General features: G+C 52.5%; 5 protein-coding genes, 2 pseudogenes and 3 gene segments (V, D, J or C); 5 read left to right on the top strand and 5 right to left on the bottom strand.

Moving 5' to 3' along the window:
* Positions 1 to 3,681: 3,681 nt before the first annotated feature.
* On the bottom strand, positions 3,682 to 4,723 carry LOC128919346 (olfactory receptor 6F1-like). Its single transcript, XM_054224625.1, is given in 2 exon segments — positions 3,682 to 4,011; positions 4,073 to 4,723. Coding segments are annotated over 2 exon segments (969 nt in total). The 5' UTR covers positions 4,712 to 4,723.
* A 15,037-nt stretch (positions 4,724 to 19,760) lies between these two features.
* On the bottom strand, positions 19,761 to 28,213 carry LOC128919482 (feather keratin Cos2-3-like). The gene is made up of 2 exons (XM_054224788.1): positions 28,145 to 28,213; positions 19,761 to 20,087 (listed from the first exon to the last, which is right to left on the bottom strand). The coding sequence occupies exons 1-2, from the start codon at positions 28,211 to 28,213 to the stop codon at positions 19,761 to 19,763; spliced, it is 396 nt and encodes a 131-aa protein (XP_054080763.1).
* A 13,690-nt stretch (positions 28,214 to 41,903) lies between these two features.
* Positions 41,904 to 52,258, top strand: LOC128919481 (T cell receptor alpha variable 12-3-like; annotated as a pseudogene).
* A 4,613-nt stretch (positions 52,259 to 56,871) lies between these two features.
* Positions 56,872 to 57,816, bottom strand: LOC128919349 (olfactory receptor 6F1-like). The gene is given in 1 exon segment (XM_054224628.1): positions 56,872 to 57,816. A coding segment is annotated over 1 exon segment (945 nt).
* A 5,655-nt stretch (positions 57,817 to 63,471) lies between these two features.
* LOC128919480 (T cell receptor alpha variable 26-2-like) lies at positions 63,472 to 71,239 on the top strand. The segment is given in 3 exon segments: positions 63,472 to 63,523; positions 63,973 to 64,256; positions 71,189 to 71,239. Coding segments are annotated over 3 exon segments (387 nt in total).
* Positions 71,240 to 80,114: 8,875 nt separating this feature from the next.
* LOC128919351 (feather keratin Cos1-1/Cos1-3/Cos2-1-like) lies at positions 80,115 to 80,896 on the bottom strand (annotated as a pseudogene).
* A 5,166-nt stretch (positions 80,897 to 86,062) lies between these two features.
* LOC128919350 (feather keratin Cos2-3-like) lies at positions 86,063 to 86,823 on the bottom strand. Its single transcript, XM_054224629.1, has 2 exons — positions 86,745 to 86,823; positions 86,063 to 86,370 (listed from the first exon to the last, which is right to left on the bottom strand). The coding sequence occupies exons 1-2, from the start codon at positions 86,821 to 86,823 to the stop codon at positions 86,063 to 86,065; spliced, it is 387 nt and encodes a 128-aa protein (XP_054080604.1).
* A 6,105-nt stretch (positions 86,824 to 92,928) lies between these two features.
* LOC128919479 (T cell receptor delta variable 1-like) lies at positions 92,929 to 93,770 on the top strand. The segment is given in 2 exon segments: positions 92,929 to 92,974; positions 93,382 to 93,770. Coding segments are annotated over 2 exon segments (435 nt in total).
* Positions 93,771 to 98,564: 4,794 nt separating this feature from the next.
* On the top strand, positions 98,565 to 103,731 carry LOC128919478 (uncharacterized). Its single transcript, XM_054224787.1, has 4 exons — positions 98,565 to 98,624; positions 99,501 to 99,796; positions 101,293 to 101,422; positions 103,601 to 103,731. The coding sequence occupies exons 1-4, from the start codon at positions 98,576 to 98,578 to the stop codon at positions 103,729 to 103,731; spliced, it is 606 nt and encodes a 201-aa protein (XP_054080762.1). The 5' UTR covers positions 98,565 to 98,575.
* Positions 103,732 to 105,640: 1,909 nt separating this feature from the next.
* On the top strand, positions 105,641 to 107,555 carry LOC128919477 (T cell receptor alpha variable 26-2-like). The segment is given in 3 exon segments: positions 105,641 to 105,692; positions 106,518 to 106,798; positions 107,430 to 107,555. Coding segments are annotated over 3 exon segments (459 nt in total).
* The last annotated feature ends 17,654 nt before the right edge of the window (positions 107,556 to 125,209 follow it).

The following is a 125,209-nucleotide window of genomic DNA, read 5'->3' as shown; positions in this document are numbered from 1 at the left end:
AGTTCTACTCCGGCACCAACTTGAGAAAGAGATACTCATTGTCACAGACACCTTCAAGTCTCTTCTGCAGTGCCTGGTGATCAGAACATAGAGCTTGTGGCACCAGATTCCCGTTAACCTCAGATTGAGAGCCTTTGGTGTTGAAGGGAAGTCCAGGAGAAAGGAGAGAAGCCAGAGCTGGGCACTAGCTGAAAGACACATCTGAGACTCAAGGTCAGACTCAGGAGGGAGCCCCAAAGAGATGTGCTAAGTTACCCCATGGGGCTGAAGGTCTGTGGGGAGAGCTGAAAAGGGGCTTCTGGGCATGGGGTCCTGGGCCCAGCCAGTCCCCAGTGAGGCCTGTGTGGCTGTAGGAGCTGAGAGAGCTGGGACAGTCCGTGTTCAGAGGCTTCAGGGGCAGAGAGGAAAGGCTCAGTCCTCTTCCCTGCCTCAGCTGGGGCCTGTAGTGGCAACCATAATTGTATTCCAAGGGAACTCCTGGCAGGTTTGCAGTCATTGGAGAGCAGATGGCAGCCCACTGTCCTTCTGAAATGGCCTTGACTGAACAACAGGACAGTAAAGGCCTTGTGGGAGCGTGGCTGTGAATGGGGGCTGTTGTGCCAATAACGTGCTTCCTGCAGTCCCTGCCAACTGTATGAGAAAGGCCCTGGGTGAGAAGAGGCGGAGGAGCCCTGCTCCAGGCAGCAGACACCAGAAGACATGAAAATCAAGTAGCTCTTTTGCTTGCCTGGGTATTGAGGTTCTGGGGCTCAGGGTGGGAGAAGCATGTGGAGGCTGTGTGTAATGTAGGTAAGTGAAGGGACACAGAAGGACTGCCTGCACAACAGAGAGCTGTGTTGCCATGCCAGAGTGAGGCAATGTGTCTGTCCCTGTGCAGCTGGTTTCTGGAGCAGATGCTCTTCACAGAGATGTTTCTCTTCAGGTTCCTCCTCTACGGCCAGAGGAGAAGGGAAAGAGTGTGTGACACCTGGGTCCAAGGCACTTCAGTGTGTGCCTGGTCCTCTCTCCATCCAGACAGTCCAGGGACAGGGTGGACATGGGTGGGTGCAGGGGTGCCTTCTCCCTCTCCTGCAGAGCTGGGTGCAGGCCTGTGCAGCTGGCTAGGTGGTGGGTATCAGGAGAAGTTCTCAAGGGATCTTTGTTCTTTAGATGGCCACTACTTAAACCATGATTCTTTTATGTCTCTAGAGGGCTGCCTTGTGGTAGAGGTCGGGGGAAAGGCCCAAAGAGGCCTGGCTGGAGCAGCAGGGAGAGAGTTTTGCTCCACCCTCTGGGCTGTGGTTTGGAGGCCCCTTTGATCGGACAGAGGGATAGAAGAGGTGAAGGTGCAAGCCTCAGGTCCCTCATGCTCGCAGGTCCCTGGGCACCCCCGTGAAGAGAGAGCGTGACATGGTCCTGATTTTCCTGTCAGCCCTGGTGGGACTGGCTGACTTTGGTGAGATGTGACTTTCAGGCTGGGGAGACTGAGGCAAGAGTTTGTGCATCTGGTGGTGGAAGGGAGGGGATGTGAGTGCTGACTGCCTAGGACACCCGGGAGTGTATCCGTAGGGAGATCAGGGGCTGCATATGGGTACAGCAAATAATCTGGGAGATGTCAGGAGTAATGGGCATCAAAGGAGGAATAAGACCTCACCTGAACTTTGCAGCTGCTCAGCATTCCTGAATGTGCTGCTAATACATATTAAGCCTGAAAAGAGGGAAAGGTGCTGGGGAATGGACCAACGTGGCATAGAGCAGCTTCTCTGCTGTTTGTATTGGATACAATGCTACCAATCTCTGTAGGGATGGTCATAAACAAGAAGCTGCAGAATAAACAAGGGCAAACAGCTAGTCATTTCTGAAGCTAGGAAAAGTGAGATGGACAGTGGGGACAGTGAGCAAACTGATGAAGTTGTAGATGGACAGGTCCATTGGCAAGCAAAGCTGGAAGCTCTTTCTGGCTTTACAGGTCATGCCCAAAAGGACTCTGTGCTCCAGTTCCCAGCAGAAATGACCATCCAGGTGGGACACAAGGCAACGCGGCATTGCAATTTCTCCACCAGCGATTCCAATCCCTACGCCTTCTGGTACCAGCAGAGCCAGACCCAGTCCCTTCAGATGCTGCTATGAGTAAGCAAGTACAGAGCTCGCAAGGCATCAGGGAGGTTCTCCTCCACACTGTCTGCAAAGGACTCCCAAGTGCTTCTGCATGTGCGAGACACCGAGCTCCAGGACAGCGCTGCCTATTTCTGTGCACTGAGCCCACACTGGTGCCCACAGCTGGCAGCAGTGCACAGAAACGTGGGGGTGCTCTGAGGAGCAGTTCCCTCCCTGCCACTGCTTGCATGGAGCTCTGAGCTCAGCCTGCCCAGCAGTGGCACCTGGGGCTGTGGTGAGGGTGGGCCTCTGCCTCCCCAGCCTGTGCTGCTGTGAAGCACATGCCAATGTGACTTTTACAGCTGTGTCTAGATCCAGGGTCTTTGTTGGTGAATAGAACCAAAGAAACCTGACTTGGGGCAGGCCCATTGGAGGCTAAACCATAAAGAAGCCAAACCAGGCTTGTAAATGCCCTCTGTTTAAAATAGCTGGTATACTGGAGTGAGTCCGCAGGGCAAGTAACCTAGATGTTCCGTATGGATTCAATCATCTCAATGGAGAGCTCTACACTCAGGTGAAATCCGTCCCACACTGATCTTAAAGGTGTGTCTGCCATCTTGATGCCTCCTCCTTCTGAAGTGGTCACATGGACGCCCTTCAGTGTCCATGTGCAGAAAGAAGAGCTTTGAGAACATGATGCCTCAAATGAAAATTGGAAGGGGGAAAAGCAAGTGCCCTTTGGAAGTGCTGACGTCCTCCCAATGAGTGTGAGGAGAGAGTTGCTGCCCAGCCAGGCTTCCACAGCTCTGCAGTTTGGGGACTTTGCCAATCTCATTGAAGTGTTTCCACAACAAAGCCCAAAATGGGTGGAATGATGGATTGTTAAAAACTGATGTGGGGTTTCAGATGTGGAAATGTCCTGACACATCTAGCATGAAGCATAGTGATTTGCATATTTTTAATTAGAAAGAACAAAGTACCTCCAGATACTGGATAGGGGGAAGGAAGAGGAGTGTAAATTTTGTTGACTGCCTTCTGTTAGAAGTAATGGCTTTTGAGATACCAGACATTGCCAAATTTTCTGTTGAACCAGAGCATGATTCTCTGAAACAGCCCCAAGAATGGGACATAAATCCTTCCAGAAAATGTCAAACTAAACAGAGAAATACATGCCCCTTTCCTAAGGCAGTGAGCCAGCTGCTAGGAATCATTTAGGGGGCACAGGTGAATCCCTGACAAAATGAAGCACTTGGCAACCTGGAATTCAAACCTGTGGGAGGACAACTCTTCCAGTGTTCTGTTGGAGAGCTGCTTCTGGATGGGGTTTGTGAGCCTTTCCAAGTGGTGGTCTTTAGAGCACTGGGAGGCATTCTGAGTTTACCCAGGAGGGAACAGAGGGAGGTGGGAGCATTAGAATTGAGGCTCAGCCCAGCCTAAGGTGGCTGTGAGGTGAATGAAATGGGCTCAGTGGGGAACTGGTGGCTTCTCACTACCTGTGATGCCCAGGTGCAGTTACACTTTGGTGAGGACCTTCTGCAGGGTGGAAACCATGGGAGGGAGGGGATGAACCTCTTTGATCCCACTGAGACCCTTTGAAAAGCCACTTCACTTGTTCTGGAAGGCCCACCACAGAGCTTGCTTCACATCTTTGTTCCTGAGTGTGTAAATGAAGGGGATCAACAGAGGAGTTACAGCTGTGTGAAAGGTGTTCATGAGTTTGTTCAGATCCAGTGAGTTCTGGGCCGATGGCTTGACGCACAGGAACATGGTGGAGCCATACCAGAATGTGATAACACTGAGGTGGGCGGAGGAAGTGGAAAATGCCTTTTTCTGACCATGAGCTGACATGATTCTGAGCATGGAAGAGGTGATGTACACGTAGGAGAGCTGGGTAACCACACAGGGCACCACGGAATCTTCAGAGTTGGAAGGGACCTCTAGAGATCATCTAGAGATCATCTCTAGAGATCATCTAGAACCAGAACAGTTAGACCACCAGAACAGTTTAGGAGGCAAGGAATGTCGCTAGCTCCATGGGCCACATGTCACTGCAGGAGAGGGCGAGGCAGGAATCTATATCACAGAGGAAATGATTGATGACATGTGGCCCACAGAACATCAGCCTGGATGTCAGAAAGGCCATCAGCGAGACGGACAGAAAGCCTCCCAGCCAGGAGCTGAGCACCAGCCGAGCAGAGAGGACACTGCTCATGAGGGAGCTGTATCTCAAGGGGTAGCGTATGGCTAAGTAGTGGTCATAGGCCATGACAGACAGGAGAAAACACTGAGTGGAGCCTAGGGAGAGAAGAAAGAACAACTGGAGGATGCAGACGTTGAAGGAGATGGTCTGGCTACTCCCCAGCATGACTCCTATGGCTTTGGGAACAACACGAGTAGTGTGCCAGATCTCCAGAAAGGGGAGATTACGGAGGAGAAAGTACATTGGGGTACAGATGTTGCTGTTCATCCACATGAGAGCCATGATGGATGCATTGCATGTTACTGTCAGGGAGCACGTCAGTGCAAATACCACCACAAGGGAGACCCAGAAATGCCACGTGCCTGGCAAGCCAAGAAAAATGAATTCTTCCACAGTTGTCCCATTTGCAGTGTGTTCCCGAGGATTGAGGTTCATTTGCAAAGACAGGAAAGTTTCTGTGAGCGTCTGCATGCCCGTGCTGGTCCTTCAGATGCCACTAGGAGTGAAACTAGAGCAAATGATGCCTCATCAGCCTCATTGCTTTCTATGTGGAGATGGGGGACACTGTGGGAAGGGGAGGGGTACTGCCTGGGGTGTACCTTGATTTCATCAAGACCTTTGACCTACCTTCATGGGTGCACACACGTGCACACCCATGCACACACAGAGGTATGCAGACTCACAGGCATGCACGTGCACAATTACGAATATACAGACCAGTCACACACATTTATGCCCTCCTCCATGTGTGTATGTGTATGGCGGTGTGCTCTCCCCCTTTCCCCACCTCGGCTGCTGCTCAAGCCATAACCATCAGTGGGAGTTGTGATGAGTTGCACCTGGACTTTGAGGGATGGCTGGCAACACAGTCAAAACACTGCCTGGAGTGGGGACCTAGCTATTTTGTTCCCATGCGAATATGACTATAGGACAACTCTCTTACTCTATAAATAGTGGACTGCGTGCCAGGGTCTCCCCTTGAGTGAGGAAACCCACTTAAGGTTCTTCTCCTCGAGGCTGAGAGGTTCCTTGCCGCAACAGATTCTTGGTAAGTGACTAATAGCATGCTAAACTTTGAAATCTTAGCTAAGTGATATAAAGGATTGATTGCGCATATATAATCCTTTAGACATAAACCGTTGAGCAAGTCTGGGACTAGGGCTGCATCCAGCCACGCCCAGACTCCTCTCTGAGAAGGAGTTTAGAAAGCAAGGGGGTCCTTACTGAACCGCGTGACTCAATGGGAGGGTTTCCCTGACAGCTTGTCTGACCCTGTCCTCTATGCAGTAAATAAACAAGTGTACCCTTCTACTGAAGCTCGTAAAACACTGTTGCATTCACTACTAACTTTCTTAAATTACTGTTTCATATAAATAAATATTTCACTACTTCTCTCTTATGAGTGAAGTTAATCACTCCCCCCATGACAGTCTGTGAAAACACATACACATGGATACAATTGCCAGAACACATACCCACAGAGAACATTGGTGCACGCTCACATTTTCATGTGTATTACCACAGGCACGCACATGTATGTGTGAATGTGTTGTCCCAAATCTGGGTTCTTTACCCGGTGTGCAAGCCAATAACACACATAGCAGAGATATTTCCAAGTTTATTCCATTACTGCGCAGAAATGGAGTGCTCGTTCCAAGGGAGCACACCTTAGTTTCAAAAATTTCCCTTTTCATACACTGATTATTACATATTCTAATAATTGATACATATTCATTGTTATTCTCTTTAATGATTGGTCAAGGTTTCTTTGCTTCCTTTATGTATTGGTATGCAGACTCTGTCCTCTTCGTCTGTGCTTCTCTTTTAAATAGGTGGTATCAATGGGTCGGTGGTCACGGTCTCCCCCTGCCAAAATTACCTTTTAACTACTTCTCCTCTAATCTTAGATTAATCATGTCTAGTTACTATTTCTCTGTAATTAATGAAACATGGTTGGCGCTGTATAGATGACTTCTAGCAGCAGCGGCAGGTTCCCTTGGTTGCTTCAGATACATGCTATATTTCACTTTTCAAGTTAATATCAATTTTACTACAAGTGCACACATGAGTACAGCGAGAGGAACGTGTACACAGCCACGATCATGCACACACACCACTGAGAACCAGGACTCCTGACACCAGCTCTCAGCCCCTCTAGAGGAATCTAGGCCAGTCCTTCAGACCCTACAGGTAAGGAAGGAATCAGCCCTGCATGCTCTGTATCAGAGCAATATGATCTCCCTCAGAAATATACCGTTTCACTGTCCCCGTTTCTGTGATGACTACCCTCAGCTCCCACAGGCTTAGCTCCAGTTTCCAGCCTCAATGCATTCGGCAACATGGATGACAATCCCCTGCTACTCCTCCCGATGCCTACTGGCCATGGCCCCTGGATTGGGCGATGGAGGGGAGAGGAATGTGGAGTGGCAGCTATGGGCCATCCCAAGGGCTGTTTCCTGCTTAACCACTCCTGCCATTCTGCAGAACAAATCATCTTCTGTAGCCCCACACTGACCCTCTGACAGCCCAGAGCAGCTCTGGCCATAGCAAGAGGAAGGCCCTTCCTCAAGAGCTCATGGGGCTGCTGACACCTCAGGGACTCCTGCCTTTCTGGACATTTGTGGGCAGAGATAACAGCAAGGCAAGGCCTGATGGTCACTGGCAGGAGAGCAGACCAGGATATCTTCCTCAGCTTCAAGGGTTGGTGCCCAAAACAGGAGCCACTACAGGCTGTCCCAACCTCCCACTCCTCTGAGAATGGAGACGTGTCTCCTTGTGCTCTAACCCCCTTCCACCCCAGAGCAACACCTTTCTCCTTTGGTAGCTTGGGGAGTGTCCACAGAGGGAAGGACCACATGGAGGCCAGGCTTGAATGCAGCAGAAGTTTAATGAGTCCAAAGAGGGAGACAAAGTCACTCCAGGTGGGGGCCGCCAGTTCATGGAGCCCCACGGGCAGCAGCAGAGGCTCTGTTGTCCTTGGCCGTGCAGAAGTTCTTGCATGCTGTCTGTCTGCCTGCCCCATAGAGGGAGAGGAGACAGCAGGTCCCTACCAGGCTGGCATTAGTAGCACCTTACTGCCAAGGGGAACTGAAGCAGTCAAAGAAAAGGGAGAGAAAAGCAAAGCTCTTCAGCTACACCGAAAACACATCCTAAATCTCGATCCCTTGCCCAGCATCATGTTCTGCATTGCTCGAGATGTCTCCCTGGGACTTTCCCAGCATCTTTATCAGAGGAGGGACCTTCTTCCATAGTAGCGGCTGGAAATGCCAGAGAGGTCACAGCACCCAGAGGTGATGGGCACTCCATCACAGCTGAGGATGCTGCCAACAGCAGCGGAGGTGGAGGATCCCACAACGGTGTTCTGTGGGAAGGAGCTGAGGATGGGGCCGGGCAGGGTCACCACCACAGGAGGAGGCTCAATGACGACACTGGAGTTCTGGCACTGCCTGATGCAGGGCTCATTGCAGCTGTTGGCCAGAGGTGTTGGGCCACAGGGCCGGCAGGGCAGGCACTGGTTGTAGCAGGACATGTCTGAAGGGCCTGGAGGTGCACCTGGGAGAGGATCAAGGAGGAAAGAGAGCACAAGGGTGGGTGAGGAGCAGCCTTGTTACCCCATCAGAAAGGAGCCGAGGCCACTACTGAGTGGGGAGCTGGAATCTTGGCCAGGAGACACACAGTCTTCATCACCCTACAAAGAGTAGCCTGGCCCATGGAAGGTGTCTCCTAGAGCATAAACCAAAAGCCCTGTCAGCCACCACTCAGCTTGTCTCTAAGCAGACCTTCTCCCTGCTTTCCACTAGCATGACAAGAAGACGCAAACCCAAGGACGGAGAGAGACAATATCAGCTGAGAGGTCCATCGAGGAGAGATCTCACTTTGGAAGAGGAGGAGAAGGAGCTTCAGACTCACCTGGTTCCCAAGGAGAAGGCGGCCAGAGAAGTGCAGGAGAGAGCAGGGACTTTTATACCTGCCCTTCATTGCCGCAGCACTAGAGGCATCCTTTGCAGAGGTAACAATTTTTGCACAAGCTCATCTTGAATTCAAACCATTGCAGCTAATGATATGGGCTGTGCTTTGGTCTCCTGCACTGCTGCCTTTTCATTTCCAGAGTTGTTCCATGCCCATTCCTCATTCCCCAGTGAAGGCTTCCTGTGATCAGTGGGATGAAAGGCCCCAGGATTTCCAGGGCAGGAATGCAGCAGTGTGGGCAGAAGACTCAGCTCAAGTGCTGGACAGGTTCAGAGCAGATGACAATAGCCTGGGTCACTCTGCTCATCTCGCCTCATCTCACCCCAATGGTCACTTACTGTTGCTTCCCCAGATGTATGTGTTGCACTGCCAGGTTTTCACCCTACCCTGCCTAATACTGCCCGGTTCCCAGGGGTCCTCAGAAGAATCCATGGTTCATGGTGTTCCTGTGTGTGTTCTTGTCTTTTGTGTACTTGTAAGCAGCCAGGTTTTTGTGAATGCACATGGGAACACAAATTTGTGCATGATTCCATGCCAGCGTGACTGAGCCTGTGTGTATGTGTCCTTGTGTGTCACTCATCAAGAGGGCATGTGCTGGTTATGGCAGGGATACTGTCCGCTGCTCTATCCATGAGCACCACAGAGCAGCATGTTCCCCGGGGCAGAAGGAGCCCGAGTGCAGCTGAGCGGTGATGGCACCAGCCTGCTGGAGGTGTATCCAGGGAAGAGGCACTGAAAGGTAGCCCCTGCCTCCTGACACCTCCTTCTCCTGCCCCTGCAGAGCTCACACTCTGCTGCTGCCCATTTCAGGCCACAACGAGGATGGTTTCACTCCATTTTGGATCCTTAGTTGAATTCAGTGTGACACTATTTAGAGTTCCTCAGCACGGCCTCTCCAGGCCAGGGCACAGCTGCTCTCCCCAATGCTAGAGAGTTCAAAGGATGCGGATTGCATTCTGGGCAAGGAGAAAGGCTGAGCAATCCTGCCCACCTTGTGCTGGCTGCCCCTGAGTGCACTTCTTTCCAATGCAGTGTCGGTGGTGTCTGGGGTGGGACATGACCCTCTCTCATGTCCATGTCAATGCCAAACGTACTTATGTAGCTTATCAGCCTGGTGCGGGGACAGGCAGGGGCTGAGACCTTGAATCAAACAGGTCCTGAATGAAAGGAACATGAAGCCTGACATTGCTGTGCTGTGAGTGGAACGAGAGATCCTGTGGCTTGCACAGGAAAGCCAAAGAACTAATGACCACTTTGGACTTCAGCCAATAAGGTCCGTCATGTCCCACATTGGAATCTCAGTCTGAGCCCAGCAGCTCTCCCTGGGAGGAAAGGGACGTTGGATTCAAGACCACATCCCCCAAAGCCAGCTACTGTCCCACAGGGCTGTCCAGTATAGACCGTCTTTCTGACAAGGGCTGTGCCCAGTGGGGAAATTTTCTAAGGCCATGTCCCCTCCTGAATATCGGTTGCCCTGAGCTCACATCAAGCTTGGAGACAGTACAGCCAAAGGCTTTCCCCCTTGCCTTTGAGAGACCTCAGTGAGATCAGAGCCAGGGAGCTCTGCTAGGAGAGCTCAGCCAGGGCAGGTTCCCCTCTCCGTGGAGCTGCTGTTTCTGATCTGAGGCTCTAGTGTAGCCACGATAGCTGACTGTTCCTTCTCTATTGTGAACTGAGAGCATCCAGCAGAACCCCGTGCCCTTCCCTTCCACATCTGGTTTTAAATGTCCAAGTTTTGTCCAAGAATGTCCGAGACATATTCGAGAAAATAAGAGTACTGTTAAAATAGCAAGCACTTGACCTCCAAACCTTCCTACGCTCCGCCCGCCGGGGCCCCTCCGGACAACCAGGAGGGGTTTCACAGCTCGTTCCCCTGTAAAAGCTCAGATATACAATGGAAAACTGAGTCCGCCAGCTACAGAATTTCAGACTCCTGCCCAAATGTTCCTGCTAGTGTTACAAAGTCATTGCATGGGGTCAGAAGTTGAAGCTCCCCAGCAGCAGGAGAATGGCATGTCGAGGTCAGAGGCACCTTCAAACGCTCCCCACAGGGGCTCAGTGGTGAGACCAGGAGCTTGTTTGACAGGATTCAGCACCTTGGCAGCTGGGGCCCAGGAGACAGGGTAAACCGCTTGGCCTGGACACACTGAGCGCAGCCTCAAGGCATGCCAGGTTTCTCCTTGAGGAGTGAGTCAGAAAGGGATTTGCTGAGTTTCTCTCAGGGGCTGGAGGTCTGAGGGGAGTGAGAGCTGGCAGGAGGCCTCTGGCAAGAGGCTGTGGGCTCCAGCCAGGCCCCGGGGAACTCTGTGTGACTCAAGCAGCTGACAGAGGTGGTCAAACCCATGGGCAGAGGCTTCCAAGGCACAGAGTGAAGGATCTGTCTTGCTCCCTGTCCCCGTCCCCTGCGCCATGGGGCTTCCCCCACCTGACTGGAACCAGCATCAGCACCAGCACTGGGCGTGGCATCAGCATCCACCATGGCCCCAGCACCGGCATCACCGGGTCCTCCTTGGAGTCAGTGCCTGGGCTCAGCCCCATTTCTCATCAATGGCTCCTGTGGATCTGTGCTCCTGAAGGCAGCGAACAGCCCCTTGGTCAGCAGACACATGGAGACTGAGATGCTCAGTGCAAGGCAGGGAGGGGAGTGTGGTGTTTCCTACAAGATCCTCTTGCTTCCCCATAAAGTGCTCCCAGTGTTCTGGGTAACGTGGCATTCTCTGGCCTGTCCGTAAAGACCTGACAGCTTTGTCTCAGAAATGCCTCACAGACGTAGAATAAGTTGCAATGGCAGTCATCCACTCCAGCGAACCATAAATGTTTGTAAGAGCTCCTTCAAGTTCTCTTTACTGTGGCCTACCACCTGCTCCTCAGCCCTGTCAGGGGCAGACCTTCACCTGGGCTGTAGTGGTTCCCTTGCTTTGCAGCAGTGCTTGATTTTATTCCTCTGACACCAATGGAGACAAAGAATTCACCCCAGAACACCTTTGGATCCTCCCTCTTGCCTAGGTAGCTGATTCCTTCTGGACATGACAAAGCTGTTTCAAACAGGGCAGTACTTTGCCCCAAAGGAAACACCAATATAGTCAAACAGGGGGACCTCCCCAGGGGGCACATGCTTCTGCTTGTCTTGTCTTCTCCGTGTATCTCCTAATCATAGTGGGAATAGCCTCATGGTTGTCACCGCAGGATCCTGAGGTAGCTCTTCCTTGGCTGGTTTTCCTTCTTGGAGATCTGCTGTGCCACCACCGTTGTCCCCAGATGCTGGAGGCATTCCATCATTTGTGTTTCCTGCTTTCCTTTTCCCACTTCTTCCTAGGTATGACTGAGTTCCTGATCCTCTCAGCCACGTCCTTTGATCATTCTGTCACCATATGCAAGCTGCTCGGTGAAAAATGCTGTCACGAGAAAGAAAGTCTGCTTCCTGCCAGCACTGGGAGCACGCACAGTGGGCTTTATGGTCATCTTTGCCCAGGTGGCTCTGCTGCTGCAGTGCCCTTTCTGCACCAAGAAGGTTGTTGACCAGTTCCACCGAGATGCTGGGCCAGCAGGATCATGGCCTGTTTGGGTTGGGTTGACCTTGTCTGGCTGCCAGGTGCCCACCAAGCTGCTCTGTCACCCCCACTCCTCAGGAGGACAGGGGGAGAAAAGAAGACGAAACAAGAGAAAACAAGCTCATGTGTTGAGAGAAGGACAAGGAGATCACTCAGCCATTACTGTCACAGGCAATACAGGCTTGACTTGGGGAAATCAATTTAATGTATTGACAATCAAATCCGAGTAGGATAACAGAAAATAACAAATCTAACAGCACCTTCCCCCCACCCCTCTCTTCTTCACAAGCTCAACTTCACTCCTCACTTCTCTGCTTCCTCCTCCCAAGCATCTCAGGGGGAAGGGGAACGGGGGGTGCAGTCCGTTCATAACGCTTCTTCTCTGCCGCTCCTTCCTTCTTGTGCTCTTCCTCTGCTCCAATGTGGAGTCCTTCCCATGGGAGACTTTGTGAACCGCTCCAACACAGGCCCTTCCCATGGATTGCAGTTCTTCATGAACTGCTCCAGCATGGGCCCTTTGCATGGTCTGCAGTCCTTCAGGCACAGATTGTTGCAGTGTGGGTCCCCCGCAGGGCCACAGGTTCCGCCAGAAAACCTGCTGCAGTGTGGGGTCCTCTCCATGGGGCCACAGGTCCTGCCAGCAGCCTGGTCCAGCATGGGGTCTCCATGGAGTCACAGCTTCCTTCAGGGCACATCTACCTGCTGTGGTGTGGGGTCCTCCATGGGCTGCAAGTGGATATCTGCTCCACCTCTAACCTCCATGGGCTGCAGGGGGACAGCCTGCATCCCCATGGTCTTCACCATGAACTACAGGGGAATCTCTGCTCTGCGCCTGGAGCACCTCTTCCCACTCCTTCTTCACTGACATTGGTTTCTGCAGGGCTGTTTCTCTCACCTATTCTCACTCCTCTCTTCCAGCTGCTCTTGCGCAACTGTTTTTTCCCTTCTTAAATATGTTAGCATAGAGGTCCTACCACTATCGCTGGATGGCTCCGATTTAGTCAGTGGCGGACCTGTCTTGGAGCCGGCTGGAGCTGGTTCTGTTCAACATGGGACACATGCAACTTCTGTCATCTTCTCACAGAAGCCACCCCTGCAGCCTCCCTGATACCAAACCCTTGTCCAATAAACCAGATACAGTCCACCCCTCGCCTCTGTGAATCGCATATTTGAGAATTGTCCTTAATAGATGCATTCATCACACAATCTACAATGTTCACAAACTTCTCTTACATCAACAAAAAAGAATTCCTCACACCAAAATCGAAATAACACCATCACAACACCCACTAAGGTGGGCAATTTACACACACTCCATGCCCCGTCCCTCCACAACAATGACATCAGCAGCAATTCCCCACAATTATTCCACTCTCTGGTCTCTAGCAATATTTAGTCCATGTTCCAGGGTTCCCCAGGGCTCAATTTCAGGGCCAGTCCTCTTTAATGAGGAGGTTTCATAAATGATCTGGAGGCAGGAATCAAATGTACCTTGAGTAAGTTTGCCAACGATACTAAACCAGGAGGAGCTGTGGACTCCCTTGAGGGTAGAGAGGCCTTGTAGAGAGATCCGGGTAAACCAGAGCGCTGGGCAATCACCAGCCATATGAAAAGCAACAAGATCAAGTGACAGATTCCTCGCCTGGGATGAGGTAATCCTGGTTACACATACAAACCGGGGGATGAGAGGCTGGAGAGCAGCCCCGTGGAAAGAGGTCAGAGGGTTTGGGTCGATGGCAAGTTGAATATGAGTCACCAGTGTGCCCTGGCAGCCAAAAGGGCCAACAGTGTGCTGGGGTGCATCAAGCCCAGCGTAGCTAGCTGGTTTTGGGAGATGATTGTCCCACTCTACACTGCACTAGTGTGGCCCCACCTCGAGTCCTGTGTGCGGTTATGGGCGCCTCAACTTAAGAAGGACAGCAAACTATTGGAGTGTGTCCAAGAGAACGGTGATCAAGATGGTGAAAGGTCTCGAGGGCAAGACTTAGGAGGAGTGGCTGAGGTCACTTGGTAGGTTCAGCTCGGAGAAGAGAAGGCTGAGGGGTGACCTCATTGCAGTCCACAATTTCCTCACGGAGGGGCAGTGGAAGGGCAGGTGCTGATCTCCTCTTTCTGGTGACCAGTGACAGGACACGTAGAAATGGTATGAAGCTGCATCAGAGAAGCTCAGATTGAACATTAGGAAAAGGTTCTTCACTGAAAGGGAGATCGGTCACTGGAACAAGCTCCCCAGGGAAGTAGTCACAGCACCAAGCCTGTCAGAGTTGAAGGAACGTATGGATGATGCTCTTAGTCATATGGTTTAGTTTTAGGTAGTCCTGCAAGCAGCAGGGAGTTGGACGCGATGATCCTTATGGGTCCCTTCCAACTCGGGATATTCTAAGATTCTATGACATGCCAGCACACGTAAAAATACATGTGCATATACATCCAGTTACACGGGAACCCCTGCGCAGGCACACACACACACACGTTCACCCCTGAGACTTGTCACCACATAAGTGTTCACATGTGCTTATACACACTTGCACCTATATATATATGCAAGCTCCTGTACAAACACAGATATGTGTTCGTCTGCTCACATGTATGCCCACAGACATACAAACGCACGCACACTGGCAACACACACACACTTACCTCCACACCTGCAAAAATGTGTGTGGACACAAACACATGCACAGACATAAACAGAAATGTCCTCATTCACACACACGCTGGCAGACACTCACTCTCACGTGTGCATTTGCAAATGCCCACACAAATGCAAACACAGAGGCACAAATATACCCCCAGGTGCAGACAGATGCGTATGCACATGAGGAACCCCAGCCTCTCCCCACACTCTGAGAAGCAGGACTCCACGGGCAGCTCTCGGCCCCTGTGCCCCTGAGGCAAGTCCTCGAAAGCCTACTGCTAAGAAGGCAAATGAGGCGCCAGCCACTGTTGGTGGATTTAGTGACAGCAGAGGGCTTTTGGGCTTTTGTGCATTGGCCAGAGGTAGTTCAACTGATTGTGTTCTCATTACAGGAAAGAGAGAAGGTGTATTGAGGTCCAAGCAGTGGGGTCTTTTTTTGAAATTTAACCATGTTCACATACCAATTCTGTCCATGAGAGACAAAGTCAAAGCTCAAGACCATCCCTATTGCTGCAGCTCCAGGCATTCTCCACTTTCCAAGTCAAAATGATCCCGACGTTTTGCAAGCTCCGGCCCATCCCTGGTAATTGCCGTAAGGCAGTTGTGGAGGTCTGGGACCAGTTCCAGCTTCAGCGCTGGGAGAGGTGCTGCCCTGACATGCTCACATGGCAGCAAATGTTGTGTGCGGGGGGTGAGCCCCATGGCCTACAGCTGCAAATGCTGGGGCTGGGACACCAGAGAGGAAGCTGGCCTGATGAAGTTGCCTTAAGATAAATACCATCTCTTCAAAAGACAAACTAATATTAATTAGCAGGTGGCATCAGGAGGAGATTTCAAGCTGTCTGAGCCAAGCCCTGACATCTGTCAGTTAACGTGGCTCATTCAAGCTCAGGGAGCTGCTCTGCTGAGGTGACCATCTCCTCATCTGCTTTTAGCACTGGAGCAGCCAGGAGAGCCAGAGGAGTGGTGGCAGAAGGCTGTGCCCAGCACTGCACTGGCACCAGGAGGACAAGCCTTGTGCCCGGAGAGCCTCCCAGAAAGGCTGGCATTTTCCAAGGGTCCTCACCTGGCCTGGAAGGCTCCCATTCAGGTCCCGCCAACTGGGACCTGCCTCCCATGGAAGGAGTCCCTCTCCCAGCTGTGGTCTGCAAGGGCAGCATCAGGAAGCAAGGTGCCAGCCAGACGGGTTTGTTAGAAATCTTCTCAGAAAGCGGCTGCCACATTGCTTAGGCTAAATCATCTGCTTCTGTCATTAGCCACAGGGCAGCCATAATAGATATGTACAATGTGTGTAAAAAGCACACCTATGTCAGGATTTTCCATTGTTGGATGTTGAGCGTGGCAGTGGCTGCAAGGTGCCAGACAAACGGTTTTTCCGGCTTTGACAAACATGCAGGTATGGCCTGATCTGAGCAAGCTCTTGAAATTGGTGACCTGCAGAGGTGCTGTCCAACCTAAATTATGCTATGGAAAGAGTAAAGACAGTTGGGTTAGTTGGTTTGTTAAATGCTAAAAGTAAGGAGAGGACAAATGGAGATCCTACCTGTGTTGAGGAAAGTGAGAATGGAAGGGCTATGGTCAAGTGGAAGGACCGTCTCTTTGGGTTTGAGTGTGTTTTTTTCCCCAATGAGCTTGAGATGGGAACGATTTATGAGATGGGATGGGAAGTGTGGCAGGAAACTTGATTTGTTGGTTCCTGAGACATCTTCTTTTGGACAGAGGAAGAAAGTGCCCAGTGCCTTGTTGGGCTGAGTAGGGCAGCTGGTGTCTGCAGGGTGTGGGGGTGTTGACCGTTGTGTTTCTGAGACCTGCGGGTTTGGGTATGCTGAAAGGAGCTTGGGACTAGACACCATGCAGGAGCCAGGAGAGGCCAACCCAGCCAAGGGCTTGAGGATGGAGAGAGAGAGGACACAGGCATCAGGGAAGGAGACACTCCCAACGCGTTGCAGAGGGGGATGTGTCAGAGAGGTGGGTCACCAGGTGCAGGCCTATCCCCCTTTAACCCCTCACCTTGCAAAGGCAGAAGCTGTTGACTGCAGGAGCAACATGTGCCAGTACTGGGGAAGAGAAAACCGCAGCACAGGCATTTGAGATGTGCTAAGAACAAGCATTTTCTCCTCCCCATTTCATTCTTTGTTCCCCTTGCAGAGCCATTTCCGGCAGCTCTGCTCTCTCGGGGCTTTTGGTGGGGACATGTGGGTTTTCTGAATCTCTCTCACACATGCAGGAGGATCGGTCTCAGCACACACATCAGGTATCTCGTCCTCTCTGCCTTCCTGAGGCAACCACTGGGTAAGGATTGTCTTTGACTGGAGGCATGATTCCTCTTCTTCCCAGGAGACCCACACCCCCTCAATAGGTCTCTGCGGGGAGCTGCTCTTGAATTATGGGCAAATGCACCTGCTTTCTCAAGATACTGCTACATAGAGAAAAGATGAGACCAAGAAGAAAGAGCTCCTCTCCTGACCATCATAGACCCCTTGCTTTCCTTTTCTCTTGCCATCCATCCACCTCTCTCTGCCTCTCTCTTCTGATCTCTCTGAGCCCAGTGTTTCACAGACATACCATTGCAGAAGCTCTTTTCTGTCTTGGTAGTACACCTTTCCTGACCTTGTACTTGTGTTTTGACACACAGGGTTTTTTGAAAGCTGATGCAGGGACATGAAAGCTCTCTCGTGCCACTCACGCTCTTAGGGTGTCCCAGTCTCTCTCCAGGCTGGTGCATGTCATGCAGCTTGCCCGGACTATGCATTCCTCCTGCAAGTCCTCAGTGCCTGGGCTTTCTTTTCCCTCCCTACCTTGACTTCGGAGCCTCCTGAGAGGACAGGGAATGGGGAGCAGCATGAAAGTGCTCACAGGTGTTCCCATGATCTCTCACCATGCTGGAGGTGACCTGGAGCCAGCACAGGAGGGCCAGGCACCACAGGCTCTTCCCTGGACTCTCCGGGCAGCAGGAGATTGGAAATCAAAAATGTGGGTGAAAGCACAGCTCTTCTCTGGGGGTATCCCTGTGGGAGGTAGTTGGTATTACTGTGTTGTGAGATCCACGCTGAGCTGAGGTGTGAGGCTGCCTGCTCAAAGATACCGCCTTGCTGTACCCATCCATGGGGCTAGTGCTGCAGAGAAAGGAAAAGGGAGCCCGCTCCTCTGACATTTTGCATCTCCTCTTGTTTTGCATTTCAGAGTCTTTCCCTCCACAGTCACTGACCCTCTTTTTCTTCCAGGCACCATGGGATAGACCACTGTCACCCAGCAAGAAGCACAAGTCACAGTGAAGCAGGGAGACACCTTTGAAACCACCTGCACCTACCAAACCTCCAGCTTTGATGCCTTGCTCTGGTACAAACAGAGAAAAGGACAAGCCCCACAGCATATCTCCTATCAGGCAGCAGCTGGCTACAAGCCCAGTGGCTGTCTCACCACCATGCTGAACACCACTGAGAAATACAGCCTCCTACAGCTGGAGAAAGTCGAGCTCTCTGACAGTGCCTTGTACCTCTGAGCTTTGCATGACACCCCGGTGCAGGGAGCTTCCTTGGCTGTGCAAGAGCCCAGGGGAGGGAGGGGATGGGTCTGAGCTTGGAGGAAGGGGCCCTCAGGTGTCCCTTGGCAGCGATGCTTCCCCTGTTCACCCAGGGATTTGCAAGACAAGACCCTCTTCCAGGATAGGACAGTGCCAGTGGCCTGAGAGGAAATCGAAGGGTGGTGAAAGACTCTCAGGTTCCCTTGTTTTCACCGGGGGTTATGTGGTTATTCTGCCCAATGGCTCTGGTGAGCTGGTGGGCAATGCAGGAGGTTGTGGGGGTTTGTGCAATAGTTCCCCGCTGCTGCTCTTTGCTTTCTGGATCTCCCTGCTGCACACTGCTTCCTCAGGGTTTCCTGTGGGCCTGTTTCTTTGAGCCTCTGCTCTGAGATGTGTCCCTTAGAGGCTGGAGTTCAAAGAAAGATGGAAAACCTGCCCTCTGGCAATGCTCCTTCCTGGAATTACGATTGCAATAATTTTCAAAAAAACTCAGAACCACCTTGTGGACCCTCCAGTTGCTGCATGGCCGTGTGCTGAGATCTGGAGGACCTCCTCCCCAGTGCACTCTGCCCATCCTTGGAGCCCTTCTCATGCAGTACCTCATAGGTTTCCTGCAGCCCTGCCCCATTTCTTCTGCAGTGTGACCAGGCTGTACAGCTCTATGCAAGATCTCGGTAGGGGAGTAGACCAGCAAGCAGAGGTGAGTAACAGGCTCTGTGAGGAGAAGAGCTGGCCTTAGGGAAAGCTATTTCATGATTCCAACATCAACCTGTGAGTCCCCTTAGCCTTGCACGTCTGTGTAACTGCTGGGCTGTGCAGGAAATTCTTTCGGGGTAGAGGGTGTATAGGTGGCCTGCCCTTACTACCCTTGGCCTTGCGTTCAGGCCGTGTGCCCTCATTCAGGGGACGAGTGTGAGGACAAGGATGAGAAGGCCGGATGTTGGCTTTTCCTCACACCATCTTTGCTCCTGTATCCTTGGGGGCCATCTTCTGACTGAGCTTCTTTTCCCACCACAGGGCTATCCAGAGCAGGAGGAATTCCCTTCTGCACAGGCTTGTGAGCTGCTGACCTCTCAGAGCCTCCAGCAGCACTGGGGAGCACTCTCTAAGGGAAAGCAATGGTCAGTCTCCTTGTTGCAGGAAGTGTTCTGATGCCAAGAGATTCCATGTGAGCAGAGATGCTGGAATACAGGGCCTGATACCCACTGGCTGTGGAGGAGATGAGTATATCTTCCTCAGCTCCAAGGGACAGTGATTGGAAGGGACCCATTACCCCATGTCCCACCCTCCCCTTCCTCTTCTGCTTGTGCCCGCACCTTGTCCCCCACCACCCAAGACAATGCCTTTCTTCCTTGGCATACAAGGCAATGTTGACCATGAAAAGGATTACATGAAAGCAGATGTAAGTATGAGAAAACTTTAATGACTCTGAGGTGGAAAGAAGTACACTTGTAGAGGAGGTGGCCAGAGCAGGGAGAGGACCAGCAGATGACAGAAGTCTGCTGCCATTGCCCACAGTTGAGACCCCACAGGCCTGTCCCACAGAGGGTGAGGGGCCAGCAGATGCCCCACGGCGGCTTTGCAGGTCTTATGGCCTAGAAGAACAAAAAATACCAGAAGAAATGGGAGAGAGAATAAGGCATGGAAGTTAGACTTTGGCCACATTTTCAGAGAAACCCATCAGCTCTCCTTTGGAAGGGCAGCAATGGCTGCTCAGCCTCCCTAAAATCAATGGCCAGGAGCTTTGTCTTCAATCCAGCATCAGGTTCCTAGGGGTCCTTGTCAGGGCTGTCACCAGCGCATTTAGCAGGGGGGGCACCTTCTGCCATAGTAGCGGCTGGAAATGCCAGAGAGGTCACAGCACCCAGAGTTGATGGGCACTCCATCACAGCTGAGGATGTTGCCAACAGCAGCGGAGGTGGAGGATCCCACAACGGTGTTCTGTGGGAAGGAGCTGAGGATGGGGCCAGGCAGGGTCACCACCACGGGGGAGGGCTGGATGACAACGCTGGAGTTCTGGCACTGCCTGACACAGGGCTCATTGCAGCTGTTGGCCAGTGGGGTGGGGCCACAGGGCCGGCAGGGCTGGCACCGGTCATAGCAGGACATGTCTCTGGGCTGCACGTGCAGCTGGGAGAGAGGGCAGAGAGGCAGTAGAGCACATACATATTTGAGGAACAGTCTGCCAGGAGTCTGTCACTCCACCACAAGCGTGTCAAAGGCACCTGCTGAGCCAGGAGCTAGAAACTGTGCAGTGAGGCAAAAGGGTTACCAGACACAGTACTGTGAGGATCACCCAGGCCCAACCAGGCTGCTGCCAATCTTTGCAGTGAAGGGCAACCTCAGCCAAGTGCCAAGTCCTCTTTCAAGATAATGCAAAGTGTCTCCAGGCCCAAGGAGGCTGCTGCCTATCTCTTAAGAGAACAGCTCCCTCAACCGAGTCCCAGACACTCTCTGACTCAGACCTTCACCCTTCTTCCCCTTCTGATGGAGAGCAGCACCACAGCCCCACTACAGGAGGGAGGAGTACACACCTGCATGAGCAGAAAACAATGCAGGGAAAGGGCTTCAGACTCACCTGGTTCCCAAGGAGAAGGAGGAGAGAGAAGTGGATGGGAGAGCGAGGAGTTGGGCTGGTTTTATGATGGCCCTGACCTGCCCTGGGCCCAGAGGTAGCTTCTACCGAAGTGGCATTGTCTAAGCTGCTCATGATGAACAGAAAACATCCCAGCTAATGACATGGGCTGGGTAGCTGTTTTCTCAATGCCGCCTTCTCATTTCCTGGCTTATGCTGTCCACCTTCCCTCATGGAGTCTTCTCCTGAGTGCTGGGATAGGAATGTGTCAGTGCCTGCTGCAGCCTCAGCTCAAGTGCCGAATGGGTGCAGTGCAGGCAAGTGATGTTGGCCTGGGGCGCACTGATGGGGTGGTCTGTGGCTGCATTGACAGGAATGAGCCAAACTACTCCCAACTCTGCAATCCTTGGTCGGTCTCCCAAGGACGTACCTTGTCTTTCCCTCTCATCTCACTCCAGTGGTCACCTGTAGGGTGCAGGTGGGCTGCACTGCTGGGTTTCATAGACTCTTCAAATCTTTTAAGCAGGAAACTAAGCAGCCCACCCCAAGCTATGGGTATTAAAGAGCTGTAAAATTATTTCCCCCATTATTTCAATGCTGATGAAAATCAAAGTTATGCGGGTCCTCTACCACCACCAGGATGTTATTCTGCCCTAGTGAGGCCACATCTGGAGGAGGAACTTCTTTACTTTGAGGGTGGCAGAGCACTGGAACAGGCTGCCCAGAGAGGTGGTGGAGTCTCCATCTCTGGAGACCTTCAAAACCCATCTGGATGCATTCCTGTGCAACCTGCTCTAGGTGAATCTGCTCTGATAGGGGGGTTGGACTAGATGATTTCCAGAGGTCCTTTCCAACCCTCATCATTCTGTGATTCTGTGATGACCTCCCTCGACCTGCTGACCACACCCTTCTTAATGTACCCAGGAGACCACTGGCCCTCTTGGCCACAAGGACACATTGCTGCCTCACAGTCAACTTACTGTCCACCAGGACTCCCAGGTCTCTCTCTACAGAACCACTTTCCAGCAGATCAGACCCTATCCTGTTATTCCTCCCTTGTTGTAGAACCCTACACTTGCCCTTGTTGAACTTTATTAGGTTCCTCTCCACCCAAGTCTCCAGCCGGTCTATGTCTTGCTGTATGGCACCACAGCCTTCTGCTGCAGAGCATCGGAGAAGGCCCACTCATTGAGCAGGGGGACTACAGTTCCTCTAGCCTTCCTTTTGTCACCTGTGTCCTTAGAGAAGGCCTTCTTGTTGCCTTTGACATCTGTTGCCAGAGTCAGTTCCACTCGGCCTTTGCCTTTCCTAACCTCATCCCTGCATGCTTGGACAGTGTCCCTGGAGTCCTCCCCAGTTTCCTCTGCTCACTTCCTTCTTGTGTTTTAGTTTGGCCAGGAGCTCCTTGTTCATCCATGCAGGCCTCCTGGCATGCTTTCCTGACTTTCTGCTCATTGGGATGGCCCGCTCTTGAGTTTGGAGGAAGTGGTCCAGATGTCTTAAGCCTCTGTTGCCTCCAGGGCTATACCCCACAGGAATTTTCCAAGCAGATCTTTAAAGGCACCAAAGCCTGCTGTCCTAAAGGCCCAGGTTATGAGCTTGCTATTTACCCCCTCAGTCCCCTTGGGATCATGAACTCCACCATTTCACGGTCACTGCAACCCAGGCTGCCTTTGATCTTCACATCCACAACAAGCTCTTCCTCCTTGATACCTATGAGGTCCAGCAGAACACCTGTCCTCGTGGGATCCTCTGTCACTTGGGGGATGAAGTTGTCATCCATGTACTTGAGGAAACGTGCTTATGTCCTGCTGTGCTGCTCCTCCAGCAGATATTGGGGTGGTTGAATTTTCCCATGAAGGCCAGTGAATATGAGACTGCTCCTGCCTGCCTGTAGAGGGTCTCCTCTGCTGGTTCTTTCTGATCAGGTGTCCTATAGGGGACACCCACTGCAGTATGTTCTTTATCTGTCTTCTCTTTAATGCTTACCCACAAGCTCTTGGTTGGCACATCACCCATCCTCAGGCAGGGCTCCACGCACTCCAGCTGCTCTCTCACAGAAAGAGAAAGTCCCCCTCCTCATCTTTTCAGTCTGTCTTCTGAAAGAGCCTGTATCCCTCCACTGAAACATGCCAGTCATGGGAGCCATCCCACCCTGTCTCCATGATCCCAACATGATCGTAGCCCTGCAACTGCTCACTGATCTCTAACTCCTCACATTTATTCTCTTTAAAGGCAATGAACTGTTTTGCAGTTGTAAACCCGTAGGTGGGGCAGAAGCCTTCCGCTTGGTGCCAGAAGTCACCAGCATCCATCCTCCAATTGTCCTCTGCAAATCTGCTTTTAAGAGTCTACAAGCAGTATTCAGTTTTTAAGAACCATCTTTTAAAAGCACAGGAACAGGCAATTCCATTGTGTTTCATGTCAAGCAAGCAGGGCAGAAGACCTCATGGAACTCAAGAGGAAAAAGAAATTGTAAAAACTCTGGAAGGAAGGTCAGACTTCGCAGGAAGGTTATAAAGCTGTGGTTCACATATGCAGGGAAAAGGCAGGAAAGGCCAAGGCTCAATGAGAGTTGAGAGTTGGCCCGTCTTGTGTCAGTCAACAAGAAAGGATTTTTAAGTACTTAGATAGCAAGAGGAGGTCTAAAGGAAACACTGAACAAATACCTGTTGAAGATGGTCACTTGACTGAAGTCCTGTTGAACTAATTAGATATCCTTCTATGATGAGGTCACCCACCTAGTGGATGAAGGGAAGGCGGTGGATGGAGTTTTTCTGAATTTTACTAAGGCTTTTAATAGTGTCCCTATCCTTCCGGAAAAGTTGGGAAGTCAAGTGAGAAGTTCTGGAGAGTCAGCTGTGGGATGAGCAGGAATATGGTGTGCTGGGTGAAAAACTGGCTGAAAGGCAGGGCTTGAAGGGTTGTAGTGAATGGGGCTACATCTGCCTGATGACCAGTCAGCACTGGTGCTCCTCAGGGCTCAATTCTGGGGATGGTTCTGTTCAATATTTTGATCAGTGATCTGGATGTAGGAGTTGAGTGTGCCATGAGCAATTTTGCTGATGATACCAAATTGGGAGGTGTTGACGCGTCTCTGGAGGGACAAAAGGCCTTGCAGAGGGATCTAGGTAAATCGGAGCATTGGGCAATCATTAATGGCATGAAATTTAACAAGTCCAAATGACAGATTCTGCATCTGGGATGGAGTAACACCAGACACAGGTATAAATTTGGAGAGGAGTGGCTGGAGCTGCCCTGCAGAAAGGGATCTGGGGGTGCTGGTTGTCAGCAGACTCAACAGGAGTCAGCAGTGTGCCCTGGCAGCCAGAGGGCAAACCACAGCCTGGGGTGCATTAACACAGTCCAACCAGCCGGTCAAGAGAGGGGATTATCCCACTGCATCAAGCACTGGGGCGGCCTCCCCTTGAGTACCGTGTGTAGTTCTGGGCCCCACAAGTTAAGAAGGAAGTGAAGGTGCTTGAATGCATCCAGAGGAGGACAACAAAGCCTGTGAAAAGGCTGGAAGGAATGTCCCATGAGAAGTGGCTAAGGACTTTGGTCTTGTCTAGTTTGGAGAAAAGGAGTCTGAGAGGTGACGTCATGGCTCTCTACAGCTTCCTTAGGAGGGGAAGTGGAGAGGGAAGTGCTGATGTCTTCTCCCTGGGATCCAGTGTCACGACACAGAGCAATGGTTCAAAGCTGCATCAGGAGAGGTTCAAAGTTGTCATTAAGAAACAGTTCTTCACCAAGAGAGTGGTCATACACGGGGACAGGCTTCCTAGAGAGGGGGTTGATGCCTGTCAGTAGTTAAGAGGCACTTTTGGACAATGCCCTTAATAACATGCTTTAACTTTTTTAACTTGCAACTGCTTGACGACTGACGAATGCCCACTGCTTGCTGTTTGTTATGCCTGAGAATATTCTGTGGTCTTACAGTTGCTGGCAACTGCTGCTTAAGGAAGTCCTCTGGAAAGATCCTTTTACCAAATTTGTGGAGGACATAAGGTTTGCTCTTCTGCTCATTTACAGAGCTTTAGGTAAAGCAGGGATGGACTATTTGGGGGAAAAAGAAGCACCTAGTCCATGCAAATTAGCACGAGCAACTATGGGGGCTGTAATGACCTGGGAAAGACATGAGGACTGAAACAGTCCTCTCTTTGGATGCTGAAATGAGGGACATTCTCCAGACACCAGCTTTGCTGGCCTATGAGAAAGCTTAGGTGTATACAAACGCTCTTCAAAAGTACTTCTCCCACAAGAAGGAGAGCAATCAGAAAAGGGGGACAATAACTCCTGCTTTTCCAGAGGAAAACCAGACAGAGGTGGATAAGCCCCTGGAGACTCCTGAGGACTCCAGCCCTGTTGTTCAGGAAGTGCCTGATAATATGCATCCACGGTATTGGAAGAATGCGCAAGTGCTCCTAGGTGAACTGGGGCAGCACAAGCCTGTTTCTTCTTGGGAAAACCAGGGAAGTGTTGTGTACAGAAGAGATGTCATTAAGGGGTCCCACCTGCATGATTTAGTCCAAGGTATCCTTCAGACTTGTGTCCCGTCTGAGAAGACCTGAAGACTAGGATGTGTTTAGGAAAGCCATGGCTGTGGTGAATGTCCCCTCTGGCATCATGGATCATACAACAACCGCGGTCTCTGGGAAAACTAAAAGTGACTGAAGATGGCCAAGAAGCGTCCCAGACATCTTGTAATATGAGGATGATACCTAAAACTCAGTGGCACATGCTCTAAAGTTTACTGTTGAAATAAAAATATTCATGACGCAGTGGTATCCGCAGGCCATGACGGGGAGATGCTGCAGTTGCTTCCTCTGGAAAGCACTTTCTGTAGCATTGTGATTTTCAAACGCCATGATGCTTTCAGGAAAGAGAGCACTCTTTGAGTGGGGGGTAACCACATGAGTCAAAAAACTCTGTGTGGTTCTGATGTGCCAAGAAAATTGCTAGCCAGTGCACTCCGGTCTGGTTATGAGGGTGTGTAGTCACCACCACGCTCACTGGTCCTGCGGGAACATGGGCCCTAGGGAGCCAGTTCCTCGGCTAAGCACCCAGAAATGTTTTCCTGTTGTAGGGCTCTGCTAAGAAAAAACAAGAGAGTTGCTCCATCTCAGACTGGGATCTCATCCCTGTGTTACCACTGGACTCAGCACTGACTCCTACAGAAGAGGGAGAGGTGGGGAGAGGTGTCCCCAGTCCTAACCCCGTGCAGGAATCACTCTGTCCTCTGCCCTGGTCCTGTGCTGCTGTCGGTGTGTGGCATTTGTATGAGGTCAAACTCCCACAGCACATGGGCACAGAGCCTGCAGTTGTGGGATGCCCTTGGCCTGTGTGTGGGGAGCAGCAGTGCTGCATGGAGCACAAGGTTCACTTCAGCCCCAGGGTTCTGGGAATGCTGAAGGAGGTTGGTGCCTGGGGAAAGGCACCCCAGCGTGTAGCCTGTGTTTGGGCTGGTGCGTGCCCTATGCCGTTCAGAGACAGCTCATGGATCCTGCTGAGGGTTGAATGAAATCCCACTGTCACTGCCATGTCTCCACGGAGCTGGAATATCTCCTCTCACACAGCACCTTTCTGGACTAGACTGGGGTTGTGGCACTTGTGGGGCTGCAGAGTTCCTGTGCCTCAGGAAAGCTCTGCTTGAGGAAGACAAGGCAGCACAGAGCAGTGCTGCATCTTTGGGCACCAGTCACTGTCCTAGGCCTGCCTTCAGCCAAGGGGTGCTGGGTTCACAGGGACAGGGGACTCCAGTGAGTGGCCTACTGTAGCTGATACAAATAGGAACTTGTGAACACCTCAGCCCTACATATCTGGGCAACAGATGGGCCATGCCAGATGCTGGAGAGTGATAGAATTGCATGGGGAATCTGTCCCTGCTGCTCGTGCATGGCATACTGACCATGTCCCCTAGATAAGGTGAAGGAGGGAAGAGGCAGGTGGAGTAGGCAATGTGGGCCATCCCCAAGGCTATTCACCCATTCCCAGTTCCTGCCATCCTTTGGGAACATGGTCTTCTGAGCCTCCTTGCCCAGCACAGCTCCACCCAAAGCAAGAGGAGCACTCTTCCCCAAGAGCTTGTGGGACTGCAGACTTCCCAGGCCTCCCACATGCCCACAGTTCCTCTCTGGAGGACAAGAGTTGTCATGATTCCCTTTCACACGACAGGGTCCATGGCCAAGGGGCTATTTCTGAGCAGAGCTGCAGCAAGGCAAGGACTGATGGCCGTTGGCTGTGGAGTAACCAGGAATGTCTTCTTCAGCTTCAAGAGGCAGTGCCTGAAAGAGGACTCGCTGCAGTGTGTCCCACCCTCCAATGCCTCTAGGAGTGATGAAAGGTTCCCCTGTGCCCCCACCTAATTCCTCCTGGAAAGCAATGGCTTTCTCCTTCCACAGTCAGTGTGCAGATAAAAAGACCATATAAAGGGCACAGGCAGGGTTGCAGCAGTTGTTTAATGAGTCTAAAGAATGCGAATGAGTCTAAAGAATGTGATCATTCCAAGTGGAGGCCCCCAGCGTGGGGAGCAGAAGGAGCAGACAAGAATGTGTTCCCTATTTCCTGTGGCAGAGTTCCCACAGGGCATCTGTTGACCTGCCCATCAAAGGGAGACAGGCTAGAAGGTTCCTCCAGGCTGGTTTCTGAGGTCTACACAACAAGGCTTTAAGGGAAGCACAAGACATCAAAGAAAAGATAGAAAAAGGGTGAGAGGAAGACTGGAAAGGTAAATATTGTCTGTGTTTTCAGAGACACCAGGTTGGCGTCTTCACATCTGTACTTGCAGGGAGAGTCAGAGATGGTCAGCTGCTCTTAAAAAAAATGGCATGAAGTCTGATCCTCTGTTCAGCACCATGTTCTGAGTTCCAAGGGGTCCTTACGGGGAGCCGTTGTCAGCATGTTTAGCAGGGGGGGCATCTGCTGCCACAGTAGCGGCTGGAAATGCAGGAAAGGTCACAGCAGCTAGAGTTGATGGGCACTCCATCACAGCTGAGGATGCTGCCAACAGCAGCAGAGGTGGAGGATCCCACAACGGTGTTCTGTGGGAAGGAGCTGAGGATGGGTCCAGGCAGGGTGACCACCACAGGGGAGGGCTGGATGACAACGGTGGAGTTCTGGCACTGCCTGACACAGGGCTCATTGCAGCTGTTGGCCAGTGGGGTGGGGCCACAGGGCCGGCAGGGTTGGCAGGGCTGGCACTGGTCGTAGCAGGACATGTCTTCGGTTCAGAGGTGCACCTGTGAGACAACCGAGTGAGGAAGCAAAACAACGGGATGCATGAGGAACAGCCTGTCACAGCACCATGAGAGAGAGAAAGAACATGCAGGGCTGGGAGACAGAGGCTGTGCCAAGAATGTGAGGACTTCTTGGCCTCGTTCTGACAGGGCCCAAAAAAAGCCACCAGCTCCTACACAGCTACTGCCTGGCCCCTGATTCCAGAAGGCACCTCAGCAGAATCCCAGCCTCCCTCCATGTCTAACCTCCCTGCTTCCCCCTCCCATGACAAGCAGCCCCATGAGCTGGCAGAGAACAAAGCTGGTATCAGCTGAGAGGTCAGCCGAAGTGAGACTCCCTTTTAGAGACAGTGGAAAAGAAAGTTCTTCAGACTCACCTGACTCCCAAGGAGAAGGAGGCAAGAGAAGTGGATGAGAGAGTGAGGCGCTGGGCTGGCTTTTATCATGCACCTTAACTGCCCCAGGCTGCCAGAGGCATCCCTTGCAGAGGTGATTCTTTGCTGACAAGCTCATCTTGAATGCAAAACATCCCGAGCAATGCTATGAGCTATGTTTTGGCTTCCTGGATTGCTGTCTTTCCATTTCCTGCTTTATGCCAGGCACATTCCCCAGTGGAGGCATCTTTTGCATGACAGGATGAGAGGCCCAAGCATTTCCGGTGCAATACACGTTGGCGTGGGCAGACGACTCATCTCACATTCTGGAAGAGTCCAGGAAGGGTCACTCAAGACACACTAAACAGATGCTTTGACAACACACACACACACACATACTCACACACTAATCTAGACCTCCAGGCATCTAGAGTGAAATGAGGAGACTCAAGACACCCAATGAAAGGCTGCCTACGCTGTCCAGGGCACAGGACATGGACCTGACAGAGTCATCTTCTGCAAATCCTGTTTGAAAGAGTTCATTGTAGCTGAGGGAAGACTGATGTGCACTCAGGGAGAGCCAGAGATGCAGCTGAGGAGAGTGACATACCCAGCTTGATTCCATTCACCCACACAAAAGCCCTTTCCCTGCTACCCATCTGCGCCTGAGTACCAGGGACATGGATATGGGGTTTAGCCATGGGATAGAGGTGTTTGTAGGCTCTGGTGGAAGATCCTGTGGGTTCACTTCTGACCGTATGATGAAGCAAGCCATGTGCAGGTGACCAGGTAGGCAGGCCCTGCTGTGAGCTTATGCTAGCTGAGGAGTTCAGAGGCCACCATTGGTCATTTTTAGGATCGGTGTCTCCAGAAACATGATTCATTCCATTTCCTGTGGACATCTGCTTAGGATGGGACAAGTCCCCTGTGTGAGCTGATGTCTCTCTACTGACTGTGGGAAGAGTCTGTTGGAGTGGGTCCAAAGAAAGGCTCCAAAATGATCCGAGGGTTGGAACACCTCTCCTGTGAAGAAAGGCTGAGAGAGGTGGGGTTGTTTAGCCTGGAGAGGAGGAGGCTCTGGGCAGACCTTCTTGTGGTTTTGCAATTTTTGAAGATGGCTTATAAGAAAGAAGGAGAAAGATGTTTTACCAGAGCCTGTAGTGAAAGGCCAAGGGTCAATAGCTTAAAACTGAAAGAGGGTAGATTTAGATTGGACATAAGGAAGAAATTATTCTATGATGAGGGTGGTGAGAAACTATAAAAGATTGACCGGAGACGTTATGAAAGCCCCATCATTGGAGGTGTTCAAGGTGAGGTTTGGTGAAGGCTCTGAGCAATGTGATCTAGTGAGAGATGCCACTGGCCATGACAAGGGATATTGAACTAGATGGTCTTTCAAGGTGCCTTCCCATGGGTGCAAATGCATACATGAGCAGAGCAAGAGGAACATGTACGTGAGCATGAACCTGCATACACACCGCTGAGAACTAGGGCACCCAATGCCAGCTCACAGCCTCTTGGGATGACTTTAGGCAAATCCTTCAGACCCCACAGTCAAGGCAATGAATCAGGCACCATCAGCTTTAGTGAGTTCAAGAGCTTGACGCTGGTTCAGTCAATTCTTTTCTCACTAGAAAAGAGAGAGAAAGCACAGTGGAGTCGAAGCTGCCATGACCTTTCCAGATATTGAGCTTCTCCATGTCCCAACTCTGTGCGTCAGGCATAACAAAAAATCTAGAGAACATCCATATTGCTGCAGCTACAAAGAATCTCCACATTACATTGGAAAAAAACTCCTCCAGCCTTAGATGATCCCGGGTGTCCTAAGTGATCTCTTTAAGGGCGATGTTGGGGTGTGGGACTTGCCCCAGCACTGTAAAGGGTACAGTGCCTCAGTGGTGAGCCTGGGACAAGCCCGACTCCCCACAGGCTGCAAAAACCGAGGCTGGAGCACCAGAAGTGACATGGACTGATCCCACTAATAAAGTCACTCAGCATCTTCAAAGCATTCCTTAAAATGCTATTTACTAGCGCTAAGACTAGAAAGAGAGGACCGTGTGGATAACCTTAAATCCCGCCAGAGACTGGGAACTCCAAGCTGGGAACTCCAACAACACTTGCTGTTCTGTCCAGTGACCATTTGGAGGTCACTTCCCATGATGGTGAAGACACACGGGCCCTAGCAACAGACCACAGCAGTGAAATGGGAAGCATAGGTTGAGGCAGCTCTGGGCCTGCCTTCTGCACAGCAGTCACAGGATGGTTCTCGCTCTGCACCTGTAGGAAGTGAGTATGAAGATGAAGCAGTGGAGGGTCTCATCACCAATACTGAAGGTAATCACGGCCATGTGATTAATCATGGCCAATCACGGCCAGCACAAGCCATGTCCAGGGCAGCTTGTGAATCAGCTAAGAAGTGGAGGATGTGCTTGGGCCTGCAGGAAGCCAAATGGGAGGTATTACATGCAGAGAAGGAGACAGGGAACTGGCCAGCCATGTGCCTGCCGCCAGCCAGATGCACACAGCCTTATGCACGATGGCCTCATAGAGCAGTGGGTTGCAGAGAGTCAAGCAGTGGCCGTAGGACATGAGATCGTAGAGGAAGCATTGAGCGCTTCTCAGGAGCCAGAAGTATAGCTGGGCCATGCAGCTGTGGAAGGAGATGTGTATGTCCCCTGGCCTGAGAAGTCATCCAGCACCTTTGGAAGGAAGGCACCAGAGAAGAGAGACTGCAACTTTTGGTCTTCAGTCATTCTGAGCTACACTTCATCCACCATAATTCCCTCTCAGTGGAGGACATGGGTGGGAGGATTACCATCCTTGCACTTGTACAGTTTTGCCAAGAAAACCTAGATTTTCATGGTGGGAAATAAGATATGAGACTGTAGTGGCGGCCAAGAGGTAGTTCCACGGATCATAAGGGATGAGACGTACAGGCTAAAAAGTGTCCTGCTCCCAAGAAAGGCAGCCAATTCCTGAGTGCACATTCTTTAGGGGGACCAATGAAGCAGTCAAGAGCTCTGCACCTGCCTTCAGCATTCATGGGAAGTGCTCCCAGTACCCTCATCCTTGCTGATCTTCCCGTTCTCCTGCACGGTCTCTATCACAGCAATTTGATCTCCTTCAGAAATCAACTGTCCCCACTTCTATGCTAACCACTCTCAGCTCCCACATGCTTAGCTCCAGTTTCGAGCCTTGATACATTCAGCGGCATAGATAACTACCCTGCTGATGCCTCCAGGCCATGGCCCCTAAATTACGTGGTGGAGGGGAGAGGTCATGCCAAAGGCTGTTCCCTGCATGACCACTCCTGCTATTCTGCCAGCAAATCATCTTCCAGAGCCCCACACCCTTCACCCCACCACCCCAGAGCAGCTCCGTCCATAGCAAGAGGAATGCCCTTCCTCAAGAGCTCATGGGGCCGCTGAGTCCTCAGGGCCTCCTGCCTTCTGGGCATTTGTGGGCAGAGATACCAGCAGGGCAAGGCCTGATGCTCACTGGCAGCAGAGCAGCCACAGATGTCTTCCTCAGCTCCAAGGGATGGTTCCCAAAAGAGGAGCCAATGTAGGGTGTTTGAACCGCTCATTTGTCTGTGACTGGAGCAGGGTTTCCTTGTGCTCTCAACCCCTTCCACCCCTTGTGCTTTGTCAGGACGGGATGTGTCCACAGAGGGAAGGACCACATGGAGGTCAAGCTTGAATGCAAGAGAAATTTAATGAGTCAAAAGCAGGAAAGAAAGTCATTCCAAGTGGGGGGTGCCAGTTCATGGAGCCCCAGGGGCATCTGTGAATCTGCGGTCCTCGGCTGTGGAGAAGTTCCTGCATCATGTCTCTCTACCCGCCCCACAGAGGATGAGGAAGACAGATGGTTCCCACCAGATTGGTCTTGGGGGAACCTTGCTGCTAAGGGGATGTGAAGCAAACAAGGAAAAGGGAGAAAAAGGCAAAGTCATTCAGCTATGCTGAAAGCAGCATTGAAAACATCAATCCTTTGCCCAGCACCATGTTGTGATTCCTCAGGGTGTCTCCTTGGGGTTTCCCCACAGTCTTTAGCAGGGGAGGCATCTTCTGCCATAGTAGCAGCTGGAAATGCCAGAGAGGTCACAGCACCCAGAGTTGATGGGCACTCCGTCACAGCTGAGGATGCTGCCAACAGCAGCGGAGGTGGAGGATCCCACAACGGTGTTCTGTGGGAAGGAGCTGAGGATGGGGCCAGGCAGGGTCACCACCACAGCAGGAGGCTCAATGACGACGGTGGAGTTCTGGCACTGCCTGATGCAGGGCTCATTGCAGCTGTTGGCCAGTGGGGTGGGGCCGCAGGGCCGGCAGGGCTGGCACTGGTCGTAGCAGGACATGTCTCAAGGGTGGAGGTGCACCTGGGAGAGAAGCAGGGAGGAAAGAGAGCACAAGGGTGGGTGAGGAGCAGCCTGGTTACCCCGTCAGAAAGGAGCCAAGGCCACTTCTGAGTGGGGAGCTGGTAGCTCGGCCAGGAGCCACATGGTATATATTGCACTACAAAGAGCAGCCTGGCCCAGGGAAGGCCTTTCATTGGGTATAAATCAAAAGATCCTTCTGCCACATCCCAGCCTCTTGCTAAGCAGACCTTCTCCACTCTTCCCTCTATCATGACAAGAAGTTACAAAGCCCAGGACAGGACATAGCCAATATCAGCTGAGATGTCCATCAAGGAAAGATCTCATTCTGGAAGAGGTAAAGAGGCTCCAGACTCACCTGGTTCCCAAGGAGAAGGAGGCCAGAGAAGTGGAGGAGAGAGCAGGGACTTGGGCTGGCTTTTATACCTGCCCTTCATTGCCGCAGCACCAGAGGCACCCTTTGCAGAGGTAACAATTTTTGCACACAGTCATCTTGAATGAAAACCGTCACAGCTAATAATATGGGCTGTGCTTTGGTTTCCTGCACTGTTGCCTTTTCATTTCCAGAGCTGTGCCGTGCCCATTCCCAAATGAAAGCTTCTTGTTAGTGCTGGAAGGAAAGACTCCAGGATTTCCAGGGCAGGAATGCAGCAGTGCAAGGCAGAAGAGTCAGCTCAAGTGCTGGAGTGGTCCAGGGCAGGAAAGACACCTCAGCTTGGGTCACTCCGGTGGGGATGTTTGAAGTGTTTTTCTCAGGAAGACAATTCAGCCATCCTCAGCTGGATGCGAATGGGCTCCCATGCATGAGGACTCTTTCCCCCCCTTCTCTACTCCCTCCAGTGGTCACTTGTTGTTGCCTCCCCAGGTATGTGCATTGTGTTGCTAGGTTTTGAACCTGTCCTGACTACCACTGACCTCAGCAAAAAATTCTGGCTGCTTTGGAATGGTGCCCACTCCCTGGAGTCTGTGAGTACACAAACAATGGCATGGGCATGTCTGGGGCCTTGTGCTTCCGCACAGAGTTCTAACTCTGTAACAACCCCATCTGTCCTTGGCAGACTCCACGCTTGCTTGCGTCCCTACTTGTCTTCTTGTCTTATGTGCACTTGTGTGCAGCCATGTTTGTGTGGATGAGTGTGGGAGCACAAATTTGTGGATGACTTGATGCTGTTGTGCATTAACGTGTGTGTGTGTGTATCCTTGTGCATTCCTCATCACAAGGGAATGTGCTGCTCATGGTGGGGACAGTCACATGAGTGCCAAAGTGCAGCAGGTTCCCAGGGTCAGAAGGAGCCTTACTGCAGTGGAGTGGTGATGGCACCAGCCTGCTGAAGATGCGTCCAGGGAAGAGACACTGAAATGCAGCCCCTGCCTCCTGATGCCTCCTTGTCCTGCCCCTGCAGAGCTCACGTTCCACTCCTGCCCATTTCAGGCCCCAACAAGGTTGGTTTCACTCCAACCTTGATCCTTAGTTGAATTCAATGTGACAATACTGAGAGTGCCTCAGCATGGCTGGCAGTCCCCACTCCTTGCCATTCCAGGCCGGGACACAGCTGCTCTCCCCAGTGCTAGAGAGTTCAAAGGATGGGGACTGCATTCTGGGCAAAGTGAAAGGCTGAGGAATTCTGCCCACCATGTGCTGGCCATCCCTGAGTGGATCTGCTTCCAAAACACTGTGTACTGTGTCTGGGATGGGACACAGCCCTCCCTCATGCCCAAGCCAATGCCAAAAGTACTTGTGCTCTTCACAGGCCTAGTGCTGTGCCAGGCAGGGGCCGAGACCTTTTCCCAAACAGGTCCTGAATGAAAGAAACACAGAGTCTGATATCACTGCACTGTGAGCAGAAGAACAGACTCTGTGGATTTCATAGGAGAAGCCAAAGAACTGATGACAGCTTTGATGTTCATGCTCAGAATGTTCATGTCCCCTACTGGAATCTCAGACTGAGCACCCAGCAACTGTCCTTGGGAGGGAAGGGACATTGGATCCAAGGCCACACTCCCCCAAAGCCCACTGCTGTCCTGCAGGGCTGTCCAGAGACACCCTCATTCAAACAAGGGCTATGCACAGTACAGAAAGTTCCTGAGCCCATATCCCTGCCTGAAGGTTTGGCTGCCCTGGGCTAGACGAGGTGACAGTGAGGTGGATCGAGAGCTGGCTGAGTGACAGAACCCAGAGGGTTGTGATCAGCGGCACAGAGTCCAGTTGGAGGCCTGTAACGAGTGGTGTCCCTCAGGGGTCAATACTTGGACCAATTTTGTTCAATATATTCATTAATGACCTAGATGAGGGGACAGAGTGTATCCTCAGCAAGTTTGCTGATGATACCAAGCTGGGAGGGGTGGCCGACACTCCGGAGGGCCGTGCTGCCATCCAGCGTGACCTGGACAGGCTGGAGAGCTGGGCAGAGAAGAACCTAATGAGGTTCAACAAAAGCAAGTGTAGGGTCCTGCACCTGGGAAGGAAGAATGCCAAACACCAGTATAGGTTAGGGGCGGACATGCTGGGAAGCAGCTCTGAGGAGAAGGACCTGGGGGTCCTGGTAGACAGCAAATTATCCATGAGCCAGCAGTGTGCCCTTGTCGCCAAGAAGGCCAATGGCATCCTGGGCTGCATAGGGAAGAGTGTGGCCAGTAGGTCGAGGGAGGTCATTCTCCCCCTCTACTCTGCACTGGTGAGGCCACAACTGGAGTACTGTGTCCAGTTCTGGGCTCCCCAGTTCAAGAGGGACAGGGAACTACTGGAGCGAGTCCAGCGAAGGGCAACCAAGATGATTGTGGGACTGGAGCACCTCCCTTATGAGGAAAGGCTGAAAGAGCTGGGACTCTTTAGCCTGGAGAAGAGAAGGTTGAGGGGGGACCTGATTAATGTTTACAAGTACCTAAAGGGTGGGTTTAAGGAGGACGGAGCCAGACTCTTTTCAATGGTTCCCAGCGACAGGACAAGGGGCAATGGGCACAAGCTAGAACATAGGAAGTTCCGTTCAAATACACGGAAAAACTTCTTTACAGTGAGGGTGACAGAGCACTGGAACAGGCTGCCCAGGCAGGTGGTGGAGTCCCCTTCTCTGGAGATTTTCAAGACCTGCCTGGATGCAGCCCTGAGGGATGTGCTTTAGGCAATCCTGCTCTAGCAGGGGAGTTGGACTAGATGATCTCTAGAGGTCCCTTCCAACTCTGAAGATTCCGTGATTCCGTGATTCCGTGACTCACATCCAGCTTGGAGATAAGGCAGCTGAGGGATCCTCCACTTCCCTGTAGTGACCCCATAGAGATGAGTGCCAGGGAGCTCTTCCGGGAGAGCTCATCCAGGGCTGGTTTCCCTCTCCATGGAGGTGCTTCCGAGCTGAGGAGCTGATGGCCAAGCTCATTGCTTTCTCAGGAGGTAACAGTCACTGTGGAGAAGGGAAGGGCAGGGCAGGAGTGTACGTAGAGTTTAGCAAGACCTTTGACAGCCTCTCTCCTACTTCCTTCAGAGCCAAATTGGGGATAAATGGGTTGGAGCATGATAAGGTGAGAAGAAAATTGACTGGAGTGTTATGCAGAAAGAATTGTGAGCAGTGGTGCAAAGCCCAGCTGGCAGTCAGGTACTAATGGGGTCTCTCAGGGATCAGCAGTAGGACCAACACTGTTTCTTGATTTCCTGAGCAACATGAGAGGTTGGAAGGAGGGCACTCCCACCAAGGCTTTGGGAAACACCAACAAGGGGGAAACAGGCACTACACTGAGCTGTGTATAGGTAAAGTGTTCTGAACAGATCGAGGAACCACTTGCTCAGAGGAGACGGAGAAGATAGGCCTTGCCTCTGGAAGTGCCTAATGACAGGAGTAGAGGCAATGGACATCAGCTGGAACATGGGGAATTCTCATGAAGCAGTAGTCTAAAAGAAATAGTGAGTCAAGGAAGGGGTTTCCCAGGGAGGCTGTGCAATCTCCATCCTGGGAGGTGTTCAAGGCTGGGCTGAATGTGGCTTTGGGCAATCTGAGTTGTTCTGAGCAAAGGCTGATGCAAATGACCTCTGGAGATCCATTCTCACACACATTCTGACACTGGGATTCTCCACCACCCCTGCCCTCCCTGACCCCTGCCCGCCCATGGGCACATTTGTCCTCACATTCCCTCTGGCCCAACACAACTTCTAGGTGTTGTGCTGGGGCTGCAGAGCAGCAGCTGAAGGGAGGCTCTCAGCCTCCTCACTCCCAGCCTCAGGAAACGAGTGGCTGCTGGTTCCAGCCCCTGGGCTCGTAGAGAGCTCTGGGAAGCTGGTCCATGTGCTGGGCCAAGGCCCCGCTGCTGTGCCAGGCTGCAACTGGCACTGTGCAGGCTTCTTCTTTCTGGAGGATGGGGAGAGTCCATTTCCCAGTTGGGCAAAGTGCTGCCTGCACCGGGGACAGCCCCTGAGCACTCTGAGCCCATGAGGAGCCCTCCAGCATCGCTGGCGCAGATCTGAGCTCCGGGGCGGAGCTGGCGTTACCGTAGGTGTCAGCAGTGAGAAGAGTGGGGAAGGGAAGGGAAGGGAAGGGAAGGGAAGGGAAGGGAAGGGAAGAGGAGGAGAGGAGAGGAGAGGAGAGGAGAGGAGAGGAGAGGAGAGGAGAGGAGAGGAGAGGAGAGGAGAGGAGAGGAGAGGAGAGGAGAGGAGCGGGGGGCAGCATGGCGCCGGGCTGGTGGGGCTGGCCACGCTGCTGCTGGGTGCCTGGGGCTGGCGGTGGTGGATGGGGCCGGGGCTGTGCCCCGCGTGTTCCCCGGGGAGCTCAGCGTCAACTCTTCCCTCTCCTCCTTCAGCCTCTCTTTCCCGCTCCTGGCTCTCTGCCATGTTTTGTGCCCCTTCCCAACCCTCCGAGTCCCCTCTTCTCCCTCTTTCTTCACCACCTCTATCAGTACGAGCCTCCTGGCACGTATGCCTAATTTTCATGTACCCTTTCCTTCCCCTGTGCATTCTGCAGTTCTTACTGCTCTCAATATAGCCCTCTCTCCTTACCTGTAACAACCTCTGCTCCCTCTCTGCCCTTTGTCCATCCACCCACCCATATTCTGATCCATCTCTCCATGTGTCTACCATCTCTAACCCCTCTTCCTAGTGCCTGAGACCCCTCTCCCATCTTTCCCTCTGCTTCCTTCATATCCATAACTACAAATTGACTTTTCTGCACTGTGTCATTATTCCATATATCCTCTGATCCCCCTGTGCTTTCAGCATTTATTCTTCTCAATTCAACCCTTCATCCTTCACTGTAACACATTCAACTCTCCTGTCTCCTCTTCTTCTCCCCACCCATGCATCCACCCATCCATGCCTCCACCTGGCTTTCATTCGATCTCTGTATGCATCTATTACAGAGTCCCTTGCGGACTTGTCCCATTGCTCCACAAACCCACACAAGGATCACTCTCGATAACCACATGGTCCCCATTTGTTCCAGTCCAGCTCTATCCACATGCCACTCTTTCTGACGATTTCTCTGGCATAAGAGCCATCAGACCTGGGTGCTCTTTAGTGATCTTTGGCCTTTTCCTATCCTTTCTCTGTAGTGGCTGTGGGCAGAGCGCAGGTGCAGCAGGAGCCGTCGGCAGAGACCAGCAAGGGCACCGCCATCAGCATCAACTGCTCACACCCCAACATTAAGGGAAACATGAACGTTCAGTGGTATCATCAGCTTCAAGACCAGGCACTGTGTCACATTGTGACAAGTGTCACTGGAGATAAACCAGTGTGGGACCCACCGGAGCGGCTGTGAGTATCGGCAGACCACTGCTCCAGCACTCTGTGGCTCGCCTGGCCCCGGCGCGGGGACGCGGCCGTGTATTACTGCTTCCTGGGAGACACGGGGAGAGGAGCCGGGGCTGCGGCCGGGCAGAAAATGGCGCAGGCGGGGCTGGGCATGTGTGTCGGGGCCGCGGGGACAGCCCCGGGCGGGCTCGCCACAGGGCGCTGCCGCTCCCGGCCAGGAGCAGCGCCTTTCTGCTCCGCACAGGGCGGTGGGCGGCAGGGATCCTCCTGCCCACGGGAGGCCGCACAGCCCTCACTCCTGCCGCACGGACTGCCCACTGCTGACATGGAACATACAGGGCCTCTTCTCGGCCTTTTGACTTTCCCCATGAGGATGCCGAGGGAATCCTGAGCAGGTGCTTTCCTCTACTCTGCAACCATAGGGACTCCAGAGCAGAGTTACCAATGCCAAATGGTCCTTAGAAAAGAACAACCAGAAAGGGTTTCACAGTTCATTTTCCTGTAAAAGCTCAGATATACAATGGAAAACTGAGTCCGCCAGCTACAGAATTTCACACTCCTGCCCAAATGTTCCTGCTAGCGTTACACAGTCATTGCATGGGGTCAAGAGTTGAAGCTCCCCAGCAGCAGGAGAAGGGCATGTCGAGGTCAGAGGCACCTTCAAACACTCCCCACAGGGGCTCAGTGGTGAGACCACAAGCTTCTTTGACAGGATTCCACACATTTGCAGTTGGTGCCCAGGAGACAGGGCAAACTGCTTGGCCTGGAGACACTGAGCACAGCCTCAAGGCATGCCAGGTTCCTCCTTGAGGAATGAGTCAGAAAGGGATTTGCTGAGTTGCCCTCAGGGGCTGGAGGTCTGAGGGGAATGAGAGCTGGCAGGAGGCCTCTGGCCTCCGGCCAGTCCCCGGGGAACTCTGTGTGGCTCGAGCAGCTGACAGAGGTGGTCAAACCCATGGGCAGAGGCTTCTGAGTCACACAGGGAAGGATCAGCCCTGCTCTCTGTCCCAACTGGACTTGATAACTGTGTTTCCAGGGATCTCCTGGCAGGTGACAAACAAGGCAGAGCAACAGGCATTGCCAGGCCAGCACATGCATCTGATACATGGTCACATGGGATTGGCCCCTCTTATTGCTGTCTCTGTCTTCCCGTGCTTGCTCCTGGCCAAATTGCCTTGATCCTTCCCTTTCCCTGTCTCTGCTGCTTCTCCAAAACATCCCATGTCTTCCACAAGCTAGAAAAAAACTTTTCCACTTCACAGAATCATAGAATGTGTTGGGTTGGAAGGGATCTTTGAAGGCCATCTAGTCCAACCCCCCTGCAGGAAGCGGGGACATCTTCAACTAGATCAGGTTGCTCAGAGCCTCATCAAGCCTGGCCTTGAATGTCTCCAGGGATGGGGCCTCCACCACTGCTCTGGGCAACCAGTTCCAGTGTCTCACCACCCTCATTGTAAAGAACTTCTTCCTAATGTCAAATCTAAACCTACCCTGCTCTAGCTTAAAACCATTGCCCTTTGTCCTATTGCTACATGCCCTTGCAAAGAGTCTCTCCCCAGCTTTCTTGTAGGCCCCCTTCAGGTACTGGAAGGCCACTCTAAGGTCTCCCCGGAGCCTTCTCTTCTCCAGGCTGAAAAACCCCAAATCTCTCAGCCTGTCTTCATAGGAGACGTGCTCCAGCCATCGGATCATCTTTGTGTCCCTCCTCTGGATCCGCTCCCACAGGTCCATGTCCTTCTTGTGCTGAGGGTTCCAGAGCTGGAAGTGGAATCCCATAAGGTGTTTGATCCCCCTGAAGGTGGAAACATCCCTGAGTTTATAAGATGATCCTCTCTTCTCACCCTTCTGGAGGGTGTCGTCTTCAGGCAAAGGGGCAGACCGTTATACCTGAAGGGATGGGCAGTAGATGTCTGTGAAGCAGAGGGCTGTGCTGGATGTCCTCCAGCCAGAGAGAGGTGTTTCGTCTGACTCTGGGTGGGATGGTTACAGCAGGTGCTGTTCCCAGAGACATTTCCCTTGAAGGGCTTCATCCATGACCTAGGGAGAAGGGAGAGAATACTCCTGTGGCAAAAGAGACACAGGTACTGTTCCTGGGTGTGTCTTGTCTGTTCCTGGTTCTACCTCTTTTCAGACACTACGGAGGAACAGGGACCACATGAGTGGCTACAAATGGGTCTTTCTTCAGGTGGTTGCAGGCCCCTGTCTCCGGCTGGGCACTGCATGGCAGGAGCAGGTCACCATGGACACTGCTCCCATGCTGGGGCTGGTTGGGCTGGTTGTGACCTCCAGGAGGAGCAAAAAGCAGGAAAACAGCCTGCAGCCTCCTAGACTAGAACTGGCCTTCTTCAGCGTTCAAAAGAGAAGCTTAAGAGAGACCTGTTCCTAAGACATGACTGGAGCGTGAAAAGCCGGATGGAGCCAGACACTTCTTGAGCACAGTGACAGAGCGAAAGGCAATGGACATGATCTGGAACAGGGGAAGTTCCTACTGAAAATTTGGAATTGTGGAGTTTTTTGATGATGAAGGCGCAGCATGGCTGTAGATAGATCCCATTAGAAATGGGTGTCTGCCTCCAGAGTCTTGACTAAAATACCATGAGCTGGAGATAGTACCAGAAGGTAAAGGGGGATAGAATGTGTGATGTTATGCCCCTTCAAATGCTGGAAACCCTGAGTTATGGAGCCTGAGGTGGAGATCGAGTTGGGACTTAGCACATAGTGCAAATCCTGCCCATGCTGAGATTCATCTTAGGCATTGTCATCTCTGGAGTTTTCATGGCATTTCCTTAGAAATAAACCGCTCCCAATTTCTACTGTTCAGCAAAAGGGCATTTATATGAAAGCACAGTGCTTCACTCCTAGATCAAGACAAGGACGTGTTTGTGGCAGCATTGCCAAGTTTGCCAAGTGATATATACAGCTCAGCACAGCACAGGTCTGGGCCTACTCAGCTCAGGTTAACTTAACGACAATGAGCGGTTGGTTCTCTCTGCCATGAGTGGTGCATGGGATCACTCTGGAGTTCCTGTGGCAAGGGGGAGGGGGTGGGAGTAGGGGTCCCCACCTGCAGTACCCCCACCCCTTCACATGCCCTTTCAGCTGTGGGTGCGGGGCTGCCCTATCCCCATCCCTCACAGTGCAGCACTCCAATGGGTGTCCCATGTGCTCCCTGGGAGCGGGGGTGACCCACTCATGCCTAGTTCTGTTCCCTCCTGGTCCCTTACAATTTACCCTAGTGTAGGAGTATGTTGTCCTTGGTATCTCTGGGTTTGTTGCATCTACACAGCAGTTCTGGAGCCAGGTTCCTTGCTCATACTGTGGGTTGTCCTACCAGAACTGGACACAGCCAGAAGCCCTGGGCTGCTGGATGGTTCCTGTCCTAACGGGGGAGGACTCCACTGTGAGCTCGCTGGAACAGAGTGAGTCCCTTTCCACCACTGGGACCCCCAGATTCCCCAGGAACTCTTCATGGGGAAATGCTGAGAATGCCACTGGCTGCATTTGAAGCAGCATTTGAAGCACAGGACGAACAGATCACTGCTCTTCCCCGCTTCTTCCTTTGCTCCCCCAACAACGTTGTTTCCAGCAGTTCTGTTATCTCGGGTCTGGGAGGGGGTTTTCTGACTCTCTCTCACTCCACAAACAGGTGGGTTGGTCTCAACATGCAACTCAGATCTCTCATCCTCATGGCCTTCCTGGGGCAACGGCTGGGTAAGTCCTGGCTTTCTATAAATGCATCCTTCTTCTCCCAAGGCTTGCCAGGTTGATCAGGATCGTGCAGAGAACTACTCCTTAACTAGAGGAAAATGCTGGGAAATATTGACTCACATTTTTGGATTTCAACCTGTTCTCTCAAGATCCTCTTTCTTTTGGATATGAAAAGAAAGAAGAGAGATACCTGCTTTTCTCTCACCTTCATGCCTTTCTCTCTGACTTTCTCTCCTGATCCGCGTGCTGTCGCCACAGGAGATCTCAGCTCTCATTTTTGCATGAGAGCACCCTCACATTTTCCCTTTCCAATGCAAATTCGCAGAACTTGTCAACACTGCCTGGAGGACATTTATGCTCTCATCCCACTGGCATTACCAGGGCGTCCCATTATGCCTCCTGGCTGGCACATGCCTGACATGCCTTCCAGTTTTCTCCTGGCTGTTTACACAGCCAGGGATCTCTCTTTCTACCATTCATCTCAGCATCGCCGGTCATCAGGGAGCTAGGAACTCTTGGAGATGACAGGCATAGTGAAACAGGATGAACCTTTTTGCCATAGCTCCATAGATGCCTCAACATGCTGGAGTTGTGCTGGTCCCAGCACACAAAGGTTAGGAGTAACAGGCTGTTCCCTGGTTCTCTGGGCACTAGGAGCAGGGAGGAGGAACAGGACTTGGGAGGAGGAGCAGGGACACTGCACAGCTCTTCTCAAGCTCCACACTGGGCTCAGAGCTCCGAGCTGCTGCCCAAAACTCCTCTCCACCTGGATGTCCCCAGAACTCAGGATTTTCCTACAGGACAAGGGAGAGGCAGCCTTCTCTGCCTGGGTCTTGCTTCCACTCCTGATTTGTTTCCCAGAGCCCTTCCCTGCTGAGCTGCTGACCTTCGCTTTCTTCCAGGCACCATGGGCCAGGTCACTGTCACCCAGCAAGAAGGACAAGTCACAGTGAAGCAGAGAGACAACTTTCAAATAACATGAACCTACCAGACTTCCAGCTATTATGGCTTGGTCTGGTACCAGCAGAGGAAAGGCCAAGGTCCCCAGCTGGTCTGCTATCAGGCAACTGCTGGCTGCAAGCCCAGTGGCCGTCTCACCACCGTGCTGAACACCATGGAGAAATACAGCCTCCTGCAGCTGGAGGAAGTCGGGCTCTTTGACAGTGCCTTGTACCTCTGTGCGGTGCGTGACACCCTGGTGCAGCGAGCTTCCTTGGCTGTGGAAGAGCCCAGGGGATGGAAGAGATGTGTCTGTGCAAGGCTGAGGATGAGGGAAGGGTCTGTCAGGTTTGCCCTTGCAGCGCTGCTTTCCCTGTACACGCAGGGGAAGTGCCCTCGGGTGTCCGTTCCACACATCAATTTATGCAACCATGGCCTTAAATATTCCCATACCACACTACATGAAGGCACAGTCTTCTTATTGCCAATGCATTGGAAGTTCTTCTGTCTGATTAAACAGCACACACTTGAACCATTGCATTTATATATTAGCCATTTGTTTATCTTCACCGCTATTAATAACCGCAGGCACATCCATCCTCCCCGACACCCACTGGGTTTGTCTTGTCTCAAGATGGAGACACCTTAAAGCTGGTTCCATTTTGTTATTTCCCTCTTGAACATTGGCCATGGCAGTTGATGTAAAGAGATGCTGTGCCTTTTCTTCTCCTAGGCAGATCCCAGCATGGGGCATCCATGGGTCTTCATTCCCCTGTTCTCGTTGGGGCGTTAAACATTCTAGTGGGAGCTGGTCAGTTCCTCCTGCTCATCTGCTGTGATGAACTGGCACTTTTGGTAGCAAGTGTCCTGGATCTGCTCAGTCACAAATGAGTGCCTGAGCACTCCTCTCTTCCCCCAGAGGGATTTTCTTTCTTTTTGTCCCTGTGCATAGAGGTGACTCCTCAAGGGAAACATCTCCATGAACAGTAGCTGCTGCAGAAGCTCCCCACACAGGGACAGGCATTGTCCCTCACTCTGCTGGGTTGAGGGGGACACTCAGCACAGCCCTCTGCTTTACAGACAGTCCCTCTCCAAGCTTCACATAGTCACACGTGTGACCTCTAAATGCCTTTGCTAGCCAGGGTCCTGTCCCCTGGGCAAGCACATGGTCTACCCTAGTACAACAGCACAGTCCAGGGAAAGGCTGCATTGCTGTTGACAACAGGAACATTGGGTGCCCCTGACGTGTAACTGTCATCATCCCCTTGGGAGCTGCAGGCTCCAGTCCCCGAGAAGGAAATGCCAGGCTACAGTGACTTGGGCCCACAGCAGGAGCCTGTAAGGTTTTACATTTCAGGTGCAATTGGGTAGGCTAGAGTGAGAAAGCAAGAGCAGGAAAGAGGAATGAAGATGACCCCAGTCCGCGTCAGGCAGTGCGCACACCATGGGTTCAGGTGCTCATGGATGACTTTCACCACCTCATTGTCTGCTGCAGGAGGAAAATGGCTGGGCACAAGCAAACCAGGACATGTGTGGGCTGTATGGAAGACACATTTTTGATGCAGGCAATCCATGAACAGACTAAGAAAGAGGCTCTCTGTGATCTGCTACTCACAAATGAGGAAGAACTGTTGGATGATGGAAAGTTCAAGATCAGCCTTGCCTGCAGTGACCAGGAGACTGTGGAGTTTAAGATCCTCAGAGAACTGACCAAGACAAACAGGACAACTACTGCAATGGACTTCAGAAGAGCGCATCTTGAAGTGGTATGGAATCGACCGGCTTGGCACAATGGCCTGGGAAACTTCCCCAAGGCAGGGAGGTCCCAGAGGAGCTGGCTAACCTTCACAGAGAGCCTCCTCAGAGCACAAGGATGGTCCCCTGCAAAGCAGATTTAAACGCACAGCTGGAGTGGAAAATTGCAAGAGATGTGAAGGGAATCAAGAAAGGTATTTCTGGGCCTATTGGCAGCAACAGGATGGCTAAGTAGATTTGGGCTCATTACTTGGTAAGGAAGTGGATCTGGAGACAAGTGACATGTACTCGATGTCTCTTTCTCCTCAGCTTTTACTGGTATGGCTTCTCCTCAGGCCTACCATATCCCTCACCCTCCTCACAGACTCTATGGGAATGAAGCAGCACCCACAGTAGAAGAATAAGGAATTAAGGAGCTCGTACTACCATTTGGACATACACAAGTTCATGGGATCACTTGGGATGCATCCAAGGGCATTCAAGGAGCTGACTGGACAGTATCTACCCAGTCCCTGGAAGGAAGATGGAGACAGTACTCTCAGGAGCCTTCTCTACATGCGTGAAAGGCAAGAAGGGGATTTGGAGCAGCTGACATGGTTTTACTGAGGACAAATGATGCCTCACCAACCTCATTGCTTTCCATGAGGAGGTGACAGGCACTGTGGGAAGGGGAGGGGCACTGCCTGGGGTGTGCCGTGACTTTAGCAAGACCTTTGACATAGCCTCCTGGGTGCACACACATGCACACCCATAGGCAGACGAAGCTATGCACACTCACAGGCATGGACACGCACAAATATGTGTGCTGTTGGGGAATTTTTATTGTACCATTTGAGGCAAGTTAAACACTTGCCTATGCTTAGAGTAAAAACAAAAAAAAAAAAAATGAAAAAAAAAACCCAACAAATGACCACTAAATGATCAATCTATTGGCCAGAGTCCTATCACCATAAGCAGTTCTACAAGGAATCTGCAAAGATGAGACAGAAGGCAATTCCTTATACGCACTGGCAGAAGCACAGGTGCCAACTGTCATAAGTGATCTCCCTAAGGGTGCCGTGGGGGTGTGGGACCAGTCCCAGCTCTGTAAAGGGAATGGTGCCTCAGTGATGAGTATTCACAGGGCAGCAGAGTGTGGCACACCTGGGACAAGCCAGACTCCCCACAGGCTGCAAACACTGAGGCTGGGGCACCTGAAATTATAATAACTGATCCCAGTAAGAAAGGCACTCTGCCTCTTCAAAGCATTCCTTAAAAATGTCATTTATTAGTGCCAGGACTAGAAAGAAAGAGATGATAATATAGGTAACCTTACATCCCTCGAGATGCTGGGAACACTGAGCAGATCCCATTCACAGAAGCGTTGCTCCATTTTGGTCCGTTGAGTTTTAGAGCATTTTCTTCAAAGGAAACAGTTCCATTCATCATTTCAACTGTCAAACGCTACAACTCTGCCAGTTGTTTATTGCATGTGAAAAACTACGAGCAGCTTTCCCATCCTTGTTTCTTAGGGTGGAAACCAAGGTGTTGAGCAGGGGAGTAAGAATGATGCAAAGAAGAGCCACTGCTCTGCCTAGCGACCCTTTGGAGGGGGCTCCCATGTACGTGGAGACACACGTGCCATAGAAACTGGCCACAGCAGTGAAATGGGAAGCACGGGTTGAGTCAGCTCAGTGCCTGCCTTCTGCACAGCAGAGCCACAGGATGATTCTTGCTCTGCACCTGTGGAGAAGTGAGGATGAAGTGGAAGCAGCAGAGGGTCACCTCACCAATACTGAATGTGATGACATCCTTGTTGGCAGAAGTGCCAGCACAAGCCATGTCCAGGAGGAGGGGTGGCAGATGACTGAACTGGTGCATGTGCCTGGGTGCGCAGTAAACCAAGAGGGACGTGATCTTCTCATTCCCCTGCATGCTCTTTATGAGAGCAATTTGATCTCCCTCAGAAATACACCGTTTCACTGTCCCCATTTCTGTGCTGACTGCCCTCAGTTCCCACAGGTTTAACTCCAGTTTCCAGCCTCAATTCATTCAGCAGAATGAGTGACTTTTCCCTGCTGATGCCTCCAGGCCATGGCCCGAGATTTGGTGATGGAGGAAAGAGGTCACCCCAAAGCCTGTTCCCTGCATTACCACTCCTGCTGTTCTGCGGAGCCAATCATCTTCTGGAACTCCACACCCACTACCCAACCACTCCAGCACAGCTCCGGCCATTGCAAGAGGAACACCCTTCCTCAAAAGCTCATAGGGCTGCTGCCCCCTCAGGGCCTCCTGCCTTTCTGGGCATCCATGAGCAGAGGCAGAGCAGGGCAACACCTGATGCTCATTGTCAGCAGAACAGCCAGGGATGCCTTCCTCAGCTCCAAGGGATGGTTCCCAAAAGAGAAGCCCCTGCAAGCCGTCCCAACCTCCCACTCCTCTGAGAATGGAGATGGGTCTCCTTGTGCTCTCAATCCCTTCCATCCCTTCTCCTTTGGAAGCCAGGCAGTGTCCCTAGAGGGAAGGACCACATAGAGGCCAAGCTTGAATGCAACAGAACTTTAATGATTCAAAAGAGGGAAAAAAAGTCACTCCACATGGAGGCCACCAATGCGTGGGGCCCCAAGGGCAGCTGTGAGTCTGCTGTCCTTGGCTATGGAGAAGTTCCCACATCATGTCTGTCATCCTGGCCCACAGAAGGAGATGAGACAGACAGTCCCTAGCAGGCTGGCATTAGGGGGACAAGGGGATCCAAAGCAAACAAGGAAAAGGGAGAGAAAGGCAAAGCCATTCAGCTGTGTTGAAAACAACATTCAAAAGATCAATCCGCTGCCCAGCACCATGTTCTGAGTTCCTCAGGGAGTCTCTTCTTGGGGCTTTCCTATAATCTTTATCAGAGGAGGGACCTTCTTCCATAGTAGCGGCTGGAAATGCCAGAGAGGTCACAGCACCCAGAGGTGATGGGCACTCCATCACAGCTGAGGATGCTGCCAACAGCAGCGGAGGTGGAGGATCCCACAACGGTGTTCTGTGGGAAGGAGCTGAGGATGGGGCCAGGCAGGGTCACCACCACGGGAGAGGGCTCGATGACAACGGTGGAGTTCTGGCACTGCCTGACACAGGGCTCATTGCAGCTGTTGGCCAGAGGTGTTGGGCCACAGGGCCGGCAGGGCAGGCACTGGTTGTAGCAGGACATGTCTCTAAGGGTAGAGGTACACCTGTGAGAGGATCAGGGAGGAAAGAGAGCACAAGGGTGGGTGAGAAGCAGCCTGGTTACCCTGTCACAAAGGATCTAAGGCCACTACTGAGTGGAGAGATGGAAGCTGTGTTAAGGAGCCACGTTGTTATCAATGGTCTACAAATTGGAGCCTGGCCCATGGAGGGTCTCGTAATTTGTAAACCAGGGCCACCACAGCTACATCCCAGCTACTCTCTTTGCAGAACTTCCCCACACTTCCCTCTAGCATGACAAGGAGCTCCAGGACACAGAAAAGAAGAGAGGCCATAACAGCTGAGAGGTCCATCGAGGAGAGATCTCACTTTGTAAGAGGAGGAGAAGGAGCTTCAGACTCACCTCGTTCCCAAGGAGAAGGAGGCCAGAGAAGTGGATGAGAGAGCAGGGACTTGGGCTGGCTTTTATACCTGCCCTTCATTGCCTCAGCACCAGAGGCATTCTTTGCAGAGGTAACAATTTTTGCACAAGCTCATCTTGAATGCAAACCATTGCAGCTAATGATATGGGCTGTGCTTTGGTCTCCTGCACTGCTGCCTTTTAATTTCCAGAGTTGTACCATACCCATTCCTCAATCAAAGTTTCCTGTGATCACTGGGATGAAAGGCCCCAGGATTTCCAGGGCAGGAACGCAGCAGTGTAGGCAGAAGACTCAGTTAAGTGCTGGGTGGGTCCAGAGGAGGCAAGTGACACCAGCCTGGGTCACTTCAGTGGGGCTGTTTGGTGTCGTTCACTGGAAGAAGCTCCAGCCGTCCTCCGCTGGCAGCCCAAGTGCTCCCGCACATGAGGAAGTGACACTTCCATCTCTTTCTTTCCCTCCTCAGCTCACCCCAGTGGTCACTTGTTGTTGCCTCCCCAGGTGTGTGCGTTGTGCTGTTAGGTTTTTGACCCCATCCTGCCTAACACTGTCTTCAGGAAAAAACTGTGGCCTGTTTTGACTCGTCCCCACTCTGTGCAGTCTGTGAGTACACAAGTAAAGACATAGGAATGCCTGGGGCCTTGTCCTTTCCCAAATGCTCTAACCCTGCCACAGTTGTCCCCAGGTGTTGTCAGCAGGATCCACACCTGGGTGTGTTCCTGCATCTGTTCTTCTCATCTGTGCTTTATGAGCAGCTGTGTTAGCGTGGATGAATGTGGAATCACAAATTAGTGTATAATTTCATGGTGGCCCGCATGAGACCATGTGTGCATGTGTGTCCTTGTGTGTCCCTCCTCAAGAAGCAATATGCTGCTCATGACAGGGACATTCTCTGTTGCTCTCTCCATGAGCACCAGAGAGCAGCAGATTCCCAGATTCAGAAGGCACCTGAGTGCAGCTGAGTGGTGATGGCACCAGCCTGCTGGAGATGTGTCCAGGGAAGAGGCACTGAAATGCAGCCCCTGCCTCCTGACACCTCCTTCTCCTGCCCCTCCAAAGCTTCTGCCAATTTCAGGCCACAAGAACAGTTTCACTCCTGTTTGACTCCTTAGTTTAATTCATATTAGCAATATTGGGAGCTCCTCAGCAGGGTTGGCAGTCCCCGCTCCCTGCCTCTCCAGGCCAGGACACAGTTCCTTTCCCCAGTATTAGAGAGTTCAAAAGGACAGGGATTGCTTTCTGGGCAAGGAGAAAGGATGAGGGATCTTGTCCACCATGTGCTGGCCATCCCTGAGTGGATCTGCTTCCAAAGCACTATTGATGTGTCTGGGATGGGACATAGCCCTCTCTCATGCCCAAGCCAATGCCAAACGTACTTGTGCTCTTCACAGGTGTGGTGCTGTGCCCGGCAGGGGCTGAGACCTTTTCCCAAACAGGTCCTGAATGAAAGGAACACAGAGTCTGATATCACTGCACTGTGATTGGAAGAACAGACTCCGTGGATTTCATAGGAGAAGCCAAAGAACTGATGACAGCTTTGATGTTCATGCCCATTATGAACACTAGTGTCGGTGGTGTCTGGGGTGGCACACGGTCCTCTCTCATGTCCATGTCAATGCCAAATGGGCTTGTTCAGCACATTGACCTGATGCCATGTCAGGCAGGGGCTGAGACCTTGGATCAAACAGGTCCTGAATGAAAGGAACCTGAAGCCTGACATCGCTGTGCTGTGAGTGGAAGGACAGACCCTGTGGCTTGCACAGGGAAAGCCAAAGGGCTGACAACTGCTTTGGTCTTACAGCCTACAAGGACCTTCATGTCCCACACTGGAATCTCAGTCTGAGTGCCCAGCAACTGCCGCAGGAGGGTACAGACATTAGATTTGAGGCCACATCCACCAAAGCCTAGTGCTGTCCCACAGGGGTTTCCAAAAGGGACCCTCTTTCCGACACAGGGTGTCAAGGGTGTATGGAGTTCCTGAGCCCATCTCCCCTCCTGAATGTTTGTCTTCCTGGACTCAGGCCCAACCAGGAGACAGTGCAGCCAAGGCTTCCCCCTTCCCTTTCATGTACTTTGGTGAGCTCATTGCCAGGGGACATTGCTCATTGCTCTGCTGGGACAGCTCAGCCAGGGATGACTTCCCTCTCTGTGGAGCTGCTTCTGAGCTGAGACTCTAGTGTAGTTGAGGGCAAAGCTCATTGCATTCTCAGGAGGTGATGGGCACTGTGGACAAGAAAAGGCAGTGGAGATGAGTATCTAGAGTATAGCAGGACCTCTGACAGCCTCTCCTGTCCTTTTTATGACCTAACTGGAGGTAATTGGGCTCAATAAGAGGATGGTAAGGTTACAGTGGAATGTCGGTCAGAAAGAGTTGTGAGCAGTGGTGCAAAGCCCAGCTGGCAGACACGACCTTGTGGGGTCCCTCAGGGATCAGCAGTAGCACCAACACTTCCTAATGTTTTCATGTACAGTAGTGGGAAGATCAGCACTTCCTGCAAGTTTGGGGATGATGCCCAAGTACAGGGAAGAGGCAGGACACTGATCTCTGTAAGCCAAATTGTTCCCAGCAGGTCCATGAAGTACCTGTTTCAAGGAAACCGAGAAGGTGGCCTAGACTCTGGAAGCACCCAATGACAGAAGTAGAGGCAATGGACAGCAGCTGGAGCATGTCGAGCTCAAATTCAGTAATGGGCTAAAAGAATTGAGAACAGGAATAGATTTCCCTGGGGGTTTCTGCAATCTCCATCCTGGAGTGGCCTGATATAATGGGAATCAATAATGGGAACTGTTCAATGCAGGTGTTGGTCTAGATGACCTCTGAAGATCTCTTCTCACCTACATTCTGACACTGGGATTCCCCACCAACCCTGCCCTCCCTGACCCCTGCCCACCCATGGGCACATTTGTCCTCACACTCCCTCTGCCCCAACACAACTCCTAGGCATTGTGCTGGGGCTGCAGAGCAGCAGCTGAAGGGAGGCTCTCAGCCTCCTCACTCCCAGCTGCAGGAAACGAGTGGCTGCTGGTTCCAGCCCCTGGGCTCATAGAGAGCTCTGGGAAGCTGGTCCATGCGCTGGTACAAGGCCCCGCTGCTGTGCCAGGCTGCAGCTGGCGCTGTGCAGGCGTCTTCTTACTGGAGGACAGGGAGAGTCCATTTCCCAGTTGGGCAAAGTGCTCCCCGTGCCGGGGAGAGCCCCTGAGCGCTCTGAGCCCAGGTGAGCCCCCGAGCGGCGCCGGCACAGAGCTGAGCTCCGGGGCGGAGCTGGCGGCGGCGGAGAGGAGAGGAGGCGGTGGAGAGGAGGCGGAGCGGCCGGAGCAGAGAGCCGGGGCTGGCGGGGGGCAGCGAGGCGCGGGCGGCGGAGCGGCGGGATGCGGCGGTGCCGGGGCGCAGGGCTGTCGGGGCTGGCCGCACTGCTGCTGGGTGCGTGGGGCTGGCGGTAGTGGATGGGTCCAGGGCTGTGCCCGGCGTGTTCCCCGGGGAGCCCGGCGACAACTCCTCCCTCTCCTTCTTCAGCCTCTCTTTCCCGCTCCTGGCTCTCTGCCATCTTTTATGCCTCCGAGCCTCCTCTTGCTATTTTCCCGATGTCCTCACCGTTTCGATCGGTAGACCTGCTTTGCATTCACCTTTGCATGTCTATTTTTGCATGCACCCTCTCCTTCCCCTGTGCATTCTGCAGTTCTTATTGCCCTGAAAATTGTCGTCTATCCTTTGCTGTAACACCCACTTCCCCTCCTGGTCCTCTCTTGCCATCCATCCACCCACCCACCCACCTGACTTTTATCTAATCTCCGCATGCATAAATTTCAACTTCCCTCCCTGCCTTCTCTCATGCCTTCAGACACCCACACCCGGGTCACTCTCCATTTGTGTTGATAGGCCCATACTGCCATCTCTTCCTGTCCTGTGTCCCTGCCACTGTTCCTGACAATTCCTCTGCTAGAAGAGCCATCACAGCTGGACCACCTTTAACAGCTGTTGTCCTTTCCTTCTCCTTTCTCAGCAGCAGCTGCAGGAGGAGCCCACGTACAGCAGCAGCAGACGGTAGAGACCCCCGAGGGCACTGGCATCAGCATAAATTGCTCGCACCCCAATATAAACTCTTACGACTTCAAACACTGGTACACTCAGCTGCCAGGACGAGGCCCTGCATTGCTCATGCGCACACTTGAAGATTCGAAAGAGCTGCGGGACCCGCCGGGGCGGCTGTGGGTGTCGGCAGACCGCCGCTCCAGCGCCCTGTGGCTCGCCCGGCCCCGGCGCGGGGCCGCGCTCGCGTATTACTGCGCCCTGGGAGACACGGGGAGAGGAGCCGGGGCTGCGGCCGGGCAGGAACCGGCGCGGGCGGGGCCGGGCGTGTGTGTCGGGGTCAGGGGGACAGCCCCGGGCGGGCCCACCAGGGGGCGATGCCGCCTCGCCCCAACCGGCTCCAGCTGGCCCCGAGCTCCGGGCCGCTTCCCCCGCCCGACTGGGTCCGGCCCCGGCAGCGGCAACCCCGCACGCCCAGAGGGACGCACAGAGAAATCCCCCGCCGCACTGCCGCCGCCGCCGGGGCAGGAATGGCGCCCGGAGCGCTTGCGGTGTCCCGCGGTGTCCGGCAAGGAGAGATGGCAGCGGCCGGCCCCGCTGGCTCCCGGCCAGGAGCCGCGCCTTCCTGCACCGCACAGGGCGGCGGGCGGCAGAGATCCTCCTGCCCACGGGCAGCCGCCCAGCCCTCGCTCCTGCCGCACGGACCGCCCACTGCTGCTGCTCCATGGGCAGGGGCTGGCGATCTCTTTCCACCCCACTCACGTTGCCAGGCACTCTTAGAAGAGAAAGACCCAACTGCTACAGTGCCATCTCAAGCCCTTGCTCTGAAACCACAACCACAAGTGGTTTCTTGCTGGGAACTTTGTCAATCCACTCAGCTACACAATTACAACCTGTACCCTCCAGCTTCACACTGCTTCTAGTGTTGCAAAGGCATCCTGTGGAGCTTGCAGTTCTACTCCGGCACCAACTTGAGAAAGAGATACTCATTGTCACAGACACCTTCAAGTCTCTTCTGCAGTGCCTGGTGATCGGAACATAGAGCTTGTGGCACCAGATTCCCCTTAACCTCAGATTGAGAGCCTTTGGTGTTGAAGGGAAGTCCAGGAGACAGGAGAGAAGCCAGAGCTGGGCACTAGCTGAAAGACACATCTGAGACTCAAGGTCAGACTCAGGAGGGAGCCCCAAAGAGATGTGCTAAGTTACCCCATGGGGCTGAAGGTCTGTGGGGAGAGCTGAAAAGGGGCTTCTGGGCATGGGGTCCTGGGCCCAGCTAGTCCCCAGTGAGGCCTGTGTGGCTGTAGGAGCTGAGAGAGCTGGGACAGTCCGTGTTCAGAGGCTTCAGGGGCAGAGAGGAAAGGCTCAGTCCTCTTCCCTGCCTCAGCTGGGGCCTGTAGTGGCAGCCATAGTTGTATTCCAAGGGAACTCCTGGCAGGTTTGCAGTCATTGGAGAGCAGATGGCAGCCCACTGTCCTTCTGAAATGGCCTTGACTGAACAACAGGACAGTAAAGGCCTTGTGGGAGCGTGGCTGTGAATGGGGGCTGTTGTGACAATAACGTGCTTCCTGCAGTCCCTGCCAACTGTGTGAGAAAGGCCCTGGGTGAGAAGAGGCGGAGGAGCCCTGCTCCAGGCAGCAGACACCAGAAGACATGAAAATCAAGTAGGCCTTTTGCTTGCCTGGGTATTGAGGTTCTGGGGCTCAGGGTGGGAGAAGCATGTGGAGGCTGTGGGTAATGTGGGTACGTGAAGGGACACAGAAGGACTGCCTGCACAACAGAGAGCTGTGTTGCCATGCCAGAGTGAGGCAATGTGTCTGTCCCTGTGCAGCTGGTTTCTGGAGCAGATGCTCTTCACAGAGATGTTTCTCTTCAGGTTCCTCTTCTATGGCCAGAGGAGAAGGGAAAGAGTGTGTGACACCTGGGTCCAAGGCACTTCAGTGTGTGCCTGGTCCTCTCTCCATCCAGACAGTCCAGGGACAGGGTGGACATGGGTGGGTGCAGGGGGGCTTTCTCCCTCTCCTGCAGAGCTGGGTGCAGGCCTGTGCAGCTGGCTAGGTGGTGGGTATCAGGAGAAGTTCTCAAGGGATCTTTGTTCTTTAGATGGCCACTACTTAAACCATGATTCTTTTATGTCTCTAGAGGGCTGCCTTGTGGTAGAGGTCGAGGGACAGGCCCAAAGAGGCCTGGCTGGAGCAGGAGGGCGAGAGTTTTGCTCCACCCTCTGGGCTGTGGTTTGGAGGCCTCTTTGATCGGGCAGAGGTAGAAGAAGAGGTGAAGGTGCAAGCCTCGGGTCTCTCATGCTCGTAGGTCCCTGGGCACCCCCTGAAGAGAGAGCGTGACATGGTCCTGATTTTCCTGTCAGCCCTGGTGGGACTGGCTGACTTTGGTGAGATGTGACTTTCAGGCTGGGGAGACTGAGGCAAGAGTTTGTGCATCTGGTGGTGGAAGGGAGGAGATGTGAGTGCTGACTGCCTAGGACACCCGGGAGTGTATCCGTAGGGAGATCAGGGGCTGCATATGGGTACGGCAAATAATCTGGGAGATGTCAGGAGTAATGGGCATCAAAGGAGGAACAAGACCTCACCTGAACTTTGCAGCTGCTCAGCATTCCTGAATGTGCTGCTAATGCATATTAAGCCTGAAAAGAGGGAAAGGTGCTGGGGAATGGACCAACGTGGCATAGAGCAGCTTCTCTGCTGTTTGTATTGGATACAATGCTACCAATCTCTGTAGGGATGGTCATAAACAAGAAGCTGCAGAATAAACAAGGGCAAACAACTCGTCATTTCTTAGGCTAGGAAAAGTGAGATGGACAGTGGGGACAGTGAGCAAACTGATGAAGTTGTAGATGGACAGGTCCATTGGCAAGCAAAGCTGGAAGCTCTTCCTGGCTTTACAGGTCATGCCCAAAAGGACTCTGTGCTCCAGTTCCCAGCAGAAATGACCATCCAGGTGGGACACAAGGCAACGCGGCATTGCAATTTCTCCACCAGCGATTCCAATCCCTACATCTTCTGGTACCAGCAGCACCAGACCCAGTCCCTTCAGATGCTGCTATGAGTAAGCAAGTACAGAGCTCGCAAGGCATCAGGGAGGTTCTCCTCCACACTGTCTGCAAAGGACTCCCAAGTGCTTCTGCATGTGCGAGACACCGAGCTCCAGGACAGCGCTGCCTATTTCTGTGCACTGAGCCCACACTGGTGCCCACAGCTGGCAGCAGTGCACAGAAACGTGGGGGTGCTCTGAGGAGCAGTTCCCTCCCTGCCACTGCTTGCATGGAGCTCTGAGCTCAGCCTGCCCAGCAGTGGCACCTGGGGCTGTGGTGAGGGTGGGCCTCTGCCTCCCCAGCCTGTGCTGCTGTGAAGCACATGCCAATGTGACTTTTACAGCTGTGTCTAGATCCAGGGTCTTTGTTGGTGAATAGAACCAAAGAAACCTGACTTGGGGCAGGCCCATTGGAGGCTAAACCATAAAGAAGCCAAACCAGGCTTGTAAATGCCCTCTGTTTAAAATAGCTGGTATACTGGAGTGAGTCCGCAGGGCAAGTAACCTAGATGTTCCGTATGGATTCAATCATCTCAATGGAGAGCTCTACACTCAGGTGAAATCCGTCCCACACTGATCTTAAAGGTGTGTCTGCCATCTTGATGCCTCCTCCTTCTGAAGTGGTCACATGGACGCCCTTCAGTGTCCATGTGCAGAAAGAAGAGCTTTGAGAACATGATGCCTCAAATGAAAATTGGAAGGGGGAAAAGCAAGTGCCCTTTGGAAGTGCTGACGTCCTCCCAATGAGTGTGAGGAGAGAGTTGCTGCCCAGCCAGGCTTTCACAGCTCTGCAGTTTGGGGACTTTGCCAATCTCATTGAAGTGTTTCCACAACAAAGCCCAAAATGGGTGGAATGATGGATTGTTAAAAACTGATGTGGGGTTTCAGATGTGGAAATGTCCTGACACATCTAGCATGAAGCATAGTGATTTGCATATTTTTAATTAGAAAGAACAAAGTACCTCCAGATACTGGATAGGGGGAAGGAAGAGGAGTGTGAATTTTGTTGACTGCCTTCTGTTAGAAGTAATGGCTTTTGAGATACCAGACATTGCCAAATTTTCTGTTGAACCAGAGCATGATTCTCTGAAACAGCCCCAAGAGTGGGACATAAATCCTTCCAGAAAATGTCAAACTAAACATAGAAATACATGCCCATTTCCTAAAGCAGTGAGCCAGCTGCTAGGAATCATTTAGGGGGCACAGGTGAATCCCTGACAAAATGAAGCACTTGGCAACCTGGAATTCAAACCTGTGGGAGGACAACTCTTCCAGTGTTCTGTTGGAGAGCTGCTTCTGGATGGGGTTTGTGAGCCTTTCCAAGTGGTGGTCTTTAGAGCACTGGGAGGCATTCTGAGTTTACCCAGGAGGGAACAGAGGGAGGTGAGAGCATTAGAATTGAGGTGCAGCCCAGCCTAAGGTGGCTGTGAGGTGAATGAAATGGGCTCAGTGGGGAACTGGTGGCTTCTCACTACCTGTGATGCCCAGGTGCAGTTACACTTTGGTGAGAACCTTCTGCAGGGTGGAAACCATGGGAGGGAGGGGATGAACCTCTTTGGTCCCACTGAGACCCTTTGAAAAGCCACTTCACTTGTTCTGGAAGGCCCACCACAGAGCTTGCTTCACATCTTTGTTCCTGAGTGTGTAAATGAAGGGGATCAACAGAGGAGTTACAGCTGTGTGAAAGGTGTTCATGAGTTTGTTCAGATCCAGTGAGTTCTGGGCCGATGGCTTGACGCACAGGAACATGGTGGAGCCATACCAGAATGTGATAACACTGAGGTGGGCGGAGGAAGTGGAAAATGCCTTTTTCTGACCATGAGCTGACATGATTCTGAGCATGGAAGAGGTGATGTACACGTAGGAGAGCTGGGTAACCACACAGGGCGCCACCAGAACAGTTTAGGAGGCAAGGATTGTTGCTAGCTCCATGGGCCACATGTCACTGCAGGAGAGGGCGAGGCAGGAATCTATATCACAGAGGAAATGATTGATGACATGTGGCCCACAGAACATCAGCCTGGATGTCTGAAAGGCCATCAGCAAGACGGACAGAAAGCCTCCCAGCCAGGAGCTGAGCACCAGCCGAGCAGAGAGGACACTGCTCATGAGGGAGCTGTATCTCAAGGGGTAGCGTATGGCTAAGTAGTGGTCATAGGCCATGACAGACAGGAGAAAACACTGAGTGGAGCCTAGGGAGAGAAGAAAGAACAACTGGAGGACGCAGACGTTGAAGGAGATGGTCTGGCTACTCCCCAGCATGACTCCTATGGCTTTGGGAACAACACGAGTAGTGTGCCAGATCTCCAGAAAGGGGAGATTACGGAGGAGAAAGTACATTGGGGTACAGACGTTGCTGTTCGTCCACATGAGAGCCATGATGGATGCATTGCATGTTACTGTCAGGGAGCACGTCAGTGCAAATACCACCACAAGGGAGACCCAGAAATGCCACGTGCCTGGCAAGCCAAGAAAAATGAATTCTTCCACAGTTGTCCCATTTGCAGTGTGCTCCCCACAGTTGAGGTTCATTTGCAAAGACAGGAAAGTTTCTGTGAGAGTCTGCATGCCCGTGCTGGTCCTTCAGATGCCACTAGGAGTGAAACTAGAGCAAATGATGCCTCATCAGCCTCATTGCTTTCTATGTGGAGATGGGAGGCACTGTGGGAAGGGGAGGGGTACTGCCTGGGGTGTACCTTGATTTCGTCAAGACCTTTGACCTACCTTCATGGGTGCACACACGTGCACACCCATGCGCACACAGAGGTATGCAGACTCACAGGCATGCACATGCACAATTACGAATATACAGACCAGTCACACACATTTATGCCCTCCTCCATGTGTGTATGTGTATGGCGGTGTGCTCTCCCCCTTTCCCCACCTCGGCTGCTGCTCAAGCCATAACCATCAGTGGGAGTTGTGATGAGTTGCACCTGGACTTTGAGGGATGGCTGGCAACACAGTCAAAACACTGTCTGGAGTGGGGACCTAGCTATTTTGTTCCCATGCGAATATGACTATAGGACAACTCTCTTACTCTATAAATAGTGGACTGCGTGCCAGGGTCTCCCCTTGAGTGAGGAAACCCACTTAAGGTTCTTCTCCTCGAGGCTGAGAGGTTCCTTGCCGCAACAGATTCTTGGTAAGTGACTAACAGCATGCAAAACTTTGAAATCTTAGCTAAGTGATATAAAGGATTGATTGCGCATATATAATCCTTTAGACATAAACCGTTGAGCAAGTCTGGGACTAGGGCTGCATCCAGCCACGCCCAGACTCCTCTCTGAGAAGGAGTTTAGAAAGCAAGGGGGTCCTTACTGAACCGCGTGACTCAATGGGAGGGTTTCCCTGACAGCTTGTCTGACCCTGTCCTCTATGCAGTAAATAAACAAGTGTACCCTTCTACTGAAGCTCGTAAAACACTGTTGCATTCACTACTAACTTTCTTAAATTACTGTTTCATATAAATAAATATTTCACTACTTCTCTCTTATGAGTGAAGTTAATCACTCCCCCCATGACAGTCTGCGAAAACACATACACATGGATACAATTGCCAGAACACATACCCACAGAGAACATTGGTGCACGCTCACATTTGTGACAGTGCACCTCACACAGGCACGCACATGTATGTGTGAATGTGTTGTCCCAAATCTGGGTTCTTTACCCGGTGTGCAAGCCAATAACACACATAGCAGAGATATTTCCAAGTTTATTCCATTACTGCGCAGAAATGGAGTGCTCGTTCCAAGGGAGCACACCTTAGTTTCAAAAATTTCCCTTTTCATACACTGATTATTACATATTCTAATAATTGATACATATTCATTGTTATTCTCTTTAATGATTGGTCAAGGTTTCTTTGCTTCCTTTATGTATTGGTATGCAGACTCTGTCCTCTTCGTCTGTGCTTCTCTTTTAAATAGGTGGTATCAATGGGTCGGTGGTCACGGTCTCCCCCTGCCAAAATTACCTTTTAACTACTTCTCCTCTAATCTTAGATTAATCATGTCTAGTTACTATTTCTCTGTAATTAATGAAACATGGTTGGCGCTGTATAGATGACTTCTAGCAGCAGCGGCAGGTTCCCTTGGTTGCTTCAGATACATGCTATATTTCACTTTTCAAGTTAATATCAATTTTACTACAAGTGCACACATGAGTACAGCGAGAGGAACGTGTACACAGCCACGATCATGCACACACACCACTGAGAACCAGGACTCCTGACACCAGCTCTCAGCCCCTCTAGAGGAATCTAGGCCAGTCCTTCAGACCCTACAGGTAAGGAAGGAATCAGCCCTGCATGCTCTGTATCAGAGCAATATGATCTCCCTCAGAAATATACCGTTTCACTGTCCCCGTTTCTGTGATGACTACCCTCAGCTCCCACAGGCTTAGCTCCAGTTTCCAGCCTCAACGCATTCGGCAACATGGATGACAATTCCCTGCTACTCCTCCCGATGCCTACTGGCCATGGCCCCTGGATTGGGCGATGGAGGGGAGAGGAATGTGGAGTGGCAGCTATGGGCCATCCCAAGGGCTGTTTCCTGCTTAACCACTCCTGCCATTCTGCAGAACAAATCATCTTCTGTAGCCCCACACTGACCCTCTGACAGCCCAGAGCAGCTCTGGCCATAGCAAGAGGAAGGCCCTTCCTCAAGAGCTCATGGGGCTGCTGACACCTCAGGGACTCCTGCCTTTCTGGACATTTGTGGGCAGAGATAACAGCAAGGCAAGGCCTGATGGTCACTGGCAGGAGAGCAGACCAGGATATCTTCCTCAGCTTCAAGGGTTGGTGCCCAAAACAGGAGCCACTACAGGCTGTCCCAACCTCCCACTCCTCTGAGAATGGAGACGTGTCTCCTTGTGCTCTAACCTCCTTCCACCCCAGAGCAACACCCTTCTCCATTGGCAGCCTGGGGAGTGTCCACAGAGGGAAGGACCACATGGAGGCCAGGCTTGAATGCAGCAGAAGTTTAATGAGTCCAAAGAGGGAGACAAAGTCACTCCAGGTGGGGGCCGCCAGTTCATGGAGCCCCACGGGCAGCAGCAGAGGCTCTGTTGTCCTTGGCCGTGCAGAAGTTCTTGCATGCTGTCTGTCTGCCTGCCCCGTAGAGGGAGAGGAGACAGCAGGTCCCTACCAGGCTGGCATTAGTAGCACCTTACTGCCAAGGGGAACTGAAGCAGTCAAAGAAAAGGGAGAGAAAAGCAAAGCTCTTCAGCTACACTGAAAACACATCCTAAATCTCGATCCCTTGCCCAGCATCATGTTCTGAGTTCCTCAGGGAGTCTCTTCTTGGGGCTTTCCTATAATCTTTATCAGAGGAGGGACCTTCTTCCATAGTAGCGGCTGGAAATGCCAGAGAGGTCACAGCACCCAGAGGTGATGGGCACTCCATCACAGCTGAGGATGCTGCCAACAGCAGCGGAGGTGGAGGATCCCACAACGGTGTTCTGTGGGAAGGAGCTGAGGATGGGGCCAGGCAGGGTGACCAACACAGGAGGAGGCTCAATGACGACACTGGAGTTCTGGCACTGCCTGATGCAGGGCTCATTGCAGCTGTTGGCCAGTGGGGTGGGGCCACAGGCAGGACATGTCTCAAGGGTCTGGAGGTGCACCTGGGAGAGGATCAAGGAGGAAAGAGAGCACAAGGGTGGGTGAGGAGCAGCCTTGTTACCCCATCAGAAAGGAGCCAAGGCCACTACTGAGTGGGGAGCTGGAATCTTGGCCAGGAGACACACAGTCTTCATCACCCTACAAAGAGTAGCCTGGCCCATGGAAGGTGTCTCCTAGAGCATAAACCAAAAGCCCTGTCAGCCACCACTCAGCTTGTCTCTAAGCAGACCTTCTCCCTGCTTTCCACTAGCATGACAAGAAGACGCAAACCCAAGGACAGAGAGAGACAATATCAGCTGAGAGGTCCATCGAGGAGAGATCTCACTTTGGAAGAGGAGGAGAAGGAGCTTCAGACTCACCTGGTCCCCAAGGAGAAGAAGGCCAGAGAAGTGAAGGAGAGAGCAGGGACTTGGGCTGGCTTTTATACCTGCCCTTCATTGCCGCAGCACTAGAGGCATTCTTTGCAGAGGTAACAATTTTTGCACAAGCTCATCTTGAGTGCAAACCATCACAGCTGATGATATGGGCTGTGCTTTGGTCTCCTTCACTGCTGCCTTTTCATTTCCAGAGTTGTTCCATGCCCATTCCCCATTCCCCAGTGAAGGCTTCCTGTCATCAGTGGGATGAAAGGCCCCAGGATTTCCAGGGCAGGAATGCAGCAGTGTGGGCAGAAGACTCAGCCCAAGTGCTGGACAGGTTCAGAGCAGATGACAATAGCCTGGGTCACTCTGCTCATCTCGCCTCATCTCACCCCAATGGTCACTTACTGTTGCTTCCCCAGATGTATGTGTTGCACTGCCAGGTTTTCACCCTACCCTGCCTAATACTGCCCGGTTCCCAGGGGTCCTCAGAAGAATCCATGGTTCATGGTGTTCCTGTGTGTGTTCTTGTCTTTTGTGTACTTGTAAGCAGCCAGGTTTTTGTGAATGCACATGGGAACACAAGTTTGTGCATGATTCCATGCCAGCGTGCCTGAGCCTGTGTGTATGTGTCCTTGTGTGTCACTCATCAAGAGGGCATGTGCTGGTTACGGCAGGGATACTGTCCGCTGCTCTATCCATGAGCACCACAGAGCAGCATGTTCCCCGGGGCAGAAGGAGCCCGAGTGCAGCTGAGCGGTGATGGCACCAGCCTGCTGGAGGTGTATCCAGGGAAGAGGCACTGAAAGGTAGCCCCTGCCTCCTGACACCTCCTTCTCCTGCCCCTGCAGAGCTCACACTCTGCTGCTGCCCATTTCAGGCCACAACGAGGATGGTTTCACTCCATTTTGGATCCTTAGTTGAATTCAGTGTGACACTATTTAGAGTTCCTCAGCACGGCCTCTCCAGGCCAGGGCACAGCTGCTCTCCCCAATGCTAGAGAGTTCAAAGGATGCGGATTGCATTCTGGGCAAGGAGAAAGGCTGAGCAATCCTGCCCACCTTGTGCTGGCTGCCCCTGAGTGCACTTCATTCCAATGCAGTGTCGGTGGTGTCTGGGGTGGGACATGACCCTCTCTCATGTCCATGTCAATGCCAAACGTACTTATGTAGCTTATCAACCTGGTGCGGGGACAGGCAGGGGCTGAGACCTTGGATCAAACAGGTCCTGAATGAAAGGAACATGAAGCCTGACATTGCTGTGCTGTGAGTGGAACGAGAGATCCTGTGGCTTGCACAGGAAAGCCAAAGAACTAATGACCACTTTGGACTTCAGCCAATAAGGTCCATCATGTCTCACATTGGAATCTCAGTCTGAGCCCAGCAGCTCTCCCTGGGAGGAAAGGGACATTGGATTCAAGACCACATCCCCCAAAGCCAGCTACTGTCCCACAGGGCTGTCCAGTATAGACCCTCTTTCTGACAAGGGCTGTGCCCAGTGGGGAAATTTTCTAAGGCCATGTCCCCTCCTGAATATCGGTCGCCCTGAGCTCACATCAAGCTTGGAGACAGTACAGCCAAGGGCTTTCCCCCTTGCCTTTGAGAGACCTTAGTGAGATCAGAGCCAGCGAGCTCTGCTGGGAGAGCTCAGCCAGGGCAGGTTCCCCTCTCCGTGGAGCTGCTGTTTCTGATCTGAGGCTCTAGTGTAGCCACGATAGCTGACTGTTCCTTTTCTATTGCGACCTGAGAGCATCCAGCAGAACCCCGTGCCCTTCCCTTCCACATCTGGTTTTAAATGTCCAAGTTTTGTCCAAGAATGTCCGAGACATATTCGAGAAAATAAGAGTACTGTTAAAATAGCAAGCACTTGACCTCCAAACCTTCCTGCCATGCCCTGCTGCTGTGCCGTTTGCCCTCCCCTTGGCTCCTTCCAGAACACCAGCGTCCCCGTGGCCGAGGTGCCCGTGCCGGGGACAGCCCGTGCCCGCCCTCCCTCACCGCCAGTGTAGCTGCGGGCAGCTCCGCTCCGGCCGGTCTCTGCCGCGGTGCCGCCTTCCTGCTCAGGGCGCAGGGCTGAGCCCCGGGGCGGAACTGGCGGAGGCGGAGAGGAGAGTAGAGGAGGCGGCAGAGAGAAGGGGGTGCGGCGGGAGCAGAAAGCCAGGGCTGGCGGTGGGCAGCGAGGCGCGGGCAGCGGAGCAGCGGGATGCAGCGGTACCGGGGCGTGGGGCTGTCGGGGCTGGCCGTGCTGCTGCTGGGTGTGTGGGGCTGGTGGCGGCAGGCAGTGGGCTGTGTGTTACCAGCGCTGGAGCCGGGGCTCTCCTGCTCCTTCTTGAACCTTATTCCCCCTCTGTTCTGCTTTCTACAGACATCCCTTCTGCCCTCAATGAGGACATTCCCTCCCAGATGACCTGTCTCACTCTGTTACTCCATCCATCCATCCATCCATCCATCCATCCATCCATCCATCCATCCATCCATTCCTCCCAGTCCATATCTTTTCCTTATTCCTTTCTCCTCGTCTTTATTCTGTTCTTCCAAACATCCCTCCTACATTCTTGTCTCCAACCAAGCACTCTCAGAGAAATTTTCTCTCCATACTTTGTTCTCTGAACATATCCCCATCATCAGTGACCTGTCTTCTCCCCTCTCCTGGTGCAACACATTTCCTGCTGAAGCAAAGTGATTCTTCTTTTCTTCTTGGCAGTGGCTGCAGGCAGAACCCAGGTGCAGCAAGAGCCGTTGGCAGAGACCACCGAGGGCGCCGGCATCAGCATCAACTGCTCCCACCCCAACATAAAGATCACCTACTTCATCCACTGGTACCGTCAGCTCCTGGGCCGAGGCCCTGCATACCTCGTGAGCAGCCTAAAAGAATCCAAAGAGCTGCAGGACCTGCCGGGGCGGCTATGGGTGTCGGCAGACCGCCGCTCCAGCGCCCTGTGGCTCGCCCGGCCCCGGCGCGGGGACGCGGCCGTGTATTACTGTGCCGTGGGTCTCCCACAGGGAGAGGAGCCGGGGCTGCGGCCGGGCAGGAACCGGCGTGGGCGGGGCCGGGCGTGTGTGTTGGGGGCGGAAGAACAGCCCTGGGCGGGCCCGCCAGGGGGCGCTGCGCTCTGCCCGCCGGGGCCCCTCCGGACAACCAGGAGGGGTTTCACAGTTTGTTCCCCTGTAAAAGCTCAGATATACAATGGAAAACTGAGTCCGCCAGCTACAGAATTTCAGACTCCTGCCCAAATGTTCCTGCTAGTGTTACAAAGTCATTGCATGGGGTCAGAAGTTGAAGCTCCCCAGCAGCAGGAGAATGGCATGTCGAGGTCAGAGGCACCTTCAAACGCTCCCCACAGGGGCTCAGTGGTGAGACCAGGAGCTTGTTTGACAGGATTCAGCACCTTGGCAGCTGGGGCCCAGGAGACAGGGTAAACCGCTTGGCCTGGACACACTGAGCGCAGCCTCAAGGCATGCCAGGTTTCCCCTTGAGGGGTGAGTCAGAAAGGGATTTGCTGAGTTGCTCTCAGGGGCTGGAGGTCTGAGGGGAGTGAGAGCTGGCAGGAGGCCTCTGGCAAGAGGCTGTGGGCTCCAGCCAGGCCCCGGGGAACTCTGTGTGACTCAAGCAGCTGACAGAGGTGGTCAAACCCATGGGCAGAGGTTTCCAAGGCACAGAGTGAAGGATCTGTCTTGCTCCCTGTCCCCGTCCCCTGCGCCATGGGGCTTCCCCCACCTGACTGGAACCGGCATCAGCACCAGCACTGGGCGTGGCATCAGCATCCACCATGGCCCCAGCACCGGCATCACCGGGTCCTCCTTGGAGTCAGTGCCTGGGCTCAGCCCCATTTCTCATCAATGGCTCCTGTGGATCTGTGCTCCTGAAGGCAGCGAACAGCCCCTTGGTCAGCAGACACATGGAGACTGAGATGCTCAGTGCAAGGCAGGGAGGGGAGTGTGGTGTTTCCTACAAGATCCTCTTGCTTCCCCATAAAGTGCTCCCAGTGTTCTGGGTAACGTGGCATTCTCTGGCCTGTCCGTAAAGACCTGACAGCTTTGTCTCAGAAATGCCTCACAGACGTAGAATAAGTTGCAATGGCAGTCATCCACTCCAGCGAACCATAAATGTTTGTAAGAGCTCCTTCAAGTTCTCTTTACTGTGGCCTACCACCTGCTCCTCAGCCCTGTCAGGGGCAGACCTTCACCTGGGCTGTAGTGGTTCCCTTGCTTTGTAGCAGTGCTTGATTTTATTCCTCTGACACCAATGGAGACAAAGAATTCACCCCAGAACACCTTTGGATCCTCCCTCTTGCCTAGGTAGCTGATTTCTTCTGGACATGACAAAGCTGTTTCAAACAGGGCAGTACGTTGCCCCAAAGGAAACACCAATATAGTCAAACAGGGGGACCTCCCCAGGGGGCACATGCTTCTGCTTGTCTTTCTCTTCTCCGTGTATCTCCTAATCATAGTGGGAATAGCCTCATGGTTGTCACCGCAGGATCCTGAGGTAGCCCTTCCTTGGCTGGTTTTCCTTCTTGGAGATCTGCTGTGCCACCACCGTTGTCCCCAGATGCTGGAGGCATTCCATCATTTGTGTTTCCTGCTTTCCTTTTCCCACTTCTTCCTAGGTATGACTGAGTTCCTGATCCTCTCAGCCACGTCCTTTGATCATTCTGCATTCTGTCACCATATGCAAGCTGCTCGGTGAAAAATGCTGTCACGAGAAAGAAAGTCTGCTTCCTGCCAGCACTGGGAGCACGCACAGTGGGCTTTATGGTCATCTTTGCCCAGGTGGCTCTGCTGCTGCAGTGCCCTTTCTGCACCAAGAAGGTTGTTGACCAGTTCCACCGAGATGCTGGGCCAGCAGGATCATGGCCTGTTTGGGTTGGGTTGACCTTGTCTGGCTGCCAGGTGCCCACCAAGCTGCTCTGTCACCCCCACTCCTCAGGAGGACAGGGGGAGAAAAGAAGACGAAACAAGAGAAAACAAGCTCATGTGTTGAGAGAAGGACAAGGAGATCACTCAGCCATTACTGTCACAGGCAATACAGGCTTGACTTGGGGAAATCAATTTAATGTATTGACAATCAAATCCGAGTAGGATAACAGAAAATAACAAATCTAACAGCACCTTCCCCCCACCCCTCTCTTCTTCACAAGCTCAACTTCACTCCTCACTTCTCTGCTTCCTCCTCCCAAGCATCTCAGGGGGAAGGGGAACGGGGGGTGCAGTCCGTTCATAACGCTTCTTCTCTGCCGCTCCTTCCTTCTTGTGCTCTTCCTCTGCTCCAATGTGGAGTCCTTCCCATGGGAGACTTTGTGAACCGCTCCAACACAGGCCCTTCCCATGGATTGCAGTTCTTCATGAACTGCTCCAGCATGGGCCCTTTGCATGGTCTGCAGTCCTTCAGGCACAGATTGTTGCAGTGTGGGTCCCCCGCAGGGCCACAGGTTCCGCCAGAAAACCTGCTGCAGTGTGGGGTCCTCTCCATGGGGCCACAGGTCCTGCCAGCAGCCTGGTCCAGCATGGGGTCTCCATGGAGTCACAGCTTCCTTCAGGGCACATCTACCTGCTGTGGTGTGGGGTCCTCCATGGGCTGCAAGTGGATATCTGCTCCACCTCTAACCTCCATGGGCTGCAGGGGGACAGCCTGCGTCCCCATGGTCTTCACCATGAACTACAGGGGAATCTCTGCTCTGCGCCTGGAGCACCTCTTCCCACTCCTTCTTCACTGACATTGGTGTCTGCAGGGCTGTTTCTCTCACCTATTCTCACTCCTCTCTTCCAGCTGCTCTTGCGCAACTGTTTTTTCCCTTCTTAAATATGTTAGCATAGAGGTCCTACCACTATCGCTGGATGGCTCCGATTTAGTCAGTGGCGGACCTGTCTTGGAGCCGGCTGGAGCTGGTTCTGTTCAACATGGGACACATGCAACTTCTGTCATCTTCTCACAGAAGCCACCCCTGCAGCCTCCCTGATACCAAACCCTTGTCCAATAAACCAGATACAGTCCACCCCTCACCTCTGTGAATCGCATATTTGAGAATTGTCCTTAATAGATGCATTCATCACACAATCTACGATGTTCACAAACTTCTCTTACATCAACGAAAAAGAATTCCTCACACCAAAATCGAAATAACACCATCACAACACCCACTAAGGTGGGCAATTTACACACACTCCATGCCCCGTCCCTCCACAACAATGACATCAGCAGCAATTCCCCACAATTATTCCACTCTCTGGTCTCTAGCAATATTTAGTCCATGTTCCAGGGTTCCCCAGGGCTCAATTTCAGGGCCAGTCCTCTTTAATGGTTTCATAAATGATCTGGAGGCAGGAATCAAATGTACCTTGAGTAAGTTTGCCAACAATACTAAACCAGGAGGAGCTGTGGACTCCCTTGAGGGTAGAGAGGCCTTGTAGAGAGATCCGGGTAAACCAGAGCGCTGGGCAATCACCAGCCATATGAAAAGCAACAAGATCAAGTGACAGATTCCTCGCCTGGGATGAGGTAATCCTGGTTACACATACAAACCGGGGGATGAGAGGCTGGAGAGCAGCCCCGTGGAAAGAGGTCAGAGGGTTTGGGTCGATGGCAAGTTGAATATGAGTCACCAGTGTGCCCTGGCAGCCAAAAGGGCCAACAGTGTGCTGGGGTGCATCAAGCCCAGCGTAGCTAGCTGGTTTTGGGAGATGATTGTCCCACTCTACACTGCACTAGTGTGGCCCCACCTCGAGTCCTGTGTGCGGTTATGGGCGCCTCAACTTAAGAAGGACAGCAAACTATTGGAGTGTGTCCAAGAGAACGGTGATCAAGATGGTGAAAGGTCTCGAGGGCAAGACTTAGGAGGAGTGGCTGAGGTCACTTGGTAGGTTCAGCTTGGAGAAGAGAAGGCTGAGGGGTGACCTCATTGCAGTCCACAATTTCCTCACGGAGGGGCAGTGGAAGGGCAGGTGCTGATCTCCTCTTTCTGGTGACCAGTGACAGGACACATAGAAATGGTATGAAGCTGCATCAGAGAAGCTCAGATTGAACATTAGGAAAAGGTTCTTCACTGAAAGGGAGATCGGTCACTGGAACAAGCTCCCCAGGGAAGTAGTCACAGCACCAAGCCTGTCAGAGTTGAAGGAACATATGGATGATGCTCTTAGTCATATGGTTTAGTTTTAGGTAGTCCTGCAAGCAGCAGGGAGTTGGACGCGATGATCCTTATGGGTCCCTTCCAACTCGGGATATTCTAAGATTCTATGACATGCCAGCACACATAAAAATACATGTGCATATACATCCAGTTACACGGGAACCCCTGCGCAGGCACACACACACACACGTTCACCCCTGAGACTTGTCACCACATAAGTGTTCACATGTGCTTATACACACTTGCACCTATATATATATGCAAGCTCCTGTACAAACACAGATATGTGTTCGTCTGCTCACATGTATGCCCACAGACATACAAACGCACGCACACTGGCAACACACACACACTTACCTCCACACCTGCAAAAATGTGTGTGGACACAAACACATGCACAGACATAAACAGAAATGTCCTCGTTCACACACACGCTGGCAGACACTCACTCTCATGTGTGCATTTGCAAATGCCCACACAAATGCAAACACAGAGGCACAAATATACCCCCAGGTGCAGACAGATGCGTATGCACATGAGGAACCCCAGCCTCTCCCCACACTCTGAGAAGCAGGACTCCACGGGCAGCTCTCTGCCCCTGTGCCCCTGAGGCAAGTCCTCGAAAGCCTACTGCTAAGAAGGCAAATAAGGCGCCAGCCACTGTTGGTGGATTTAGTGACAGCAGAGGGCTTTTGGGCTTTTGTGCGTTGGCCAGTAGTTCAACTGATTGTGTTCTCATTACAGGAAAGGGAGAAGGTGTATTGAGGTCCAAGCAGTGGGGTCTTTTTTTGAAATTTAACCATGTTCACATACCAATTCTGTCCATGAAAGACAAAGTCAAAGCTCAAGACCATCCCTATTGCTGCAGCTCCAGGCATTCTCCACTTTCCAAGTCAAAATGATCCCGACGTTTTGCAAGCTCCGGCCCATCCCTGGTGATTGCCGTAAGGCAGTTGTGGAGGTCTGGGACCAGTTCCAGGTTCAATGCAGGGAGAGGTGCTGCCCTGACATGCTCACATGGCAGCAAAGTGTTGTGTGCGGGGGGTGAGCTCCATGGCCTGCAGCTGCAAATGCTGGGGCTGGGACACCAGAGAGGAAGCTGGCCTGATGAAGTTGCCTTAAGATAAATACCATCTCTTCAAAAGACAAACTATTAATTAGCAGGTGGCATCAGGAGGAGATTTCAAGCTGCCTGAGCCAAGCCCCAACATCTGTCAGTGAACGTGGCTCATTTGAGCTCAGGGAGCTGCTCTGCTGAGGTGACCATCTCCTCATCTGCTTTTAGCACTGGAGCAGCCGGGAGAGCCAGAGGAGTGGTGGCAGAAGGCTGTGCCCAGCACTGCACTGGCACCAGGAGGACAAGCCTTGTGCCCGGAGAGCCTCCCAGAAAGGTTGGCATTTTCCAAGGGTCCTCACCTGGCCTGGAAGGCTCCCATTCAGGTCCCCCCAACTGGGACCTGCCTCCCTTGGAAGGAGTCCCTCTCCCAGCTGTGCTCTGCAAGTGCAGCAGCAGGAAGCAAGGTGCCAGACAAACGTTTTTTCCGGCTTTGACAAACATGCAGGTATGGCCTGATCTGAGCAAGCTCTTGAAATTGGTGACCTGCAGAGGTGCTGTCCAACCTAAATTATGCTATGGAAAGAGTAAAGACAGTTGGGTTAGTTGGTTTGTTAAATGCTAAAAGTAAGGAGAGGACAAATGGAGATCCTACCTGTGTTGAGGAAAGTGAGAATGGAAGGGCTATGGTCAAGTGGAAGGACCGTCTCTTTGGGTTTGAGTGTGTTTTTTTCCCCAATGAGCTTGAGATGGGAACGATTTATGAGATGGGATGGGAAGTGTGGCAGGAAACTTGATTTGTTGGTTCCTGAGACATCTTCTTTTGGACAGAGGAAGAAAGTGCCCAGTGCCTCGTTGGGCTGAGTAGGGCAGCTGGTGTCTGCAGGGTGTGGGGGTGTTGACCATAGTGTTTCTGAGACCTGCAGGTTTGGGTATGCTGAAAGGAGCTTGGGACTAGACACCATGCAGGAGCCAGGAAAGGCCAACCCAGCCAAGGGCTTGAGGATGGAGAGAGAGAGTACACAGGCATCAGGGAAGGAGACACTCCCAACGCATTGCAGAGGAGGATGTGTCAGAGAGGTGGGTCACCAGGTGCAGGCCTATCCCCCTTTAACCCCTCACCTTGCAAAGGCAGAAGCTGTTGACTGCAGGAGCAACATGTGCCAGTACTGGGGAAGAGAAAACCGCAGCACAGGCATTTGAGATGTGCTAAGAACAAGCATTTTCTCCTCCCCATTTCATTCTTTGTTACCCTTGCAGAGTCATTTCCGGCAGCTCTGCTCTCTCGGGGCTCTTGGTGGGGACGTGTGGGTTTTCTGAGTCTGTCCCACACATGCAAGAGGATCGGAATAGGATCAAAGTGCTCACAGGTGTTCCCATGATCTCTCACCATGCTGGAAGTGACCTGGAGCCAGCACAGGAGGGCCAGGCACCACAGGCTCTTCCCTGGACTCTCCGGGCAGCAGGAGATTGGAAATCAAAAATGTGGGTGAAAGCACAGCTCTCCTCTGGGGGTATCCCTGTGGGAGGTAGTTGGCATTACTGTGTTGTGGGATCCACGCTGAGCTGAGGTGTGAGGCTGCCTGCCCAAAGATACCGCCTTGCTGTACCCATCCATGGGGCTAGTGCTGCAGAGAAAGGAAAAGGGAGCCTGCTCCTCTGACATTTTGCATCTCCTCTTGTTTTGCATTTCAGAGTCTTTCCCTCCACAGTCACTGACCCTCTTTTTCTTCCAGGCACCATGGGATAGACCACTGTCACCCAGCAAGAAGCACAAGTCACAGTGAAGCAGGGAGACACCTTTGAAACCACCTACACCTACCAAGCCCAGTGGCCGTCTCACCACCTTGCTGAACACCACTGAGAAATACAGCCTCCTACAGCTGGAGAAAGTCGAGCTCTCTGACAGTGCCTTGTACCTCTGTGTTTTGCAAGACACCCCAGTGCAGGGAGCTTCCTTGGCTGTGCAAGAGCCCAGGGGATGGAGGGGACACGTCTCAGAGTTGGGGAAGGGGTCGTCAGGTCTCCCTTGGCAGAGCTGCTTCCCCTGTACACTCAGGGATTTGCAGGACAAGATCTTCTTCCAGGAGGGGACAGTTTCATTGGCCTGAGAGGAAAGAGAAAGTGGTGAAAGGCTCTTGGGTTCCCTTGTTTTCACCGGGGGTTATATGGTTATTCTGCCCAATGGCTCTGGTGAGCTGGTGGGCAATGCAGGAGGTTGTGGGGGTTTGTGCAATAGTTCCCCGCTGCTGCTCTTTGCTTTCTGGATCTCCCTGCTGCACACTGCTTCCTCAGGGTTTCCTGTGGGCCTGTTTCTTTGAGCCTCTGCTCTGAGATGTGTCCCTTAGAGGCTGGAGTTCAAAGAAAGATGGAAAACCTGCCCTCTGGCAATGCTCCTTCCTGGAATTACAATTGCAATAATTTTCAAAAATACGCAGAACCACCATGCGGACCTTCCAATTGCTGTACGGCCATGTGCTGAGATCTGGAGGACCTGCTCTCCGCAGTGCACTCTGCCCATCCTTGGAGCCCCTCTCATGCAGTACCTCATAGGTTTCCTGCAGCCCTGCCCCATTTCTTCTGCAGTGTGACCAGGCTGTACAGCTCTATGCAAGATCTCGGTAGGGGAGTAGACCACCAAGCAGAGGTGAGTAACAGGCTCTGTGAGGAGAAGGGCTGGCCTTGGGAAAAGCTATTTCATGATTCCAACAACAACCTGTGAGTCCCCTTAGCCTTGCACGTCCGCGTAACTGCTGGGCTGTGCAGGGGACTCTTTGGGGGTAGAGGGTGTATAGGTGGCCTGCCCTTACTACCCTTGGCCTTGCGTTCAGGCCATGCTCCCTCATTCAGGGGAGAAGTTGGAGGATTAGGATGAGAAGGTCGGGCATTATTCTGAAGGCTTTTTCTTACACCATCTTTGCTCCTGCATCCTTGGGGGCCATCTTCTGACTGAGCTTCTTTTCCCACCACAGGGCTATCCAGAGCAGGAGGAATTCCCTTCTGCACAGGCTTGTGAGCTGCTGACCTCTCAGAGCCTCCAGCAGCACTGGGGAGCACTCTCTAGGGGAAAGCAATGGCCTGTCTCCTGTTGCAGGACGTGTTCTGATGCCAAGAGATTCCATGTGAGCAGAGATGCTGGAATACAGGGCCTGATACCCACTGGCTGTGGAGGAGATGAGTATATCTTCCTCCGCACCAAGGGACAGTGCTTGGAAGGGACCCATTACCCCATGTCCCACCCTCCCCTTCCTCTTCTGCTTGTGCCCGCACCTTATCCCCCACCACCCAAGACAATGCCTTTCTTCCTTGGCATACAAGGCAATGTTGACCATGAAAAGGATTACATGAAAGCAGATGTAAGTATGAGAAAACTTTAATGACTCTGAGGTGGAAAGAAGTACACTTGTAGAGGAGGTGGCCAGAGCAGGGAGAGGACCAGCAGATGACAGAAGTCTGCTGCCTTTGCCCATGGCTGAGACCCCACAGGTCTGTCCGACAGAAGGTGAGGGGACAGCAGATGCGCCACGGCAGCTTTGCAGGTCTTATGGCCCAGAAGAACAAAAAATACCAGAAGAAATGGGAGAGAGAATAAGGCAGGGAAGTTAGACTTTGGCCAGATTTTCAGCGAACCCCAGCAGCTCTCCTTTGGAAGGGCAGCAATGGCTGCTCAGCCTCCCTAAAATCAATGGCCAGGAGCTTTGTCTTCAATCCAGCATCAGGTTCCTGGGGGTCCTTGTCAGGGCTGTCACCAGCGCATTTAGCAGAGGGGGCACCTTCTGCCACAGTAGCGGCTGGAAATGTCAGAGAGGTCACAGCACCCAGAGGTGATGGGCACTCCATCACAGCTGAGGATGTTGCCAACAGCAGCAGAGGTGGAGGATCCCACAACGGTGTTCTGTGGGAAGGAGCTGAGGATGGGGCCAGGCAGGGTCACCACCACAGGTGGGGGCTCTATGAAGACAGTGGAGTTCTGGCACTGCCTGACACAGGGCTCATTGCAGCTGTTGGCCAGTGGGGTGGGGCCACAGGGCCGGCAGGGCTGGCACTGGTCATAGCAGGACATGTCTCTGGGCTGCAGGAGCACCTGGGAGAGAGGGCAGAGAGGCAGTAGAGCACATGCACATGTGAGGAACAGTCTGCCAGGAGTCCTATCGTGTTATTCCTGCCTTGGTGTAGGACCCTACACTTGTTGAACTTTTTTAGGTTCCTCTCCGCCCAAGTCTCCAGCCGGTCCATGTCTTGCTGTATGACACCACAGCCTTCTGCTTTGTCAGCCACTCCTCCCAGTTTTGTATCATCACCAAACTTGCTGAGGGTACACTCTGTCCCCTTATCCAGGTCGTTGATGGATACACTGAACAAGACTGGGCCCAGCACTGACCCCTGAGGAACATCTGCTAGTTACAGGCCTCCAACTGGACTCTATGCCACTGTTCCTGGTCTCAAGGACATAGGATTCCTCAAGACTGATCTCGCTTGTAAAGACTGAGGCAAAGAAGGCATTCCGCACCTCAGCCTTTCCATGTCCTGTGTTGCCAGGCTGCGCAGCATCGGAGAAGGCCCACTCATTCAGCAGGGGGACTACAGTTCCTCTAGCCTTCCTTTTGTCACCTGTGTCCTTAGAGAAGGCCTTCTTGTTGCCTTTGACATCTGTTGCCAGAGTCAGTTCCACTTGGCCTTTGCCTTTCCTAACCTCATCCCTGCATGCTTGGACAGTGTCCCTGGAGTCCTCCCCAGTTTCCTCTGCTCACTTCCTTCTTGTGTTTTAGTTTGGCCAGGAGCTCCTTGTTCATCCATGCAGGCCTCCTGGCATGCTTTCCTGACTTTCTGCTCATTGGGATGGCCCGCTCTTGAGCTTGGAGGAAGTGGTCCAGATGTCTTAAGCCTCTGTTGCCTCCAGGGCTATACCCCACAGGAATTTTCCAAGCAGGTCTTTAAAGGCACCAAAGCCTGCTGTCCTAAAGGCCCAGGTTATGAGCTTGCTATTTACCCTCCTCAGTCCCCTTGGGATCATGAACTCCACCATTTCACGGTCACTGCAACCCAGGCTGCCTTTGATCTTCACATCCACAACAAGCTCTTCCTTCTTGATACCTATGAGGTCCAGCAGAACACCTGTCCTCATGGGATCCTCTATCACTTGGGTGATGAAGTTGTCATCCATGCACTTGAGGAAACGTGCTTATGTCCTGCTGTGCTGCTCCTCCAGCAGATATTGGGGTGGTTGAATTTTCTCATGAAGGCCAGTGAATATGAGACTGCTCCTGCCTGCCTGTAGAGGGTCTCCTCTGCTGGTTCTTCCTGGTCAGGTGTCCTATAGGAGACACCCACTGCAGTGTGTTCTTTATCTGTCTTCTCTTTAATGCTTACCCACAAGCTCTTGGTTGGCACATCACCCATCGCCAGGCAGGGCTCCATGCACTCCAGCTGCTCTCTCACAGAAAGAGAAAGTCCCCCTCCTCATCTTTTCAGTCTGTCTTCTGAAAGAGCCTGTATCCCTCCACTGAAACATGCCAGTCATGGGAGCCATCCCACCCTGTCTCCATGATCCCAACATGATCGTAGCCCTGCAACTGCCCACTCATCTCTAACTCCTCACGTTTATTCTCTTTGAAGGCAATGAACCTGTTTTGTAGTTGTAAACCCGTAGGTGGGGCAGAAGCCTTCCGCTTGGTGCCAGAAGTCACCAGCATCCATCCTCCAATTGCCCTCTGCAAATCTGCTTTTAGGAGTCTACAAGCCGTATCCAGTTTTTAAGAACCATCTTTTAAAAGCACAGGAACAAGCAATTCCATTATGTCTCAAGTTAAGCATCAGGGCAGAAGACCTCATGGAACTCAAGAGGAAAAGATATTGTACAGGAAGGTTCGCAGGAAGGTTATAAAGCTTTGGTTCACATATGCAGGGAAAAGGCAGGAAAGGCCAAGGCTCAATGAGAGTTGAGAGTTGGCTTGTCTTTTGTCAGTCAACAAGAAAGGATTTTTAAGTACGTAGACAGCAAGAGGAGGTCTAAAGGAAACACTGAACAAATACCTGTTGAAGATGGTCACTTGACTAAAGTGCTGTTGAATGAATTAGATATCCTTCTATGATGAGGTCACCCACCTAGTGGATGAAGGGAAGGCGGTGGATGGAGTTTTTCTGAATTTTACTAAGGCTTTTAATAGTGTCCCTATCCTTCCGGAAAAGTTGGGAAGTCAAGTGAGTTCAGGAGAGTCAACTGTGGGATGAGCAGGTATATGGTGTGCTGGGTGAAAAACTGACTGAAAGGCAGGGCTCTAAGGGTTGTAGTGAATGGGGCTACATCTGCCTGATGACCAGTCAGCACGGTGGCTCCTCAGGGCTCAATTCTAGGGATGGTTCTGTTCAATATTTTGATCAGTGATCTGGATGTAGGAGTTGAGTGTGCCATGAGCAATTTTGCTGATGATACCAAACTGGGAGGTGTTGATGCGTCTCTGGAGGGACAAAAGGCCTTACAGAGGGATATCTAGATAAATTGGAGCATTGGGCAATCATTAATGGCATGAAATTTAACTAGTCCAAATGACAGATTCTGCATCTGGGATGGAGTAACACCAGACACAGGTATAAATTTGGAGAGGAGTGGCTGGAGCTGCCCTGCAGAAAGGGATCTGGGGGTGCTGGTTGTCAGCAGACTCAACAGGAGTCAGCAGTGTGCCCTGGCAGCCAGAGGGCAAACCACAGCCTGGGGTGCATTAACACAGTCCAACCAGCCGGTCAAGAGAGGGGATTATCCCACTGCATCAAGCACTGGGGCGGCCTCCCCTTGAGTACCGTGTGTAGTTCTGGGCCCCACAAGTTAAGAAGGAAGTGAAGGTGCTTGAATGCATCCAGAGGAGGACAACAAAGCCTGTGAAAAGGCTGGAAGGAATGTCCCATGAGGAGTGGCTAAGGACTTTGGTCTTGTCTAGTTTGGAGAAAAGGAGTCTGAGAGGTGACGTCATGGCTCTCTACAGCTTCCTTAGGAGGGGAAGTGGAGAGGGAAGCGCTGATGTCTTCTCCCTGGGATCCAGTGTCACGACACAGAGCAATGGTTCAAAGCTGCGTCAGGAGAGGTTCAAAGTTGTCATTAAGAAACAGTTCTTCACCAAGAGAGTGGTCATACATGGGGACAGGCTTCCTAGAGAGGGGGTTGATGCCTGTCAGTAGTTAAGAGGCATTTTTGGACAATGCCCTTAATAACATGCTTTAACTTTTTTAACTTGCAACTGCTTGACGACTGATGAATGCCCACTGCTTGCTGTTTGTTATGCCTGAGAATATTCTGTGGTCTTACAGTTGCTGGCAACTGCTGCTTAAGGAAGTCCTCTGGAAAGATCCTTTTACCAAATTTGTGGAGGACATAAGGTTTGCTCTTCTGCTCATTTACAGAGCTTTAGGTAAAGCAGGGATGGACTATTTGGGGGAAAAAGAAGCACCTAGTCCATGCAAATTAGCACGAGCAACTATGGGGGCTGTAATGACCTGGGAAAGACATGAGGACTGAAACAGTCCTCTCTTTGGATGCTGAAATAAGGGACATTCTCCAGAACCAGGTTTGCTGGCCTATGAGAAAGCTTAGGTGTATACAAACGCTCTGCAAAAGTACTTCTCCCACAAGAAGGAGAGCAATCAGAAAAGGGGGACAATAACTCCTGCTTTTCCAGAGGAAAACCAGACAGAGGTGGAAAAGCCACTGGAGACTCCTGAGGACTCCAGCCCTGTTGTTCAGGAAGTGCCTGATAATATGCATCCACGGTATTGGAAGAATGCGCAAGTGCTCCTAGATGAACTAGGGCAGCACAAGCATATCTCTTCTTGGGAAAACCAGGGAAGTGTTGTGTACAAATAGATGTCAGTAAGGGGTCCCACCTCTTGATTTAGTCCGAGGTATCCTTCAGACTTGTGGCCCATCTGAGAAGACATAAAGGCTGGAATGTGTTTAGGAAAGCCATGGCTGCGGTGAATGTCCCCTCTGGCATCATGGATCATACAACAACCACGGTCTCTGGAAAACTAGAAGTGACTGAAGATGTCCAAGAAGCATCCCAGACATCTTGTAATATGAGGATTATACCTAAATTCTGTGGTGCATGCTGTAAACTTTACTGTTGAAATAATAATATTCGTGGAACCATGAAATCACAGGATGGCTTTACTTGGAAAGGACCTTTAAAAGGCCATCTAGTCCAACTCACCCTGCCACGGAGGTTTTATATTCATACAATCTTGAAACTTTGCTGTCTGTAGTGTCCATTCAAAAAACATGCTGGGTTGAGATTAAAAAGCACATACTCAGCCGTGCAGTTGGGTTGTAGGCTTTATTTATGGAACACAGTTATGAAAATTACTGCAAGAAATGCTGGTCTGGGTCTTCTGAAAATTATTTTGAGTAGGTGTGGCCATGAGGAGAGCTCCATCTTCATATTTTACAAAATGCATCAGTATCTGATCATTTTCTACTGGATTGTGAGAATACAAATTTGAAAACTGTTTGGAAGGTAATCTCTTGTTACAGTGATGTAGGAAAAGATGCAGTGGTATCCACAGGCCATGACGGGGAGATGCTGCAGTTGCTTCCTCTGGAAAGCACTTTCTGTAGCATTGTGATTTTCAAACGCCATGATGCTTTCAGGAAAGAGAGCACTCTTTGAGTGGGGGGTAACCACATGAGTCAAAAAACCTCTGTGTGGTTCTGATGTGCCAAGAAAATTGCTAGCCAGTGATCTCTGGGCTGGTTATGAGGGTGTGTAGTCACCACCACGCTCACTGGTCTTGGGGGAACATGGGCCCTAGGGAGCTAGTTCCTCGGCTAAGCACCCAGAAATGTTTCCCTGGTGTAGGGCTCTGCTAAGAAAAAACAAGAGAGTTGCTCCATCTCAGACTGCGATCTCATCCCTGTGTTACCACTGGACTCAGCACTGACTCCTACAGAAGAGGGAGAGGTGGGGAGAGGTGTCCCCAGTCCTAACCCTATGCAGGAATCACTCTGTCCTCTGCCCTGGTCCTGTGCTGCTGTCGGTGTGTGGCATTTGTGTGAGGTCAAACTCCCACAGCACATGGGCACAGAGTCTGCAGTTGTGGGATGCCCTTGGCCTGTGTGTGGGGAGCAGCAGTGCTGCATGGAGCACAAGGTTCACTTCAGCCCCAGGGTTCTGGGAATGCTGAAGGAGGTTGGTGCCTGGGGAAAGGCACCCCAGCGTGTAACCTGTGACTGGGCTGCTGTGTGTCCTGTACCCTTCAGAGACAGCTCACGGATCCTGCTGAGGGTTGAATGAAATCCCACTGTCACTGCCATGTCTCCACAGAGCTGGAATATCTCCTCTCACACAGCACCTTTCTGGACTAGACTGGGGATGTGGCACATGTGGGGTGGCAGAGTTCCTGTGCCTCAGGAAAGCTCTGCTTGAGGAAGACAAGGCAGCACAGAGCAGTGCTGCATCTTTGGGCACCAGTCACTGTCCTAGGCCTGCCTTCAGCCAAGGGGTGTTGGGTTCACAGGGACAGGGGACTCCAATCTGTGGCCTGCTGTAGCTGATACAAATAGGAACTTGTGAACACCTCAGCCCTACATATCTGGGCAACAGATGAAACATGCCAGATGCTGGAGAGTGATAGAATTGCATGGGGAATCTGTCCCTGCTGCTCGTGCATGGCATACTGACCATGTCCCCTAGATAAGGTGAAGGAGGGAAGAGGCAGGTGGAGTAGGCAATGTGGGCCATCCCCAAGGCTATTCACCCATTCCCAGTTCCTGCCATCCTTTGGGAACATGGTCTTCTGAGCCTCCTTGCCCAGCACAGCTCCACCCAAAGCAAGAGGAGCACTCTTCCCCAAGAGCTTGTGGGACTGCAGACTTCCCAGGCCTCCCACATGCCCACAGTTCCTCTCTGGAGGACAAGAGTTGTCATGATTCCCTTTCACACGACAGGGTCCATGGCCAAGGGGCTATTTCTGAGCAGAGCTGCAGCAAGGCAAGGACTGATGGCCGTTGGCTGTGGAGTAACCAGGGATGTCTTCTTCAGCTTCAAGAGGCAGTGCCTGAAAGAGGACTCGCTGCAGTGTGTCCCACCCTCCAATGCCTCTAGGAGTGATGAAAGGTTCCCCTGTGCCCCCACCTAATTCCTCCTGGAAAGCAATGGCTTTCTCCTTCCACAGTCAGTGTGCAGATAAAAAGACCATATAAAGGGCACAGGCAGGGTTGCAGCAGTTGTTTAATGAGTCTAAAGAATGCGAATGAGTCTAAAGAATGTGATCATTCCAAGTGGAGGCCCCCAGCGTGGGGAGCAGAAGGAGCAGACAAGAATGTGTTCCCTATTTCCTGTGGCAGAGTTCCCACAGGGCATCTGTTGACCTGCCCATCAAAGGGAGACAGGCTAGCAGGTTCCTCCAGGCTGGTTTCTGAGGTCTACACAACAAGGCTTTAAGGGAAGCACAAGACATCAAAGAAAAGATAGAAAAAGGGTGAGAGGAAGACTGGAAAGGTAAATATTGTCTGTGTTTTCAGAGACACCAGGTTGGCGTCTTCACATCTGTACTTGCAGGGAGAGTCAGAGATGGTCAGCTGCTCTTAAAAAAAATGGCATGAAGTCTGATCCTCTGTTCAGCACCATGTTCTGAGTTCCAAGGGGTCCTTACGGGGAGCCGTTGTCAGCATGTTTAGCAGGGGGGGCATCTGCTGCCACAGTAGCGGCTGGAAATGCAGGAAAGGTCACAGCAGCTAGAGTTGATGGGCACTCCATCACAGCTGAGGATGCTGCCAACAGCAGCAGAGGTGGAGGATCCCACAACGGTGTTCTGTGGGAAGGAGCTGAGGATGGGGCCAGGCAGGGTGACCACCACGGGGGAGGGCTCAATGACGACGGTGGAGTTCTGGCACTGCCTGACACAGGGCTCATTGCAGCTGTTGGCCAGTGGTGTCGGGCCACAGGGCCGGCAGGGTTGGCAGGGCTGGCACTGGTCGTAGCAGGACATGTCTTGGGTTCAGAGGTGCACCTGGGAGAGAAGGCAGGGAGGAAGCAAAACAAGGGGATGAGTGAGAAGCAGCCCGTCACAGCACCATGAGGGAGACAAAGAACATGTAGAGCTGGGAGACAGAGGCTGTGCCAAGAATGTGAGGACTTCTTGGCCTCGTTCTGACAGGGCCCAAAAAAAGCCACCAGCTCCTATGCAGCTACTGCCTGGCCCCTGAGTCCAGAAGGCACCTCAGCACACTCCCAGCCTCCCTCCATATCTAACCTTCTCCCTGCTTCCCCCTCCCATGACAAGCAGCCCCATGAGCTGGCAGAGAGCAAAGCCAATCTCAGCTGAGAGGTCAGCTGAAGTCAGAGAAAGCAGAGAAGAAGGGGCTTCAAACTAACCTGACTCCCAAGGAGAAGGAGGCAAGAGAAGTGGATGAGAGAGTGAGGAGCTGGGCTGGCTTTTATCATGCACCTTAACTGCCCCAGGCTGCCAGAGGCATCCCTTGCAGAGGTGATTCTTTGCTGACAAGCTCATCTTGAATGCAAAACATCCCAACCGATGTTACAGGCTGTGTTTTGACTTCCTGAATTGCTGTCTTTCCATTTCCTGCTTTATGCCAGCACATTCCCCAGTGGAGGCATCTTTTACATGACAGGATGAGAGCCCCAAGCATTTCCGGTGCAATACACGTTGGCGTGGGCAGACGACTCACCTCACATGCTGGAAGAGTCCATGAAAGGTCACTCAAGACACACTAAACAGATGCTTTGACAACACACACACACACACATATTCACAAACTAATCTAAACCTCCAGGCATCTAGAGTGAATTGAGGAGACTCAAGACACCCAATGAGAGGCTGCCTACACTGTCCAGGGCACAGGGCATGGACCTGACAGAGTCATCTTCTGCAAATCCTGTTTGAAAGAGTTCATTGTAGCTGAGGGAAGACTGATGTGCACTCAGGGAGAGCCAGAGATGCAGCTGAGGAGAGTAACATACCCAGCTTGATTCCATTCACCCACACAAAAGCCCTTTCCCTGCTACCCATCTGCGCCTGAGTACCAGGGACATGGATATGGGGTTTAGCCATGGGATAGAGGTGTTTGTAGGTTCTGGTGGAAGATCCTGTGGGTTCACTTCTGACCGTATGATGAAGCAAGCCATGTGCAGGTGACCAGGTAGGCAGGCCCTGCTGTGAGCTTAGTTCAGAGATCAGAGGCAACCATTGGTCATTTGCAGGATCGGTGTCTCCAGGAAGATGATTCATTCCATTTCCTGTGGACGTCTGCTTAGGATGGGACAAGTCCCCTGTGTGAGCTGATGTCTCTCCACTGACTGTGGGAAGAGTCTGTAGAGTCTGTTGGAGTGGGTCCAAAGAAAGGCTCCAGAAATGTTCCAAGGGTTGGAACACCTCTCCTGTGGAGAAAGGCTGAGGGAGGTGGGGTTGTTTAGCCTGGAGAGGAGGAGGCTTTGGGCAGACCTTCTTGTGGTTTTGCAATTTTTGAAGGTGGCTTATAAGAAAGAAGGAGAAAGACATTTTACCAGGACCTGTAGTGAAAGGACAAAGGTCAATGGCTTAAAACTGAAAGAGGGTAGATTTAGATTCCAATATAAGGAAGAAATTATTGTATGATGAGGGTGGTGACACACTAGAAGAGTTTGGCCAGAGATGTTATGGAAGCCCTATCATTGGAACTTAGGTTCAAGGTCAGGTTGGATGGGGCTCTGAGCAACCTGATCTAGTGAGAGATGCCACTGGCCATGGCAGGGGGTTGGACTAGATGGTCTTTCAAGGTGTCTTCCCATGTGTGCAAATGCATACATGAGCACAGCAAGAGGAACATGTATGTGAGCATGAACATGCCCACACACCGCTGAGAACTAGGGCACCCAATGCCAGCTCTCAGCCTCTTGGGATGACTCTAGGCAAGTCCTTCAGGTGCCACAGTCAAGGCAATGAATCAGGCAGCAACAGCTTTAATGAGCTCAAGAGCTTGACGCTGGTTCAGTCAATTCTTTTCTCGCCAGAAAAGAGAGAGAAAGCACAGTGGAGTCGAAGTTGCCATGACCTTTCCAGATATTGAGCTTTTCCATGCCCCAGCTCTGTGGGTCAGGCACAACATAAAATCTAGAGAACATCCATATTGCTGCAACTACAAAGAATCTCCACATTACAACGGAAAAAACAGATCATCCCAGATGTCCTAAGTGATCTCTTTAAGGGCGATGTTGGGGTGTGGGACTTGCCCCAGCACTATAAAGGGTACAGTGCCTCAGTGGTGAGCCTGGGACAAGCCCGACTCCCCACACGCTGCAAAAACTGAGGCTGGAGCACCAGAAATGACATGGACTGATCCCACTAAGAAAGTCACTCAGCATCTTCAAAGCATTCCTTAAAATGCTATTTACTAGCGCTAAGACTAGAAAGAGAGGATAGGAGGGATTGAAGGAGCTGGGACTGTTTAGTTTGAGGAAGAGGAGGCTGAGGGGAGACCTCATCGCTCTCTACAACTACTTGAAAGGACATTGTCGAGAGGTTGCTGCTGGTCTCTTCTCACAGGTAATTAGCGATAGAACAAGAGGGAATGGCTTCAAGCTGCAACAGGGTAGGTTTAGACTGGACATTAGGAAAAAAATTCTTCAGAGAAAGAGTGGTCAGACACTGGAATAGGCTGCCCAGGGAGGTGGTGGAATCACCATCCCTGAATGTGTTTAAGAGTCGTTTAGATGTGGTGTTAGGGCATATGGTGTAGGGGAGAACTTTGTAGAGTGGGGTTGATGGTTGGACTCGATGATCCCAAGGGTCTTTTCCAACCTAAATGATTCTATGATTCTATAGATAACCTTATATCCCGTCAGAGGGTGGGAACTCAGAGCTGCTCTATATCAGCCGCTCTCAGAGAAAGAAAGAATCACAGAATGGCTGAGGTTGGAAGGGACTCCTGGAGGTCATCTTGTCCACCCTCCCTGCACAAGCAGAACCACCAAGAGCCAGTTGCCCAGGACCGTGTCCAGGTAGTTTTTGAACATCTCTAAAGAGGGAGACTCAGTAAACTCCTTGGAATACCTATGCCAGTGCCCAGTCACTCCCACAGCACAGTACAATGTGCTGCCCCCTCTCCAGGGCACAGGTCACTGGACTGATCCCATCCACAGAGGATTACCCAGTTTTGGTCAGTCGAGTATTAGAGCATTGTCTTCAAAGGAAACAGTTCTATTCATCAGTTCTACCATCAAACACCACAACCCTGCCAGCTGTTTATTGGATGCGAACAAATACAAGCAGCTTTCCCATCCCTGTTTCTTAGGGTGCAAATCAAGAGGTTGCGCAGAGGAGTAAGAATCGTGTAAAGAACAGCTGCTGTTCTGTCCGGTGACCATTTGGAGGTCACTTCCCATGATGGTGAAGACACATGGGCCCTAGCAACAGACCACAGCAGCGAAATGGGAAGCACAGGTTGAGGCAGCTCTGGGCCTGCCTTCTGCACAGCAGAGTCACAGGGTGGTTCTTGCTCTGCACCTGTAGGAAGTGAGAATGAAGATGGGAGGTTCTCATCACCAATACTGAAGGTAATCACGGCCTTGTTGGCACAAGTGCCAGCACAAGCCATGTCCAGGGCAGCTTGTGAATCAGCTAAGAAGTGGAGGATGTGCTTGGGCCTGCAGGAAGCCAAATGGGAGGTGAGTATTGCATGCAGAGAAGGAGGCAGGGAACCGGCCAGCCATGTGCCTGCCACCAGCCAGATGCACACAGCCTTATGCACGATGGCCTCATAGTGCAGTGGGCTGCAGAGCGTCAAGCAGTGGCCATAGGACATGAGATCGTAGAGGAAGCATTGAGCACTTCCCAGCAGATGGAAGAAGTACAGGTGGGCCATGCAGCTGTGGAAGGAGATGTGTATGTCCCCTGGCCTGAGAAGTCATCCAGCACCTTTGGAAGGAAGGCACCAGAGAAGAGAGACTGCAACTTTTGGTCTTCAGTCATTCTGAGCTACACTTCATCCATCCTAATTCCCTCTCAGTGGAGGACATGGGTGGGGGGATTACCATCCTTGCACGTGTACTTTTTTTGCAAGGCAACTGAATTTTCATGGTGGGAAATAAGATATGAGACTGTAGTGGCTGCCAAGAGATAGTTCCACTGGTCATAAGGGATGAGATTTACACGTGTCCTGGTTCCGGTGGGGATAGGGTTAGTTCTCCCCAGGCTCCAGCAGGGACACAGGTATTCCATCCCATGTGAGCCATGCCTACAGGGAGCTGCTGGGGGAGGGGGCAGGAAGTTGAGCTTGGAGCAGGCTGGGGCATCCAGGGTCTGGTCGGTGAGCGGCGATTCTGTAATCGTGTTTGTATATTCCTCTACCCGTGTTGTTGTTTTCTTATTCCCTTTGCTGTTCTGTTAAACTGCCTTGGTCTTAACCCACAAGTTTTGCCTTTTTTCTTCTGATTCTTCTCCATATTGGGGAAGCCTGAGAGAGCAGCACATGGTTCTTTGTTGCCATATGAGGCCAAACCACATCAACACGTTAAAAAGTACTCTCCCCCCGAGAAGGGCAGCCAATTTCTGAGTACAAATTCTTTGGGGGGACCAAGGAAGCAGTCAAGAGCTCTGCACCTGCCTTCAGCACTCATGGGAAGTGCACCCAGTACCCTCATCCTTGCTGATCTTCCCGTTCTCCTGCACGGTCTCTATCACAGCAATTTGATCTCCTTCAGAAATCAACTGTCCCCGCTTCTGTGCTGACCACTCTCAGCTCCCACATGCTTAGCTCCAGTTTCAAGCCTTGATACCTTCAGTGGCATAGACAACTTTACCCTGCTGATGCCTCCAGGCCATGGCCCCTAAATTACGTGGTGGAGGGGAGAGGTCATGCCAAAGGCTGTTCCCTGCATGACCACTCCTGCTATTCTGCCAGCAAATCATCTTCCAGAGCCCCACACCCTTCACCCCACCACCCCAGAGCAGCTCCGTCCATAGCAAGAGGAATGCCCTTCCTCAAGAGCTCATGGGGCCGCTGAGTCCTCAGGGCCTCCTGCCTTCTGGGCATTTGTGGGCAGAGATACCAGCAGGGCAAGGCCTGATGCTCACTGGCAGCAGAGCAGCCACAGATGTCTTCCTCAGCTCCAAGGGATGGTTCCCAAAAGAGGAGCCAATGTAGGGTGTTTGAACCGCTCATTTGTCTGTGACTGGAGCAGGGTTTCCTTGTGCTCTCAACCCCTTCCACCCCTTGTGCTTTGGCAGGATGGGGAGTGTCCACAGAGGGAAGGACCACATGGAGGCCAAGCTTGAATGCAACGGAACTTTAATGAGTCAAAAGAGGGAAAGAAAGTCATTCCAAGCGGGGGGTGCCAGTTCATGGAGCCCCAGGGGCAGCTGTGAGGCTGCAGTCCTTGGCCGTGGAGATGTTCCTGCATCGTGTCTGTCTGCCTGCCCCATAGAGGATGAGGAAGACAGATGGTTCCCACCAGGTGGGCCTTGAGGGAAGCTTGCTGCTAAGGGGATGTGAAGCAAACAAGGAAAGGGGAGAGAAAAGCAAAGTCATTCAACTATGCTGAAAGCAGCATTGAAAACATCAATCCTTTGCCCAGCACCATGTTGTGATTCCTCAGGGTGTCTCCTTGGGGTTTTCCCCACAGTCTTTAGCAGGGGAGGCACCTTCTGCCATAGTAGCGGCTGGAAATGCCAGAGAGGTCACAGCACCCAGAGTTGATGGGCACTCCATCACAGCTGAGGATGCTGCCAACAGCAGCGGAGGTGGAGGATCCCACAATGGTGTTCTGTGGGAAGGAGCTGAGGATGGGGCCGGGCAGGGTCACCACCACGGGGGAGGGCTGGATGACAATGGAAGAGCTCTGGCACTGCCTGACACAGGGCTCATTGCAGCTGTTGGCCAGAGGTGTTGGGCCACAGGGCCGGCAGGGCAGGCACTGGTCGTAGCAGGACATGTCTCTAAGGGTAGAGGTGCACCTGGGAGAGAAGCAGGGAGGAAAGAGAGCACAAGGATGGGTGAGGAGCAGCCCGGTTACCCCACCACAAAGGAGCCAAGGCCACTTCTGGGTGGGGAGCTGGAAGCTCGGCAGGGCCCACATGGTATGTATTGCACTACAAAGAGCAGCCTGGACCAGGGAAGGTCTTTCATTGGGCTTAAACCAAAAGACCCCTCTACCACGACCCAGTCTGTCACTAAGCAGGCACTCACCCTTCTTCCTTCTGTCAAGAGAAGAAGTTAGAAAACCCAGGACAAGACATAGCCAATATCAGCGGAGATGTCCATCAGGGAGAGATCTCACTTTGAAAGAAGAAAAGAGGCTCCAGACTCACCTGGTTCCCAAGGAGAAGGAGGCCAGAGAAGTGGATGAGAAAGCAGGGACTTGGGCTGGCTTTTATACCCACCCTTCATTGCCGCAGCACCAGAGGCACCCTTTGCGGAGGTAACAATTTTTGCACAAGCTCATCTTGAATGCAAACCATTGCAGCTAGTGATATGGGCTGTGCTTTGGTTTCAAACACTGCTGCCTTTTCATTTCCAGAGCTGTGCCATGCCCATTCCCAAATGAAAGCTTCTTGTTACTGCTAGAATGAAAGGCCCCAGGATTTCCAGGGCAGGAATGCAGCAGTGTGGACAGAAGAGTCAGCTCAAGTGCTGGAGTGGTCCAGGGCAGGAAAGACACCTCAGCTTGGGTCACTCCGGTGGGGATGTTTGAAGTGTTTTTCTCAGGAAGACAATTCAGCCATCCTCAGCTGGATGCGAATGGGCTCCCGTGCATGAGGACTCTTTCCCTCCCTTCTCTACTCCCTCCAGTGGTCACTTGTTGTTGCCTCCCCAGGTATGTGCGTTGTGTTGCTAGGTTTTGAACCTGTCCTGACTACCATTGACATCAGCAAAAAATTCTGGCTGCTTTGGAATGGTGCCCACTCCCTGGAGTCTGTGAGTACAGAAACAATGGCATGGGCATGCCTGGGGCCTTGTGCTTCCACAGAAAGTTCTAACTCTGTAACAATCCCATCTGTCCTTGGTAGACTCCACGCTTGCTTGCGTCCCTACTTTTCTTGTCTTATGTGCACTTACGTACAGCCGTGTTTGTGTGGATGAGTGTGGGAGCACAAATTTGTGGATGACTTGATGCTGTTGTGCATTAACGTGTGTGTGTGTGTGTATCCTTGTGCATTCCTCATCACAAGGGAATGTGCTGCTCATGGTGGGGACAGTCACATGAGTGCCAAAGTGCAGCAGGTTCCCAGGGTCAGAAGGAGCCTTACCGCAGTGGAGTGGTGATGGCACCACCCTGCTGGAGATGCGTCCAGGGAAGAGGCACTGAAATGCAGCCCCTGCCTCCTGATGCCTCCTTCTCCTGCCCCTGCAGAGCTCACGTTCCACTCCTGCCCATTTCAGGCCCCAACAACGATGGATCCACTCTAACCTTGATCCTTAGTTGAATTCAATGTGACAATACTGAGAGTGCCTCAGCATGGCTGGCAGTCCCCACTCCTTGCCGCTCCAGGCCAGAACACAGCTGCTCTCCCCAGTGTTAGAGAATTCAAAGGATGGGGACTGCTTTCTGGAGAAGGAGAAAGGCTGAGGAATCATGCCCATCATGTGCTGGCCATCCCTGAGTGGATCATCTTCCAAAGCAGTGTCAGTGGTGTCTGGGATGCACTTGTGCTCTTCACAGGCCTGGTGCTGTGCCAGGCAGGGGCTGAAACCTTTTCACAAACAGGTCCTGAATGAACGGAACACAGAGTCTGATATCACTGCACTGTGAGCGGAAGAACAGACTCTGTGGATTTCACAGGAGGAGCCAAAGAACTGATGACAGCTTTGATGTTCATGCCCAGAATGTTCATGTCCCCTACTGGAATCTCAGTCTGAGCACCCAGCAACTGTCCTTGGGAGGGAAGGGACATTGGATCCAAGGCCACACTCCTCCAAAGCCCTCTGCTGTCCTACAGGGGTTTCCAGAGACACCCTCATTCAAACAAGGGCTATGCACTAGTACAGGAAGTTCCTGAGCCCATATTCCTGCCTGAAGGTTTGTCTGCCTGGACTCACATCCAGCTTGGAGATAAGGCAGCTGAGGGCTCCTCCACTTCCCTGTAGTGACCCCATAGAGATGAGTTCCAGGGAGCTCTTCCGAGGGAGCTCAGCCAGGGCTGGTTTCCCTCTCCATGGAGGTGCTTCCAAGCTGAGAAGCTGATGGCCAAGCTCATTGCTTTCTCAGGAGGTAACAGGCACTGTGGAGAAGGGAAGGGCAGGGCAGGAGTGTACATAGAGTTTAGCAAGACCTTTGACAGCCTCTCTCCTACTTCCTTCAGAGCCAAATTGGGGATAAATGGGTTGGAGAATGATAAGGTGAGAAGAAAATTGGCTGGAGTGTTATGCAGAAAGAGTTGTGAGCAGTGGTGCAAAGCCCAGCTGGCAGTCAGGTACTAATGGGGTCTCTCAGGGATCAGCAGTAGGACCAACACTGTTTCTTGATTTCATGAGCAACACGAGACGTGGGAAGGAGAGCACTCCCACCAAGGCTTTGGTAAACACTGACAAGGGGGGAACAGGCGCTACACTGAGCTGTGTATAGGTAAAGCGTTCTGAACAGGTCAAGGAACCACTTGTTCAGAGGAGAAAGAAAAGCTGGGCCTAGACTCTGGAAGTGCCCAATGACAGGAGTAGAGGCAATGGACATCAGCTGGAACAGGGGAATTCTCATGAAGCAGTAGGCTAAAAGAAATAGTGAATCAAGGAAGGGGTTTCCCAGGGAGGCTGTGCAATCTCCATCCTGGGAGGTGTTCAAGGCTGGACTGAATGTGACCTTGAGCAACCTGATTTGTTCTGAGCAGGGGTTGTTACAGATGACCTCTGGAGGTCCCTTCTCACCTACATTCTGACACTGGGATTCCCCACCACCCCTGCCCTCCCTGACCCCTGCCCACCCATGAGCACATTTGTCCTCACACTCCTTCTGCCCCAACACAACTCCTAGGCATTGTGCTGGGGCTGCAGAGCAGCAGCTGAAGGGAGGCTCTCAGCTGCCTCACTCCCAGCCTCAGGAAACGAGTGGCTGCTGGTTCTAGCCCCTGGGCTCGTAGAGAGCTCTGGGAAGCTGGTCCATGTGCTGGGCCAAGGCCCCGCTGCTGTGCCAGGCTGCAGCTGGCGCTGTGCAGGCTTCTTCTTGCTGGAGGACGGGGAGAGTCCATTTCCCAGCTGGGAAAAGCAGTGCCCGTGTGGAGTCCCTGAGCGGTCTGAGCAGGAGCGAGCCCCTGGGCGGCGCCGGCGCAGAGCTGAGCCCCAGGGCCGAGCTGGCGGCGGACGGCAGGAGCGGAGAGGAGAGGAGGCGGTGGAGAGGAGGCGGAGCGGCCGGAGCAGGGAGCTGGAGCTGGCGGGGGACAGCGATGCACAGGACTGGCGGGGCTCGTCGCGCTGCTGCTGGGTGCGTGGGGCTGGTGGCGGTGGATGGGGCCAGGGCTGCGCCTGGGATGTTCCTCAGGAAGCTCAGCGTCAACTCTTCCCTCTCCTTCTTCAGCCTCTCTTTCCCCCTCCTGTCTCTCTGACATCTTTTGTGCCCCTTTGCAACCCCCCAAGTCCCCTCTTCCTTTTCTTCCTCCTTCTTCCCCACCTCTGTCGGTACTAGCCTCCTTCCATGTACACCTGATTTTTCATGCACCCTCTCCTTCCCCTGTGCATTCTGCAGTTCTTATTGCCCTCAATATAGACCTCTCTCCTTCACTGTAACAAGCCCTCTCCCTGTCTGCTCTTTATCCACTCACACACTCATATTCTGACTCATGTCTCCATGCATCTACCATCTCCAAAGCCTCTTCCTGCTCCTTGAGACCCCTCTCTCATCTTTCCCCCTGCTTCCTTCATTCCTAATCACAAATTGTCTTTTCTGCACCGTGCCATTATTCCATATATCCTCTGATCCCCCTGTGCTTTCTGCATTTATTCTTCTTCTCAATTAAGCCCTTCATCATTCACTGTAACACTTCCAACTTTCCTGTCTCCCCTTCTTCTCGCCACCCATGCATCCATGCATCCATCCCTCCACCTAGCTTTCATTCTAGCTCTGTATGCATCCATTACAAAGTCCCTTGCAGACTTGTCCCCTTGCTCCACAAACCCACACGAGGATCACTCTCGATGCCCACTTGGTCCCTATTTGTTCCAGTCCAGCTCTATCTACATGCCACTCTTTCTGACGATTTTTCTGGCAAAAGAGCCATCAGACCTGAGTGATCTTTGGCCTTTTCTTATACTTTCTCAGCAGTGGCTGTGGGCAGAGCCCAGGTGCTGCAGGAGCTGTCTGCAGAGACCACCGAGGGCACCGGCATCAACATCACTTGCTCACACCCCAACATAAAGTCTTACGACTACATCCACTGGTACCATCAGCTCCCAGGATGAGGCCCCACACTGCTCCTGAGCGCTCATAAAGAGTCGAAAGAGCTGCGGGACCCGCCGAGGCGGCTGTGGGTGTCGGCAGACCGCCGCTCCAGCGCCCTGTGGCTCGCCCGGCCCCGGCGTGGGGACGCGACCGTGTATTACTGTGCCGCGGAATACACGGGGAGAGGAGCCGGGGCTGCGGCCGGGCAGGAACCGGCGCGGGTGGGGCCGGGCGTGTGTGTCGGGGTCGGGGGGACAGCCCCGCGCGGGCCCGCCAGGGGGCGATGCCGCTCCGCCCGCCGGGGTCGCCTCGCCACAAACGGCCCCAACCGGCCCCTCGCCCCGGGCCGCTTCCCCCGCCCCACCGGCTCCGGCCCCGGCAGCGGCAACCCCGCACGCCCAGCGGGACGCATACACAAATCCCCTGCCACACTGCCGCCGCCGCCGGGGCAGGAATGGCGCCCGGAGCGCTGGCCGTGTCCGGCGGGGCCCGGCAAGGAGCGATGGCAGCCGCCGGCCCCGCTGGCGCCCGGACAGGAGCAGCGCCTTCCTGCACCGCACAGGGCGGCGGGCGGCAGAGATCCTCCTGCCCACGGGCAGCTGCACAGCCCTCGCTCCTGCCGCACGGACTGCCTACTGCTGACATGGAACATACAGGGCCTATTCTGGGCCTTTTGACTTTCCCCACGAGGATGCCGAGGGAGCCCTGAGCAGCTGCTTTCCTCTGCTCTGCAACCACGGGGACTCCAGGGCGCAGTTGCCAATGCCAAATGGTCCTTAGAAAAGGACAGCCAGAAAGGGTTTCTCATTTCATTACTCTCTGAAAGCTCAGATATACAATGGAAAACTGAGTCCTCCAGCCCCACATTTTCGCAGAGCTTTCAAAATGTTCCTGCTGGCGTTACAAAGTCATTGCATGGGGTCAGGAGTTGAAGCTCCCCAGCAGCAGGAGAAGGGCATGTCGAGGTCAGAGGCACCTTCAAGCGCACCCCACAGGGGCTCAGTGGTGAGACCAAGAGCTTGTTTGACGGGATTCAGCACCTCTGGAGTTGAGGCCCAGGAGGCAGGGTAAACCGCTTGGCCTGGACACACTGAGCGCAGCCTTGAGGCATGCCAGGTTCCTCCTTGAGGAGTGAGTCAGAAAGGGATTTGCTGAGTTGCCCTAAGGGGCTGGAGGTCTGAGGGGAGTGAGAGCTGGCAGGAGGCCTCTGGCAAGAGACTATGGGCTCCAGCCAGTCCCCGGGGAACCCTGTGTGTCTCAAATAGCTGACAGAGGTGGTCAAACCCCATGGGCAGAGGCTTCCAAGGCACAGAGTGAAGGATCAGCCCTGCTCCTTATTTTCTTTCAACTTGATGACTTTATTTCCAGGGAACTCCTGGCAGGTGACAAACAAGGCAGAGGAACAGGTATTGCCAGGCCACCACACACATTAGACACATGCTCACAGACTTTAGCCCCTCTCATCGCTTTCTCCATCTGTCTTCCCACGCTTGCTCCTGTCCAAATGGATGCCAGGAGAAGTTCACTGCTCCCATGCTGGGGGCTGGTTGTGCTGGTTGTGATCTCCAGGAGGAGCAAAAAGCAGGAAAACAGCCTGCAGCCTCCTAGTGCCTGACAACAGACTGCTTGCTCTCTTCCTTCAGGCTTCCACAGGAGTTTTCAGGTCCTCAGGTCCCTTTGGCAGTGTGACCTGGAGCTGAGAGGCAGCGCTTCTACACCAAGCTATGTCTGCCTGAGGGGATGCTCAAGCACCTTCTGACATGGAACACTGTGAGAAGCCTGGCTGTGGCCTGACTTCCCAAAGACGAGCCTTCCCGTGCTGAACAACCTCCCCTTGGCCCTTGCAAAATTAGGGTCACAGTTTGGTTTCGTTCCTTGGGCTGAGCACTTTAACAACTTCAATTAGTCTCTCTGCAGAGCCTCCTCGTGGCAGAGATGTGGAGTCCCAAGCCAGACAGTCCCAAACTCCTGTCTGCAGCAGCAGAGAAAGAGTTTTGCTCCACCCCCTGTGCTGAGGGTTGGTGGGTGCTTTGGGCTGGCAGAGGGAGGAGAAGTGGTGAACTCTCAAGCTTCAACTCCCGCTTCCTGTGACATGCTTTGACACGGGGTGCATGGGAGAGTGTGACATGGTCCTGATTTTCCTGGCAGCTCTGGTGGGACTGGCATATTTTGGTGAGACACAAGGTTCAGGCTGGGGAGGAGCAGGGCAAGAGGTTGTTGTGGCAGTGGTGGGAGAAGAAATTTGAGTTTGACTCTGCAGGAAACTGGGATTCATTCCACAGGGAGAGCAGGGAGTACAGGTGGGAATGGAAAATCATCTGGGAGATGTCAGCTGTAATGGGTATGGAAGGAGGAAGAAGACTCTGCACATGCCTGTCAGTATTCACAAGAACCTTTCTGTGGGTTATTTTTGCACGGGTGTTTAGAGAAAGAGAGAGCTGCTTGGGTAGAGTCCTACACTGGAAATGGAAACTTCTCTCCCAGGTGTATTTGACCAAATGCTGCCAGCCTGTGTAGGGATGGTTGAAATTCTAGGGGAAGGCTGGGTCAATGCAAGGAATGTTGGAATTCCTTTACAGGTCATGCACAGAAGGACTCTGTGCTCCAATTCCCTCCAGAAAGGACCATCCAGACAGGATACCACACAACACTGCACTGCAATTTCTCCACCAACTATTCCGGTGCCTTCATCTACAGGTACCAGCAGCTCCCAAAGCAGTCCCCTCAGATGCTGTTGTGGGTGAGCAAGTACAAAGCTCATGTGGATTCAGGGAGGTTCTCCTCCATGCTGTCTGCAGACGACTCCCAGGTGCTTCTGCATGTGTGGGACGCCGAGCTCCAGGACAACGCTCTCTACCTCTGCGCACTGAGCCCACATCTGTGCCCTCAGTGTGCAGCACTGCACAAGAAGGGGAGGGTGTACCCTGGGAGTGATTCCCTCCCCACCACTGCTTGCATGGAGCTCTAAGCTCATCTTGCCCAGGAACCACACCCGGGTGCTGTGGTGAGGCTGGGTCTCTGTCTGCACAGTCTGTGCAGCAGGGAGAGGATCTGAGAATTGGTTAGGTTGGAAAGCATCTTTTGAGATCATGCAGTCCCTGTTAAAGCCGGGCCAGCCAGAGCAGGTTTCCCAGGACTACGTTCATTTTGGTTTTTCTGCTGGTGGGCACTCACTCTTCTCCCGTCAGTGGGCATTACTGAGAAGAGTCTCTTCTTCATTCCCTCCCATCAGCTATTTACACACATTGCCAAGATCTCCCACAAGCCTTCTCTTCCCCAGGCTGAACACTGCCAGCCCTCTCAGCCCATCCTCAGAGGAAACATGCTCCAGTCCATCCACTATTTTGCTGTGCTCACTCCAGTATCTTTCTTGTACTGGGGAGCCCAGAACTGGACCCAGCACTCCACAAGTGGCCTCACCAGCACTGAGTGGAGAGGAAGGGTCGGGTACCTTGTCCTGCTGGTGATTCTCTTCCTGCTGCAGCCCAGGATGCTGTTGGCCTGCCTTGCCATGAGGGTGCATTGCCACAGCAGACACCCCTGAGCCACTGAAACTGAGTGGGACACAGCAGTGAGTGTTCAGGTGAAGCATCCCAGAGGCTTCTTCAGCTATAACTTTTCCTGAGCGTCCCTCAATGAACACTGTGTGAGAAGGGGGCTCTTGGTAGGAGACGTGACTGCTCATGTGGCTTTACTTCCCAGGTACAGAAGCCCAAAGTGGGAAAATGACTTCCAGGCCCTACGTCTGGGGATCAGGGAAAGCCTAGACATGTGAGCAAGACCCATCAACCGGGCATTGGACAAGATTCCCTGTTCAACCACTTGAGCTGTCCGCCTGCTTTTCATGTCTCCCCTCCAGCCCTGAGCACTCACTAGTACTTGGCTGGGGCGATGCATCTGGGTCCCTCTGGGTTCTCTGCCCAACAGAAAGCCACTGGTGGCTGCATTTCCAGGATGTGCATTTCTGGGCTCTAGTTTGTCCCTCTGTGCACAAGGCTCTTGCCATACTAAGTCCCTCAGCCTTTCTTTATGAGAGAGGTGTTCCAGTCCCCTAATCATCTTGGTAGCCCTTTGCTGTACCCTCTCCAGCAGTTCCCTGTCCTTCTTGAACCGGGGAGCCCAGAAATGGACACAGTACTCCAGATGCAGCCTCACCAGAGCAGAGTAGAGAGGAAGGATGACCTCCACTCGATCTGCTGGTCACGCTGTTCTTGATGCACCCCAGGATGCCATCAGCCTTTTTGTCCACAAGGGCGCATTGCTGGCTCATGTTTGAGGCCAGGTTGTCCACCAGGATTCCCAGGTCTTTTTCCACAGAGCCGCTCTCCAGCAGGTCAGCCCGCAACCTGTACTGGTGCATGGGGTTATTCCTCCCCACGTGCAGCACCCTACGCTTGCCCTTATTGAATTTCATAAGGTTTCTCTCCACCCAGCTCTCACGCCTTTCCAGGTCTCACTGTATGTCAGCACAGGCTTCTGCTGTGTCAGCCACTCCTCCCAGTTTTGTATCATCAGCAAACTTGCTGAGGGTGCTCTCTATCCCTTCATCCAGGTCATTGATGAATATATTCACTAGGACTGGGTCCAGTACTGACCCCTGGGGAACACCACTTGTTACTGACCTCCAACTAAACTCTGTGCCTCTAATCACGACCCTCTGAGCTCTATCTTTCAACCAGTTTTCAATGCTTAGGGGAAGGGTCAAAGGTGAGGGGGAAAGAGGGGACTGGGGATGAGCAAGGGGAGCCAATAGAGAGGAGGAAGGAAAAAGGGAGGTACTTGCAAGTAGGCAGTGGCTGGTCAGTGCGCTTGTTGGGATGAGCCCTGTGCCCGATCACCACAGTCCCCTCTACCTTCTTCATAAATCCTTTCTTAATCTTCCTTCTGTCTACCTTCACTCCCTTTCCCATGTGCGAATGCTACAAGGTCTGAGGGCCAGTAAATGGAGCGACTGATGTGCAAGAGAGATCTGGGTGCCAGTAACTGGGCAAACAACCAATGGCCATGGGGACTGTAGGCCTGGGTGCCAGTAACTGGATGGACCAGGGTGTGCTGCAAGGTCTCAGTGTCAGCAACTGGAGAAGCGGCCTCTGGTCACAGACCCTGTCGATCTCTGTGCCGGGGCTGGAGGGACTGGGGTGTAAGCAAGGTCTGGGTGCCAGCAACTGGAGAAGGAAGAACGTGTCCCAGGGCTCATATCTCTTGCTGTCAGCAACTGGAGGCACCACACTGCATATGTGTGTGTGAGAGGTCAAAGGACCAACAACTGCAGGGACTTCAGTGTGTTTTCTCCTGGGTGAATTGAACCCGACATGCATGGGTGATTATCTGGACTCTACCAGCATATTTCAAGCTGGCCCATCCAGAGAGTGGGAGAAAAAGCTGTATCTGAAGTCTGAGACAGAGATGGGTAAGTGAGCTCAAGGCTAGTGCATGGATATTAGAGAGCCTCATATGGTGGCAATATCTGAGGGATCTGCAATTGTGAGGGTGGTTGTGAGAGGAGCGGGTGATTGCATGTATCTGTCTGTTGGAGAAAAACAGCCTAGTCTAGCCAGAGACCCCAGTGCTGGGTAAGAGGGCCCAGGCTGCAGGCAGGGCTATTGGATGGGCTGAGGGCCTGTGTTGGTATTTGAGACACGCACAAATGTGGGTGTGCTTGTGACTCCAGAGGGTGAGGGGGTGTGTGTTAGAACTAGGGAAGTGCATGTCACAGCCGTAATGGAGTCAGTCAAACAAAGGGACACTTTAATGATGAAGAGACCGGAGCATCTCTGGTAGGCTGAGAGAACTGGGCCCGTTCAGCCCCAAGAAGAGAAGGCTCAGGGGAGATCTCATCAAGGCATACAAATAGCTGAAAGGGAGCTGTGAAGAAACTGGAGCCAGGCTCTTCTCCCTGGTGTCCAGTGACAGGCATTTGGCACAAACTGAAACAACGGAGGCTCCGTCTGAACCCCAGGAAACCCTTTTTCACTGTGAGGGAGCCCTGGCACAGGGTGGCCAGAGAGGTTGTGGTGTCTCCATCCTTGGAGGAATACAAAATCCATCTGGACATGGTCCTTTGCACCCAGGTCTAGGTCACACTTCCTGAGGTGGTGTGTGGACCCACTGACCTCCAGACATCCCTTCCAAACTTACTAATTCTGTGTTTCTTTAACACAAGACATGAGGAGGGTCTGAGAGGACTGGCCTTCTTCAGCCTTGAAAAGAGAAACTAAAGTTGAGAGCTTTTTCTAATACTTGATTGGAGCATGAAGAGCCAGATGGAGCCAAACTCCTTCTTGAGCACAGTGAAACAGTGAAAGGCAATGGCCATGGTCTGGAACAGGGGAAATTCCTACTAGAAATTTGGAGTTCTGGTTGTTTTTTGTTTTTTTTTTTTTTTTGTTTTTGGTTGTTTTTTTTTAATGCATGCATGTTGATCCCATTAAGAATGGGACTCTGCCTCCACAGAGTCTTGACTAAAATACCACCAATTGGAGATAAGAAGGTAAAGGGGCATAGCACAGGTGATGTTATGTCCCTTCAGGTGCTGGGAGCCCCAGCTCTGGGGCATGAAGTAGAGCTCGAGTCGGGTCTTAACACATAGTGCAAATCCTGCCCATGCTGAGATTCATCTTAGGCATTGTCATCTCTGGAGTTTTCATGGCATTTCCTTAGAAATAAACCACTCCCAATTTCTACTGTTCATCAAAAGGGCATTTATATGAAAGCACAGTGCTTCACTCCTAGATCAAGACAAGGACGTGCTTGTGGCAGCATTGCCAAGTTTGCCAAGTGATATATACAGCTCAGCACAGCACTGGTCTGGATCTACTCAGGTCAGGTTAACTTAACGACAGTGAACAATTTGTCCCTCTGCCATGAGTGGTGCATGGGATCACTCTGGAGTTCACATGGCAAGGGGATGGGAGTAGGAGTCCCCACCTGCAGTACCCCCACCCCTTCACATGCCCTTTCAGCTGTGGGTGCAGGGCTGCCCTATCCATAGCCCTCACAGTGCAGCACTCCAATGGGTGCCCCATGTTCTCCCTGGGAGTGGGTGTCACCACTCATCCCTCATCCTGCTTTCCAGTGAACTTATACCATTTTCCTAGGGTAAATCGTCCTTATCATCTCTGGGTTTGTGGCATCTACACATCAGTTCTGGAGCCAGGTTCTTCTCTCACACTCTGGGTTATCCCACCAGAATAGGACAGAGCCAGAAGCCCTGGGCTGCTGCACAGCAGCTTTCATCTTGTGTTTGGGGGAATCTGGGGGAGAGTTGTTTTTCCCAGGTAGCTGAGGAAATAATGGGAAGAAGTGAGAGAAATGGAAGAGACTTCTGTTCCCAAAGGAAATAGCAGTGTCCCCAAAGAGCTCAGGCCCCCAGGCAAAGTTCTGAAACTTCACTGTGGAAGAAACCCCTGACGTCCAATATAAGCCAGCACTGGTGTTCAGAAAAGCAGGGGATTCTCGCTGGGGAGGAGGGGACTCCACTGTGAGCTCACTGGGAACAGCCTCTCCCCACCACTGGGACACTCAGAGCCCACAGGGGCTCTTCATAGGGAAATGCTGAGAATGCCACTGGCTGAGGGAGCCACAGGTGTTGCTGCTGGAGGAGGGAGAAACCCAGAAGCAGCATCTGAGGCACAGGAAGAACAGATCACTGCTCTTCCCCGCTGCTTCCTTGGCTCCCCCAACAACACTGTTTCCGGCAGCTCTGTTATCTCGGGGCTGGGAGGGGGTTTTCTGACTCTGTCTCACTCCACAAAGAGGAGGATTGATGTCGACATGCACCTTGGATCTCTCATCCTCACGGCCTTCCTGGGGCAACTGCTGGGTAAGTCCTGGCTTTCTATAAATGCATCCTTCTTCCCCCAAGGAAACCCTTGCCAGCCTCATCAGGATCATGCAGAGAACAACTCTTGAATTACAGGAAAACACTGTGAAATACCAGCTCACATTTGTGGTTTTGCACCATTTTTCTCAAGACGCTCTTACTGTTTGAAAGGAGAGAGAAGAGATACCTCAGACCTCTTTTGCTGCTCTTCTCTCACCATCAATACCTTTCTCTCTGCCTCTCTCTTCTGATCCACCTGCTCTCACCATAGGAGATCTCATCTCTCTCTGCACTCTCACATTTTTTCTTTCCAATGCAAATCAGCAGAGCTTGTATGCTCTCATCCCACTGACATTAACTGGGTGTCCCATTCTGCCTCCTGGATGGCTTATGTCTGCCATGGCTTCCAGTTTTCCCCTGGTTGTTGACTCAGTCGGGGATCCATCTTTCTACCATTCAGCTCACCATTGTATATACTCAGGGAGCTAGGAGCCCTCAGAGATGAGAGGGATGGGGAAGCAGGATGAATCTTTTTGACAGAGCCCTATGGATGCCTCAACATGATGGAGTTGTGCTGGTCCCAGCATGCAAACTCTAGGCATGAAAGGCTGTTCCCTGGTTCTCTGGGTAGTAGGAGCAGGAGCAGGGAGGAGGAGCAGGAGGAGCAAGGAGGAGCAGGGACTCAGCACAGCTCTTCTCAAGATCCACACTGAGCTCAGAGCTCCACATTGCTACTCAAACTCCTCTCCACCTGACTGTCCCCAGGCCTCAGGATTTTCCTCTAAGGCAGATGACAGGGAGCCTTCTATGCTTGCTTTTCACATGTGCTGGTGGTTTTCTTCCCCTGCTGAGCTGCTGACCTTCGCTTTCTTCCAGGCACCATGGGACAGATCACTGTCACCCAGCAAGAAGGACAAGTCACAGTGAAGCAGGGAGACACCTTCCAGACAACCTGCACATACCAGACTTCCAGCTTTTATGCCTTGCTTTGGTACCAGCAGAGGAAAGGCCAAGGTCCCCAGCTGGTCTCCTATCAGGTAGCAGCTGGCCGCAAGCCCAGTGGCCATCTCACCACCGTGCTGAACACCACCGAGAAATACAGCCTCCTCCAGCTGGAGGAAGTCAAGCTCTCTGACAGTGCCTTGTACCTCTGTGCAGTGCAAGACACCCCGGTGCAGGGAGCTTCCTTGGCTGTGCAAGAACCCAGGGGAGGGAGGGGATGTGTCTGTGCAAGGCTGAGGGTGGGGGAAGGGGCTGTCAGGTGTGCCCTGGCAGTGCTGCTTCCTCTGTACACCCAGGGATCTGCAGGACAAGATCCTGTGATGGAATGTTTTCTGTCCATTCCACACATTGATTTATGCAACCATGGTCTTAAATAGTCCCATACCACACTAAATGAAGGCACAGTCTTCCTATAGCCAATGCATTGGAAGTCTGGTAAAACACAAGCAGCACGCACATGAGCCATTGCATGTACATATTAGCGATTTATTCGTCTTCACCACTCCTAATAACCACAGGCACATACATCCTCCCTGACAGTGACTGAGTTTGTCTTGTCTCGAGATGGTGACACCTTAAAACTGGTTCCATTGTGTTATTTCCCTCTTGAACATTGGCCATGGCGGTTGATGTAAAGAGATGCTGTACCTTTTCTTCACGTAGGCAGATCTCAGCATGGGGCCTCCATGCATCCTCATTCCCCTGTTCTCGCTGGGGACGTTAAACATTCTAGTGGGAGCTGCTCAGTTCCTCCTGCTCATCTGCTGTGATGAACTGGCACTTTTGGTAGCAAGTGTCCTGGATCTGCTCAGTCACAAATGATCAAATTGTGTCTGAGCACTGCTCTCTTCCCCTAGAGGGTCCTTCTGTCCTTTAATCCCTGGGTACTGTGGTGGGGGAAACAAAGGAAACATCTCAAGGGAAACATCCCCATGAACAGCAGCTGCTGCTGCAGAGGCTCCCCACACAGGGACAGGCGTTGCCCCTCACTCTACTGTGTTGGGGAGGACACTCATCACAGCCCCACAGACTCTCTGGGAATGTAGCAGCACCCACAGTAGAAGAATATGGAACTAAGGAGCTCTTAATACAATTTGGACATACACAAGTTCATGGGATCATCGGAGTGTGGCACACCTGGGACAAGCCAGACTCCCCACAGGTTGCAGACACTGAGGCTGGGGCACCAGAAATGACACTGACTGATCACAGTAAGAAAGGCACTCAGCCTCTTCACAGCATTCCTTAAAATGCTATTTGTTAGCATTAAGACTAGAAAGAAAGAGAGGACCAGTATAGATAACCTGACAGCCCTTCAGATGATGGAACCCAGAACTGCGCTACATCAATTGCTGTCACAGAATGAGAGAATCACAGAATAGCTGAGGTTGGAAGGGAGCCCTGCAGGTCATCTGGTCCAACCTCCCTGCTCAAGCAAGGGCACCTAGAGCCAGTTGCCCAGGATGGTGTCTAGGTGGCTTTTGAATATCTCTAAGGAAAGAGCCTTGGCAACTTCCCCGGGCCTGCCAGGCCAGTGCTCTGTCACTCCCACAGCACAGGACAATGTGTTGTCCCCCTGACAGGGCACAGGACACTGTGCAGATCTCATCCACAGAAGGGTTACACAGCTTTGGTCAATCATGATTTCAGATCATTTTCATCAAAGGAAACAGATCTTGTCATCGTTTCTACTGTCAACAACTACGACCCTGCCAGAAGTGTATTGTACACGAACAAGTATCAGCAGCTTCACGTCCTTATTTCTTGGGGTGTAAATCAAGGAGTTCAGCAAGGGAGTAAGAAAGGTGTAAAGAACAGACGCTGTTCTGTCAGTAGATGGTTTAAATCACCATTAAAAAGAAAAGAAAGAAAAGAACTTTTGGCTACAGTGCCCTTAATTGGAGCTGTAAAACCCACATGGATCCTGTGCCCTTTTCCTGCCTTTCCAGAATCATTTTTGTAGAGCTGGCCATCCTAAGGGCTGTTCCCTGTATTAGCACTCTAGACATTCTGCAAAACAAATCATGTTCCGGAGCATCACACCCATCACCGCACAACCCCAGAGCAGTTCTGGCCATAGCAAGAGGGACACCCTTCCTCAAGAGCTCGTGGGGATGCTGACACCTCAGGGTCTCCTACCTTCCATGGCATTTGTGGGGAGACACAGATCAAGGCAAGGTCTGATGCTCACTGGAAGTAGAGCAACTCGGAATATCTTCCTTAGCTCCAAGGAATGGTGCTCAAGAGAGGAGCCACTGCAGGCTGTCCCAACCTCCCACTCCTCTGAGAATGGAGACGGGTCTCCTTGTGCCCTCACCCCCTTCCACCCCAGAGCAACACCTTTCTCCTTTGGCAGCCTGGGGAGTGTCCACAGAGGAAAGGACTACATGGAGGCCAGGCTTAAATGCAATGGAGCTTTAATGAGTCCAAAGACGGAAAGGAAGTCATTCCAAATGAAGGACAGGAGTGTAGGGGGCCCTGGAGGCAGTCAAGAGTCTGCTGTGCTTGACCATGTAGAAGTCTTCACATGATGTCTGTCTGCCTGCCCCATAGAAGGAGAGGAGAAAGATGATCCCCACCAGGCACGTCTTGGTGGGACCTTGCTGCCAAGGGGAATTGAACGAAGCAAGGAAAATGAAAGAAGGACAAAGCCGTTCAGCTACACTGCAAACACATCCCAAATCCTGATCCTTTGCCCAGCATGATGTTCTGAGTTCCTCAGGGAATCTCCCTGGGTCTTTCCCAGCATCTTTATCAGAGGAGGGACCTTCTGCCACAGTAGCGGCTGGAAATGCCAGAGAGGTCACAGCACCCAGAGGTGATGGGCACTCCATCACAGCTGAGGATGCTGCCAACAGCAGCGGAGGTGGAGGATCCCACAACGGTGTTCTGTGGGAAGGAGCTGAGGATGGGGCCGGGCAGGGTCACCACCACAGCAGGAGGCTCAATGACAACGCAGGAATTCTGGCACTGCCTGACACAGGGCTCATTGCAGCTGTTGGCCAGTGGGGTGGGGCCACAGGGCCGGCAGGGCAGGCACTGGTTGTAGCAGGACATTCTATAAGGGTTTGGAGGTGCACCTGGGAGAGAGGATACAGACAGTGAAGCGCACAAGGGTGAATGAGAAGCAGCCTTGTTTCCCCGTCACAAAGAATCTACGGCCACTACTGAGTGGGGAGCTCAAGGCTCAGCCCAGAGCCCCATGGTCCATATTGCCCTACAAAGAGCAGCCTGGACCATGGAGGATCTTCCCTAGTGCATAAACCAAAAGATCGCTCTGCCATGTCCCAGCCTCTCGCTAAGCAGACGCTCGCCCCTCTGACAAGAACATCCAAGCCCCAGCACAGGCCACAGACAATATGAGCTGAGATGTCCATCAAGGAGAGATCTCACTTAGGAAAAGAAGGAGAAGGAGCTGCAGACTCACCTGGTTCCCAAGGACAAGGAGGCCAGGGAAGTGGATGAGAGAGCAGGGACTTGGCTGGCTTTTATACCTGCCCTTCATTGCCGCAGCACCAGAGGCACCCTTTGCAGAGGTAACAATTTTTGCACAAGCTCATCTTGAATGCAAACCATCGCAGCTAATGATATGGGCTGTGCTTTGGTTTCCAACACTGCTGCCTTTTCATTTCCAGAGTGCTTTCATGCACATTCCTCATTCCCCAGTGAAGGCTTCCTGTGATCAGTGGGATGAAAGGCCCCAGGATTTCCAGGGCAGGAATGCAGCAGTGTGGACAGAAGAGTCAGCTCAAGTGCTGTATGGTTCCAGGGCAGGAAAGATGCCTCAACATAGGCCACTCTGTTGGGGCTGTTTGAAGTGTCGTTCTGAGAAAGAAGCTCCAGCCGTCCTCACCTAGACACCCATGGGCTCCTGTGCATAAGGAAGTGCCACATCCTTCTCTTGCCCTCCCTCCTCAGCTCACCCCAATGGTCACTTGATGTTGCCTTCCCGGCTGTGTGCGTTGCGCTGCTAGGTTATGACAACATCCTGCCTCACACTGCCCTCAGGAAACTGGCCAGTTTTGACTGTCTCCTTGCAGTCTGTGAGTACATCAAAGACACCATGGGCATGCCAGGGGCCTTGTACTATCCCAGAATGCCCTAGCCTTGCTGTGGTTGTCCCCAGATGTCCTCAGCAGAGCCCACAGTGCATTTTTATGTGTTTCCATCTTGTGTGCTTTTGAGTGCAGCCAGCTTTTTGTGAATGGATACGGGAGCGCAAATTTGTTTATGATTCCACACCAGTGTGCATAAGTCTGTGTGAGTGTGTGTGTATGTCCTTGTTGTCCCTCCTCAGGAGGGAATGTGCAGGTCATAGTGAGGACAATCTCCCCTGCTCTCTCCATGAGTACCACAGAGCAGCAGGTTCCCAGGATTAGAAGGAGCCCGAGTGCAGCTGAGCGGTGATGGCACCAGCCTGCTGGAGATCCACCCAGGGAAGAGGCACTGAAATGCAGCCCCTGCCTTCTGAGATCTCCTTCTTCTGCCTCTCCACAGCTGACACTCTGCTGCTGCCCATTTCATGCCACAACAAGGATGGTTCCACTCCAATTTCGATCCTGAGTTGAATTCAGTGTGACAATATCAGGAGCACCTCAGCGTGGCCGGCAGTCCCCGCTCCCTGCCTCTCCAGGCCAGGACACAGCTGCTCTCCCCAGTGCTAGACAGTTCAAAGGATGGGGATTGCTTTCTGGGCAAGGTGAAGGCTGAGAAATCCTGCCCACCATGTGCTGGCCGTCCCTGAGTGGATCTGCTTCCAATACCATGTCAGGGATATCTGGGTTAGGACACAGGGCCCCTCTCATGCCCAAGCTAAGGCCCAACGGAGTTGTTCAGCTCATTGGCCTGGTGCTGTGTCAGGCAGGGGCTGAGAGTGTGTCCCAAACAGGTACTGAATGAAAAGAACATGAAGCCAAGGGCCAAGTGCATTGCTTTCTCAGGAGGTAACAGGCACTGTGGAGAGGGCAAGGGCAGGGGATATGGGTACCTGGAGTTCAGAAGGAACTTTGATACCCTCTCCCATTCTTCTTTATGACCAAATTGGAGATGAATGGGTTCATTAAGAGGATGATAAAATGGGTGGAAAATTGGCTGGACTACCAGGCTCAAAGAGTTGTGCCTATGGAGAAATGGGCTGACTGGAGCCTCATGAAGGCCAAAAAGTGCAAGGGCAATGTTTTGTATCTGATGGAGGAACCAGCCCATGAACTCATGTAAGCTGGGAGCTGGCTGCCTAGGAAGCAGATCGACAGAAAAGGATGTGGGGTATAAGGACAGCAAGCTGAACGTAAGACCACAGTGTGCCCTTGCAGCAAAGGTCAAGTGCATCCTGAGCTGGATTAGTCAAAGCGTAGCCCACAGGTCCAGGAAGGTGACCCTGCCCCTCTGGCCCATGTGAGACCACATCTGGAGCACTGCCTCCAGGCTGAGGTGCCTTCGTCCAAGAAGGATATTGACCTACTGAAGCAAGTCCAACAAAGGCCACCAAAGCAGATAGGGGGCGGGTAAACATGACGTGCGAGGAGAGCCTGAGAGAACTGGGCCTGACCACCTCGGAAAAGGAAAGGCTCAGGGGAGACCTTCTTGCTTTCTACAACTACTTGATCAGAGAGAAGAGACAAAGGACGAAGACACTGGAAGTGCTAAGTGACTGAGCAGCGTCAATGGACATCACCTAGCATGGGGAGAAATCTGTAGGATTTCATATGGGAAGCTGGACCATCTGCTGTGCCAAGGCCCCGCTGCTGTGCCAGGTTGCAGCTGGCGCTATGCAGGCTTCTTCTTGCTGGAGGACAGGGAGAGTCCATTTCCAAGCTGGGCAAAGTGGTATCCGTGCGGAGTCCCGGAGCGCTCTGAGCCCGGAGCAGCCCCCGAGCGGCGCCGGCACAGAGCTGAGCTCCGGGACGGAGCTGGCGGCGGCGGAGAGGAGAGGAGGCGGTGGAGAGGAGGCGGAGCGGCCGGAGCAGAGCTGGGGCTGGCGGGGGGCAGCGAGGCGCGAGCGGCGGAGCGGCGGGATGCAGCCGTGCCGGGGCACAGGGCTGGCGGGGCTGGCCGCGGTGCTGCTGGGTGCGTGGGTCTGGCGACGGTGGATGGGTCCAGGGCTGTGCCCGGCGTGTTCCCCGGGGAGCCCAGCGCCAACTCTTCCCTCTCCTTCTTCAGCCTCTCCTTCCCCCTCCTGCGTCTGACATCTTTTGTGCCCCTTTCCAAACCCTCCGAGTCTTCCTATTCTTCTTCTCCCTCTTTCTTCACCACCTCTATTGGTACAAGCCTCCTTGCATGCACGCACGCCTCATTGTTCATGCACCCTTTCCTTCCCCTGTGCATTCCGCATTCCTAATTGGCCTCAATATAGCCCTCTCTCCTTCACTCTAAGAACCCCTCTCCCTGTCTACTCTTCCTCTCTTCCCTCACTGATTTTCTGACCCATCTCTCCATGCAACTACCATCCCTAACCCCTCTTCCTGCTCCCTGAGGTCCGTTTCTCTTTTTACCCTCTGCTTCTCTCATATATGTAGGCACAAGTTTGCTTTCTGCATCGTGCCATACATCCACTCATCCCCCTGTGCATTCACCTTTTATACTTCTGAATTCTTCCCTCCATCCTTCACTGTAACACACCTTTCCTGTCCTTCTGCCTCTCATCATTCATCCATGCACCTGACTTTCCTTCTGTCTCTCCATGCATCATTTGCAATTTCCCTCCCAGACTGCTCCCCTTGTTCCACACATGCCAGGATCACTCTCCATCCTTCTTGATGAGCTCCCTGTCCCCAGTTGTGCCAGTCTGTCTCTGTCTTACTGCCACTCTTTGTAATGATTTCTTGGGGAAAAGAGGCATCAGAGCTGGGCGACCATTCTTGATTTTTGGTCTTTCCTTCTCTTTCTCAGCAGTGGCTGTGGGCAGAGCCCAGGTGCTGCAGGAGCCGTCGGCACAGACCCCCGAGGGCACCGGCATCAACATCAACTGCTCGCACCCCAGCATTCAGGGGGACATGAACGTTCAATGGTACCGTCACCTTCCAGACCAGGCACCGCATCATATTGTAACGGGTGTCACTGGAGATAAACCAGTGCGGGACCCACCGGGGCGGCTGTGGGTGTCAGCAGACCGCCGCTCCAGCGCCCTGTGGCTCGCCCGGCCCCGGCGCGGGGACGCGGCGGTGTATTACTGCGCCCTGGGAGACACGGGGAGAGGAGCCGGGGCTGCGGCCGGGCAGGAACCGTCGCGGGCGGGGCCGGGCGTGTGTGTCGGGGCCAAGGGGACAGCCCCGGGCGGGCCCGCAAGGGGGCGATGCCGCCTCGGCCCAAACGGCAACAACTGGCCCCTCGGCCCGGGCCGCTTCCCTCGCCTCACTGGCCCCGGCAGCGGCAACCCGCACGCCCAGCGGGACGCACACAGAAATCCCCCGCCACACTGCCGCCGCCGCCGGGGCAGGAATGGCGCCCGGAGCGCTGGCCGTGTCCGGCGTGGCCCGGCAAGGAGCGATGGCGTCCGCCGGCCCCGCTGGCGCCCGGACAGGAGCAGCGCCTTTCTGCTCTGCAAAGGGCGGTGGGCGGCAGAGATCCTCCTGCCCACGGGCAGCTGCCCAGCCCTCGCTCCTGCCGCACGGACCGCCGGCTGCACGGACTGCACAGACTGCACGGACTGCTGCTGCTGCTCTATGGGCAGGGACTGGGGATCTCTTCCACCCCACTCACGTCGCCAGGCTCTCTTAGAACAGGAAGACCCAACTCCTGCAGTGCCAACACAAGCCCTTACTTTGAAAACACAACCACAAGTGGCAACTTTGTCGATCTGCTCAGCTACACACTTACAACTTGAATCCTCCAGCTCCACACTCTGCTTCTGGTGTGCTCCTGCTGGTGTGCAAAGGCGTCCTGTGGAGCCTGCAGTTCTACTTTGGCACCAATTTAAGAAGGAGATACTGATTGTCACAGACACCTTCAAGTGTCTCCTGCAGTGCCTGGTGATCAGAACATAGAGCTTGGGGCACAGGATTCCCCTTAACCTCAGACTGAGAGCCTTTGGTGTTGAAGGGAAGTCCAGGAGACAGGAGAGAAGCCTGAGCAGGGCACTGGCTGAAAGACACATCTGAGACTCAAGGTCAGACTCAGGAGGGAGCCCCAAAGAGATGTGCTATGTTAGCCCATGGGCTGAAGGTCTATGGGGAGAGCTGGAAAGGGACCTCTGTGCATGGGGTCCTGGGCCCAGCTAGTCCCCAGTGAGGCCTGTGTGGCTGTAGGAGCTGAGAGAGCTGGGACAATCTGTGTTCAGAGGCTTCAGGGGCAGAGAGGAAAGGCTCAGGTCTCTTCCATGCCTCAGCTGGGGCCTGTAGTGGCAGCCATAGTTGTATTCCAAGGGAACTCCTGGCAGGTTTGCAGTCATTGGAGAGCAGACGGCAGCCCACTGTCCTTCTGAAATGGCCTCGACTGAACAACAGGACAGTAAAGGCCTTGTGGGAGCGTGGTTGTGAATGGGGGCTGCTGTGCCAAGAACGTGCTTCCTGCAGTCCCTGCCAACTGTGTGAGAAAGGCCCTGGGTGAGAAGAGGCGGAGGAGCCCTGCTCCAGGCAGCAGACACCAGAAGACATGAAAATCAAGTAGGCCTTTTGCTTGCCTGGGTATTGAGGTTCTGGGGCTCAGGGTGGGAGAAGCATCTGGAGGCTGTGTGTAATGTGGGTAGGAGAAGGGACACAGAAGGACTGCCTGCACAACAGAGAGCTGTGTTGCCATGTCCTCTCCCTGCCAGAGTGAGGCAGTGTGTCTGTCCCTGTGCAGCTGGTTTCTGGAGCAGATGCTCTTCACAGAGATGTTTCTCTTCAGGTTCCTCCTCTATGGCCAGAGGAGAAGGGAAAGAGTGTGTGACACCTGGGTCCAAGGCACTTCAGTGTGTGCCTGGTCCTCTCTCCATCCAGACAGTCCCAGGGACAGGGTGGACATGGGTGGGTGCAGGGGTGCCTTCTCTCTCTCCTGCAGAGCTGGGTGCAGGCCTGTGCAGCTGGCTAGGTGGTGGGTGTCAGGAGAAGTTCTCGAGGGATCCCTGTCCCTTAGAGGGACACTACTCAAACCATGATTCTTTTATGTCTCTAGAGGGCTGCCTTGTGGTAGAGGTCGAGGGACAGGCCCAAAGAGGCCTGGCTGGAGCAGGAGGGCGAGAGTTTTGCTCCACCCTCTGGGCTGTGGTTTGGAGGCCTCTTTGATCGGGCAGAGGTAGAAGAAGAGGTGAAGGTGCAAGCCTCGGGTCTCTCATGCTCGTAGGTCCCTGGGCACCCCCTGAAGAGAGAGCGTGACATGGTCCTGATTTTCCTGTCAGCCCTGGTGGGACTGGCTGACTTTGGTGAGATGTGACTTTCAGGCTGGGGAGACTGAGGCAAGAGTTTGTGCATCTGGTGGTGGAAGGGAGGAGATGTGAGTGCTGACTGCCTAGGACACCCGGGAGTGTATCCGTAGGGAGATCAGGGGCTGCATATGGGTACAGCAAATAATCTGGGAGATGTCAGGAGTAATGGGCATCAAAGGAGGAACAAGACCTCACCTGAACTTTGCAGCTGCTCAGCATTCCTGAATGTGCTGCTAATGCATATTAAGCCTGAAAAGAGGGAAAGGTGCTGGGGAATGGACCAACGTGGCATAGAGCAGCTTCTCTGCTGTTTGTATTGGATACAATGCTACCAATCTCTGTAGGGATGGTCATAAACAAGAAGCTGCAGAATAAACAAGGGCAAACAACTCGTCATTTCTTAGGCTAGGAAAAGTGAGATGGACAGTGGGGACAGTGAGCAAACTGATGAAGTTGTAGATGGACAGGTCCATTGGCAAGCAAAGCTGAAAGCTCTTTCTGACTTTACAGGTCATGCCCAAAAGGACTCTGTGCTCCAGTTCCCAGCAGAAATGACCATCCAGGTGGGACACAAGGCAACGCGGCATTGCAATTTCTCCACCAGCGATTCCAATCCCTACATCTTCTGGTACCAGCAGCACCAGACCCAGTCCCTTCAGATGCTGCTATGAGTAAGCAAGTACAGAGCTCACGAGGCATCAGGGAGGTTCTCCTCCACACTGTCTGCAAAGGACTCCCAGGTGCTTCTGCATGTGCAAGACACCGAGCTCCAGGACAGCGCTGCCTATTTCTGTGCACTGAGCCCACACTGGTGCCCACAGCTGGCAGCAGTGCACAGAAACGTGGGGGTGCTCTGAGGAGCAGTTCCCTCCCTGCCACTGCTTGCATGGAGCTCTGAGCTCAGCCTGCCCAGCAGTGGCACCTGGGGCTGTGGTGAGGGTGGGCCTCTGCCTCCCCAGCCTGTGCTGCTGTGAAGCACATGCCAATGTGACTTTTACAGCTGTGTCTAGATCCAGGGTCTTTGCTGGTGAATAGAACCAAGAAACCTGACTTGTGGCAAGAGGCTAAACCATAAAGAAGCCAAACCAGGCTTGTAAATGCCCTCTGCTTAAAAGAGCTGGTACACTGGCGTGAGTCCTCAGGGCAAGTAACCTATCAGCTTGTGTGCTTCTTCCCTTTCCCTGTGGTTCCACTGATGGCCACAGCTGGAGAATGAGTAGCTCTGGAAGGGAAGAGCCCTTCCTTGCCCTGCATCTGAGTGTCATCAAGTGTAAAAGACCCATCAGCCAGATGCTGAACAAGATTCTCTGGTTAAACCCTTCCTGCACTCATCCACTGCCAGAGAGTGGTCCCACTCTTTTTCATGTCTCTTCTCCTTCTCAGGAAAACCACCAGTGCTCAACTGGGAGGAACCCCTATGTCCCTGATTCCGTGCTGGTTTCTCTCTCCAACAACTGGTAACCACATCACAGTGATCTCATTTGCTCCCATAGGGAACACAATGGTTGCTCATGAAGCATCATCCACTTCACCTGAGAAAGCCTAGGCTAGATTGTAATTGTCCTAGTACTGCTGCAGGATGGCCTGCCTCTCCCAAGTGATGTGGGTCTGCTCTGCCAGCCCTGTTGCAGGCTTTGAATGCCCCTGTTTATCTCTGAGGGCTTTAGGAAGCATTGATGGGGAATTGACAGGAGACTTCAGTGTCCCACACTCCTTTGTGTCTCAGGTCCCCTGGACATTTCAGGTCCTGCTTTTGATTGCTCTCCAGGGCTGCAGAGTGCTTCAACACTCCACAGACACAGTTCTCCCCCAAAAGCAAGGAATGACAAACAGTGATGGCTACCTGAGGACACACCCAGGCTCAGGTTCTTTTCTCCAGCCTCAGTGGTCTGTCGCAGCGATTTTCCCAAGTGCCCCTGAGAAAGAGAGCACAGCTGACAAGGGCGGGCATCAGCCTGTCCTTGGCACTGGTGCCTGGGCCTGGCTGAAGGTCTAAGAGCCAAGTGCCCAGGACAGGTGGACACAGGAAAATCACCTCCAGAAGCACCACTGCTCCAGAAGGGAGGAGAGGATGTTCAGTATGGATTCAATCAACTCAATGGAGAGCTCTACACTCAGGTGAAATCAGTTCCACACTGATCTTAAAGGTGTGTCTGCCATCTTGATGCCTCCTCCTTTCGAAGTGGTCACATGGACCCCCTTCATTGTCCGTTTGCAGAAAGAAGAGCTTTGAGAACATGATGCCTCAAATGAAAATTGGAACGGGAAAAGCAAGTGCCCTTTGCAAGTGCTGACGTCCTCCCAATGAGTGTGAGGAGAGAGTTGCTGCCCAGCCAGCCTTTCACAGTTCTGCAGTTTGGGGACTTTGCCAATCTCATTGAAGGGTTTCCACAACAGAGTCCAAAATGGGTGGAACGATGGATTGTTAAAAACTGATGTGGGGTTTCAGATGTGGAAATGTCCTGACACATCTAGCATGAAGCATAGTGATTTGCATATTTTTAATTAGAAAGAACAAAGTACCTCCAGATACTGGATAGGGGGAAGGAAGAGGAGTGTGAATTTTGTTGACTGCCTTCTGTTAGAAGTAATGGCTTTTGAGATACCAGACATTGCCAAATTTTCTGTTGAACCAGAGCATGATTCTCTGAAACAGCCCCAAGAGTGGGACATAAATCCTTCCAGAAAATGTCAAACTAAACATAGAAATACATGCCCATTTCCTAAAGCAGTGAGCCAGCTGCTGGGAATTATTTAGGGACACAGGTGAATCCCTGACAAAATGAGGCACTTGGCAACCTGGGATACAAACCTGTGGGAGGACAACTCCTCCAGTGTTCTGTTGGAGAGCTGCTTCTGGATGGGGTTTGTGAGCCTTTCCAAGTGGTGGTCTTTAGAGCACTGGGAGGCATTCTGAGTTTACCCAGGAGGGAACAGAGGGAGGTGGGAGCATTAGAATTGAAGCTTCATTGATCATCAGCAGAGAGAAATAGACACTGCCAAGCCTCAGTTCATCCTGTCTCATACACAGCAGGCAATCCATGCCTTCCAAACGCCTGTTTTTCTTCTGTTGACAAGGGGGACTAGACAGCTGGTAGACTAGACAACACACACACATACACACACTTATACAGGTCTTTATGCATCTAGAGTTAGTTGAGAAGACTCTCGCCCAAAGAGAAGCTGTCTACACTGTCCAGGATCACAACACAGGTGTTAGACTTGCATCTTCTGCAAGTCCTGTGTCCAAGGCATCAGTGTGGTTGAGGGGAGACTGATCTGCACTTGGTGGGAAGGGGAGATGCAGCTGAGTGAGAGTGATGTGCCCAGCTTCAGTCCTTCCACCCACACGGAAGCTTTCTGTCTGCTATCCATCTGTCCTCGAGTACCTTGGACAGGGGGTTTCACCATGGGATGGGGGTGCTTGGAAAGCTAAGTATATGTGGGCTTATTGTTCGGTGAGGATGGCAACCTGGTGACAAATGACAGGGAAAAGATTGACATACCCAGTCTCTATTTCACCTAACATTTTACTGGTATGGTTTCTCCTCAGGCCAACCACATCCCTCACCCTCCCCACAGACTCTATGGGAATGAAGCAGCACCCACAGTAGAAGAATAAGGAATTAAGGATCTTTTACTACCATATGGACAAACACAAGTTCATGGGATCACTTGGGATCCAAGGGCGTTCAAGGATCGGACCGGACAGCCTCTACTCAGTCCCTGGAAGGAAGATGGAGACAATACTCTCAAGAAACTTCTCTAAATGCATGAAAGGCAAGAAGGGAATTGGGAGCAGCTGACATGGTTTTACTGAGGGCAAATGATGCCTCACCAACCTCACTGCTTTCCATGAGGAGCTGACAGGCACTGTGGGAAGGGGAGGGGCACTGCCTGGGGTGTACCTTGACTTCATCAAGACCTTTGACTTACCCTCATGGGTGCACACACATGCACAGCCATATGCACACCGAGGTATGCACACTCACAGGCATGGAGATACAAATATGTGTGCTGTTGGGGAATTTTATTGTACCAGTTGAGGCAAATGAAACACATGCTTATGCTTAGATTTAAAAAAAGAAACCAAACCAACCACCAAATGATCAATGTATTGGCCAGAGTCCTACCACCATAAGCAGTTCTACAAGGAGTCTGGAAATATGTGTCAGAAGCCGATTCCTTACATACACTGGCAGCAGCACCAGTCCTGTGAATGGTGCATGGGACACCTCAGCCTGGCATTGGGTTTATCCCCCAGCACCAGCTCTGCTGCCCAAAGGTGGCCACTCACCATTCCCATTCCAGGGTTGGTACAAGACAATGCTGCAGCTGTTTCTCATCTCATCACCAAGGGAAACTGCTCTCCCTTCCAGAGAGTCCTTCTGTCTCTGCATTCCTGCTGCCAGCCACTTTATCCCCTGCTGCATTTGGGCCTTTGTGCCCTCTGTGGCAGGTCATTCCTTGGTCACAAATCACCACTGCTGAGCAGTTACAAGTTGAATTTCCACTTCAGTGCACACACAAACTCACACACATGAGCACAACCACACACGTCAGCTGACACACACCCAAAGAGCAACTCATACCTGTGCACTTATAACGAGGTGTGTGCACACACTTTTCCAAAGGAGCCCATGTCCATAGCAACATGCATGGCCACTCCGCCCACCAACAGGTACACACAGATATTCACACACACACGTTTATACGTATGCATGCTCCTGCACACATGCATTTGCATACAGATGACATTTATGCTCCTCTACACAGATGTACACACACCAAAGCACACATCTGCACACACCTACGCCCGCACAATTACGCATACGCAGAGCAGTCACACACATTCATGCTCTCCTGCATGAAGGCACGTGTGTGTGCTATAACACATACACACTTATGGACACAATTGCCCAAACACACACACACACACACACAGACCATTTGTGCACACACATATTTGCATGTGTGTTACACGTGTGTGGGCTAATGCCGACATGAGCACAGCCAGAGGAACATATACTTGAGCACAATCATGCACACGCTCCACGGAGAAGCAGGACCCCTGACAACAGCTCTCAGCCCCTCTAGAGGACTCCAGGCAAGTCCTTCAGACCCTACAGGTAAGGAACAAATGAGACACTGTCCAGCCCCATCACCTTTAGTGAGCTCAAGGGTGTGGCAGGGGTTCAGTCAGCTTCTTTCTCACTGTAAGACACAGCGAAGCCACAGCAGAGTCGAAGCTGTCATGGCCTTTCCAGCCATTGAGCCTCTCCACGTCTCAGGTCTGCGTGTGAAGGAAAAGATAAAAACTAGAGAACATCCCCATTCCTGCAGCCCAACAAAGAATTCCCACATTACAATCAAAAAAAAAAAAAAAATCCTGCAGTGCTGGAAGCTCCTGCCTGGCCTTGTTGATCTGCTCAAGGGTCTGGGCCCAGCCTCTGCCCTTGCAAAGGGAGCAGTGCCACAGTGACACACTCATGTGGCAGCAGAAGGGTATGTCTCTGGGACAAGCCAGCCTCCCCTCAGGCTGCAGACACTGAGGCTGGGACATCAGAAGTGATAGAGTAGTGAACCTGTCTCCTTGAAGGGAGGAGGGAAACACTTGAAGGGAAATACCCTCTCTTCAAAAAGCAGAGAAAGGCAGAAGCAACATTCATTTGCAGAGCAGAAGAAAACATGGTTTGGCTACCCTGGGAATGTTCATGCATTCTTGATATTTTCCCCAGTTTTAATAGCTGTGCTGGCCTTTTTTCCTCTTGTGTTTTGCATGCAGGTGCAGGGTGTGTCATTGCCTGTAGCGAGAGGGTACTGCCTGCAGAACATAAGGGTTCGTTCCCACTCATGCCAATCCCTGGCCTCATTCCTGTCCCCATGCTGAAGAGGGGATGCCCCTTCCCTGGGCTTGTTTGCTCAAGGGAAGGGGGATGCCATCATGTTCACCCGCTCCCCACCCCAACCCTGCACCACTTGCTGCCCACACCCCTTTGTGCTGCTGCACCTGCATCTCACACAGGGCTGCTGCTTCAGCTCCAAACATCCCCACGTCCACTTCAAGCATGGTACTAACAACCAAACACAGCACCAATTTCCCTTTTCTTTGCTCTACCCCCATGTTTCTTGAAACATGTTACTACTTCATGTGGGCTGGGACATTCAGCAAATTCCTCGTCAATTTTCCAATTCACCAGGAAAACCACCTAGGCCAAGTGTCTTGTGATGGCCCCCCATGACTGTGTGTGGGGCCAGCCAGGCATTCGGTCTGTCTCTTCTTCACTATCCTTTCTCTGCAGGGGCATTTCCCACTGGGACCTGCCGACTAAACCAAATATTTTGCTGCTCACTTGTTCTGATACACAGAATAAAGTCACTCAGACTCTGAAAAGTATCCCTTAAAATGCCAGTTCTTAAACTAAGACTATGAAGAAAGAGAAGGCAGTATAGAGGATCCTATGTCCTTCGGATGCTGGAGCCCTATGTGCTGTCAAATCGGCACCTCTAATCAGGGCACAGCATGCCATGCAGGTCCTGCCCGTGAAAGGGTTACCCCATTCCAGTCCATCAAGTTTTAGAGGATTTTCATAAAAGAAAACAGCTCTATTCATCATTTCTGCTTTCAGACAGAAACAATGTTCACACGAGAACCTCATACCGTATACTTAGATAGAGGCAAGGACATGCAGGTAGTGCAATCACTGGCACCGAGCAGGAGCTGCCTACAGGCTCATCGGTTACAATCGAGTGGCTGAGTTTGTCCTCTGGCCAAGGGATTTGTGCAGCACAACACGGCTGTGAAGTCCAAGCTCTGCATGTAGCACAGCACAGCAGAGGCCAGGGCCTCCTCAGGTTACATGGATCATTAACTCCTTGATGTACGGTGATCTTAGTATTAGGGTGACAGTACCCTGCCAGTTGTTTACTTCATGTGAAGACATACCAACTCTAGAAACTCCTCAGAGCAGCTTTCACATCTGTCCTGGTTTGAGCTAAAGTAGAACCAACTTTCTGTTCATTAATTTTACTTCTTAGCTAGGCCTCTTCTAACTCTCTGAATGTAACAGCATATTGTGCCAAAAACGGTTCCTTCTCAGAGTGATAAGACCAGTGTTTACAATTAGTGCCAAGGAATGGTATGCAGAGAGGCTCTTGCTTATACTTACTGCTGTAACACCCAAGGTCAGCTACTGTGGTTATTTGCCCCATTGGAGGGTCGGAAACGGAAAAGCATAGAGGGATCCCACCTGCAGGGAGGAGTGGACACGGCAAGTGACCCAAAACTGACCAACAGGGGTATTCCATCCCATCTGCCCCATGCTCAGTAGAAAAGCTGAGGCATCAAAGGGTCAGTCTCTTTTCTTCAATAGCCGATGTCTGAGGAGGACGCTGTCTGCTCATCTGCCTTTGATCCCGATCCATGTGTTCCTGACTCCAGCTCTGGAATCCAGTTTGCACACAACACTGAGTCTAGTCTGGGACTTCCCCAGTGCCTGCTGGTGACATCGTCCTGGGAGATTAATATGGTTTTGTATATACTGTATCTATCTCATTTTTCCTTTATATTTTATTATTAATATTTCATTAAAGTAGTTTAGTTTCTTCTAAACTCATAAATCTCTTTATCTCTCCTCCTCTCCGTGTGTGAGAGGTGGGGGAGGGGAGAATCTGTCAATGGCCATTGGGCAATTTGTCCAAAACCACAACAACATCCTTCTTCCTTAGGGTCTAAATCAAGGGGTTGCGCAGGGGAGTAAGAATGATGTAAAGAAGAGCCACTGCTCTGCCTAGTGACCCTTTGGAGGGGCCTCCCATGTAGGTGAAGACACACGGGCCATTGAAACAGGCCACAGCAGTGAAATGGGAAGCACAGATTGCGATAGCTCAGTGCCTGCCTTCTGCAAAGCAGAACCCCAGCATGATTAAAATCACTGTGAAAAAAGAACAACCTCTGTCAACAGTGCCCTTAATTTGAAGTGTAAAACCTGCATGGATCCTGTGTCCTTTTTCTACCTTTCCAAGATCTTCTCACGTGCACAAACTGGAGTTCATGCCAAGAGCCAGTAGCAGGGCTCTGGCGGTGCTTTGGCCAAAGGGCTTCCTCATCTGTCAGAAGAAACACCATCCCTCCCTTTTCTGCACAGAGAATTGCAGATGGTATCATCATTGTGAAGAACCTGAGGTACCTTCTGCTTATTACAAGGCTTAGTGCAGTAGAGTTAGGAAGTCCAACTGTCCTGCTGTTGAGGATGGTTATCAATAGCATGACTAGGGAAAAAAGATTTCAGGGATGCAAGTGAAATGCCCTTATAAAGCTTTAGGCCTCCAGTCATTCTGAGATATGCTGCATGAGCTATAATTTCCTCTTGATGAAGGACATAGGTGTGGGGATTTCCATCCTTCCACTTGTAGACTTTTCTCAAGACATCTAAATTTTCATTCAGGAAATAGGATATCAGACCATAGTAGCTACCAAGTGACATTTCCTCCAACAAGAAGTGCTGAGATTAACATGCAAAAAAATCCTTTCCCCCCAGAATGGCAGCCGATTACTGAACCCCCGAGAGCCCAGCGAATCTGCGGCCATACCACAAGGAACGCCCTTCCTCAAGAGCTCATGGGGCTGCTAATATCTCAGGGACTCTTGTCTTCCTAGGCATTTGTGGGCAAAGATCACAGCAAGACAAGACCTGATGGTCACTGGCAGCACAGCAGCCCAGGATATCTTCCTCAGCTCTAAGGGACGGTGCTCAAAAGAGGAGCCCCTGCAAGCTGTCCCAGCCTCCCACTCCTCTGAGAATGGAGACAGGTCTCCTTGTGCCCTCAACCCCTTCCACCCCAGAGCAACACCCTTCTCCATTGGCAGCCTGGGGAGTGTCCACAGAGGGAAGGACCACATGGAGGCCAGGCTTGAATGCAGCAGAACTTTAATGAGCCCAAAGAGGGAAACAAAGTCACTCCAGGTGGGGGTCAACAGTTCATGGAGCCCCACGGGCAGCAGCAGAGGCTCTGCGGTCCTTGTCTGTGTGGGAGCTCTTGCATGATACCTGTCTGCCTGCCACATAGAGGGAGAGGAGACAGAAGGCTGGCATTAGTGGCACCTTGCTGCAAAGGGGAACCAAAGCAAACAAAGAAAAGGGAGAGAAAAGCAAAGCCATTCAGCTACATTGCAAACACGTCCTAAATCTCGATCCCTTGCTCAGCACCATGTTCTGAGTTGCTCGAGGTGTCTCCCTGGGGCTTTCCCAGCATCTTTATCAGAGGAGGCACCTTCTGCCACAGTAGCGTCTGGAAATGCCAGAGAGGTCACAGCACCCAGAGGTGATGGGCACTCCATCACAGCTGAGGATGCTGCCAACAGCAGCGGAGGTGGAGGATCCCACAATGGTGTTCTGTGGGAAGGAGCTGAGGATGGGGCCTGGCAGGGTCACCACCACAGCAGGAGGCTCAATGACGACGGTGGAGTTCTGGCACTGCCTGACACAGGGCTCATTGCAACTGTTGGCCAGTGGGGTCGGGCCACAAGGCCGGCAGGGCAGGCACTGGTTGTAGCAGGACATGTCTCAAGGGTGGATGTGCACCTGTGAGAGGATCAGGGAGGAAAGAGAGTACAAGGGTGGGTGAGGAGCAGCCTTGTTACCCTGTCACAAAGGAGCCAAGGCCACTACTGAGTGGGGAGCTGGAATCTTGGCCAGGAGACACACAGTCTTTATCACCCTACAAAGAGCAGCCTGGCCCGGAGACCTTCTCCACACCTCCCTCCATCATGACAACAACATGCAAACCACAGGACAGGAGAGAACCAATGTCAGCTGAGATGACCATCGAGGAGAGACCTCACTTTGGAAGAGAAGGAGAAGGAACTGCAGACTCACCTGGTTCCCAAGATCAAGGAGGCCAGGGAAGTGGATGAGAGAGCAGGGACTTGGGCTGGCTTTTATACCTGCCCTTCATTGCCGCAGCACCAGAGGCACCCTTTGCAGAGGTAACAATTTTTGCACACAGTCATCTTGAATGCAAACCATGCAGCTAATGATATGGGCTGTGCTTTGGTTTCCAACACTGCTGCCTTTTCATTTCCAGGTTTGTTCCATGCCCATTCCCCAGTGAAGGCTTCCTATGATCACTGGGATGAAAGGCACCAGGATTTCTAGGGCAGGAATGCAGCAGTGCAAGGCAGAAGACTGAGCTGAAGTGCTAGATGGTTCCAGAGCAGGCAAGTGACATCAGCCTTGGTCACTCTGGTGGGGCTGTTTGAAGTGCCGTTCTCAGGACAAATCTTCAGCCATCCTCAGCTGGACGCTTCTGTGCATGAGGACCTGGCATGTCCTCTTTCCCTTCACAGAATCGCAGAATCACAGAATCTTCATGGTTGGAAAGGACCCTTAAGATCATCGAGTCCAACCAAACAACCTACAATCTCTGCCACTAGACCACGCCCTGAAGTGCCACATCTAGACGCTTCTTAAACACATCTAGGGATGGTGACTCAACCACCTCCCTGGGCAGGCTGTTCCAGTGCCTGACCACTCTTTCAGTAAAGTAATTCCTCCTAATATCTAATCTAAACCTCCCCTGCCGCAACTTCAGACCATTTCCTCTGGTCCTGTCATTATTCATCTGGGAGAAGAGGCCAACACCCACCTCTCTACAACCTCCTTTCAGGTAGTTGTAGAGGGCAATGAGGTCTCCCCTCAGCCTCCTCTTCTCCAAGCTAAACATGCCCAGCTCCCCCAGCCTCTCCTCATATGCCCTGTTCTCCAGACCCCTCACCAGCCTGGTAGCTCTCCTCTGGACACAATCCAGCACTTCTATGTCCCTCTTGTACAGAGGGGCCCAGAACCGAACACAGCACTCGAGGTGAGGCCTCACCAGTGCCGAGTACAGAGGCACCATCACTTCCCTACTCCTGCTGGCCACGCTATTCCTGATACAAGCCAGAATGCTGTTGGCCTTCTTGGCCACCTGGGCACACTGCTGGCTCATGTTAAGCTGGCCGTCCACCAGCACCCCCACGTCCTTTTCTGCTGGGCAGCTTTCTAGCCACTCTTCCACAAGCCTGTAGCATTGCTTGGGGTTGTTGTGACCGAAATGCAGGAGCCGGCACTTGGCCTTATTAAACCTCATACAGTTGGCCTTGGCCCATCGATCCAGCCTGTCCAGGTCCCTCTGGAGAGCCTTCCTACCCTCAAGCAGATCAACACTCCCACCGAGCTTGGTGTCATCTGCAAACTTACTGAGGGTGCACTCAATCCCCTCATCCAGATCATTGATAAAGATATTAAACAAAACTGGCCCCAAAACTGAGCCCTGTGGGACACCACTGGTGACCGGCCACCAAGAGGATTTCACCCCATTAATCACAACTCTCTGGGCACGGCCATCCATCCAGTTTTTAACCCAGCGAAGAGTACACTTGTCTATGCCATGATTCGCCAGCTTCTCCAGGAGAATGCTGTGGGGGACGGTGTCAAAGGCCTTACCAAAGTCCAGACAGACAACGTCCACAGCCTTCCCCGCATCCAGAAGGCGGGTCACATGGTCATAGAAAGAGATCAGGTTGGTTAAGCAGGACCTCCCCTTCCTAAACCCATGCTGGCTGGCCCTGATCCCTTGGCTGCCCTGCACTTGCCGTGAGAGCTCACTCAAGATGATCCTCTCCATGATCTTTCCTGGTACCGAGGTCAGGCTGACAGGCCTGTAGTTCCCCGGATCCTCCTTCCGACCCTTCTTGTAGATGGGCGTCACATTAGCCACCCTCCAGTCATCTGGTACCTGCCCTGTTGACCAGGATTGTTGATAAATGATGGAGACAGGCTTGGTAAGCTCTCCCGCCAGCTCCCTGAGTACTCTTGGGTGAATCCCATCCAGCCCCATAGACTTATGTGTGTCTAGGTGCAGAAGCAGATCATTGATTGCTTCCTTCTGGATTATGGGTGGGTTGTTCTGCTCTCCGTCCTTATCTTCCAGCTCAGGAGGCTGAGCACCCTGGGGATAGCTGGTCTGACTATTGAAGATGTAGGCAAAGAAGGCATTAAGTATCTCAGCCTTCTCCTCGTATGCCTTCTTCTCTTCCTCCTCAGTTCACCCTGGTGATCACTTGATGTTGCTTCCCCAGATGTTGCACTGCCGGGTTTGGATCCCACCCTGCTGAAAACTGCCCAGTTCCCAGGGGTCCTCAGAACAGTCCATGATTCATGGTGTTCCTATGTGTGTTTGTCTTGTATATACTTGTAAGCAGTCAGGTTTTTCTGAAAAACTGTGAACAAATTTGTGCATGATTCCATGCCATTGTGCCTCAGCCTGTGTGTATGTGTCCTTGTGTGTCACTCATCAAGAGGTCATGTGGCATGGTTGTGGCAGGGATACTGTCCACTGCTCTGTCCATGAGCACCACAGAGCAACAGGTTCCCAGGTCAGAAGGAGCCTGAGTGCAGGGGAGTGGTGATGGCACCAGCCTGCTGGAGATGTGTCCAGGGTAGAGGCACTGAAATGCAGTCCCTGCCTCCTGACACTTCCTTCTCCTGCCCCTGCAGAGCTCACTTTCAGACCACAACAAGGATGGATCCACTCCAACCTTGATCCTTAGTTGAATTCAGTGTGACAATATTGGGAGTGCCTCAGCATGGCTGGCAGTCCCCACTCCCTGCCTCTCCAGGCCAGGACACAGCTGCTCTCCCCAGTGCTAGAGAGTTCAAAGGATGGGGATTGCTTTCTGGGCAAAAAGAAAGGCTAAGGAATCCAGCCCACCTTGTGCTGGCCATCCCTGACTGGATCCGCTTCCAAAGCAGTGTCAGTGGTTTCTGGGAAGTACTTGTGCTCTTCACAGGCGTGGTGCTGTGCCAGGCAGGGGCTGAGACCATTTCCCAACACAGGTCCTGAATGAATGGAACACAGAGTCTGATATCACTGCGCTGTGAGCGGGAGAGCAGACTCTGGAGATTTCATTGGAAAAGCGAAAGAACTAACAACAGCTTTGATGTTCATGCCCAGAATGTTCATGTCCCCTACTGGAATCTCAGTCTGAGCTGTACAATCTCCATTCTGGGAGGTGTTCAAGGCTGGACTAAATGTGGCTTTGGGCAATCTGAGCAAAGGCTGATGCAGATGACCTCCGGAGGTCCCTTATCACCTACATTCTGACACTGTGATTCCCAACCACCCCTACCCTCCCTGACCCCTGCCTGCCCATGGGCACATTTGTCCTCACGTTCCCTCTGCCCCAACACAGCTTCTAGGCATTGTCCTGGGGCTGCAGAGCGGCAGCTGAAGGGAGGCTCTCAGCCTCCTCACTCCCAGCAGCAGGAAATTATTGCTTTCTATTCTGCAAGCAAATCGTCTTCCAGAGCCCCACCCTTCACCCCACCACCCCAGAGCAGCTCCAACCATAGTGAGAGGAACACCCTTACTCAAGAGCTCATGGGGCTGCTGAGCCCTCAGGATCTCCTGCCTTCTGGGCATTTGTGGGCAGAGATACCAGCAGAGCAAGGCTTGATGGTCACTGGCAGCAGAGCAGCTAGGGATGTCTTCCTCAGCTCCAAGGGATGGTTCCCAAAAGAGGAGCCAATGTAGGGTGTTTGAACTGCTCATTTGTCTGTGACTAGAGCAGGGTTTCCTTGAGTTCTCAACCCCTTCCACCCCTTCTCCTTTGGCAGGATGGGGAGTGTCCACAGAGGAAAGGACCACGTGGAGGCCAAGCTTGAATGCAAGAGAAATTTAATGAGTCAAAAGCAGGAAAGAAAGTCATTCCAAGTGGGGGGTGCCAGTTCATGGAGCCCTATGACTCCATGGTCATCTCTGAGGCCCCACATGGTCATCTGAGAGGGTGCGGCCCTTGGCTGTGGAGACTTTCCTTCATCATGTCTCTCTGTATTCCTGCCCCATGGAGGATGAGGAAAACAGATGGTCCCCACCAGGTTGGCCTTGAGGGAACCTTGCTGCGAAGGGGATGTGAAGCAAACAAGGAAAAGGGAGAGAAAAGCAAAATCATTCAGCTATGCTGAAAGCAGCATTGAAAACATTGAACCTTTGCCCAGCACCATGTTGTGATTCCTCAGGGTGTCTCCTTGGGGTTTCCCCCAGAGTCTTTAGCAGGGGATGCACCTTCTGCCACTGTAGCGTCTGGAAATGCTAGAGAGGTCACAGCACCCAGAGGTGATGGGCACTCCATCACAGCTGAGGATGCTGCCAACAGCAGCGGAGGTGGAGGATCCCACAACGGTGTTCTGTGGGAAGGAGCTGAGGATGGGGCCGGGCAGGGTCACCACCACAGCAGGAGGCTCAATGACGACGGTGGAGTTCTGGCACTGCCTGACACAGGGCTCATTGCAGCTGTTGGCCAGTGGGGTGGGGCCACAGGGCCGGCAGGGCTGGCACTGGTTGTAGCAGGACATGTCTCAAGGGTCTGGAGGTGCACCTGGGAGAGGATCAGGGAGGAAAGAGAGCACAAGGGTGGGTGAGGAGCAGCCTTGTTACCCTGTCACAAAGGAGCCAAGGCCACTACTGAGTGGGGAGCTGGTAGCTCTGCCTGGAGTCACATTATATATACTACAATACAAAACGCAGCCTGGCCCAGGGAAGACCTTTCCTTGGGCATAAATCAAAAGATCCCTCTACCACATAACAGTGTCTTACTGAGCAGACCTTCTCCACTCTTCCCTCTATCATGACAAGAAGTCACAAAGCCAAGGATAGGACATAGCCAATATCAGCTGAGATGTTCATCAAGGAGAGATCTCACTCTGGAAGAGGTAAAGAGACTTCAGACTCACCTGGTTCTCAAAAGAAGGAGGCCAGAGAAGTAGACGAGAGAGCAGGGACTTGGGCTGGCTTTTATACCTGCTCTTCATTGCCGCAGCACCAGAGGCATCCTTTGCAGAGGTAACAATTTTTGCACACAGTCATCTCGAATGCAAATCATCGCAGCTAATGATAAGGGCTGTGCTTTGGTTTCCTGCACCGCTGCCTTTTCATTTCCAGAGCTGTGCCGTGCCCATTCCCAAATGAAAGCTTCTTGTTAGTGCTGGAAGGAAAGACTCCGGGATTTCCAGGGCAGGAATGCAGCAGTGCAAGGCAGAAGAGTCAGCTCAAGTGCTGGATGCATCCAGAGCAGGCAAGTGACATCAGCCTTGGTCACTCTGGTGGGGCTGTTTGAAGTGTTTTCCTCAGGAAGGAAATTCAGCCATCCTCAGCTCGACGCCCATGGGCTCCCGTGCATGAGGAGTCTTTCCCCCCCTTCTCTACTCCCTCCAGTGGTCACTTGTTGTTGCCTCCCCAGGTGTGTGCGTTGTGCTGCTACGTTTTGAACCTGTCCTTACTACCACTGACCTCAGCAAAAAATTCTGGCTGCTTTGGAATGGTGCCCGCTCCCTGGAGTCTGTGAGTACAGAAACAATGGCATGGGCATGCCTGGGGCCTTGTGCTTCCACAGAAAGTTCTAACTGTGTAACGACCCCATCTGTCCTTGGCAGACTCCACGCTTGCTTGCGTCCCTACTTGTCTTCTTGTCTTATGTGCACTTGTGTGCAGCCATGTTTGTGTGGATGAGTGTGGGAGCACAAATTTGTGGATGACTTGATGCTGTTGTGCATTAACGTGTGTGCGTGTGTGTCCTTGTGCATTCCTCATCACAAGGCAATGTGCTGCTCATGGTAGGGACAGTCACATGAGTGCTGAAGTGCAGCAGGCTCCCAGGGTCAAAAGGAGCCTGAGTGCAACTAAGTGGTGATGGCACCAGCCTGCTGGAGATGCGTCCAGGGAAGAGGTACTGAAATGCAGCCCCTGCCTCCTGACGCCTCCTTCTCCTGCCCCTGCAGAGCTCACGCTCCACTCCTGCCCGTTTCAGGCCACAACAACGATGGATCCACTCTAACCTTGATCCTTAGTTGAATTCAATGTGACAATACTGAGAGTGCCGCAGCATGGCTGGCAGTCCCCACTCCTTGCCGCTCCAGGCCAGGACACAGCTGCTTTCCACAGTGCTAGAGAGTTCAAAGGATGGGGACTGCTTTCTGGAGAAGGAGAAAGGCTGAGGAATCATGCCCACCATGTGCTGGCCATCCCTGAGTGGATCTTCTTCCAAAGCAGTGTCGGTGGTTTCTGGGATGTGCTTGTGCTCCTCACAGGCCTGGTGCTGTGCCAGGCAGGGGCCAAGACCTTTTTGCAAACAGGTCCTGAATGAACGGAACACAGAGTCTGATATCACTGCGCTGTGAGCAGAACAGACTCTGAGGATTTCACA

This window comes from Rissa tridactyla, chromosome 19 (assembly GCF_028500815.1).
Source record: "Rissa tridactyla isolate bRisTri1 chromosome 19, bRisTri1.patW.cur.20221130, whole genome shotgun sequence".
NCBI classification, from domain to species: Eukaryota; Metazoa; Chordata; class Aves; order Charadriiformes; family Laridae; genus Rissa; species Rissa tridactyla.
This window is presented reverse-complemented; position numbering and strand designations above follow the sequence as displayed.

Bases quoted from the DNA above. Each gene is read 5' to 3' on its own strand.
- LOC128919482 (XM_054224788.1), bottom strand. From the start codon at position 28,213: ATGATAAAAGCCAGCCCAGCGCCTCACTCTCTCATCCACTTCTCTTGC. The intron at 20,088-28,144 runs GTGAGTCTGAAG...CCTCTCTCCCAG, and splicing joins TCCTTCTCCTTGGGAGTCAG to CTGCACGTGCAGCCCAGAGA.
- LOC128919350 (XM_054224629.1), bottom strand. From the start codon at position 86,823: ATGAAGGGTGGGTATAAAAGCCAGCCCAAGTCCCTGCTTTCTCATCCA. The intron at 86,371-86,744 runs GTGAGTCTGGAG...CTACCCTTAGAG, and splicing joins TCCTTCTCCTTGGGAACCAG to ACATGTCCTGCTACGACCAG.
- LOC128919478 (XM_054224787.1), top strand. From the start codon at position 98,576: ATGCACCTTGGATCTCTCATCCTCACGGCCTTCCTGGGGCAACTGCTG. The intron at 98,625-99,500 runs GTAAGTCCTGGC...GCTTTCTTCCAG, and splicing joins CTTCCTGGGGCAACTGCTGG to GCACCATGGGACAGATCACT. The intron at 101,423-103,600 runs GTAAGAAAGGTG...TTGCGCTGCTAG, and splicing joins TCAAGGAGTTCAGCAAGGGA to GTTATGACAACATCCTGCCT.